The sequence below is a fragment of the Myotis daubentonii genome, chromosome 10 (genome assembly GCF_963259705.1).
Source record: "Myotis daubentonii chromosome 10, mMyoDau2.1, whole genome shotgun sequence".
Lineage (NCBI taxonomy): Eukaryota > Metazoa > Chordata > Mammalia > Chiroptera > Vespertilionidae > Myotis > Myotis daubentonii.
The window spans coordinates 30564144-30708322 of NC_081849.1; the positions used below are offsets into that span (position 1 = coordinate 30564144).

At 41.6% G+C, this 144179-nt stretch overlaps 1 protein-coding gene and 1 pseudogene across 2 annotated transcripts; both read left to right on the forward strand.

The window, feature by feature from the left end:
• Window positions 1–10603: 10603 nt before the first annotated feature.
• On the forward strand, window positions 10604–63198 carry LOC132211432 (aldo-keto reductase family 1 member D1-like). 2 transcript variants are annotated; one of them, XM_059656112.1, is made up of 9 exons: window positions 10604–10739; window positions 23083–23250; window positions 35183–35299; window positions 41502–41579; window positions 46075–46197; window positions 52392–52501; window positions 53224–53389; window positions 58958–59040; window positions 62664–63198. In XM_059656112.1, the coding sequence occupies exons 1-9, from the start codon at window positions 10647–10649 to the stop codon at window positions 62704–62706; spliced, it is 981 nt and encodes a 326-aa protein (XP_059512095.1). In that variant the 5' UTR covers window positions 10604–10646; the 3' UTR covers window positions 62707–63198. The 2 variants fall into 2 exon arrangements, with proteins under 2 accessions (XP_059512095.1, XP_059512096.1); XM_059656113.1 differs by lacking the exon at window positions 46075–46197.
• Window positions 63199–94245: 31047 nt separating this feature from the next.
• LOC132211638 (U2 spliceosomal RNA) lies at window positions 94246–94390 on the forward strand (annotated as a pseudogene).
• Window positions 94391–144179: the final 49789 nt, after the last annotated feature.

Genomic DNA, 144179 nt, shown 5'->3' on the forward strand with positions numbered 1-144179 from the left:
GAACACCTCTAACTGGTGCTAAGTGGGTGGCAGAGCACATTGTATTTTTTCTATGGTGTAAAACTCAAAATAGTAAGAATTGACAGATAGAGAAAGGACTATATGGAATATACTTACAAACAGCAAAAGTTTCCAAAAGTAAAAAAAAAAAAAAGTTTTAAAAAGTTATGTACAGTACATGGTTTCCAGGAAAAAATATATTTTACCTTTTCCCAGTTGAAAAATACCTGCAATTGAAACATTGTTACTTCATTATTTCCATAATATTAAGAGTATGTATAAATGTCTTTAAAATCATATTATATAACTAGAGGCCCGGTACACAAAAATTTGTGCACTCGGGGCGGGGGTGGGGGGGTGGGGGGGCGTGGTCCCTCAGTCCGGCCTGCGCCCATTCACAGTCCAGGACCCCTTGGGGGATGTCCACCTTTTGACTCAGGCCCACTCTCTGGGGGATCAGGCCTAAGCTTACAGTCAGACATCCTTCTGGCAGCCAGGGAGCCCTCGGGGGATGTCTGACTAAAGGCTTAGGACCCAAGGGATCAGGTCTAAACTGTTAGTTGGATATTCTTAGTGCTGCCACGGAGGTGGGAGAGGCTCCTGCCACCACTTCTGCACTGGCCAGCCATAAGCCAGCTTCTGGCTGAGTGGCACTCCCCATATGGAAGTGAACTGACCACTAGGGGGCAGTTCCTGTATTGAGCCTCTGCCCCTTGATGGCCAGTGCACATCATAGCAACCGGTCATTCTGCTGTTCAGTCAATGTGCATATTAGGCTTTTATGGTTATTATATAGGATGTCCCTATTTCCCCCTTCTCCCCCCTCTACCCAGCTCTTGCCCCCCACTTCTCTCTGGCCATCACCATACTGTTGTCTGTGTCCATGGGTTATGTATATATTTTCTTTGGCTAATCCCTTCTTTAAATTCACTTCTTTAAATTTGTATTTTCAGATAAGTGCTTATAACCGCACGATTATATATTTTCTATTATATCATTTAGAATTAAGGTATTTTTTAATTGAACCCTTGTAAATTTTAGCACAACTTAATAAATTATGCTAGAAGCAATTAGGAGATTTTTCATGTAATGCAGATACATTTCAATTAATATTTTATTAATTTTTTAATATTTTAATTTGAAATAATCTCATACATGTAAAAAAAAAACCTATAAAATACTACAGCATATTATATGTACCCTTCACTCAATTTCTTAGGTGTTAATAATTTAAACATAACCATTATACAACTAACAAAATTTGAAATATATTTTTCTTATAATCTCTTTAATGTTACTTAATCCATTTACTTTGTTTTTGTTAATCTTCACCCAAGGATATTTTTCCATTGAATTTTAGAGAGAGTAAAGGGAAAGGGAGAGACACATTGATTGGTTGCCTCCTGCACATGCTCTGATAGGGACTGGGGATTAAGCCAGCAACTGAGGTACATGCCTTTGACTGGAATCAAACCTGGGACCCTTCAGTCCATGGGCTAATGCTCTATCCACTGAGCATAACAGGCTGCAGCTTAGTTCATTTACTTTTAATCTATATGTGTCTTTATATTTAAAGTGGGTTTTGTATTTGATTCACCCTCATAATCTGTCCTTTAATTGGTGCATTTATGCCACTGACTTTCAGAGTGCTTAGTGATAGATAGAGTTACTACCACATCAGGCGGCTCTGGGTCTTCTGGGTCCCGCCCTGCCTTGCCTTTTTTTTTTAAGACATTTCACTTTATTTAAAAGAAGCCAATATACAGGATATAAAGGGTATGATATTTACAACAGTACAGTAAACAGGTTGGTTTCTGGGTAGGATCAGTAGTCTTTCAGTGAGTATAAACACCCCTTCCCCTTGATGCTCGACCCAGCTGGCAGACAAACAGCAACAGTGGGGTGGGATGGGACTGCAGGATAGAAAGTCTCCCTGAAGGGATTAAAAATCACATAGATGCTAAAATGTCCACAAAGGGGTCTTGGGGGTGAGGGGTGCCTCTGCCTCATTCCTTTGAGGGCTTGGCAGCAGGAATGCTGAGGGATTTGCCCCAAACGAGCACATGGCCCACCCTGAGCCTGTAAGTCTTCCACCCATGGAATATTCCCTTTCCGAGAGAATCAGCCCTAATCCCTCAGCCAGGGCCTGGAGGAGCAGCCCAGGCTGTGGGCACAGCCAGGACTTTGGACATTTCATGGCCTTTCCACTCCCACTCCAGCTGCCTAACAACTCTGCACTGCTCCCCTCGCCCACCTCCCCGTCACCCCATCAGGACACCATGCACAGGAGGGGACACTGGTTTTCCCATGCTCATTGGTAACTGGCTGTTTGTTTTCTGGAGTAAAAAGGTTCCTGTGCGTCGGGTAAGGTCTCTGCTTGGCAAGAAGTTCTGAAACAGAGCCACTGACCACACCCACCTCCTCTGGGCATGGAGCAGCTCCGGCCCTCAGAGCTCTCCAGCAGAACTGAAGGGAAGACCGTGTGTACCCTTCTGTCCCTCACCCTTCACATGCCCAGAACCATCAGTGTCACACTTCCTAATTCCTATCATTGTATTTCATTAGTTTCATACTATTTTTCTAATCCTGAATCTAAACAGATTGGTTCAAATAGAGATCGTTCTATTTTTAAAGTATTTAGTGATGTACGTGTGAGCTTTGCATGGACGAATTAAGCACATGACCTTTCTTGTACATTCAGAACCTGCACACACATGTAAAAACAAGACCCGTTTTTGACAGATGTGAAACCACCATTTATTTGTAATAAATAATTAAACAATCTAAAAAAAAAAAGAAAAGAAAACCCGGCTGCTGTGTCTTAGGGTCCTGGCCTATGTCCCCCACGGCAACGCAGTCCGGCTGCTGTGTCTTCTGGGCCCTGGCTTCTGAGTCTTCTGCGGCTGCCCTGGTTGGTGGCGCACTGGCGGCTCACACTGTCCCGCCCTGCCTGCAGTATGCAAATTAGCCATCTTTGTTGGCGGTTAATTTGCATATCATGCTGATTAGCCAATGGGAGGCGGAGCGAAGGTATGATCAATTACCATGTTTGTCTATTATTAGATAGGCTGTTTATTTTTATATAAGTTATATAAGTTATGTTCACTAAAAAGTAGTAATGTGACAGTTCTTAGGTTTATACCCTTTTGTTTTCTCTGTTATAAGAAAATTTTTAATTTCTTTGAAATGATTGGTTACCTTGATTAAATATAGAAATTAATGTAAATTGTTGACTATCCTATGTTTATAGGTACATAAAAATACAAATATAGGGATAAAATAATAAATATGACTTGCTTATTTATCAAAGAAATTGTTACAAGTTATGATTAAAAATTCAATATAATAAACATAGTTTTATTTAAAACTAGAGGCGCGGTGCATAAAATACGTGCATGGCAGGGGGGTTGGTGTCCCTCAGACTGGACTGTACCCTCTCCATTCCGGACTCCTCAGGGGATGTCCCACAGGGATTGGGCCTAAACCAGAGGTCGGACATCCCCCTTGCAATCTGGGACTGCTGGCTCCTAACCACTCACTGGCCTGCCTGCCTGATTGCCCCTAACCACTCTGCTTGCCTGCCTGGTCACCTCTAACTGCCCTTCCCTGCCATCCTGGTCGCCTCTAACTGCCCTCCCCTGCTGCCTGGTCACCCCTAACTACTCTCCCCTGCCAGCCTGGTCACCCCTAACCGCCTCTGCCTCAGCCCCCATCACCGTGGCTTTGTCCAGAAGGATGTCTGGAAGGATGTCCAGAAGATGTCTGGTCTAATTAGCACATTACCCTTTTATTAGTATAGATACTTAACAATTTGTTATATATTAAGACTAAAATTAAAATCCTTACGTTTATTAACTAGTTGTATATTTATATATCTCTGCTTAGTGCTTACATATAAAGGAGTATTGATAAATTCTTTATCAAAAATTATTACATCTATAGTGAACCAAATAAGAAAGTTACAATTTAGATTTTTTTCTGTAAAATAACTCTGTTATTCTGTACCATAGACATTTTATTTTATTGTCCCAATATTCCATTAGCCGTCATTATTTCTGGCATACATTTAAATCTTTTTGTTGTTACTCCTCACCTGAGGATATTTTTTTCCACGATTTATAGAGAGAGTGGAAGGGAGAGAAAGAGAGAGACAGAGAGTGAAACATCAGTGTGAGAGAGACACACCCATTGGTTGTGCCCCCTCAGGCACCCTGACCACCAGGGCCAGGTATGGAACCTGCAACCAAGGTATGTGTCCTTGACTGGCATTCAAACCCACAACCCTTTGGTCCGTGGGCCAACGATCTAACCACTTAGAAGCATCGGCCAGGGCCATTTAACTCATTATAACAATTATTGTTTGTGTTTGTGATGTGCTTTTAAAATACTGCCTGAAAAAAAAAATAATTCCTATAACTAGCGCTTGTCTCTGGTTCTTTCATCTTACATTTATAACTTTTCTCCCTAAAAGACTTGACTTTGTCTTTCCCAAATTTAGGCTCCAAATTCAGAAAAATAAGACAATATAGACAATAGAGTTGATTTACAGATGGGATAGAATAACTCTATCTTTATCTCTGGGTCTCCAGGATGACATTATTGACTCTTGGGCAAGAAGAGAACAGTTTTATGATCAATTGGCTAAAAGGTAAAACTCCCCTAGCAATACCTTCCATCCCAGATCAGGTTTCTTTTTGTTTTTGTTTTTTTGTGGTTTATACTTATTTTCTCTTCCTTCCCTTCTTGTTTTCCTTCCTTCTTTTTTTTCTTCCTCCTTTTGTTCCTTCCTCTTTTCCTTCCTTCATTTGTTCCTTCCTTCCTTCCTTCCTCCCTCCCTCCCTTCCTTCCTTCATTTTTTATTTAATTAATTTCGTTCTTGTTTGAAGTATTACATAGATCTCCTTTTTCCCCCCTTCACCTCTCCCTGGCTGCTCCCACCCCCCAGCACATGCCCTCACCCTCCTACTATCTGTGTCCATTGGTTATGCTTATATGTATGCATACAAGTCCTTTGGTTGATCACTCCCCCCAACCCTCCTTTGCCTTCCCTCTGAGGATTGATGGTCTGTTTGATGCTTCTATGTCTCTGGATTTATTTTTGATCATCAGTTTATGTTGTTCGGCTCAGTTTTTTAACTGATGGTGTACAATTGTCCAAAGCAGTTAAGTTAGCTGGACTTGACTATGTGACCAGAGTCATCAAAGTCTATGCTGGGAACTTCAGGTTTGTGTTCTAGCCCGAGCTAATATACTGCACACCAATCTTGGTGGTTCAATCAGGAGACATGGCATGTTGTGTGCGTGAATATGGGTCCTGAGTTGCCTGAGCCTGGGAGGTCATCCCTCCAACCTGTCATGTTTGCCTGTACTGCCTTGCTGCACTCTAACCTTTACCTCTAAATCAAAGAATTACCTAATATAGAGTCTGCTGAGGCTTTCAAATGTCCCAATTTGGGAAATCTTTTTACTTAAGATGTCTTTTGATGACTGAACTATAATTGAATTACTGGAAAGACTACTAGGTACCACTAAGATTTATTTTTAAAGTAAATAAAAATAATCAGGTTTGCTTTTATTCTCCAGATTTGTATTAATTTGGAATGATTGTATGAACTCTTTTTGTTGACCAAGCTTAGGAGGAAAGGGGTGGGAGAAGCCTGATAAATGAAAATTAAAGTGTATCTTCCTGGGTAAAATATATTCATATAAATACATATAAACAACGATGTACTTTTCAGGTTAAAAGAAACATACCCACGTTTAACAGACAACTCTCAGAGCGAAGGCTAGGGTGGAAAGGTGGTTGGGGAGAGATTAACCAAAGAATTTGTATGCATATATGCATAATCCAAGGACACAGACAATAGTGTTGTGAAGGCCTGGGGAGGGGCCAGTGAAAGATGAAGGGGTTAATGGAGGGAAAAACAGGGACACCGGTAATACTTTGAAAAATAAAGATAAATTAAAAAGAAAAAAGAAGCATACCCATGTTTAAATAAAGGACTAGAGAAATAACTGTGTATTAAAAGAATTTTTTCCTCCCAGGATTGGAAACAATTATAATACATTTTATGAAATAAATTAAAGGCCATAAGACAGGTTATTTCCATCATTGCTTCTCCTTCACATATCACTATCCATAATTGTGACATTTTGAACCCACCAACTCTCCTTCCCTACCTTGATTATTTAACCTGTGTGAAAAAAATTATCTATGTCTGTCCACATCTTTGAATATTCCCCTTGTAGAGCATGGGTTAATCTCAGCAGGTTTGAAAGGACAAAATACTTATTTCCAGAACTGCACACAGCATAATTGAACTTTGACATTACTACAGAACCTAATAAGTTCTGTAACCATAGGGCAGTGAGTTGTTTGGGGACAGATGTATCAGCAATGTTTAGTATTAGTCATTGGATTTTTAACTTACACCTTGTTTGGGGAGGGTTGAGAGTTTAGGCTGGTCATATAGCTGGAAAACACATGGGCAACGAGCACACCTTGAACAGGTTTGGGCTGTCTGGTACCAAGGTGCTTCATACACATGGCAGTGGTGGTTCAAACCTGAAGACAACCTGGCTGGTGGGGCTCAGGGGTTGAATGTCGACCCATGAACCATGAGGTTCTGTTATGCCCAGATTTCAAGATCCCCAAAAGACCACCATGGAGCCAGCCGAATCCAATGTAAAAGCAAAGAGTCTTTATTCCAGCTAGCTCGGCACCCCAGCCACACTCACCGACGCAGCAGCAAGCAGCAGAGAGAGAGAACTCTGTGTGGAGAGGGGTTTTATAGGGGGGTTGGAGTAAGGGGAGGAGTAAGGACTGTGGGCCCTACCGATTGGCCAGGCGCAAGTCGGTGTCTTGTTACACAGGATGTGCTCATATCTATGGCACGCACTTCCCTTGATTGTCATTGGTTACTTTAAAGAAATCCTGGGTGTGGCTAGTAGAGGCTTGGGCTTCCGGGAAGAAGCTCCTTGCTGAGCACATGGCTGCCCAAAAATGGAGGATTCAGGATAAGATGGAGGGCGTAGCCCTTACCCTGGGGCAAGATGGAGGGCGTAGACCTTGCCCTTTCAGTTCTCTGTTCAACTCACGGTCAGGGTATATGCCCAGGTTGCACAAGAGGCAGTCAATCAATGATGTTTCTATCTCTCTATCCTTCTCCCTTCCTCTCTCTCTAAAAATCAATAAAAACATATATATATATAAAAAAAACTAAGACAAAGTATATCCTAAGCAACCCAGTGATAGGAGGGTAAAAAAGTCTATACTAGAGGTCTCCAGACTTCTCCCAATACATTTCCTTCTCCTGCCATTGCTATATTATGCTTGTTGCCTGTAACTTGTAAATTGAATTCTGTGGATACTTTCAATAATCAAACACTGTCTCAAACATCGTAACGCACCTTTTGATAAGCTTAATTTAATTTTGTTCATTAATAGTTCACACTTAAACACAAAAACTAAAGCTTCTCAAGCAAGTTATGCTATCACAGATTCAAATTCACTCTTGGTATATGAGTCTTTTCCAAAAGTAAATTCACTTTAAATGGGCTAGCCTGCAAATAGCATGAAATAAAAGAGCAAATGTTGGTTCAATCAGTATCTTCTGGTAAACTTTGATCACTCTTTGCCTATTTGTAGGGTAAATATTATGTTTCTTACCAGACCATCTTTTAAAAACTTTGAAAACTATTGCCTTTTACCTCCAAACTATTATCCTTATCATTGCTCTTCAGAAAAATGTAGAAAACAAATTCAAAAACTAAAAATTATTGAAGTTCTCAAACTTAAATTTCCACATCTCAAGGTATTCCCATTAACTTTAATGACATCAACACTCCCATTATGAGTCAATGTCAGACTACCCTATGCATTTAGGAATGTCCTCTCTAATCGTAGTCTTTGTGAAACTGCGTGTTGATGTGACTAAATACTACTAATCTCATCATTGTACAGGAAAGGTACAAGTGTGCTTTCCAACTTAAACACATACACAGTCTGAATGACCTGAAAATCTGGAGGTCAGATTCAAAACACAATACAAAAAAAATGAACGTTGCAAAATTTAAAAATTTGTGCTCCATAAAAGACACAATTTAGAGAGTGAAAAAGCAAGCTACAGACGGGGGGTGGGGGGGGGGGGAAGGGGGAATTGCAAACGACATATCCATTAAATACCATGTATCAAAAATGTACCAAGAAATCTCCACACTCAACACTAAGACAAAAAACGAATTAAAAAATAGGCAAAAGACTAGAAAAGGCACTTCACCAAGAAGAAATTAAGATGTCAAATAAGTACATGAAAAATGTTCAACATCATTATCCACATGGGAAATTAAAATTAAAATAACCAGGGGATACAATGACAAATCTATCGAATGACTAGAGTAAAAAAATATAAACAATGGCAAATTGTGTCAAGGATGGAGAACAACTGTAACTCATATGCATTGTTGGGAGGGGGATGCAAAATGTTACAACCATTGAGAAAAGCAGTTTGGCAGCTTCCTACATAGTCAAACACACCACATGATTCAACCATCTCACTGCTGGAGAAATGAAAACTAATGTTCATACAAACACCTGTATGCAAATGGTTACAGCAGTTCTATTCACAATCACCAAAAATTGAAAACAAACTAAATTCGAGCACTGGTAGGATCCCTAGTGGCTGCCGGTTGCCGGCGGCCGGCCGGGTACTCCCTCTCTTTCCCCAGCTGCCTATAGATGCTGCAACTGCTGCCAGCCAGAGTCTCCCTCCCTTCCCCAAGTTGCCTGCTGCCACCACCGCTGCCAGATGGGGCCTCCCTCCCTTCCCCCGGCTGGCCCAGCCCCCTGGTCAAACTCCCAGATGAACTCCCATTTGAGGTGACAATTTGCATACTGTGCTTTTATTATATAGGAGACTAAGCAACAATAAAAACTAAATAAGCTATTGATACAAGCCACAACATGGTTGGATCTCAAACAGATTTTGCTGACTGAAAGAAGGCAATTTCAAAAGACTATATATACTGTATGATTCCATTTATATGATATTCTCAAAAGATAAAACAATAGGAATGAACAACAGGGAGTGACTTCTCCAGGGGGTGCAGGTGGTGGAGGGGGTGATTATAAAGAAATAACATGAAGGCATTCTCTGGGTTATAGAATGTTTCAGTATCCTACATGTGGTGGTAGTTATATAAATCTGTACATGTGCTAAAATTCATAGAGCTAGAAAGTCAATAATAAAGAGACATTCTAGCTAACATCTTAGCACACAAAGGTGGCAATGAGTGATGGACTGATAAGACAACTGATATTGAGGACCATTACTACCCACATTCCACACTGCCCCACCCTGGTAGAAATTATTGTGCCCACTGCCTGTGTGTATATTAGCAAGAATGAATTTCCTAGAGAGAGGACAAGTCAATTTTAGACAAACTTCAGGACACTTCCATCATCATGGACTGTTGCACAGTCCTTTAGAGGAAGATTAAAATAAATGACCATTGTTTCCCAAATTACTACTTCTTTCCCTTTAATTAACAACATCCAGAATCTACCCAGGTGGGATTAACCCATCGGTTCTCAACCTGTGTGTCACAACCACTTTGGGGGTCGAAAGACCCTTTCACAGGGGTCGCCTAGGACCATCAGAAAACACATATATAATTACATATTGTTTTTGTGATTAATCACTACTGTTTAATTATGTTCAATTTGTAACAATGACATAGGGGGTCACCACAACATGAGGAACTGTATTAAAGGGTCGCGGCATTAGGGAAGTTGAGAACCACTGGATTAACACCAACTCCACATGTAGAAATGGCTTCTACTAGTATTCTCTTAAGGCAATCAAATCGGTCTTTTATTTCCTTTGACCACTCTCATTGATTTAGCGAGGGATGGTTCAACCAAAAAAGATTATTGAGGCAAAAAAGACTCCATTCCTGGGTTATGCTTGAGCTATGGAGGAGGTAAGCTCTGTTTTAGTGGACCTGAAGCTGGAGCTGAGTCACTTCAAAGGCTGATTACTGTCTTTCAATGATAAGGGGAGATTCAGCTGAGAAAGCCAGGAGACAGAGGGTGTGAAATTGTTTCCTGCCTTTTCCTTTGTTCTTCTGGCCCAATGTTTCCAAGTTTACTGCAAGGTGGTAGCAATCGAGACCCCTGCCCAATCCTGCTGCCTCAGAATCTCCAGGGAAGTTCTAGGACAGGAACTACTCTAGTCTCACCTTAAGCTAGTCCTAATGTTGACGTTTTCAGGAATATGAACCAATAAATTTCCTTTATATTCTAAGAGAAGTTGAGATAGACCTGTTAGTTGGCAACAAAAGCATCCTAACAGAACCCCACTCGATTCCTTTCCTTGGTTGTTGTTGTTCAATCTTTTCTTTGCAGAGGTATAAGCATAAATTCTCAATTGAGTTATTCTTATGTCTCGAATAAAGTTCAAAGGACAATCTCAGTATTTCCCTAACAACCTAGAAGAAAACAGGTTGAGAAATAGATCTGTCAATCTCTCTTCCCTCCCACTGCTCCTCCCTCTTGCCCTCCTTTCTTTCATTAAATAGGCCCTAGGACTCCCATCCAAATGTGTTCCGAATCACTCCCAGAAATCTGAAGTCCTAGACTCTCCAAGATGGAACTCACTGCAGGAGATCACCGCATACCTCTAAGTGATGGAAACAGCATTCCTATCATTGGGTTTGGTACCTACCAAGACTCTAAATTGGTAAATTTATATCTCTTTCTGTATTTTTTTTAAATAAGAATCTTTTTTAAAGTATAATCTGTACTTCATTTTAAATGGATCTAATTGATTCACTTTTTGTAATAATGAAAGCAACTTCCAAGGGCTATTGTTTCGCTGAATGAGTATTGAGCCAAACATTAAACTAAATCAATTTGTGATTTAAAATGATCTTGGATTAGAGAATGGGACCTTTCTGCTTTCTTGACTAAAATTCAGCAAGGTGCTTCTTATTTTATTGATCTCAAGCACATGAAATCACTGAGTTTACAGCCTGTGATTTTTTTAAGTTCGTATTTGAGCACTTTTAGTTCAGTCTAAAATGCATCTCTGTAGCAATATGTTTACAAATACATCTCCTAGGGCAAAGGAAACTACAGAGAAAATAAACAACTAGGACTATATCAAAATAAGCTTCTGCACAGCAAAAGTAACCATCGACAAAATGAAAAAGGAGCCCACAGTATGAGGCAACATTCTCACATACACTTGCTGATTTTTTAAATTTATGCAACTCTGGTTTTAATTTGCACTTCCTCTCAACTCTACATGAGATTAATTTTTCATATTTTTATTAGACATTTGGAGATCTTTTGCAAAGTGGCTGTGTCTTCCACGAATGTTTTTTTATTGTATTTCTCTTCTCTTATTGCTATAGTGGATTTTTAAAATATCTGCATATGAGTTCTTCGTCAGTTATATCTATGTGAAAATATCTCTTCCCACTTACCTTTTTACTCTTTTAATGAATGGTGTCTTCTGATGAACAGAGATTCCCAATTTTAATGTGCTCACATTTAGCACTCTTTAATTTATCATTAGTACTTTCTGCGGCTTGTTTAAGAAATCCTTCTCTACCCAAGTGTTAAATTGGGAAATCTGGGAACAGCCTCTGAGAAGGAGATTTGCATGCAGGAGGCTTGTTGGAGAGTACTCTCAGAGACCAGACCTGTAAGGGTGTGTGCAATGGGGACAGTTGTACTGCGATGCAGTTGCTCATCAATGCCACAGGAGTTCTGGAATGGGAATGGTGCCACAGAGTTGTGCTGAGTTCAGGTAAGAGCATCAGGCTTTATACCCTGGGTCATCCATAGAGGGAAACAGATGTGAGTAATGAGCAGTCAACACTTCTGAGGACTGAGAAAATGGGGTTCATTATGACATATTCTACCCCTGCTGTCAATTGCTTTTATATGCTAAGTTCACCCCTGGGAACAGCTCTTCCATAATTCTGTTTGGTCTGTTTCCTGGGAAAATTTTTAAAGAGGTAGGTTAGCAGGATGAATAGGGCCCTTGCCACTAAAGCTGTCTTCAATTGTAACGTCACCTTATTCTCTTCCTCCCAGAATGCCCATTCTAAGTTCCCTGTATCCTTAGCCAATATCTCTGCTAGTCTGGGTGACTTACCTAGTATTATGTCCCAAATCCTCATCCCTGAGTTGTCTGAATCTCTAATCAACTACCCTCTCAAGTTATGGCTGCTGCCTTGTCCATTAACAATCACAATTGGTAATAAGTATATCATTGGTTCACCTAACCTCTTGTGATAAGGTATGTTACCCGTGCCAATATGGCAATTCTTTCCCTTGAATGCTGAACTCTTACAATAAGGAGGCTGATTTCCCCTGTGAATTAGGACCTTTAGAATCACAGAGCCTAAAATTCAGAGATAGGAAGCACACATTTTCCAAGTAGGTCAAAGGGAGTGATGCTAAACTGAATCACTCCAACTGGGTTTTCAGACTCATGTATTGTACTTATTACACAATACCATACAAATATGTTGCCCTAGGACATATGTTATATCCTGTAGTTCCAAAGACAGAAGCATCAAACAGACCGTCAAACCTCAGAGTGAAAGTAGGGGAGGTTGGGGGCAAGGGGGAGATATCAACCAAAGGACTTACATGCATGCATATAAGCCTAACCAATGGACACAGACCACAGGGGGTGAGGACATGAGTGGGGGGGGGGGAATCGGGGGATAAGGACACATATATAATACCTTAATAAATAAAGAAAAAAAAAAGAAAGTTCATCCTTAAGGACTTGCTCATTTCTCAAGTGGAGGAAGGGTGCTATTGGCCATTTTAGGAAACAGAACTCTTTATTTTATTGATATTGTCCTTAATTATGAAAAAAAATCTTTGCACTTTAGATTTTCCTATCATATGACTTATTTCAGTCTCCATATATGGTATTCTATTTGATCTTTCTGATTTTTCTAAAATTTATTTTCCTAACAAAGCTGTTGGAATTTATATAGAATTCTCAAATGCTATATTTAAAATTATAAAGTTTGTTGTTTATGTCCACATATCCAACTGGTTTATACAGATTGGTTAGAATTAATTAGTAATTAATTACTAATTTAGTAATTATAGTTCACCCCATTGCTGCTTCTGCCATGTAAGGGTGAATATATTTTTAAATATGTTTTATTGATTTTAGAGAGAGGAAGAGAGGGGGGGGGAGAGAGAGAGAGAGAGAGAGAAAGAGAGAGAGAGAGAGGAACATGGATCAGTTGCCTCCAGTATGCACCCATGTCCTGGGTATGTGCCCTAAGTGGGAAGTGAACCAGTTACCTTTTGGTGCATGAGATGATGCTCAAGCAACTGAGCCACTCCAGCCAATGCAGAGAGAATATTTTATTTTATTTTATTTTATTTTATTTTATTTTTTAGTGTCTCCTTTTTCCCCAATTGACCCTCCCACTCCCCAAGCCGTTCCCACCCCGGGCAAGCTTCCACTGCCCCAGTGTGTGTGTCCATTGGTTATGCTAATATGCATGCATACAAGTCCTTTAGTTGCTCTCTAACCCCGCCTCCCCTACCATTTGTCTCTAGATCAATCTATTTTTGTTCATCAAATTATGTTGATCATTATATCCCATACTAGTAGCCCGGTGCACGAAACTCAGGCACATTAAAAGGGAATAAATTAGCGGAAATATTTTAATATTGCTATTTGCCCTTTCTCTATAATAGAAGTGTGAGAGATGAAAGGAAATTAGTAAAATGTATATGAAAATAATATAGAAATTTATTAATAAACAAACAGTAACAAAAGGATATAACAACAATAGAGGCATGATATAAAAACGACAAAAACATGATATAAAAACAACAGCGATGCAAACAATGACTGTTGACGTGATTAAACTTATTCTAATATCTCCCTGTACATGACATTAAGAGTGAAAACCCTTTCAGAGTGCTTGACTAATTTCCCTTGTGCTGAAGTTTTTAGCAATTTAACTTTCCATCACATGCTCTTCGAAATCGAGAAAAAGCAACATATAATTGACCATGTGTGAAAACGGGTTCAGGTAGGAATATGCCTACTCTGTCTAGAGTTTGTCCTTGTGATTTATTAATAGTCATCACAAATGCTGGCATCACAGGAAACTGTTGTCGAATCAATTTAAATTGGAGCCCAGTGTCAGATGGGGACAAATCAATTCTTGGAACCAGAACAACCTCTCCCTCTGCAGATCTTGATAATACTTCAGCTTTAATAATGTTAGGTCCTAATCTTTTCTTTTAAATATATTTTATTGATTTTTTTACAGAGAGTAAAGAAGAGAGATAGAGAGTTAGAAACATTGATGAGAGAAACATCAATGAGCTGCCTCCTGCACACCCCCTACTGGGGATGTGCCCACAACCAAGGTACATGCCCTTGACCAGAATCGAACCTGGGACCTTTCAATCCACAGGCCCACACTCTATCCAATGAGCCAAACCAGTTAGGGTGGTCCTAATCTTTTGATAATAGATCTGGTATCATTACAAAGACCCCATTTACTATTAAGATTTCTCAATAGCATGATGATTGCACCCACTTTCAATTTAAATTTATGACATGGCATTCCCAAAGGAGTAATACTCTTAAGAAATTCGATGGGAAAATTTTCCCTTTCAGCATCACCTGTGGAATCAATGGAATCATCATTCAAATATGTGTGAAAATCTCCATTGAGTATATCCAAAATTTCTTCATTTACTTTTTGAACGTGCTCATTTTTTGGACAAAGAATTGCACATTTAGATATATTTTTAATATTGTCTGTAGATATAGTATTTCCAAAGGTAGCTTCCATAATAGATCCATTACACAGGTACATGCAAAAAAATAAAACTAGACTACCAACTCACACCATACACAAAAATAAACTCAAAATGGATAAACGACTTAAATGTAAGACGGGAAACCATAAACATACTAGAAGAATCCAAAGGCAACAAAATCTCAGACATATGCTGAAGCAATTTCTTCACCGATAGGGCTTTGGAAACTAAAGAGAAAATAAACAAATGGGACTTACATCAAAATAAAAAGGTTCTGCACAGCCAAAGAAACCATCAACAAAGCCCACTGCATGGGAGAACATATTTGCCAATGTTATCACCAATAAGGGTTTAATCTCCAATATTTATAGGGAACTCATACAACTTAACAAAAGGAAGATAAACAATACAATCAAAAAATGGGCAAAGGACCTAAATAGACACTTTTCAAAAGAGGACATTCAGAAAGCCAAGCGACATATGAAAACATGCTCAAAGTCACTAAGCTTCCGAGAGATGCAAATCAAAATAACAATGAGGTACCATCTCACACCTGTCAGACTGGCTATCATCAACAAATCAACAAACGACAAGTGCTGGAGAGGATGTGGAAAAAAGGGAACACTCGTGCACTGCTGGTGGGAATGCAGACTGGTGCAGCCACTATGGAAGACAGTATGGAGTTTCCTCAAAAAGTTAAAAATGGAACTCCTATTTGACCCAGTGATCCCACTTCTAGGAATATATTCCAAAAAATCAGAAACACCAATTAGAAAGCATATACGCACCCCTATGATCATAGCAGCACAATTTACCATAGCTAAGATCTGGAAACAGCCGAAGTGCCCATCAGTAGATGAATGGATTAGGAAACTGTGGTACATCTACACGATGGAATTCTATGCTGCTGTAAAAAAGAAGGAATTCTAACCATTTTGCAACAGCATGGATGGAACTGGAGAGCATTGTGCTAAGTGAAATAAGCCAGTCAATGAAAGAAAAATACCACATGATCTCACTCATTTCTGGATAATAAAGACCATTATAAACTTATGAAGAAAAATAGATACAGAGGCAGAGCAGCCTCAAACAGACTGTCAAACTACAGCGGGAAGACTGGGGAGGGTTGGGGGGTGAGACGGGGGGGGGGGGTGGGTAAGAGATCAATCAAAGGACTTGTATGCATGCATATGAGCATAACCAATGGACACAAGACATTGGGGGGCATGGGAAGCTAGGGGAGGGTCAAGGGGAGAAAAAAATATGAGACTTATATAATACTCTTTGTAATACTTTAAGCAATAAAACAATTTAAAAAAATAAAATAAAATAATAGATCCATTACAAATCATTTCACAGGGGATTTCAATAATATCCATTCCTAAATGAAAACTGCTATCAAGTTTGCCATATCCAAGTTTTACTAACCATTCACTATAAACAGAATCCTCTGATCTCATATTTGTGTAAGAGACAACTTTCTGAAACATCCCCAAACATTGCAGTACTTTAAACTCATTTGTACCATGGCCGATCGCATAGCAGGCAGTACAATACTAAGACATTGTTGAAAATCCCCTCCAAGAAGGAGAACTTTCCCACCAAATACAACATTCAAATTTCTCTTAGTAATCTGTTTATGGTGTTTATAGCATGACTGGATGCCATGGTGCATTCATCAATAATGAGAAGTTGGGTGTTTTTAATAGTTTTAGGAACTTCACTGTTTATATCGAGTCTAGAAATTGAAGTTTCATATAGTGGAATGGGTAAATTATATTGGGAATGAAAGGTGCTTCCACTGAGAAGTAAATTTGCAACAATTCCAGTCGATGCTGTGGGTAAAACTACCACCATGACCTCTAATATTAAAACTGTATAAAGATATGCCTCCACTCTCCGAGGGCTGGTTCCTGCCTAAAACCTCATCCTCCTGGGAAACAGCTCCGGGAGGGTGCAGCTGTGGCTAAGAGGACACAGGACTCAGTGCAGCCATGCTCCCGAGGGCAGTTTTCTACCTGAAACCACCCTGTCCTCGCAGGAAACAGCTCAGGGAGGGTGCAGCTGTTTACAAGACAACCCCTGCAGGACTGACTTCCTTCCAGTTGGCTATATCCCCCTTGATCGTGATGTTACACCCAGGGTTTTTATATAAATAGATATGAGTGAGATCATGTGATATTTATCTTTCTCTGACTGGCGTATTTCGCTTAGCATAATGCTCTCCAGTTCCATCCATTCTGTTGCAAATGCTAACAATTCCTTCTTTTTTTACAGCAGCATAGAATTCCATTGTGTAGATGTACCACCATTTTTTAATCCACTCATCTGCTGATGGGCACTTAGGCTGTTTCCAAATCTTAGCTATTGTAAATTGTGCTGCTATGAACATAGGGTTGCATATATCCTTTCTGACTGGTGTTTCTGGTTTCTTGGAATATAGTCCTAGAAGTGGGATTACTGGGTCAAATGGGAGTTCCATTTTTAATTTTTGAGGAAACTCCATACTGTCTCCCACAGTAGCTGAACCAGTCTGCATGCCCACCAGCAGTACAAGAGGGTTCCTTTTTCTCCACATCCTCACCAGCACTTGTAATTTGATTTGTTGATGATAGCCATTCTGACAGGTGTGAGATGGTACCTCATGGTTGTTTTGATTTGCATTTCTCAGATGATTAGTGACTTTGAGTATGTTTTCATATGTCTCTGGGCCTTCTGTATGTCCTCTTTCGAAAAATGTCTATTTAGAATCTTTGACCATTTCTTGATTGGATCGTTTATCTTCCTAAGGAGAATATTTTTAACAAAGAAAGGGTATACCATATATTCAGTTTTTTAGAAAAGTCTCTTTAATGATGGCTGAATAATTAAAGACTTTCACGACTATAACTTGTTTCTGTGACATAATCCTTACTAAACAAAGCACCATCCAAATATTACTTCAGGCTAATAGTCAATACCACACTTCTACCTTAGCTCTTGTCTTTTTCACTTCCTTTTATTTAATTTATTGGGGTAACATTAGTAAACAAAATTATATACATTTCAGGGGTATAATTCCATAATACAGCATCAGTATTGTATGTGCATCAACCAAAGTCATCTCTTTTCATCTCCATTTATCATCCCTTTACCCTTTTCTAATTCCCTCCTCCCCCCTTTCCCTCTAGTAATCACCATACTTTGTCCATGAGGATGTTTTTCTTTTGTTTTGTTTTGTTTAATCCTTTCATCTTTTTCATTCAGCCCCTCAACCACTGTGCCCTCTGACAGCTGTCGATCTTGTCTCTGTATCTAGAAGTCTGTTTTTATTTATGTTTTGTTAATTTTGTTCATTAGATTCCACATATAAGTGAGACCATGTGATACTTCCTTTCTCTGACTGGATTATTTCACATAGCATAATACTTTCCAGGTCCATCCAGGTTGTTGCAAAGGGTAAGATTTCCTTCTTTTTAACAGCAGAGTAATAGTCCATTGTGTAAATGTATCACAGCTTTTTTTCCACTCTTTTACTGATGGGCACTTGGGCTGCTTCCAAATCTTGGATATTATAAACTAGGGACCCGGTGCACGAAATTCGTGCACTGGGTGTGTGTAGGGGGGAGTGTCCCTCAGCCCAGCCTGCCCCCTCTCACATACTGGGAGCCCTCAGGCATTGACCCCCATCACCCTCCAATCGCAGGATCGGCCCCTTGCCCAGGCCTGACGCCTCTGGCTGAGGCATCCGGCCTGGGCAGCGGGGACCCGCAGCTGCAGCGGCCCCACGATCGTGGGCTTCGCGTTAGGCCCAGGCAAGGGAACCCTAGCTCCCGGGACTGCCAGCTTCGACCGTGCCCAGCTCCCATTGCTGGCTCCACTCCTACTTCCTGCTATCACTGGCCAGGGCAGAAAAGGCACCTGATTGTCCGATCATGGCTGGGGGCTGCCCCCCAGCTCTTAGCTCCCCCCTGGGTTTCTGATCACTGTCAGTGGCAGGGGGCTTCTTCCTGCTTTCCCTTTCACTTCCCTGCATTGTGCCTACATATGCAAATTAACCGCCATCTTGTTGGCAGTTAACTGCCAATCTTAGTTGGCAGTTAATTTGCATATAGCCCTGATTAGCCAATGAAAAGGGTAGCTCGTATGCCAATTACCATTTTTCTCTTTTATTAGTGTTGATAATACTGAAATGAACATACAGGTACATATCTTCTTTCCAATTAATGTTTCAGGTTTCTTTGGCTATATCCCCAGAAATGGAATCACTGACTCATAAGGCAGTTCCATTTTTAATTTTGTTTCCTCACCTAAAGATATATTTATTGATTTTAGAGAGAAATAGAGGAAGGAAGAGAGAGAGAGAGAGTAAGAGGGTGTGTGTGTGTGTGTGTGTGTGTGTGTGTATGAGAGAGAGAGAGAGAGAGAGAGAGAGAGAGAGAGAAACAAAGACAGAGAGAGAGAGACAGAGAGATAGACAGCAGAGAGAGAGAGATTGATGTAAGAGAGAAATATTGATTGTTTGCCTCCTGCATGCACCCTGACCGAGGCACAAACCCACAACCGAGGTATGTGCCCTGACTGGGAATCGAACCCGAAACCTTTTGGTGTATGGGACAAGGTTCCAACCTACTGAGCAACCTGGCCAGAGCTCCACTTCATTTTTTGAGGAAACTCCATACTGCATTCCACAGCAGCTGCACCAACAGGCATTCCCACCAACTGCACACAAGGGTTTCCTTTACTCCACATCATCACGCACACTTGTTTATTAATTTACTAGAGGCCCGATGCACAAAATTTGTGCAAGGGGCTCAGCCTTCACAGCTCTGGCTTCGTCTGGAAGGGCGTCTGGATGGTTGTTCTGCTGTTCGGTCTAATTAGTATATTAGCTCTTTATTATAAAGGATTGATGATAGCCATTCTGACAGGTGTGAGGTGATATCTTATTGTGGTTTTAATTTGCAGTTACCTAATGATTAGTAACACTGAACATCCTTTCATATATCTACCTATTGGCCAACTGTTTGTAGAGACACATATTTATATATTTAAAATGTCATCTCAGAGCATCAGAGTGGAATACATAGACCTATGTCTATCTGCCCTTAAATCTACAACTAATCAGACATCTTTAATGCAAAAAAAGTTACTCTGTTCAACACACTAGCAAGCTTGAGAGAGACACACATTGGTACATCTGAAGGAGGGTGTATTGGAACACTTAGGGGAGGCAAGATGAGGGAGAAAACAGGGATGGTGTCTGCAGATGTGGTTCCACAGCCACCATGGCTAGCCTGTGGCCCCAGCTAATGGGGTAGTGGTGGAGGAGTCGGGGTGGAGTGCTCACACTATGGCCCAGTGGAGAATAAGAGGGATAGAAACAGCATTGGCACCTGAGAACCTGCTTCCTCCTCCCTTACTGCAGTGGAGCCTGGTAGCAAAAGCAAAGACATGTCTCTGGTCTCCCAGCTCTATATAGTGCAGTGGCACCAGCCAGGAAGGGAACCAGGTAACCCAGCACTGGGTTCACAAAGGAAACTCTCCCCTCAGCCACTACATCCTCACACCACAGTAGTGAGGCCTCCAGACCCAGAGGAACAAAATACAGCAGAGCACTCACCACCCTATCACCCAGGTGGCAACTCCCATGACCACAGTGGTGACCCCCCCACCCCAGGGGCAAGTAGAATTGGTAAGAGAAAACAGAAGCTTGTACTAGAGCACCATCTACTGGTAGACAAAACAAAGACCTCTAATTATCAACTTGATGAATTAAAATTAAGACAGTATCTAAATAAGAAAGATATTCACAGTTTTAAATGTTCCAGCAGAGAAACAACCCATCAAGTACCATGAACAATCAAGGTAACATGGTAACACAGAAAGGAAATAACAATTCCACAAATAAGTGAGATCATGTGATATTTATCTTTCTCTGACTGGCATATTTCGCTTAGCATAATGCTCTCCAGTTCCATCCATGCTGTTGCAAATAGTTAACACTTCCTTCTTTTTGATAGCAGCGTAGAATTCCATTGTGTAGATGTACCACCATTTTTTAATCCATTCATCTGCTGATGGGCACTTAGGCTGTTTCCAAATCTTAACTATTGTAAATTGTGCTGCTATGAAAATAGGGGTGCGATATCCTTTCTGATTGGTGTTTCTGGTTTCTTGGGATACATTCCTAGAAGTGAGATTACTGGGTCAAATGAAAGTTCCTCTTTTAATTTTTTGATGAAATGCCATACTGTTTTCTACAGTAGCTGTACCAGTCTGCATTTCCACTAGCAGTGCAAGAGGGTTCCTTTTTCTCCGCATCCTCCCCAGCAGTTGTTGTTGATTTGTTGATGACAGCTATTCTGACAGGTGTGAGATGTGTTGTTTTGATTTGCATCTCTTGAATGATTAGTCACTTTGAGCATGTTTTCATATGTCTCTTGACCTTCTGTATGTACTCTATTTAGGTCCTTTGCCCATTTTTTGATTGGACTGTTTATCTTCCTTTTGTTAAGTTGTATGAGTTCCCTGTAAATTTTAGAAATTAAACCCTTAGCAAAGATAGCTTTTTATTTTGATGTAGTCTCATTATTTTATTTTCTCCTTAGTTTCCATTGCCCTAGGAGCTATATCACTGAAGATATTGCGATGACAAATGTCTGCTATTTTTCTGCATATGGCTTCTTCTAAAGTTGTTATTGTTTCCCGCCTTATATTTAAGTCCTTTATCCATTTTGAGTTTCTTTTTGTGTATGGTGTAAGTTGGTGGTCTAGTTTCATTTTTTTTTTCAAATATCTGTCCAACCACGGGGAGTGGATGCAGGCAGCCAGTGTCACACCTTGTAGCAGCTCAGAGAGGAACTCAAGAGCCACATTACTGGGGCAGGGAACTCAGGGGGCCTAAGCCCTGGATCAGTGCGACTGTGGTGACTGGAGATCAGCAGCTGAGGAGGGGGAAGTTCAAGTTTTGCTGCCAGGGCCTTGTTCCCTTGTTTGGATATGAGCGCACCCAGTGGGGGCTTACCGAGGCCTCTGGGAGCCAGGCGATGGGCTCAGGAGGCCTGCGCACTGGAAACACAACTTTGGTGTCCAGAGGTCAGCAGTTGGGGAGGTAGAATTCGCACTTAGTGCTGCGGGATCTATGCACCTTTGGAGACAGACTTCCTAGGGTCTGTAGGTCTGCAGGTCTGTAGGTCTGTGGGCGGGGAAGCAGGACTTTGGCTGGTGTGGCTGCAGGGTCATGGACAGTGTCCAAAGCTAGTCTACATGGTTGTGCTGATGAGTTCCTAGAGGAGGCCACTCTCCCCTTCAAGATGGCCTGGGCTCCCTGTCTGAGCCCCACAAGCTGGAGAGTGCCCTCAGCAGTGGTAGGGACTCCCTGCCCAGGAGAGCCTGGTCTGCCAGCCTCTGATACTCCTGCTAGATTTGACTGTCCCTCACTCACTCACACACACTACATACATCCACACACTCTCCTTTCACTGCCTCACTCATTCACACACACTACATACATCCACACACTCTCCTTTCACCACCTCACTCACTCACATACGTCCTGCCAGCCACCATCTGTTGTCCTAGAATTTGTTACCATTCTTTTTTGTCTTGCTTCTTTTCTTCAGTATACTTATTTGATATTCATCCATGTATCTGTGTCTATCAATAGTTCATTCCTTTTTACTATCTGTTAGTTTTCCATTCTGTGGCTATATCTCAGTTTATTCACCCAAACCTTTGATTTAGAACTGAACCAATGTCAATGAACTGTGCCTTCCTATAGCATGGAAACCATGAAATATCTTGTCACTGGTCACATTGACCAAGTCATATTTCTGAAACCACAAATCTAAGGGCAGACCTGGGATGGATGGAGTCTCCCACTGAGGATGGAATGCTCCCTAGAAGGTCAGTTTCTCCAGCCTCTAGATACCATCTTCCAAACACAACAGCATGGAATTGGGAATTTGTCATTTTCACTCTACAGCAGTGTCCTGATTAATACCGATTAAACTAAATCAGGGGTCCTCAAACTACGGCCCGCAGGCCACATGCAAATAGAAATATTATATTTGTTCTTGTTTTGTTTTTTTAATTCAAAATAAGATATGTGCAGTGTGCATAGGAATTTGTTCATAGTGTTTTTTTAAACTATAGTCCGACCCTCCAATGGTCTGAGGGACAGTGAACTGGCCCCTGTTTAAAAAGTTTGAGGACCCCTGAACTAAATGAAAGACTCATTTCTTTTCTCCCAAATTTCAACCCCTTTATTTCAGACCCCTAAGGGGAGCTGTAGGGCAGGAGTGAAGTTCGCCATCGATGTTGGGTACCGGCACATTGATGGGGCCTACAGCTCCGAGAATGAGGACGAAGTGGGGGAGGCCATCAGAGAGAAGATAGCAGAAGGATGGGTGAAGAGAGAGGATATTTTCTACTGTGGAAAGGTGAGAGCTTCCCTTCACCCTCCATCCCCTCATATTAATGATGGACCTGATGTCACTTTTCTCTGCCCAAGAAAGTTGGACTCACGAAGAGGAGTGAATTTTCAACTGCCAAATTCCTTACTCTTGCCAAGATGTTAGAGACTAATGAGCCCCTTGAAGTGGGCTTCCAGCAAAGGTTTCTTCATACATGGGCATGGATTTAAAATAATATGCAAAGAACCAAGTCTATGGAGCAAAAATTATGGAAGTGGAGGGAAAGGAGGAGATGGTGCACATTATAGAACAGCGGTTCTCAACCTGTGGGTCGCAAAACCTTTGGGGTCGCCTAAGACCATTGGGAAACACATATATAATTACATATTGTTTTTGTGATTAATCACTATGCTTTAATTATGTTCAATTTGTAACAGTGAAATTGGGGGTCACCACAACATGAGGAACTGTATTAAAGGGTCACGGCATTAGGAAGGTTGAGAATCACAGTAATAGAAGTATTTGCTAAAGGTTTCTTTAAACCTTTGTGCCCCCTTTTGTGCCTATTTATTCATAGATAACTAATTCTTTTTATTAATTAAATCTCTATTGTTGAAAGTATTACATATATCCCCCATTGAGCCCTTCTAGCCCACCTCCAACACCCACGCCAGGTCTTTACCACCCTATTGTCTGTGTCCATGGATTTTATATATACGCACATACATGCATACAAGTTCTTTCCTTTTTCTCTTCCCACCCACCCACCCTCCCTTGCTTTCCCTCTGTTATTCAAAAATCAGTTCAATGCATCTATGTCTCTGGATCTATTTTGTTCATCAGTTTATTTTGTTCATTAAATTCCGCTTCTGAGTGAGACCATGTGCTACTTGACTTTCTGTGACTGGCTTATTGTTGCTTATCACAGCGGTTCTCAAACTGTGGGCCGTGACCCCTTTGGGGGTTGAACGACCCTTTCACAGGGGTCGGCTAAGACCATTGGAAAACACATATATAATTACATATTGTTTTTGTGATTAATCACTATGCTTTAATTATGTTCAATTTGTAACAATGAAATTGGGAGTCACCACAACATTGAGTAACTGAATTAAAGGGTCGCGGCATTAGGAAGGTTGAGAACCACTGGCTTAGCATAATATGCTAAAGGTCCTTCCATGCTTGCTCAAAGAGTAAGGGATCCTTTTTCTGGCGCATGGTATCTATCTATATATATAAAAGCCTTAGCAACCAACCGATCAACCAGTAACTATGATGCGCACTGACCACCTGGGGGCAGACGCTCAACGTGAGAGCTGCCCCCTGGTGATCAGTGCACTCCAGCAGTGGGGGTCCTGCTCAGCTGACCGCCAGGTGCCAGACGCTGAGCTCATGGCTGGCGAGTGCTGCTGTGGTGGAACATGCCTTTGCTGATCGAGAGTGACTGGGAGTGAGCCCATGGCAGGCACAGCGGGGCCAGGAGGCAGGAGCACCAGGTGGCGTTGGACTGCTAGTTTCGGCCGAATCCCCGCAGGCCATGCCGAGGGACCCCATCAGTGCACAAATCTGCGCATCAGGCCTCTAGTTCCATGATATAAATGTACCACAGCTTTTTTATCCACTCATCTAATAATGGACACTTGGGTTTTCCTGGCTTTAGCTTTTATAAATTGTGCTATGAACACAGGAGTGCATATATCCTTTCTGATTAGTGTTTCAGGTTTCTTAGGATATATTCCTAGAAGTGGGATCACTGGGTCAAGAGGCAGTTCCATATTTAATTTTTTGAGGAAACTCCATAATGTTTTCCATAATGGCTGCACCAGTCTGCATTCCCACTAGCAGTGTACTAGGGTTTCCTTTTCTCTACATCCTCGCCATCACTTGTTATTTGTTGATTTACTGATGGTAGCCATTCTAACAAGTGTGAGGTAATACCTCATTGTTGTTTTAATTTGGATCTCTCTGATGATGAGAGTGACTTTGAGGATTTTCCATATGTCTCTTGGCCATGTGTATATCCACTTTGGAAAGTGTCCATTTAGGTCCTTTGCCCATTTTTTAATTGGATTGTTTGTCTTCGTTTTGTTAAGTTGTATGACTTTCTTATATATTTTGGGGTTTTTGTTGTTTTTAAATATATTTTTTTATTGATTTTAAGAAAGAAAGGGAGAGGGGGAGAGAGATAGAAACATCAATGATGAGAGAGAATCATTGATTGGCTGCCTCCTGCATGTCCCTTCCTGGGGATCAAGCATGCAACCTTGGCATGTGCCTTAACTGGAATTGAACCTGGGACCCTTCAGTCTGCAGGCCGACAATTTATACAGTGAGCCAAACCAGCTAGGGCTCCGTATATATTTTGGATATTAACCCTTTGCAAGATGTATCATTGTCATATATTGTGGGCTCCCATTTCATTTTATTGATGGTTTCTCATGCTGTGCAGAAGCTTTTTATTTTGATGTAGTCCTATTTTTTTATTTTCTGCTTAGTTTCCGTTGCCCTAGGACCGTGATCGGCAAACGGTGGCTCACGAGCCACATGCAGCTCTTTGGCCACTTGAGTGTGGCTCTTCCACAAAATACCACATGCAGACGCGCACATACAGAGCAATTGAAACTTCGTGGCCCATGCGTAGAAGTCGGTATTTTGTGGAAGAGCCACACTCAAGGGGCCAAAAGGCCGCATGAGGCTCGCGAGCTGCAGTTTGCCGAGCCGCAATTTGCCGACCACTGCCCTAGGAGATGTTTTAGTAAACATATTACTAGGAGAGATGTCTGAGATTTTGTTGCCTGTAATTTCTTCTAGTATTTTTAAGGTTTTACTAGAGGCCCGGTGAATGGATTCATGCAAACTGAAAGTAATTAGAAGATGGCCAGTGGGGTGGGACTGGGCGAGACGGGCCAGACACGCCCTGGAGCCAACCTCCTATGGTCCCTCCCCCGCCAGCCGCAACTGGGGCAGCGCCGAGGTTCAGAGGGCATCTGCTGAGTGAGCGGGGTTCCTCCAGTAGATGGGGTCCCTCAGCCTGGCCTGCGTGATCAGGCCGAAACTGACAGTCTGACATCCCCCGAGGGGTCCCAGAGTATGGGAGGGCACTCTGCCAAGTTGCTGTTGCTTGGCAGCTCCTGTGTTGAGCGTCTGCCTCCTGGTGGTCAGTGCGCATCATAGCTAACATTCAGAGAGTCTACCCTTGGTGGTCATTGAGTGTCATAGCTACCGGTCGGACAGTCGAACAGTTGGACAGTTGCTTAGGCTCTTATATATATACTAGAGACCCAGTGCACAAAAATTTGTGCACTCGGGGGGAAGGGGGGGTCCCTCAGCCCAGCATATGCCCTCTCGCAGTCTGGGACCCCACAGGAGATAATGGCCTGCTGGCTTAGGCCTGCTCTCGGGTGGCAGAGGGCAGGCCCAATCCCTAGGTGCAGCCCCTGATCGGGCTCAGAGCAGGGCCGATTGGGGAGTTGGGGCACCGCCCCCTGTCATGCACAGAGCAGGGTGGATTGGGAGGTTGCGATGCCACCCTCAGTCACGCTCAGGGTAGGGCTGATTGGGGGGTTGGGGCACCGCCCCCTGTCACACTCAAGGCAGGGTCGATGGGGAGGTTGCGGCGCCATCCCCATCACGCACAGAGCAGAACCAATCAGGGGGTTGGGGTGCTGCCCCCTATCACGCACAGAGCAGGGCCCATCGGGGGGTTGGGGCTCCGTACCCTGTCATGCACACAGCAGGGCCCATCAGGGGGTTGGGGAGCTCCCCCCTGTCACACACAGAGCAGGGCCCATCAGGGGGTTGGGGAGCTCCCCCCTGTCACGCACAGAGTAGGGCCCATCTGGGGGTTGAGGAGCTCCCCCCTGTCACTCACAGAATAGGGCCGATAGGGGAGTTGTGGCACCGTCCCCTGTCACACACAGAGCAGGGCTAATGGGGAGGTTATGGCTCTACCCCGTCAACCACAGAGCAGGGCCCGTGGGGGGGCAGGGGGGGTTGGGGCACTGCCCTCTATCACCCACAGAGCAGGGCTGATCAGGGGGTTGGGGCACTGCCACTGTCACACTCAGGGCAGGGCTGATGGGGAGGTGAAGGCTCTAACCCGTCACACACAGAGCAGGGCCCGTGGGGGGGCGGGGTTGGGGTGCCGCACCCTGTCACACACAGAGCAGGGCCGATCAGGGGGTTTGGGCGCTGCCCCCTGTCATGCTGATCCCAGTGCCAGGAGGCCTCTCGGCTCTGCTGATCCCGGTGCTGGGAGGCATATTACCCTTTTACTATATAGGATAGAGGCCTGGTGCACGGGTGGGGGCCGGCTGGTTTGCCCTGAAGGGTGTCCTGGATCAGGGTGGGGGTCCCCACTGGGGTGCCTGGACAGCCTGGGTGAGGGGATGATGGCTGTTTGCAGCTGGTCGCACACCCTTTAGGGTGGGGGTCCCCACTGGGGTGCCTGGCCAGTCTGGGTGAGGGGCTGAGGGCTGTTTTCAGGTTGGTGAGTGACTGAAGCTCCCAACAGCTCCTTTTTTTCTTTTTTTTGTTTGTTCTGGGCCAGCTTTAGCTTTGAGGCTTGGCTCCAGCTCTTAGGCCTCTGCTGCTGAAAGCAGGTTTCTGGCCTTTGTTTACCTTCTGTATTTGAAACAATGTTGCGATCCTGCTGGCTGAAGCCAGACGGACTAAAGCAGGTTTCTGGGGTTTTGTTTAGCTTCTATATTTGTAACATAGTTGCTTAGAGTTGCAGCTCAGAGGCCTGCAGCAGCAGGTGGGGAACGTTGGAGTCCTCCGTCACTGAAGCAAGCAAGCCTCATGTTCACTTTAAGCTGCCTGGCTGCCGGCCACCATCTTGGCTGGCAGTTAATTTGCATATTGCCCTGATTAGCCAATGGGAAGGGTAGCGGTCGTATGCTAATTACCATGTTTCTCTTATTAGATAGGGGATTATCCTGAGAAACCTAAAGAAAAAAAAAAATACTGTTTCTGATTTCACCTTCTCTCCAGACCTCCCCTCCTTCCAGCTCCCTACTCAGTCTCTTTCCAATTTCTCCATGGATTTTCAGTTCCCCAAATCACCAGCCATGTATGGGTTATGATTCCAAGGGGCCACTGTCCCAAAATATCAACCTGAAGCTTTCACTTTATTATAGCTTTACAATTCTGATACCTAAAGATTTTATTATTACAGTCTCACACTAGAGTAAAACCTTAAACCTTTAACAGTGCTCTCCAAATGTTTCCACAGAGGAGTAAACTTGAATTCATATTGTCAGGACCTACGCCAAAGCAACCTGTCCAAAGCCAGAAAGACTTTTGAAAACTGACTTATCTTAAATTTTTTAAACTTTTACATTATCTGAATAATTTATCCTTGTTTGTTTCTTGCAAGAATGAGGTTTTTAATAATCACCAAGAAAAATGAACCCCAAAATTTCCTTCTGGTAAACATTTAAACCTGTTGCAATATCTATCATGTTGGAAAAATCACACTGAATTAAATCAATTATTTCATAAAGTTAGCATGAATTAACATTTACAAAATACTTAAACAGTGCCTATTATAAAGCTAGTACTATATGGCTTTTTTAAAATTAAAATATAAAAAAACACAGAATTTTCACTGACATTGGGTGGCAGCAATACCACCAAAGGGGCCCACAGTAACAACAAAAAACATTTTCCCACTATGCTCTCCATCTGAAGTTTTCTCTTGTCTTGCTTTCAAGGCTAAAAAAATAAAATGATTGCCTGACATCTATATAAATAAAAATGTAAATGTTAGTTTTTCAAAATCTTAAATCTTTGAAATTTTGAAAGTATGTTGCATTCGAATACTCCCGTGTTTTTATATACCTACTAGGGGCCTGGTGCACGAAATTCGTGCACTGGGTATGTGTGTGGGGGGAGAGTGTCCCTCAGCTCAGCCTGCCCCCTCTCACATACTGGGAGCCCTCAGGCATTGACCCCCATCACCCTCCAATCGCAGGATCATCCCCTTGCCCAGGCCTGATGCCTCTGGCCTAGGCATCGGGCCTGGGCAGCGGGGACCTGCAGTGGCAGCGGGGGGCGCCGCGATTGCGCGGGCTCCGCCCCTGCCCCTGCAGGATGCCTCTGGCTTAGGCGTGTGGCCCGGGCAGCGGGGACCCGCAGCTGCAGCGGCCCCGCGATCGTGGGCTCCACTTTAGGCCCAGGCAAGGGACCCCTAGCTCCTGGGACTGCCAGCTTCGACCGTGCCCAGCTCCCATCGCTGGCTCCACCCCTACTTCCTGCTATCACTGGCCAGGGCGGAAAAGGCACCTGATTCTCCGATCATGGCTGGGGGGCAGGGCAAAGGCGGCCCCAGGGCTGCCTCTGCCCTGCCCCCCAGCTCTTAGCTCCCCCCTGGGTTTCCGATCACTGTCAGTGGCAGGGGGCTTCTTCCTGCTTTCCCTTTCGCCTCCCTGCATTGTGCCTACATATGCAAATTAACCGCCATCTTGTTGACAGTTAACTGCCAATCTTAGTTGGCAGTTAATTTGCATATAGCCCTGATTAGCCAATGAAAAGGGTATCGTCGTACGCCAATTACCATTTTTCTCTTTTATTAGTGTTGATTATAGAGATGTCATACCTGTGACAGGTAAAAACATGCTTTTTTGAAAAACAGCGCCATCTGTTGGACAAAAAAGCAACACACGCTATACTAAATATTTTACGCAATCTCTATATCTGCACAGACAATGGAACAACAAAAAATATTGTACGCCCACAAGCATTGTGAAATTAAACATATTAGGAACGTGTGCTTTCTCTTTTCTTTCTTTCCATTTAACCAGACTGAGCCACAGCAACGCGTTGCCGGGTACAGCTAGTAATAAATAAAAGATCAAGATCACATTTTACTAATTTTGCTTTCCCTTACTTGTGACAAAAGGGGTAGAACATTTTTCCCCACTGAAATCTTTCAGCAAATTTGATGCTTCAAGATGTACTAATTTATCGTGAGATGCTTACTACCCCTCAGGAACTTATGTGTACAGACTTTAAAAGTACACATGCTTCTCCTTGACAATCCAAGCCTTATTCTTTCATTACCTGACTCTTTCAAGAATGAGTAATTTCTTTTTCTTTTTTTTTGTTAACCTATCTAAGTTTATCTTATTAACTTTTTTTCCAGATATATATATGTTTGTGTGTGTGTATACACACACACACACACACACACACACACACACACACACACACACACTAGAGGCCCGCTGCACAAAAATTTGTGCACTCAGGGAAGGTTGCTCAGCCCAGCCTGTGCCCTCTTGCAGTCTGGGACCCTTCAGGGGATGACAACCTGCTGGCTTAGGCCGGCTCCCCGGGGGATTGGGCCTAAGCTGGCAGTCAGATACCGCTCTGGCAGCCCAGGAGGCCTCGGGGGATGTCAACTTGCCAGCGAGGAGCAGGCCTAAGCTGCAGTCAGACATCCTTAGCACTGCTGAGAAGCGGGAGAGGCTCCCACCACTACTGGTATACTGGCAGCCGTCAGCCTGGCTTATGGCTGAGCAGTGCTCCCCCTCTGGGAGCACACAGACCACCAGGGGGCAGCTCCTGCACTAAGCGTCTGCCCCCTGGTGGTCAGTGTGTCATAGTGACCAGTCACTGCCATTCGTTTTGCTGTTAGGGTCAATTTGCATATTACCCTTTTATTATATAGCATAGAGGCCTGGTGCATGGGTGGTGGCCTGCTAGTTTACTGAGAAGGGTGTACCGGATCAGGGTGGGTGTCCCGCTAGGGTGCCTGGCCAGCCTGGGTGAGAGGCTGAGGGCCGTTTTCAGGCTGACCACACCCTCTTCAGGGAGAGGGGTCCTGCTGGGGTGCCTGGACAGCCTGTGTGAATGGCTGATGGCTGTTTGCAGACTGGCCACAGCCCCTTCAGGGTGGGGCGTCCTGCTGGGGTGCCTGGCCAGCCTGGGTGAGTGGCTGATGGCTGTTTGCAGACTGACCACAGCCCCCAGCCAAACAAGCTCCCAGTGGAGGCTGGCTGGAAGCAGGTATCTGGGATTTATTTATCTTCTATAATTGAAACTTTGTTGCGTTGCGCGGAGGCCACAGCCAACCAGGGCAGGCAGAATGCTTGGCTTCCTCCATCGCCAGGGCAACCAAGCCTCCTGCTTGCTCCTGCACCATGACTGCAGGCCACCATCTTGGTTGGTTTAATTTGCATATAGTCACTCTGATTGGCTGGTGGGTGTACTTGAGGCAAAGCGGAGGTACGGTCAATTTTCATGTTTCTCTTTTATTAGATTAGACTAGAGGCCCAGTGCACCCCGTCACACACAGAGCCGCAGGGCGATCAGGAGGTTGGGGAGCTCCCCCCTGTCACACACAGAGCAGGGCTGATCAGGGGGTTGGGGTGCCTTCCCCTGTCACAAACAGAGCAGGGTGGATAGGGAGGTTGTGGCCCCGCCCCGTCACACACAGAGCCACAGGGCGATCAGGGGGTTTGGGTGCTGCCCCCTGTCATGCTGATCCCAGTGCCAGGAGGCCTCGCGGCTCTGCTGATCCCGGTGCTGGGGGGCATATTACCCTTTTACTATATAGGGTAGAGGCCTGGTGCACGGGTGGGTGCCTGCTGGTCTGGCCTGAAGGGTGTCCTGGATCAGGGTGGGGGTCCCACTGGGGTGCCTGGACAGCCTGGGTGAGGGGATGATGGCTGTTTGCAGCTGGTCACACATCCTTCAGGGTGGGAGTCCCCACTGGGATGCTTGGCCAGTCTGGGTGAGGGACTGAGGGCTGTTTTCAGGCTAGAGGTGACTGAAGCTCCCAACAGCTCCTTTTTTTCTTTTCTTTTTCTTTCTTTTTTTTGTTCTGGGCCAGCTTTAGCTCTGAGGCTCCAGCTCTTACGCATCCGCTGCTGAAAGCAGGTATTTGAGCGTGACTAGGGGTGGCATCGCAACCTCCTGATCCACCCTGCTCTGTGCATGACAGGGGGCGGTGCCCCAACTCCCCAATCGGCCCTGCTCTGAGCCCGATCAGGGGCTGCACCTAGGGATTGGGCCTGCCCTCTGCCACCTGGGAGCAGGCCTAAGCCAGCAGGTCGTTATCTCCCAAGGGGTCCCAGACTGCGAGAGGGCACAGACCGGGCTGAGAGACCCCCTCTCCCCTCCCGAGTGCACCAATTTTTGTGCACCGGGCCTCTAGTCTATATAATAAAAGCCCAGTGACCGTTATGGTGAACTGACCAAAACGACCAGTTGCTATGACGCGCACTGACCACCACGTGGCAGACACTCAATGCAGGAACTGCACCCTGGTGATCAGTGCACTCCCACAGTGGGAGTGCTGCTCAGTCAGAAGCCGGGCTCACAGCTGGTGAGCACAGTGGTGGTGGCGGGATCCTCTCCCGCCTCCACAGCAGCGCTAAGACCAAGCAGTAAGGAGTGATCAGGCAGGAGGTAAGGTGCGAGCAGGCAGGCAGTTAGAAGCTAGGGGTCCCAGATTGCAAGAGGGTGCAGGACAAGCTGGGGGCCCCCCACCCGCACGAATTTCGTGCCTCAGGCCTCTAGTATATATATAAAAACCAAATGTGGAAATTGTCCCCTCGGGAGTTCAACTGGGAGACTGGGAGTTCGATTGCTCACTATGACATGCACTGACCACCTGGAGGTGGTGCAGAATGAAGGAAGGACCCGAAAAGCAGCCGGCAGCTGGGGAAGGGAGGCCCTGGCTTGCAGCCGGATGGCCCTGATCGGACCTGATCTTTGGCCAGGCCTAAGGATCTTACCCGTGTACGAATTTTGTGCACTGGGTCTCTAGTTGAGATATAATTGACATACAACATTATGTGAATTTGTGTGCAACATGTTCATTTGAAACACTTATAGATTGCAAAATGATTACCACCATAATGTTAGCTAACACCTCCATCTCTTCACATCATTACCATTCCTTTTCTTATGGTGAGAAAACATTTAAGACCTATTTTCTTAGCAACTTTAAAGTATACAATAGAGTACTATTAACCTGAAATACCATGCTGTATATTAGCTCCTCAGAACTTACTCATCTCATAACTAGAAGTTTATACCCTTTTACCAACATCTCCCCATTTCATTCATGGTTACCTGTCTAATTGTTGGCCTCATTGTGGGATAAGTCTGGGGTCTCATACCCTGCTGTGTTGGTGACATTATCGTTTAAAATAGACATCCCGTAACTTCTTAGTAGGAACTGACAAAATTTCCCTGGAGTCTGAGTATAACCAAATGAGAACAAAAGACCAGTAAATCTAAATCTTTGCAATAATTTAAAACTTCACCAGCTTCTGCATTGCCCATAACAATGTGAAGGATCCAGAGAAGATGTCCACACAATCATATTTCTTGCTCAAATGAAGCACATCCTTTATCAGAGTGACATGAAAGTAAAGGGGCCAGGTCAGCACAACTATTCAGGTACATGCTCCCTAGTTACACAGTGAGGAAAAGTTTAAGTACTGAGAGTCAATTAGGAAATTAGCACTGCATAGAGGAAGGCTTGTCTCCAAATTAGGTCCTCTGTGGTTCAGGGGAATCTTTAAGTCTCGGGTCCATTATTCCTATTTTTAAAATAATTATTTATCTTTCAATTACAGCTAATGTGCAATATTATATTAGCTTCTGGTGTACAACCCAGTGATTAGACATTTAAATAACTTACAAAGTGCTCACCCTGATAAATCTAGTACCCATCTGAGACCATACATCGTTATTACAATATTATTGACTATACTAGAGGCCCGGTGCATGAAATTCATGCACTCTGCGGGAGGGGGGGGTGGTCCCCAGCCTGGCCTCTACCCTCACACAGTGCATTAGCCCCACGATCGATCTCCCCAAAGAGGTAGGCCCCGCCCACCCATCCAAAGCTCCTCAATGGATTGCCCCAAAGAGGTAGGCCAGAGCCAGGGGTCCCGCCCTTGGCATCGCCACGTGGAGCCACAGGACCTGCCTCAGTGCCACACACACAGCGTCGAGTCCCCACCCACCCACACGCATCTGCTGCACACGCAGTCTCCTGGTGATGGATTGTTACATTGTGACAGTGTGAGGGTGTGACATCCATATAGGCTTTTATTCATATAGATTCCCTATGCTATGCTTCACATCCCCAAGACTATCCTGTTACTACAAATCCAATTTGTACTTCTAAATCCCTTCATGTTTTTCACACATCCCCCCAACTCTCCTCCCATCTGGCAACCATCCAAATGGTCTCTGCATCTGTGAGTCTTTATCTGTTGTTGCTTGTTGATTTAATTTTGTGTTCTAGATTACAGGTATAAGTGAAATCATATGACATTTACCTTTCTCTTTTTGTCTTATGTCACTCAGCACAGTATCCTGTAGGTCCACCCATGCTGTTGCAGACGGCAATATTTCATTCTTTTTAATGGCTCAGTAATATTCCATTGCATAGATGCACTACTTCCTTATCCACTCACCTACTGATGGGCACTTGGGTTACTCCCATATTTTGGCTATTGTAAATAATGCTGCAATGAACATATGGATACATATTCTGGTATTATATTCATTTTTAAAATATATTCTTTTAATTAATTTCAGAGATGATGGGAGAGGGAGAGAGAGATAAAACATCAATGATGAGAGAGAATCATTGATCAGCTGCCTCTGAACGCACCCTACTGGAGATTGAGCCTGCAACCCGGGCATGTGCCCTTGACTGGAATCAAACCTGGGACCATTCAGTCCTCAGGCTGGCACGCTATCCACTGAGCCAAACCTGATATTATAGCTAAGGCAGTTCTGATATTATAGTCTGATAAAGTTGTACTACGGGTGTCAAGAGTTATATCAGCTTATCCTATACTCAGATGAAACTTCAGCATAAACATTTTTATGCAGTAAAATGAATGAATGCATCGTAAAGAATAAAGAGCTGCACCCTTTACTTTTAAAGAGAGTGGATGTCACAATGATCCCCTTTTTATTCTTTCAGCTTTGGGGTACAGATTTTGACCCAAAGAGAGTCCTCCCAAGACTGCAGAAGACACTCCAGGACCTCCAGCTAGATTATGTTGATCTTTACATAATGGAAACGCCCATGGCTTTTAAGGTGAGTTCAGACACCTAAAGGTTTGGCCTCTGCTCTTTGGCAGCCATGAGCCAGCAGCCATGTGCACAAAGCTAGTTCATTACTTAGCACCACAGAATGTTATCGTTTTGTTACTGTAGGTCAGACAGCACTGACCTAGCCTAACAAATGCCCAGAAACATTACGTGTAACAGACTCAGGCTTGGATCCCATGGTTCTTGATTCCGAATCCAATGCACTTTCTATTACAACATATCTTTACAACTGTAGTTTAAATTGTCTCCATCAATCCATCACATAGTCACCAAAGGATACTCCATATTTTAATTGTCCAGCATCCAGACACACCCTTCTTCCCACTCATATAGACTTGAAAATATATCTGCATGACAAAACGCAAAATAATATATACAACTGAAAACTTACCTTCCACCCCCAAAAAGGGAAATAACCCAAAGAATGGTCAAGTTTTTGGGGTGTCAGCAACAAGATCATGGTGATAGCTATTCCTCTGGTTCAAATGCACTTCTTCCTTAAACTTTCTCAATCTATGGACTCTGTGTTAATTTAACCACCAACAACACATCCTTACTGCTTTAAAATGTCTCTGAGAAAGGAGAGACGAAAAATGAAACTGGTCATTGAGGTGCCCAGATTTCCTTCACACAAGCAACCTGGCTGCCCTTGTTCTGTTCTCTGGAAGCTCTTTCCTTGATGACTCTTCTCCATGGTAACATCCAAAAGGGCCTTTGGTAAAGATTCCCCTTTTGCATTCTTCAGACGAATTTGCAAGCTTCACAGTGGCCTTGGTTAAGCAAAGGCTTTTAATGGCCAGTTTGGGATTTTGTGGACAGTCTATATCCCTTAAAAATTTCCTTGGCTTTCAGTAAATTCACATTCAGTCAGCTCCATTAAAGAGTAATTAAAACTAGAAATCTTCCTGTATCTAATCTTTAGCCTGTGGTTTCTGCATCTGAGTAAAGAAATATCCTATCCGCCTCATCTGATCAGTCCTTAGCTTAATGCCCCTTCTGACTTGAAATAATACAAAACAGGGAGGCACAGGTCATGCATTCTTTGCACCCAGTCTCCATCTCATTGGATGGTGCTCCTTTGTTGGGTGTGGCATCATTGGCCTGAGATCTTGTCTTCAGAGAAAAATGGACAAGGATTCTCCCAAAGTCCAATTTTATTTCCCTCTAGGATTCTTACCTTCCTGTCCTGGCTGACACAGACTTTTCTAACTCTAGAAGGCTCAGAGCTGAACTTCTGCTATTTGGGGAGGAATCTAGAAGCAGAAAGTACCTGTTTTATCAAAATATGATCTTACCACTCATCTTACAAGCCAAGTAGCAATAAACACATTTATATTTCTTCAGTACCTGACTGAAGACTGCAAAAATGGCCAACAAACTCTTAACACCCAATGTTTTCCTACTAAGTGCCCTAAAGCTCCAATCTTAGTATGCCCATTGTCAGTCTCAGACACAGCAAGGCAACAATTTAACAAGATGCCATGCTATTGCATAGCAAGAATATCCAATTCTCAGCTGGAGAATCCTCACTATCCACAATCCCATACTGACCTAGGCAATTCCACACTCTTTGTTCATTACTTGGTATACCCAACACCTTTGTTTTAGTCAGAACTCTTGTTATAAATAGCAGAAACCCAACTCAAATTGGCTTTAGCAAAAAAGGGAACTAAGAATTCCAAGGCATATCTAATTCCAAAGGACTGGATCCAGAAGTTGAAACTATGTTTCTATACTCTGGCACTTTCTCAAAAATCTCTTTCTATATGATGGCAAATGCCCATTGATATGCCAATCCTTCCTTGTCAATACAACTTAAGAATTCAGAGGAAGAGCCCGGCTGGCGTGGCTCAGTGGATAGATTGCTGATCTGCGGACTGAAGCGTCCCAGGTTCGATTCTAGTCAAGGGCATGTACCTTGGTTGCAGGCACATCCCCAGTAGGAGGTGTGCAAGAAGCAGCTGATCGATGTTTCTCTCTCATCAATGCTTCTAACTCTTTATCTCCCCTCCCTTTCCTCTCTTTAAAAATATCAATAAAATATTTTTTTGAAAAAAAGAATTCAGAGGAAGAGAGACTACACATTAAAACTCATAAAGAAACACAGATCTGCCTTGCTTGGGTCACATAACTTTTGCTGACTAATCTTTGTGTAAGGGCATTGGTGTCTGACATCTGTGGCCAAGAATTGGAGCTGGGTCAGCCCACACAATGTGTAATGAGTTCCTCTATAAAGAAGGCTAAGGATAGTAGAAAGAAAAATAACCGATTTCCACTGCACTCAATAATCAGAGGTCACGTAGCAAGCATGGCGGTATGAAGCGGGCTACAGATTCAGGGCACCTTGTTTGAATCCCAGCTCTGTCAGATGTGAGCCAGATGACTTGGTCAAGTTATGACCTGATCCTTTTACATATCACCTAAACATGTTCCAGTGGAAAGAGTATGAACTTTGGAGTCACACAGAAGAGGGACTGACTTTCAGTTTTATTGTGTATTAGCATATTGTCTTTGATATTCCTGAACTTTCCTTCAATTTCATAATTGGTAAATTGGAGACGATACCAACTCATTTGCCAAGTGTTATGAGGAGTCACTAGTATTATATATGTGAAATTACAGACACAGTGCCTGACATTTTATAGCTAATAAAATGTTATAAAATCTTCAGGTGGAAATATATATTTCAATATACAGAATATCTTCAGTTCACAAAAGAAAAGTTTGAGGCCCCAGGCAATGAAATAGGTAACTCAGGTTTAAAATCCATCAGACTGAGACCAGATCCTGGATCCCCTGATGCCAATCCCATATTTGTTCTTCTACACTGTACAGCCCCTTCTGCCTTATGCTTTTTAAATGAGGAATGGCATTTTTAAAAGACAAATGAAGTTACCGATGGACAGGAATGAGAATCAATAGCATGGATTTTTAGAGGGTTGAAATATTCTTCTAATACTGTCGTACAGTAGGAGCAGGAGTAGAGGGAGAAAGACCATGGAATGATTCGGATGAGGGATGAGTAAGGTAGGCACAATGGAAGCTTAAGAGGAACATCATGTAAATAGCTAACATGGGCTCAGAAATGATAAGGACTTAATAAAAATCGGGGTAAGTAAAAAATATTTAACACAGTGTATGATAGAGGCATAAAACCATTCTGAGCAGAAATAAAATTGGGAAATGCAAAAGGCAAGAAATAAGGAGAGAGACTGGAGTGGAAATGTGGGCCATCGTGTTGAGAAGTACAAAGAGCTTGGGAAGCAGAGACAGAAAGGATAATTAACATGAATGGTTATGTGGCATGGAGGAATAAGTGAGACAGGAGGAAACTGAGCCAAAATTGTGTTTGCTAAGTTATCACGAGGGGAAAGTTTTGTCAGGTGAGATGCAGAAAAAAATATATATATAATGAATTTTGTCCAATTGCTTGATTTTCAATAAAAATTCCTATTATCCTAAAAAGACCTCAATGCTGCCAACCATACCAAATAGACATTGTATCCTCATATTATTTGACTAGAGGTCCAGTGCACCAAATCCATGCACTTAGGGGGTCCTTCAGCTCAGCCTGAGTCCTCTCACAGTTCAGGACCCCTTGGGGGATGACCGTCTGCTGGCCACCACCGCCACTGCACTTGCCAGCCATGAGCCCAGTTTCTGGCTGAGTGGCGCTCTCCCTGTGGAAGTGCACTGACCACAGGAGGCAGCTCCTGCATTGAGCATCTGCCCCCTGCTGGTCAGTGCACATCATAGCAACCGGTCCTTCTGCTGTTCCATTGATTTGCCTATTAGGATTTTATTATATAGAACTAGAGGCCCGGTGCACAAAAATTTGTGCACTCTGCGGGGGAGGGGGGTCCCTCAGCCAGGCCTGTGCCCTCTCGCAGTCTGGGACCCCTCAGGGGATGACCACCTGCTAGCTCAGGCCCACTCCCCAGGAGATTGGGCCTAAGATGGCAATCAGACATTCCTCTGGTAGCCTGGCAGCCCTCGGGTGATGTCCACTTGCCAGCGGGAGCAGGCCTAAGCTGCAGTCGGACATCCTTAACGCTGCTGATGAGGCAGGAGAGGCTCCCACCACCACCGCTGTACTGGCAGCCATCAGCCTGGCTTATGGCTGAGCAGAGCTCCTCCCATGTGAGAGCACCCTGACCACCAGAGGGCAGCTCCTGCATTGAACATCTGCCCCCTCCTCGTCAGTGCACATCATTGCAACCGGTCCTTCAGCTGTTCTGTTGATTTGCCTACTAGGATTTTATTATACAGGATATCTTTCAACACAGTTGACCATTATCTCCCGTACACTTCTTCTTCTTGTGACTTCTATAATACCACCCTCTCTTGACACTTTGGCATCTTCTCTGCCAACCTCCAAATGTTGTTATGCCCTGAACAGTACCTCTATTCTCAATATTCTTGTCTTAATGAGCCACCCTGTGTCTATAAATGACTTCATATAGTTGCAAGGATTGATTTTTATTTTATATGTAAGGGCTACCAACTTTTGTCTACAGCTATGGCATCTTTCTAAGCATCTTTCTGAGATTTCTCTGTTCACCTGCCTTCTCAAATAGCCACTTGAACATTTGATCATTTCAAACTCAAAATATTCATAAAAAACTCTTGATTGCTAACCCAAACTCAGGAAATGATTACCACCATCCACCCAAGGAGCCTAGGAATCATCTTTCATTTCTCTCTATTCCATTTTGAAGCCCATAAGAAATGAGTCCCATGTTTAGATACAGCCAAAAAAGAGAAATCTGAAAGATAACGTTCCACACCAGCAGCCTTAGTTGGGAAAGGATCACCCAAAAACCAGAAAAGGGGAGTTGACACTAGCTATGGTGTGAAGTAGGAAAAAGAAATGCTGAACTCCTGGAGGTCCCCAAAATGAAAGGAAAAAAACCAGTGAGCAAGTCTGTCAGAACTGAGAAGTAACATGCCGTGCTCTCCTCAACTTTGGTAAGGCTAGGCTGTCAAAACACTGAGTCTCAAACTCTGCTATTTTTTGTAATATATTTTACTGATTTTTTACAGAGAGGAAGGGAGAGGGATAGAGAGCTAGAAACTTCGATGAGAGAGAAACATCGATCAGCTGCCTCCTGCACACCCCCCACTGGGGATGTGTCTGAAACCAAGGTACATTTACATGCCCTTGGCTGGAAGCGGACCTGGGACCCTTGAGTCCGCAGGCTGACGCTCTATCCACTGAGCAAAACCGGTTAGGGCTCTACTATTTCTGATGAGTAATTCTGTCATTAGAAGAAAATTCATGGCTTAAGAACAATAATCTGTTGATAAATAAAGGGAAACTGAATGCCAGTACCTATAGGATAATGAGATTAATGTGTCACATATTTTGGCAAAATGAAAGAATTTTTGGACAGTGCCATAAAAGTAGTAAATATATATGTAAATATAATTTATTATATAATTATATAAACACTAGAGACCCGGTGCCCAAATTCGTGCATGGGTGGGGTCCCTCGGTGTGGCCTGTGGGGATTGGGCCCCAAGCTCGTGCCCCCCGCATCACAGCCCCAGCTCGCAACCCCATCCTTGCAGCTCCCACAGCCCCACCTGGCACCCTGCCTTGTCCTGGTGCTGCGCCATCACCTGCTCTACCATCCTGCCTGCAGGGCAATTGATTGGGGTCAGGCCACCTGCCCTACTCCCTCAGCGCCTGGGAGCCGGGCAGTGGCCCCACCCCCTGCCACCGCTACTGCTCACTGTCTGGTCACTGGGCAGCAATCAGTCATAGCCGCCCTGCCCCTCACCTGGCTCCTCAATGCCTGGGAGCCAGGCGGCAGCCCCGCCCCTTGCTGCTGCTGCTGGCACTGCGCACTCACCTGCTCCACCAACCCACTTAGGTCCCACTTTCATCAGGTCCCATTAGGGCTGGTAGCGTCTCCACTGCCGCCAGCTGCTACCACTGTGTCACTGACACCCACCATTACTGTGCCACCCCCTGGTTGTCAGCGCACGTCATAACGAGTGGTCAAACTACCAGTCAAGGGGACAATTTGCATATTAGGCTTTTATTATATAGGATATAAATAATTAAACTTGAATTGCTTTCCCAGAGCTAGGGTATATTGGCCTAAAGACAATTCAAATTCCATCATTTCAATTCCCAGAGATAAATAAAAAGAATTACATTTGTTTTTGTCTTACTTTCTCAGCCTGGAGAAGAAATTTTTCCTACAGATGAGAATGGCAATAGGAGAGTTCACAAGACAAATCTGTGTGCTACTTGGGAGGTAAGTTCAAGTGGGCCTTGTATTCTTTTATTTTAAAAGACTACATTTTTGAATTGTGACCTGATTATTCCTATTTGATTTAGGAAGAGATGCAGCATTTACCATCCCATTCCAAATTCTGGAGTCTGGGAATATACTCTAATGAGTACAGTATCTCTTTCTAATGGGTGTCCCCCTCTAGGTAACAGTTGAAGACCTGAAGGGTGGAGTTGTTTTGAGGGGTGAAGAGGCAGCTACTAGTTTTCTGGTGCTTGGGGCTCTCTACCCAAGAGACAATATACTGACTCCTGATGTCATCGGAGCTGAGTAATTTGGAGTCTGGTGTTTCCCTCTAAAGGTCTGCCTGACAGGTTAGCCAGTATCCCCAGGAGAAAATAAGCTCATTGCTCAAAATAATAAGGTATTTATTTCAAAAGGAAACAACATATCTCAATTACAGATCCCAACATAAACAGAACAGAGAACCAAGGACGTTTAAATTAGCCAATTAATATATTAAAGAGATAAGAAAAGATATTAGCAATGAGAAATAAGAAAACATTTTTTAAAAACAAGCATTAAGTAATAATTAGGAAAGCCGAAACCGGTTTGGCTCAGTGGATAGAGCGTCGGCCTGCGGACTGAAGGGTCCCGGGTTCGATTCCGGTCAGGGGCATGTACCTGGGTTGCGGGCACATCCCCAGTGGGGGGGTGTGCAGGAGGCAGCTGATCGATGTTTCTCTCTCATCGATGTTTCTAACTCTCTCTCTCTCTCCCTTCCTCTCTGTGAAAAATCAATAAAATATATTTTTAAAAAAAGTAATAATTAGGAAAAATAAAATACAATGCAATAGATGGGATAAATATGAAATGGATATAAAGAAAAAGGGATCAAACTGAAAGATCAGAATGAGGAAATCTCCCAATATGAAATAGGAAAAGACAAGAAAAAAATTGAATATGAAAGAAAAGCAAAGAGCTGTACAGTACTTAGAATTTTCAGAACTCACATAATAGAAAAACAAGAAAGAAAGAAAAAGGTAAAGAGGTAATAGTTAAAGAAAAAAAACAGAGATATTGAATGAGCATAGATTACCAAAGAGTGAAGAGAAGGAAACCCACACCTAGACACAATATAGAGAAATTTAAGAATATCAAATATAAAGACAATGTTAATGCTTCCAGAGTATATCAAACAAGTCAGTAAAGGGGACAAAATGGAATAATAAAAGATAATCCAAGACAAGGCAGGAAAAGAAAAAAGGAAGGTATATGAATAAATGAGGAAATAAAAAAACAAATACCAAGATGAAAGATTTAAACTCAGTCATATCAATAATCACAGTACATATACATATTTAAAACAATGCAGTTAAAAGGCAGAGGTCAGAATGGACAAAAAGCAAAACCCCACTATATGTTATATACAAGAAACCCATTTTAAATAAAAACGTTTATACAAACATGTTTAAAATCAAAGGTTTAAAAAATTATAGGACAGGAAAAAATATAATATGCTAACAGTAATAAAAAGAAAGCTGGAGTAGCTATTTTAATATCAACAAAGATTCCAGAGCCTCTTTATTTCCAGGGATAAAAAAGTTTGTTTTATAATAAAAAGGTAATAAATCCTAAACATCTATGCACCTAATAACAAAACTCCAAAAATACATGAAGCATAAACTAACAAAACTGAAAAGGGAAAGGCAATAAAAGAGTCATTCATACTAGTATATAATTAGACTAGATGCCTGGTGCACAAAATTCATGCATGGGGTGAGGGGTGTACCTCAGCCCAGCCTGCACCCTCTCCAATCTGGGTCCCCTCGGCGAAAGTCCAACTGCCGGTTTAGGGGATCGGGCTTAAACTGGCAGGTAGACATCTGTCTAACAATCCTGGACCGCTGGCTCCTCATCACTCACATGCCTGCCTTCCTGGTCACCCGTAACTGCCCCCACCCCTTGCTGGCCTGATCACCCTCACTGCCTATGCAGGCCACCCTGATTGCCCCAAATTGCCCCCCACACCAGCTTGGTTGCCACCAACTGCTCCCCCTGCTGGCTTGGTCGCCCCATACAGCCTGCTGTTCAGTCATTTGGTCATCCCTCACTAATCCTCCTGCTGGGCTCGTCGCCCCCAACTGCCTCCCCTGCCGGCCTGGTCACCCCATGCAGCCTGCTTGTTCAGTTGTTTGGTCGTCCCTCACTAAATCCCTGCCAGTCTGGTCATAGGCAGCCATCTTGTGAGGGCATGAGGGTTAATTTGCATATTACCTCTTTTTTTAAAAAATATATTTTATTGATTTTTTTACAGAGAGGAAGGGAGAGGGATAGAGAGTTAGTAACATCGATGAGAGAGAAACACCGATCAGCTGCCTCCTGCACACCCCCTACTGGGGATGTGCCCACAACCAAAGTACATGCCCTTGACTGGAATCGAACCTGGGACCCTTTAGCCTGCAGGCCGACGCTCTATCCACTGAGCCAAACCAGTTAGGGCAACATATTACCTCTTTATTATATAGGATTGGTATCAGTTTTGTTTTGATCAGTTCTGTTATATTATCAGCAGCAAAAGAGATAATAGAATAGTATTACCAAAGTATTAAAGAATAAAGAACATTGAAGTTGAACTTCGTATCCAAACTGTAAGACAAAAATGATGCATGATGCAACTATTTTCTGATCCATACATTGCTCAGAAGTTTTGCCACATAAAGACCAACACTGAAAACTATTACTAAATAAGAGGAGCAAAACTGTAAAAGATGCTTCAAGAAGTGTATAAACTGAAAGTAATCAAATCAAATATGATATAGTTTTTATTATCTATAAAATTATTTAATATTAAAGAGAGAAAAATATACCTATAATAATAGGAAATGAAATTCTGCATAGACTATTAATATCATAGATGTTGGGGTGAAGGTAAATCAAGGGATGTGTGAGCATATAAGTTCTTATATTTATTAAAGGAAGGATATAGTATAAACTTTTTAAAGGGAAGTATTAAAAAGAGATATAAAAGTGGGAAAAACTGAAGAAATTAAGATGGTAGAAACAATCCAAATATATATATAGTTACAATAAATATGAACTAAATTCGCCTACTAAAAGGCACAAAGATTGACAGATTAGAGTTAGGCACATCTAAACATAAAGGCATGTGAAAAATTAGGCTAGGCCTAATTTTATATTAAAATTTAAAGGACGGAAGCGGGGGGAAATCTTATCAGTCTAATACTTAGAAAAAGTTGTATAGTGATATTAATCCTAGAGGCCCAGTGCACGAAAGTCATGCACAGGTAGGGTCCCTATGCCTGGCCAGCGATCAAAGCCAATCAGAGCCTTCTGGCTGCCGGCTGAGCCTTCCTTCTTTCCACGCTGCCCGCTTGTGGTCAGCACACATATCGAGGGGTCCAACTCCTGCTTGGTCAAACTCCCCAGGGGACAACTTGCATATTAGCCTTTTATTATATAGGATCAGACAACATAGTTTTTTATTTTATTCTTTAATCCTCACCTGAGGACATGTTTATTTTTATTTATTTATTTATTTTTATTTCAGAGAGAGGAAAGGAGAGGAAGAGATAGAAACATCAATGATGAGACAGAATCATCCATCAGGTCCCTCCTGCATGCCCCGAAAGGGGACCAGGCCACAATCTGGGAATGTGCACTGACTAGGAATCGAACTGTCATCTCCTGGTTCATAGATCAATACTCAACTGCTGAGCCATACAAGCTCAAATATGTACCCAATAAAATATCTGCAAATATATGAAACAAAAATTATATGAAAACATTTTAAAGTAGAGCCCAACGGGTGAAGCTTTGTGGTTCAGCATGAACCAAGAGGTCAAGGTTTCATTCCACTCAGGGCCCATGCCCAAATTGCCTGTTAGAACTCCAGTGGGGGGAGTAGGGGATTCAGGAGGCAGATGACCAATGATTCTCTCTCATCTTTGGTGTTTCTTTCTCCTTCTTCCTCCCTCTGAAAACAATAAATTTTTTTTTTAATTTTTAAATAGAATGCATGAAAACATTGATAAATTCACTATTATAGTGGGAGATTACTGTCATATTCCTATAAATTATTGAGAAGCCATGAAAAGCTCATATATGTATGAGAGAGAGTGAGAGACAGAGATAGAGAAGAAAGATTTGCATCAAAAAACAGCAGGATATACATTTTCTACACATCTAAGACACTTGATTACGTACCATACCATAAAGAAAGCCTCAACAAATTCAAAGAAATAAGATCATTATAAACAAACAAAGAAAAAAGAAATAAGATTATTATATATATATTACCAGAGAAAGATATGGTATACAATATACCGTAATCAAACAATTCCGACTTGTGTCCACCCCAAATTTTTTTCTTCACAGAATGACTATTAACATACCCGGGGACTTTCCTTTTTTAAAGAATTTATACTAACCTTCTAAACATTCATTCTTGCTTGTTTTGAGGCTTCATTCTAAATTCAATGGCATTTGCTCTACACAGGCTTTGGAAGCTTGCAAAGATGCTGGCTTGGTGAAATCCCTTGGTGTATCCCATTTTAACCGCAGACAGCTGGAGCTAATACTGAACAAACCAAGACTCAAGTATAAGCCAGTCTGCAACCAGGTACAGTCTGACAAGAGGGTGGGATGTGACAAGGAATTTCAAGACTTATTTAACATAAAGGACCATGGGTTAGGTGTCAGAAAGTGTTGTGCTCACTCTACAAAAAGACCCTGGAGAAGTTTTTAACTTCTCTCAACTTATGTCTCTTAAAAAATAACAAATAGCCGGAACCGGTTTGGCTCAGTGGATAGAGCGTCGGCCTGCGGACTGAAGGGTCCCAGGTTCGATTCCGGTCAAGGGCATGTACCTGGGTTGCAGGCACATCCCCAGTGGGAGGTGTGCAGGAGGCAGCTGATTGATGTTTCTCTCTCATCGATGTTTCTAACTATCTCTCTCCCTTCCTCTCTGAAAAAATTAATAAAATATATTTTTAAAAAAATAACAAATAAAGATTTGAAAGTTTAAATCCAGACCAAAGTAACCCCAAAAAATTTTTGAAGAAATATAATGATGGGAACAAGACCTTCCTGATATTAAGACAGTTGGAATAGAAGAGATTAAAAATGGTACCAGAGAAAATGGATGCTACACAGACCCACTTCCAGGACCAAACTGGAATTGCAACTAAAATACAAAAAAAACCATCCTGAGAAATCCACTGAAGACTAGCTGGAGAGAATCCTGATAACCAAGCATGGAAAATGGAGACCTCAGAGAGAATGGTAGGAAGGATGGAGATGTGGAAGGGCTGGACGGGCTCTAAGAGACAGCAGATGAATTTCTGGAGATATATCTCAGCTGTGGGGGGTTCCCATTAAGAACTCTGGGGTTTAATCCCCAGGCTGGGCCCCCAGCAGAGAGCACCAAAACTAAAAAAGGTGCCCACATAACATCTGGCTGTGAAAAGCAGCAGGGTTGCTGTCTGCCAGCCAGAAATGGCTGGAAATGCAGGCACCCTCTTAAAGGGCCAATGCACAAAATTTAATGTGCAGCCACTCACGTTGGGCTCTCGTAGAGGGAAAGCAGAGTGGACTGGAGCTCTGGGAGCAGAAGCTAGATTTGGGGGCTTTGGATTAGCTCAGAAGGCAGACACCCTAGCTCTAGCTGGTTTGGCTCAGTGGATAGAGCATCAGCTTGTGGACTGAAGGGTCCCTGGTTCTATTTCAGTCAAGGGCACAAGCCTGGGTTTTGGACTCAGTCCAGAGTAGGGGGCATGCAGGAGGCAGGTGATCAATGATTCTCTCTCATCACTGATGTTTCTCTCTCTCTAACTCTTCCTCTCTAAAATCAACAAAAATACATTTTTTTAAAAGAGACAGAGAATAATAATCTATAGGAAGAAACAATTGCTCCAATTGCCCAGTTGGTAAACCTCTCACCACACCTGTGTATGATTGCCTAAGGACTACTCAAGACTGAATCCAGTCAGTCTCAGGCAGAGATGGGTCTCTGGAGGCTTTGAGTCTTTGCCTGATCTAATTAGTCAGAAACAGCATTTGACACTGTCCTTCACTAGAGATTGGGAATCATATCAAATCTACCTAATTCATAGTCATAAACCCAAACAGGTAGCAATAATGAGAAGACAAAAAACAGACACCACATAATAAAACAAGAGAATTTTCCAGAAGAAGCGATAAATGAAATGGAGACAAGAAATTTATCTGATATAGAATTCAGAATAATGTTGGTAAATAATGCTTAACAGTATGAGAAAAGATACAATAACTATAGAAAAAGAACAGTTGGAAATAAAGAATGACCTAGTACTAATAAAGAACACGTTGGAAGTAATACACAGCAGATTAGGGGAAGCTGAGGATTAGATTAGTGAATTAGAAGACAGGATAGAAAAAAACCACACAGAGAACAAAAAGAAAAAAACAATTAAAAAACAAGAAGACAGCTGAGCTGTGAGACAACATGAAATGGAAAAATATTCACATAATAAGTGTACCAGAAGAGAAAGAAAGTGAGCAAGAGACAGAGAACATGTTTGAACAAATAATAGCAGAATATTTCCCTCACCTGGTGAAGGAAAAATTCACACAATTAGAAGGCAGAGAAAGTCCCAAGCAAGAAGAACCTAAAGAGCCCAACACCAAGACACATCATAATTAAAATGTCAAAAATTAAACAAAAAAAAGCAAGAGAATCTTAAAGGCAGCAAGAGAAAAGCAATTTCTTACCTACAAAGGAACTCCAATAGGCTGTCAGCTGATTTATCATCAGAAACTCAACCAGTAAGAAGGAACTGGAATGAAGTACTCAAGGTAATGAAAAGCAAAGATCTGAAACCAAGATGACTATATCCAGCAAGGCTATCATTCAAAATAGATGGTGAAATAGAGCTTCCCAGACATTAAAAAAAAAAAAAGCCAAAGGAGCTTATCACCACCAACCAGCATTGCAAGAAATGCTAAAGGGACTGCTGAAATGAGAAGAAGAAATAGAGAGAGAAATCTAGGCAAACAAAATACAAATAGCAGTAAAAAAGTATCAATCAATAATAACCTTAAATAAAAATGAATTAAATACTAAGGCTCAACAGGAAAATGGGCAAAAGTAATGAAATAAATTTGCAAAAGACAATTTGCAAGATTGCTAAACATATGAAAATGTGTAATTGTGCTAGTAATAACAGAAATGGTGTGGGGAAATGCCTAGTTAGGTGGAAACAATACAGATCTTTGCCTCATACCATACTCCAAAATTAATGTCCTTATGACTTAGAGTTATAGAGAAAGACAAAGTCATTGTAAATGCTACACAAGAATTTCAGTTTTCTGAAGCTATGGACAGAAAAGTAAGCCATGGAAAAATTATAATGAAGATGTTAAATTTAATAGTATCAAAATGTTAAATGTAAAAATAGCAGAAGCAAGGAGCAAGTAAATATAGATAATTGTATTTTTAAATATAATAGAAAAGAGGTTTATATCCTTGTGAATTAAAAGTCTAATAAAAATCAATGAAAACATAGAATACTAAGGCTCAACAGGAAAATGGGCAAAAGTAATGAACAGAAATTTGCAAAAGACAATTTGCAAGATTGGTAAACATATGAAAATGTGTAATTGTGCTAGTAATAACAGAAATGTAAATTTAAGTATGATGACATGCTCCCTCTCCTGAAAGCATGCAAACACCTTTCTCTTCCCCTTCTTCTTCCCTCTCAGGCATGCATCTCCTAAACTCTAGGGGACAGCAGGAGCCCTGCAATCAGGGGAGCAATGGCCAGAGGCAGCTCAACCTGGGCTAACCCCCTGAAACTGTCTCCAAAGCACCCTTTTCTCTGATTTGGCTCACTGAAAAATTAGTGTTTTTAGTAACTTAAAAAGTCTGGCATGAGTCCATGACAGAAAGAATGAATTATTACCTACACTACCACTATAGCCCACAGCTAAAATAGAAGAGTGGCTATTTTACAAGTACCACTTCCAAACTGACACCTAAGCTAACACTATACAATATGCTCTCAGGTATACAGAGTAGCCTTTGACTTCCTAGCTGACCTCCATCCATCCCTATATTCCTCCTTTTCCCTCACCAACACATCTCCTTTCTATACCCCCAAGAACAATAGTCTGTCATGTAAATGTTGAAATGACAATAGGTTTCTTACAAATCTACTTATATAAAAACCATGAGTGGTGTTCATCACGACTGGGGTCTGGCTGGCGACCAACCAGAAGGAAGTCAGTCCTGCAGGGGTTGTCTTGGCAACGGCTGCGCCGTCCCTGAGCTGTTTCCCGGGAGCTGTTTCTGGCAAGGTCAGGGTTTGAGGCAGGAACCCGCCCTGGGAGCGTGGTTCCCTGGGAGTGTGCCGCACCAGCACGGCCAGGGGTGAACCTGAGTGGGGGCAACAGAAAGGCTTAGAAAAGACGGAGAAGAGAATGAAAGCCGGGACTCAGTGGGATGCTGCTTCTCTGAGAGACAGCGATAACGTCCACAGCCATGCTTTTATTTTATACCAGAAGCTATGAGGCAAAGTAAGGGCATGACCACAATGCTTACAACATTCTCCTGGGTTTCAGTCCTACTGAACTACATGCATCTGAACTCTATCAAGCCTACATCACTCAGGCACGTGGGGCCATGTGTTCGGACCATAGGTTCAAGCTTACAACTACTGTTGGCTATAGCTGTTGGCTATAATTGTGCTGGGAGGGCCCTGCCCTCCAAGCTGGGACTTGCACGTGGCAATGAGAGGACTGTGCCCTCTCCTCTGTCCAAGGCTTGAACCTGTCCAAAACACTGTAGCGGCTCCCCACAATAAAGTTTTAATTCGGTTTCTTTGTTACTGATGTTGTGGCCCCACCCCATAACAAAGAAACAATTTCTGGAGAATGAGGCACAGGAATCAGGATTTTAAAAAGATTCCCAGGTGATTTTAATGTGCAGCCAAGAATTGAAAGTGGGTGCAATCATCATGCTATTGGGAAATCTCAAAAGTAAATGGGATCTTTGTAATGGTACCAGATTTATTATCAAAAGATTACAACCTAACATTATTGAGACTGAAGTATTAACAGGATCTGCAGAGGGAGAGGCTGTTCTGATTCCAAGAATTAATTTGTCCCCATCTGACACTGGCCTCCCATTTAAACTGATTCGACGATGGTTTCCCGTGATGCCAGCATTTGTGATGACTATTAATAAATCACAAGGACAAACTACAGACAAAGTGGGCATATTCATACCTAAAGCTGTTTTTGCACATGGTCAGTTATATGTTGCTTTCTCTCGAGTTTGAAGAGCATGTGATGTTACAGTTAAAGTTCTAAGTACTTATCACAAGCGAAATTAGTCAAGCACTCTGAAAGTGTTTTCACTCCTAATGTGATGTACAGGGAGATATTAGAATAAGTTTAATCACTTTATCAGTCATTGTTTGCATCACTGTTGTTTTTATATCATTTTTTTTGTTGTTTTCATATCATGTTTTTGTCATTTTTATATCATGCCTCTGTTGTTATATCCTTTTGTTACTGTTTATTTATTAATAAATTTATATATTATTTTCATATACATTTTACTAATTTCCTTTCATCTCTCACATTTCTATTATATAGAAAGGGCTAATAGCAACATTAAAATATCTTTGCTAATTAATTCCCTTTCTTAAAAAAAATATATTTTATTGATTTTTTACAGAGAGGAAGGGTGAGGGAAAGAGAATTAGAAACATCGATTAGAGAGAAACATCGATCAGCTGTCTTCTGCACACTTCCCACTGGGGATGTGCCCGCAACCAAGGTACATGCCCTTGACCAGAATCAAACCTGGGACCATTGAGTCGGCAGTCCGATGCTCTATCCACTGAGCCAAACCAGATAGGGCAATTAATTCCCTTTTAATGTGCACGAATATCATGCACCGGGCTACTGGTATACAGAGAAAGATGGTAACATTTTATCTCAGAATGAAAAAGAGAGTAAAAATTTGACAGTGTGTTGCCTCATGCTAATGAGTCAATACCCTAATCTGTTGGCACAAGAATGTTGATCAGCTTCAGAAACATATCCGACGAGGGAGGCAAGACCTGTTGGAAGATCACAGCCTGAGCCTATTCATGTGTTGCGTGGTGTCTGAAAGCAGAGCACAGCAATACTGTGGAGATGGCTTACCAATACTGCAGCCCTTCTGAAGCCCCACCTTCAACAGTTTGCAGCATCCACAGTGATACTCCCAACGATTTTGCCTCTGTCCTCTCTGTATCATACTTACTGTTTTCAATGTTGAATGTAAAAAAATAAATAGAACTCTCATCCAAGAAAATAAAATTTACCTTTAAATTTAGTTTCAAACATGTTCTTCATCTTGTGAAAATATTCTTAGATGTTTGATAGCTAGAGCAGAGGGCTTCTGTAACATGTCGCTTCTACTTACTAAGACTAGTCTGAACATTGAGATTGTTTGTTATGGAAATTGTATTTTCTAGGATGTTTATTATAAATAACTGATTCTATGCATTTCAAGTTTGAAACTATGATAGGGACACAAAATTGAATCCCCCCCCCCCATTATTTTATAATTAATTCACAGATGGTGCCCTTACTAACGTTGTTGTAATTAACTTCACCAGTATATAAACAATGTAAGTTTCCTTGTTAGAAAAAATATTTAGAATTTGTCTCACTATCCATAATACTTTAAAATGAAGTTTATTTAAAGTTTTTTTAAACTATGTAAAATTGCATTCATCTACAAGGCCTTAATTTTGTGCTCTGCTCTTCAATGCAACCACATAGGTAGAGTGCCATCCATATTTCACCCAGAGAAAACTCTTGGAATTTTGCCAACAACATGACATTCTCATGGTTGCATTTACTCCATTGGGAATCTCTAAGGATCGAGACTGGTAAGTAATACTATATGTCTCTTCAGAAAGTGTTCCCTTTGATGTAGAGTATGAGGCTAATGTGAATTATTTTATTTATTGAAATGATTCTATTGGACTGTGTAATCTTAAGAAACTTACTTAAACTCTTCAGGTCATTCTCCATATATCCAAACTGAGCTAATAAAACCTTACTCACTTAGATGTTATAGGAATTGATTATACGACATGTATAAAATTACCTAACAGTGCCTAAAATACAGAGGTGAGCCATAAATGCTAGTTTAGTTGTTATTTGATAGAGTCTCTATGGCCTAAATTCTGAAATTTTATAATTTTTATCTCTGTATTCAATGGCAACACTTCTACTATGATGTGTTCCACAGACCAAAGTAGAAATTATTCTATTCTAATATGATTCCAAGAGCTGTATTTCTACTTATTCCACTTCAGGATACCTGCCTTCTCACATATGCCTTCTTTCAGCCCAGCCCTCTCTGTAAGACACATCAAAACATACGTACTTTCTCAAAAAGGCAGCAATATAAATTTGCCTCTCTTGATCTTCCCACACAAAGAACAACTCTTCATTGAGAGCTCGGCAATCACAGAAATTGCTTACAGGTGACCTGAAATGTCCTGGAAGGTTACCAGGTGAATGGGAAGACAGAGGAGGAGGATTGATTAACCACTGCTTCTCATAGATTCTAGCTAAATATCATGCATGTTTTTATTTTTTTAAGGATGAGTACTTATTTCCAACCTTTGTTAGAGGATGAACTTCTAAACTCATTGGGGAAAAAGTACAAAAAGACTGCAGCTCAGGTTGCTTTGCGTTTCAACATCCAGCGAGGGATAGTTGTCATTCCTAAAAGCTTTGACCCTAAAATGATTAAAGAAAACTTTCAGGTAAGAGAACTGCTTCTGAAAATGTAAAATGTAGGATTTTTTTATTCAAAGAATTTTGTTTAGACTAAAAAGAAACTTGTAACGTCTTCATATTTTATTTTCTAGCAACTCCCTGACACACTCTGCCAATATCTGCATTTAATTTTAGCTGAATTTGAAACTATTGCTAGCACTTTGGGGATTGCTTTGCTGAGTGTACATTACAGGCATACTTCAGAAATATTACAGGTTCCATTCTAGACCACCAAAATAAAGCGTGAATTGCAATAAACTAACACAAATGTTTTGCTTTCCCAGTACACATAAAAGTTATGTTTCACTATACTGTCTATTAAGTAGTATTATGTCTAAAAAGGGTACATACTTTAATTTAAAAATACTTTATTGCTAAAAAATATTAACCAGCATTCAAGACTTCAGTGAATCGCAATTTTTTTGCTGGTGAAGGGTCTTGCCTTAATGTTGGTGGGCTAAAATTCTAAAAATATTAGAATGGTGGTTGCTGAAGGGTGTGGTGGCTGTGGCAATTTCTTTAAATTAAAAAAAAATATTTCCCATTTGATTAACTCTTCCTTTCATAAACAATTTCTCTGTCATCTGTGATGCTGTTTGATAGCATTTTTACCCAGAGACCTTCTTTCAAAATTGGAGTTAATCCTCTCAGGCCCTGCTTTATGGACTAACTTCATGTAATAATCTTTTGTTGTCATTTCAACAATATCGACAGCATATTCACCTGGATTAAGTTTCATCTCAAGAAACCACTTTCTTTGCTCACCCATGAAAAGCAACTCCACGTTCATTCAAGTTTTATCATAAGATTGCAGCAAGTCAGTCATATCTTCAGGGTCCACTTTTGATTCCAGTTCTCTTGCTATTTCCACCACATTTGTGATTGCTTCCTCCACTGAAGTTATCAGTGAGGGTTGGAATCAACTTCTTCCAAACTCCTGTAATGTTGATATTTCTACCTCTTCTCATGAATCAGGAATGTTCTTAATGGCATCTAGAATGTGAATCCTTTCCAGGTTTTCAATTTACTTTGTCCAGATCCATCAGAAGAATCCCTACGTATAGCAGCTATGTCCTTATAGAACATAACCTATCTAATAAAAGACAAGAAGGGTAATTAACGGAACCTCCGCTACCCTTCCCAGGGGCTACTTAGGGCAATATGCAAATTAACTGCCAACAAAGATGGCGCTTAATTTGTATAAGTAGGCACAATGATGGGAGGCGAAAGGGGAAGGACAGAAGAACAGTGATAGGAAACCCAGGCAGCAGGCAAGAGCCACGGGGGTCAGCCTCGCTTGCGGTCCTGTGATCACACGGCAATCAGAGGGAGAGAGAGTCAGGGCACAAGCCGGGCGGACCGGTGGTCGCCATGACGATCGAAGGGAGAGAGAGCAGGGGCGCAGGCCAGTGGTCCCCATGACAATTGGAGGGAGAGAGAGCCACATGGGGCTCGGAGAGGCGGGGCGCAGGTGAGGCGGCACCCTGGCACCCCAGCACCTGACATGCTAAGGTCGGGGATGAAATGACTTTTCCCAACCACATCTGCAAATATCCTGGGGAAGGCATCAGTGAAGAGTTCACAACAACTCTCTTACTTGGCAAGGAAGAAAACAGTTGGCAACGGAAACGATCCCTTACATCAGAGTTAAGGTCCCTCTGAGTAAAAAAGTATATTTCCAACATAAAAGAGGGAGCAGGCAAAAATAATAGGTTCTCATGACTTCCACTGAAGTTTGAGCATATGACAGAGTCAAAAATGAACATACAAATTAAAACAGACAGTGGACATTCAAAGGACCTGAATCAACTGTCACTGTTTGTCCCAATAGCAGCAATGCTTATGTGATAATATAGTTTAGCAAACATACAAAACAAGTCACATGATAAGAGAGGTTCAGCTTCTAAAGTAAGTTGAATATGTTCTTTAAAACTTCTCATGTCCTCCCCTCTGACTATAATTCTTAATTTTCCAATCAAAAAATTACCCCAGGTGATCCAGTAACATGTAGAACTCCAGTAACCTAACTTATTTAAAAAAACAAACATCCCAACCATTTTTAAAATATTTAAATTGATATTTTAGGGTTAAAATTATAGAAGATATTTAGATCCAAATATATTTTCTGAATAGAAATATTTCAGTTTTTCATTTAAAAAAAATAAACATAAAAAAATATATAAGTGACACATTTTCAAAGGAACTCTCAATTAGTACCTTTCCCTCTAACTTTCTTCAAATTAAGAGAATCTATGGAGTTCCCTATACTGCACAAGTTTTAATGAAAGAAAATAAGACTTTCTAAGAGCATCAAATACATGTTTTCTTATTTACAAACATTTTTACTTCTCTCTCTCTCTCTCTCTCTCTCTCTCTCTCTCTCTCTCTCTCTCACACACACACACACACACACACACACACACATATTCTTACCGATTCAGAGAGGAAGGGAGAGGGAGAGAGATAGAAACATCAATGATGAGAGAGAATTATTGATCCGCTGCCTCCTATACACCCTGTACTGGGGATCAAGCCCACAACCCGGGCATGTGGCCTGACCTGGAATCAAACTGTGACTTCCTGGTTCATAAGTCAATGCTAAAACACTGAGTCACACCAGCTGGGCTCAATTCTTATTTATAAATTCATTCCAAGGACATATACAGCTTGAAAAGCTTTGGACGTAGTTTCAGAAAAACTAGCTTTTAAGTAACAAGAAAACAGTTATAGAAGAAAGTTTAAATTAAAAGAAAAAAATTGTTTTAATTTATTCAAGAGTGGGAATATCCTCCATGAAAATGTGTACCTTGACTGTGGATGGCTGGGTGGCCTTATCACACCTTAGGAATTCAAATGCTTTTTACAATTAAAAGAAAGAGAGTTTCATCTCATTTCTCTCCCAGGGTAGATGTCTGTCAATAGAAGGTGAACATCAATAAAAGGAGGGGCTTTCACAATGAATCCAGAAAGTCAGCAATCTATGAATAATCCAGAACCGAGTATTTATCTCCTCTGCCTCACACCCTCCCCCAGCCAGTGAGCAAGATAATTACTCTCAAGTCAAGCTAAGTGCCCCCCAGTCACAGTGGCCCAATGCTGACATAGAAAGCATACAAATAATTCTCACTCTGGCATAAAAGTGACAACTTTCTTGGAAGAAAAGCAGATACTGTAAATTTCTCAAAGTCTTCCTGAAACATTTTTTAAAGTAATTTTTACTTCTTTAGAAAAAAATGCATATATGGCAAACCATCTGTAATAAAAGGCCCATTCTATAAAATCTGACCTGGTCCTACTCATATTTGCAATCATAATTATATTTACAGACAAATATATCTATACTAATAAAAGAGTAATATGCTAATTAGACTGGGAGACCTTCCAGGAAACCTTCCAAATGTTCTTCTGGACAAAGCCATGGTGGCAGGGCCGAGGAAGAGGCGGTTAGAGGCCAAGAGGGGAGGGGAGTTGTGGGTGACCAGGGTGGCGGGGGGCAGGGCCTTTGGGGTTAATCAGACCAGCAGGGGGGCCAGTTGGGGGCAAGCAGGCCATCAGTGGGGGTCAGTTGGAGGTGATCAGGACAGCGGGGGGGGGGGGCACTTTGGAGTGAGCAGGCCAGCAGGGGGATAGTTGGGGATGATCAGGCCAGTGGGGAGGGCAGGTAGGGGCAAGCAGGCCAGCAAGGTGGGCAGTTTGGGGTGATCAGGCTGGCAGGGGGGGTGCATTTGGGGACAAGCAGGCTGGCAGTGTGGTGGGGGTGGAAGTTGGGGGTGAGCAGGCCGGCAGGCAGAGTGGTTCGAGGCAATCAGGCAGGCTGGCAGGCAGGCAGGTGAGTGGTTAAAAGCCAGCAGTCCCGGATTGCGAGAGGGATGTCCGACTGCTGGTTTAGGCCCGATCCCTGTAAACTAGCAGTAGGACATCCTTCAAGGGGTCCCAAATTGGAAAGGGTGCAGGCCAGGCTGAGGAACACACTCTCCCCCGTGCACAAATTTCGTGCACCCGGCCACTGGTTTCTTAAATAATAAGACTTGAAAGTCAAAATTACTCCTGGACCCATAAGCTGCAGAACGGATGTTGTGTTAGCAGGCCTGAAAACAATAATCTCATTGTACATCTTCATCAGAGTTCTTGAGTGACTGGATACATTGTCATATTTTGAAATAAATTTATTGTTTTTCTGAATAGTGGATGTCAACAGTGGGCTCAAAACATTCAGCAAATCATGTTATCATTCCAGCTTTGTTTTTCCAGAGGAGATTTAGCATAATACTTAAATTTCTAGTTTTTCAAAATGGTAAATGACTGTTTGCTTCAACTTAAGGTCACCAGCTGCATTAATCCTTAAGAAGAGAGTCATCCCTATTTCATTGCTGGAGTTGAGGTCATGTGACAAACAGCCTTACTAGATGGTGGAAGGGAAGTTCATAAAAGGAAAAAGTGGGATTCTGTTATTAGCCAAGAGAAGAAAGAATACTAGACAGTAATATCAACTACTGACACTATTTTAACACTTTCTCAAATTCCTCACAGTAAAAAGTCATTGACACTGTTTTTAGCCATCTTAAAAGAGAGAGCCACTGCAAGGCTAATGTGTAGACTCATCAAAATTTTTTTAAAAAAACAACTACAAATTATTCCCTGGCTGGTTTGGCTCAATGGATTGAGCATCAGCCTGGGGACGGACGGGTCCCAGGTTTGATTCCAGTCAAGTGCGTGATTCCAGGCTCTGGTCAGGGGCACATGTGAAGGCAACAACTTGATGTGTCTTTCTCACATCAATGTTTCTTTCTCTCCCCTTCCTTTCCACTCTCTCTAAAAATCAATGGCAATATGTCCTTGGATGAGGATTAACAAAAAACAACAACAAAAACTATAAACTTTGAGGTATCTGAAACAAAAGTGTTCATGGATTCAAAACTTTACTGTTCAGCCCTGCCAGTGTGGCTCAGTGATTAAGCATCAACCTATGAACCAGAAGGTCACAATTGGATTCCAGTCAGGGCACATGCCTGGGTTGCGGGCTCAATCACCACTGCAGAGCATGCAGGAGGCAGCCAGTCAATGAGTCTCTTTCATCAATGATATTTCTCTACCTCCCTCGCCCTTCCTCTTTGAAATCAATAGAAATATTTTTTAAATAATGAGAGAAGTGATTAAAAGGACAAAACAAACGTTTTTTGAAAGTACAAAAGCAAATTTAGAGATAAGGGAATATTTTTTAAGTGTACACAGGCTCTAGTCCAGAATCAAAAGTTCAGCGTCTTTTCCAGAATTAATAAGAATTCTTCAGATGTCCTGAACATACATTGTTTCACAGCACTTAAAATTTCTTGTAAGATGTCCCTAGCAGAATTATCTTAAGACAAAGTGCAGAAGAGAATTCTGGATCCATTTCCATTAGGTGGACCCCCAGCACTAGACCAACTCCTCTTAGACATTTTCAGAGATGTTCATAAATCTTAGAAAGTTTCCAATTGCTGATCCCACTCCACAATCCCAAGCTTGACCCATATCTTATCTTTTTAAATGTCTGTCTTTTATTTCTGTTATTTCAGATCTTTGACTTTTCTCTCACTACAGAAGAAATGAAGACCATCGAAACCTTGAATAGAGATGTCCGCTTACTGGATCTGCTCAAGTGAGTTCTGGGGGATCCTTAATCAGGTACCACCCGGTGGTGTTAAATTGAAAAGCATCACCAAGTGGGCTCTTATGAACCCGGACCTATGTCCACAGAAAGCACAAGGCTAAAGGCCACTGGGCAGCATATTCTGAATATTAAATTGATCTGGGTAAATTACATTCATTCTAGGAACTCCCTGTAAATCTACATTTTTATTTAAAAGAAGATTTCTGGCATTTATATCACATCCTATGACAGGTTAAGGCATGGCAGGCTAATGACCTTAAGAAGAAATTAGTCATAGTGTATAAATAATACGATTCAAATTAATACAATCACACCACGATTATTCAAACACCATATGTATTTCTTCCTAAAAATCAAAGTGATGCACGGATCAATAAAAAATACTTCCTGAGACAGATACATGGGAGTGTAGTAGAAAGAGCATCAAGTTGAGAGCCAAGAAACTAGTTTTATTTTATTTATTGTTGACACTATTACAGATGTACCCATCCTCCCCTTTACCCACACCTACCCAGATCAGACCCCCCCTCCTCCTCTCTCTGGCCATCACCATACTGTTGTCTGTATCCATTAGCTATGTATATATGTTCTTTGACTAATCAAGAAATTAGTTTTAGATGAATGCTCACCTATAAGATTTGAAACTTCTAGTTCCACCATTCTAGCTCCATCCATCTACAAGTAAAATTCCTAACACTTCTTCAAATGTTGCCAGATTCGGTTATTTAATGAGGTAGCCCTTTATTCTCTAACTAGAGGCCCTGTACACAAAAATTTGTGCACTCAGGTGGGAGGTCCCTCAGTCTGGCCTGTGTCCTCTCGCAGTCTGGGACCCCTCAGGGGATGACCACCTGCTGGCTTAGGCCTGCTCCCTGGGGGATTGGGCCTAAGATGGCAATCAGACACCCCTCTGGCAGCTCGGCAGCCCTCAGGGGATGTCCCCTTGCCAGCAGAGAGAAAACCTAAGCTGCATTCAGACATCCTTAGTGCTGCTGAGGAGGCAGGAGAGGCTCCCACCACCACCGCTGTACTGGCAGCCATCAGCCTGGCTTGTGGCTGAGCAGAGCTCCCCCATGTGGGAGCTCACTGACCACCAGAGGGCAGCTCCTGCATTGAGCGTCTGCCCCCTGGTGCTCAGTGTGTTTCATAGTGACCAGTCATTCCCAGTCTTTCTGCTGTTTGGGTCAGTCTGCATATTACCCTTTTACTATGTAGGATAGAGGCCCAGTGCACAGGTGGGGGCTGGCTGGTTTGCCCTGAAAGGTGTACTGGATCAGGGTGGGGGTCCCACTTGGGTGCCTGGCTAGCCTGGGTGAGGGGCTGATGGCTGTTTGCAGCTGGTCACACCCTCTTCAGGGTGGGGGTCACCACTGGGGTGCCTGGCCAGCCTGTATGAGGGGCTGATGGCTGTTTTCAGGCTTCCTGCACCCCCTTCAGAATGGGAGTCCTCACTAGGGTGCCTGTCCAGCCTGTATGAGGGGCTGATGACTGTTTTCAGGCTGGCCACACCCCCTTTAGGGTGGGGGTCCCCACTTGGGTGCCTGGCCACTCTGGATGAGGGGCTGAGGGTTTTAAGGCTGGCCAAGACCGCAGGCGACTGAAGCTCCCAGCCTCTCCTTTTTTTTCGTTTCTTTTTCTTTTTATTCTGGGATTTATTTACCTTCTATAATTGAAACTTGGTTGCCGCTCCATCTCCGAGGCCACGGCCTGCTGAAAGCAGGTATCTGGGTTTGTTTAGCTTCTATAATTGCAACTTTGTTGCTTTTGGAGCTCAGAGCCTGGCCGCGGCAGGCGGGGAACCTTGGCTTCCTCCATCACTGGAGCAAGCAAGCCTCCTGTTCGCTTCAGCTGCATGGCTGCCGGCCACCATCTTTGTTGGCGGTTAATTTGCATATCTTCCTGATTAGCCAATGGGAAGTGTAGCAGAGGTATGGTTAATTTCAATCTTTGTCTCTTATTAGATAGGATATTATTGGTCCTTGAAAATAAAAAGTGAATACACACACATGGTATGTATGTACATACACACAATTTTTTCTTCTTAATCATTCTTTATTAATATTTCCAGTTCTTCAGATCACCTGAATAGTCATCTTCTCTTTATAATCTTCTCTATAAGTGAGCAATATAAATGCTCATAAAAATAATTCAGATACTTTGGACACCAAGTATTTCAAGAGTCAAAAACTACTGTGACTGCCTTAATATCAAATTTCTGAATCCATTTCTGAATGAATAAAATAGCTTCCTACTGTGAATTTTCCAGGGGAAAAAATTTTGACATCTAACTGCAAGAATGAAAGAATAAACAAACTCAGAAATAAAAAGCATGTAGGTTAATTAATAGCTTTTGATAATAAGTGGTTTCTATTGAATAAGTATTAAATTAGGAAGAGATAGTTGGATGTAGTCAGTCCACAAATGTACTGATTATTTTTATAGACAATTCGTTGGTAATATCATTTTGACATTTGACATGTTTAATACCTAACTCTAGAAGCACTGAAAAAATAATTCATCATACCAGGAATAGAAAAATCATCAAGGAGAAACAAATATTAGGCCCCGTGGGTCGAAAAAATGTATTATTTAGGCATGGTGGGCCATGAGTCTTTTTTGTTTTTCATCCAGTTTATTCCTGACTGGATTTCACAGCCTTTTTGTGTTTTAATTTAATTTGTATTTTATTTTAATTTATATTTTAATTTTTTAAATTAAATCTTTATTATTGAAAGTATTACATATGTCCCCTTTCTCCCCCATTAATCTCTTCTAGCCTGCCCTGGCCCCTGTCCCAGGCCTTCAGGACCCTATAGTCTGTGTCCATGTTTATTTTAATTGAAAGCTCATAGTACTTGTATGAGTACTATGCTATTGCTATTTAAGATACAGGTTTAGCCGAAACCGGTTTGGCTCAGTGGATAGAGTGTCGGCTTGCGGACTGAAGGGTCCCAGGTTCGATTCCGGTCAAGGGCATGTACCTGGGTTGCGGGCACATCCCCAGTAGGAGATGTGCAGGAGGCAGCTGATCGATGTTTCTCTCTCATCGATGTTTCTAGCTCTCTATCTCTCTCCCTCCCTCTCTGTAAAATATCAATAAAATATATTTTTTTTAAAAAAAGATACAGGTTCAACATCATCACTGTCATCATTATAGCAGAAACTTCCTTTGCTGGTCATCACCTTCTAGATCTCAAACTATCAACTCTCAGGAGGCCTAGTGAGAAGGGCGAGGAAGCACTGTACAGAGAAGAGGGTGCCCTTGCTTGGTGACAGAGCTGTGAAGAGAAGTGCCTATGTGGTTCCTCTATCAGGACAGCAGAAGGGAGGGAGGAGTTGGAAAGAGGCAGGCTTCACTCACCTCCTGTGTTTTTGTTCTGAGCAACATGTTGGTGTAGAGGCAACCAGCCCCCTCCATGCCCAAACACACACACTGAAACCTCCAGGGCTTTAGTAAAAGTGCTGGCTTGATGAAAACTGGGAGGAGGTGGGTAAGAAACCTAAAGAATGATTAACAGAGGGAGGGAGTGGTCGCTGAAATTGTCAGAAGATGCTTGTAACACATACAGCTGTTCGACCTTGGAATGAAAGATTTTCCCTTGTTTTGGCAGGTGGTCTGGTCATCCTGAATATCCATTCCATGAAGAATACTGACTTCAGAGACCACCTGCACTTATTTTTCCCTGCGTGTGTACCATGACCTTTGGCTGGGCGATTCCCCAACACGTGGAATGAAAAGAGTTTTCCTATCCTCAGATGAAGTGGCGATGGCTTAACTTCTGTATAAGAGAAGTGACTTTGACTTAGCTATGTTGAAGAAAAAAATGTTTAAATCTATTGAAATAATAGTTTGGAATTAAATAATTAAATTGTCGGCAAAGCCATAATGATTTGGTGGTTGTGGGTTTCCATCACTTTTTATTCATTTTACCCAGCTTTAGGGACGGATAACTGCTAGTTTTCTCTTGCATGCTGTAAAGGGAATGAGCTTCAACGTAACTGGTGATCAAACTTACTGCCTATCACTGCTGCTCCCATGTATCATACAACCAGCATTATGCAAAATGGCTTGAGACTATCAACATACACAAATAAAACCCTGTATTGTAAGACGGTCCAAAGACAACTATTTTAAAAGAAGGCTTTTAATAACATACTGAAAAAAGCTTTATAAAATTTTTAAAGTATTACTGGGATAACTGTGTCAATTTCAATGTAGCAAGTTCCAAAGATCACTGGTAATTTTACTCAAAGGTTTTCAAAGTGAATAAGAAGATTATTAGAATTCTGCAAGAGAAATATATCTATTTTCAATTCACTAAAGCAATATATTTTATTCATTTATATTGGGTCACTTTCACAGAGCAAGAGAGGTCTTTAAAAAGTATTTGTCCACAAAATTCTTTTTAAAAAATAAAAAGTATTTGTCCAAACCAATTGCTTAAAATCTTCAATGACCTGAAAACATACACTTCTGAGAAATTATCACTTTGAAAACATTTGATCTGTACTCATTATTTGCACTGATTCTAATATTAATATTTATAATGCTGTGCTCTGGAAAATGTATTGTTCACAAATATTAATAAATTATGGTAACTTACTCAACCACATGGATCTCCATTTTGTTGTAGGGATAGTGGGCTGGTCATCTGAATTCAATTCAAGTAAAAAAACCTTGATCGAGTTCATATTGCACATTTAGCACTGGGTAGAGAGGGGAGAAAAAGGAGAACAGAAACGAAAATGAACGAACAGAAACTTGAGTCCTGATCTCATTTGTCAAATCACTTCAAAGTATTTTGAGAGGGCTGGGGTGGAGGAGGGACCATACCTATCAAACCATTTTTTTAAATTGATTTTTAGAGTAAGAGGAAGAAAGAGGGGGAGACGCGTCCCTGTGTTTGGAAAGGTCTCTCATGACTTGTTCACACTCTACTCAGAAATGGTACGGAGGCACATAATGGCTTTTTAAAATAATGTATCCTCTTATGTTTAAAATGAGGATTTCGCTACCAAAAGTGAGGAGAAAGCAACACTCCAGCTGCTCTCACCCCTCTCGCCCTTCAGGTGATAGTTGTGTGTGGGGCTGGGAGCTGGTTCGTGGGCCGTCGACGAAGCTGTCTGAGCGGCTTGCTTGGTTCCGCAGGCTTCCCAGGGGCCGTCACAGCCTCGCAGGGGCCATCGGAGCCTTGCAGGAGCCATTGCAGCCTCACAGGGGCCGTCACAGCCTCGCAGGTGCTGTCACAGCCTCACAGGTGTTGTCGCAGCCTCGCAGGGGCCGTCGCAGCCTCACAGGTGCCGTCGCAGCCTCACAGGGGCCGTCGCAGCCTCGCAGGGGCTGTCGCAGCCTCACGCAGCCTCACAGGGGCCGTCGCAGCCTCACCCAGCCTCACATGGGATGTCGCAGCCTCACAGGGGCCGTGGTAGCCTCACAGGGGCCGTTGCAGACTCACACAGCCTTTCAGGGGGCGTCAGAACCTTACGCAACCTCGCAAGGGGCGTCACACTCTCGCAGGGGCCGTAGCAGCCTCACACATCCTTTCAGGGGATGCTGCATCCCACGTTGGGGGTGAAGGTGTGAGACAGAAGCTCCTCTCACTGTCTCTCCTGCTGCTCCCTTGCGTATCGCCGATGCTGTAAGTTTGTGAGAGCAGTCTGCAGGTGCTGGACATGATACTTTAACTAGTCAACATGAAGTTTGGCATTCTGTCTTTTATTGGGAGGCTTCCTGCTGGACAAAATCTCCAGATGTTCTAGCTGGCTGAATATCTGGTATGCTTTGCTTGGATTTCGTTTTTTACTAAGTGCACAAACTGCTTGTCTGCCATCTCCTGGCATCCTATGTGAGACTGGATCTGGTGGACCTGCTTGTGCGTTTGCTGGTACACCCGGCCCAGCCAGGTCCGGCTCCGGCTTCCTCCGAACCTGATTCTGCTTCTTGAGTGTGTTCCTTATGGATGCCAGGAGTTGAAGTCTGCAGTTTGTTGGGTTAGGCTGCAAAAGCCCAGGTGGTTCCTTTTGTGCCACTGGCACAGTTTGGGTGAGGATGTAAATTGAGTAGGGCGGGGTCTCAGAGAATCATCAGGGCGGAGCAAACAGCAATGGTTGTTTTCAGCATCTCTGTGATTCGCGTCTCTGTGTCCCTGAGTGCCAGCGAGCTGCTCCGCAAGAAAGCCACCCTCGCACTCCAACCTGCTGAAAGACAGTCCCGCCTCTCCCCGTAGGGGTCTGGGACCTCAGAATCCCGCCCCAAACAAGCTCATTGGATTCGAGAGCTTGTATCCCCTTCCGATTGAAAAAAACCGCGCATCCAGTTGCAGCCCGCCTGGCTCACGACTCCGTTCCTCTGTTCTTGGCGCCTCTGCACCTCCTACTCAGTCTCAATGAGCTTCTTTCTTTCCTTCCAGTTGTAGAACTTCCACTGGGCCAGCTTTCCCATGGTTCTAGATCATAGCTGTTTTGTCTTATAGTTGGTAGTTTCAATGTTGTTGTGGGAGGCATGCACAGGTCTATACCTTATGCCGCCATCTTGGTTCCTCCTATCAGTATTTTGTTAATGCTGGACCAATTAAATAGGTCATTAATTTTTTCTTCCACTGAATTCTTTTATCAACTCTCAGTGAATTAAAACACCCTGATGACCATTACATGACAGCGGTTCCCCTTCTGCCTGGGTTCCTTGGGCTCTGGCGCAGGGGCCATGGGGACAAGTCGGCCAAGATTTATATTTCTGATATTTATATTATATGTTTAAATGCTATTTAACAAAGAAAAATCAACCAAAAAAATGAGTTCACGTGTCACCTCTGACACGCGTGTCATAGGTTCGCCATCACTATACTAGTGAAGCATCCATCTTATATAAAAACTGCTGTTTGAAATTTTAACCCTGCTATTTCTGGCCTCTGTAGATGCTTGCTGGCTTAAATAATAAGGAAAATAAGACTACTCCCATTTCAGAGAGGCCATTAAACCTTCTCTAGACGAAGTTATCAGTGCTGGCGTCAAGCCAAGCCTTTGAGCAAGGTCTCAAAGCACCAGCACATAGGGCCCTTTAAGAACTTGCAAAGGGAACTGGAAAAACCCATATTTGGGAGACAAAGAGGGTAAGATCGTATAAATATGAGAAACATCGTATGTGAAGACACACAGAATTTGAGAAACATTTTCCTCTGGGCCTGCACGTAATAAAATGTAACTCCATCTCTCCAAGTGTTGCTTGGTTCTTCTCCAGTTTTTCTATAACACTAAAAGTTCGGGAAGAGGCATGGACCAGATTCCCCCTCAGAGCTGTCAGAAGGGATAAACTCTGCCGACACCTTCATCTTGGACTTTTGGCCTCGAGAACAGTGAGATAATAAATTTTTGTTGTGTGGCTCAGTTAAGCATCATCCTGTGCACCAAATGGTTGCCGGTTTGATTCCTGGTACATGCCCAGGTTGCGGGCTCAATCCCCGGTCACGGTGCGTGTGGGAGGCAGCCAGTCAATGTTCTCTCTCACATTGATGTTTCTCTCTTTCAACCTCTTCCTTTCTCTTAAAAAACAACAACTCAAAAACAATAAAAATATATTTTAAAATGAAGAAATTTTTCTTGTGTATGTCTCCCAGCTTGTGGCACTTTATTACAGCAGCCCTAGCCAACTAACACACCATCCCTCTGTCACGATTTCCAGCCTCTCCAACTGAAGTCAATGGTAAAAATCACCTAACTTAGTCAAAGCTTTGCTGAGCTCAGGCATTGCTGACCAATACTTTTGACCCTCCTGGGGACTTTTGTAATCCCAGAGATGTTTATTAACCCAAATCAAACTCCAGTCTAATATGAGGGCTCTGATGTACTGTGGAGTAAGACATGTCAATAGTGACATTAGCTGCGAGGAAAAGGAGAAGAGGCCAAAAGCATATGGTGCTCATTGATCCACAAAAACACAGGGACATGAGCAGCAAAGGATTTCTGCTCAAGCCCACAGAATATTTCTTGACTGACCTAATCCTGACTGTTCTCCAAAGGGACTGCCCTTGGGCACTATCTTCCATAGGCACTAACACTGAGGGCAGTGGGAGGGGCCATGAGAGGGACATGGACAATGATCCCATGCCTGCAGCCTTCAGCACTTTGAGATGTGCACACTTTATGACCACACTTCTGGGAATGAATGAAGGATGAGCAAAATCATTTCTCAGGGTTGGTATTTCTCTGGAAGTCCCTAGCAATTTCAGGCTCCTGCTGGTGCTTCAATTTCTGATAGCTGTAGACTAGTAACTATGTTATGGCAGAATTACCAGGCAGCGGGAGGACAGACAACCAGGCACTTGGAAGATTAAGAAAAGGCACTTTATTTCTACCCCCAGCACTCTGGTTCAGGCGAATCAGTTCCCAAAGCTGAGCCCCAGCTTTGGTTCTTACTTTCCTTTTATACATTTTCAGGGCTTCTGGGTTTTGCTGGGGAATTTCCATTAAGCTGCCATTGCCAGGTGTAACAAGAAAGATTACACAAGTGGATTTGCGGTTATGGGGTTAAGCAAGAGAGAAAGAACATAAGGGGACTGTTTTTTCCCTCCACAACTCAACCTGGATGTCTTGAGGAAGGGAGAGGGGGAGGGGGAGGGGGAGGGGGAGGGGAGGGGGAGGGGGAGGGGGAGGGGAGGGGAGGGGAGGGGGAGGGGAGGGGGAGGGGAGGGGGAGGGGAGGGGGAGGGGAGGGGGAGGGGAGGGGGAGGGGTAGAGGGAGAGGGAGGGGGAGGGGGAGAGGGAGAGGGAGGGGGAGGGGGAGAGGGAGAGGGAGAGGGAGAGAAATATCAATGTGAGACAGCGAGAAGGCTAAGGGCTAATTCCAATGTAACCCTGATATTTTGGGGGCTAGCAACTGGAATCCATGCCAGCAAGCTCAGTGCACATTCTTGATAACCTATAATTAAGTCATTACTTTTTCCCAGAAACTGGTCTTGCAAAACCTGTTACAGAGGCCATAAAACTATGAACAGTGCACTGCCCTGGAGGGAGGGTTATTAATGCTGGCGCCAGGCCAAACCATGAGATATGGCCTGGAGACCCCCAACACCTGGGGGCCTTCTTGCAAGGCCCATGAAAAGGACTGGAAGCATAATCCATATTCGCAGGACAAAGACCACAGGGAAATATAAGAAGAAGTCCTCTGCATGTTTCGGTACTCAGATTTGGAAAGTTATTATCTGAGTCCGCTGGTGTATTAAACAGTGTCCTTCCTTTTCTTTAAAGTGTCACTTGGTTTTTCTTTGGTCTTCTGCAACAAAAGAAACATCTATCAGTTGCCTCACACATGCACCCTGACCAGGGATGGAATCTGCAACCTGGATATGTGCTCTGGCTGGGAGTAGAACCAAGACCCTTCAGTGCATGGAATGATGCAACCATAGAGCCACACCAGCCAGGACAAGAGTTTTTCTTCAAAAAGTTAAAATGTGCTTATCACTAATGCCATAATCTTAGCTTGTTGCATGTAACTAAAAACTAACCCATTTAAAGTGCCCAGCTGGCGTGGCTCAGTGGTTGGGTGTCAACCTATGAAGCAGGATGTCATGGTTCCATTCCTGGTAGGCATAGGGGTGCAGGCTCGACCCCCAGTGTAGAGGTGCAGGAGGCAGCAGATCAATGACTTTCTCATCACTGATGTTTCTATCTCGCTCTCCCTCTTCATTCCTCTCTAAGATCAATATATATATAGTAAACCACCCATTCTTTACAATTTACCTATGTTTTTTCTGATGCATTTTATATTTTCTCAGATCATTAATCTAATACCAGGTTTCATTTCAGTTTTTCAGTTTAAAGCATATGGGCAAATGAGTCCCTATGAAAATGAGTTAATGCAGGCAACAGAAATGATAAATTATTTCTTCAGTATGAGTGAAGAGAAAATTGCTCTGATAATAACTGACTGCTATTGAAAGACAGAAATAATCTGAGAGGTTAGATTAAGGTGTAATCTACTTTTCTTCCTGTCCTAAATTTCTTGAAATAACTAAGCAGAGAGACAATTAATTAGATCAAAACACATAGCAGCTCTCTCCAAATTTCCTTGTCTTATGGAAATGTACCCTTTTGCAACTCTAGTCCTGTGTTTTTTCCAATGGACCCCTTAATTTAAAAAATTCCTTAACTTGCCTATTTCACCCCTAACTGCTGCAAACACAATCACAACGTTACACATGCTTCAAACTTTAGTTCAAAAAACTGAAGAAAAGCAAGTAGACATTTTAATGACCTCACATTTCACCAGGGCTATTCCCTCCTACACGTACACAGACCTGAGAAGCTGCCAAGAACCATGTTTGTTCTTCCAGCTGAAACCACTTCTTTCTTTTTTTTAATTTCTTTTTGAAATTTTTCAATTATAGTTGACATTCAATATTATTTTGTATTGGTTTCATATAGACATAGTGGTTAGACACATATAATTTACAAAGTAATTTCTCCAGTAAGTCTAGTACCCACCTGGCACCATATATAGTTATTGCAATATTGTGGTCTACAGTCCCTGTGCTATATTTTACATCCCTGTGACTATTTTGTACTACCAATTCAAGAAATCACTTCATTCTAATTGAAGAGAATATTATTCTGGAAGAGGGCAGGTAACACAATACTGAAACTGGATTGAGAAACAGATCACAGTCTCGAGTAATTTCAAAGAACCACACAAAAGATAAGATTAAAAAAAAGAAAATCACAAAGCAATTCTGGCCCTCACTTCTGGGATAAACCTATGGAGTGGGGAAAGGTAGAAGAAGTGACAATTGAAGGAGCAAACAGGAGGACATAGTATTAAAGGAGACCCTTGGCTACATAAGGACTAGTGCATTATGACTGAAGGAGACAGAATTTCCCACCTCAAAATATGCCACTTTGGCATAAGCTTATTTTGAGCTGAAGGCAATTGAGAAGAAACAATTACAAGAAAAGCTCTATTTGCCCAAAGGGAGGACATAAATTTGCAGTGTTCATCATCCCCTCTCTACTAGGAAAGGCAAAAGTTAATCACTGGAGACAACTTTAGATGCTTATCAGGTGGAGGTGCAAAAGAGGAATTTACGTAACAAACTACATACACATAATTGCATAACTATCAAGTGGGAAATCAAAGTACCTTGTGATAAGGTTTTTACAGTGCATTTGAAGTTATTTGACATTAGCCTATTTTAAGTTAAACATGCATCAGGGAAACTCTAGCTAGAGAAACCATTTGTTTTTAATTGAGTTAATAAGATAATAGTGGAGATAAATAAAATCTTAAATATATATACTAGAGTCCTGATGCATAAAAATTCGTGCAAGGGTAGGCCTTCCTTCCCCCCCCCCGCTGCCAGCACCGGCTTCCCTCTGGCACCCGGGACCCAGGCTGCTTCCCTCCTCCCACTGCCTGCAGGCACCTGAGACCTGGGATGGCTTCCCTCCAGCCCCAGCTTTGTCAGGAAGGACATCCGGAAGACATCCAGTCTAATTAGCATAGTACGCTTTTATTATTATGGAGACACACACATACATACATATACATATACATATACATATACATATACATATACATATACATATACATATACATATACACATACATATACATATACATATACATATACACATACATATAATTATCACCCAAGGATATGTGTATTGATTGGAGAGAGAGAAAACATTGATTAGTTGCTTCTTTTATGCTCCCTGACTAGGGACTGAGCCTTCAACCTAGGTATGTGCTCTTACCAGGAATCAAATCCACAACCTTTTCATGTACGGGACAACACTCCAACGAACTGTGCGAACCAGCCAGGGAGAAATCTTAACAATATTTAGTTAATCCAAAAGAAGGCAGAAAAAGAAGATGGCTCAAAAGAAGGCTCAAAAAACAGATGGAACAGAAAGCTTCAAACAAGATGGCAAAACCACACCGAATCAAATCCATAATTACATCTAATGTAAGTTTTACCAGAATTCAAAATAAAAGGCAGAGACTGTCAAACTAGATACCAATAAAGGACCCTACTATATGCTATCTATAGGAAAGTCACTTTAAATATAAATTAAAAAACAAAGTAATGACATATATTTACACCTGTCAAATTAGAAAATCCTATCTAATAAAAGAGAAAAATGGTAATTGGCATACGACGATACCCTTTTCATTGGCTAATCAGGGCTATATGCAAATTAACTGCCAACAAGATGGCGGCGAATTTGCATATGTAGGCACAATGCAGGGAGGAGAAAGGGAAAGCAGGAAGAAGCCCCCTGCCACTGACAGTGATCAGAAACCCAGGGGGGAGCTAAGAGCTGGGGGGCAGGGCAAAGGCGGCCCTGGGGCCGCCTTTGCCCTGCCCCCCAGCCATGATCGGAGAATCAGGCGCCTTTGCCGCCCTGGCCAGTGATAGCAGGAAGTAGGGGTGGAGCCAGCGATGGGAGCTGGGCATGGTCGAAGCTGGCAGTCCCGGGAGCTAGGGGTCCCTTGCCTGGGCCTAAAGCGGAGCCCACGATCGCGGGGCCGCTGCAGCTGCGGGTCCCTGCTGCCCGGGCCGGACGCCTCAGCCAGAGGCGTTAGGCGTGGGCAGGGGCGGAGCCTGCAACCGCGGGGAGCTGGGGACCCCCTGCCCAGGCCGGACACCTCTGCCGGAGGTCTCAGGCCTGGTCAAGGGGCCGATCCGGTGATTGGTGATCGGAGGGTGATGAGGGTCAACTCCTCTGACCGAGGCATCAGGCCTGGGTGGGGGGCAGAGCCGGGGATTGGGGGGATATGATGGTCCCCTTGCCCAGGCCTGAAGCCTGGGTCAGAGGCATCAGGCTTGGGCGGGGGGTGGGGCAAGCGATCAGAGGGAGATGGGGGTCCCCAGCCCAGGCATGATTCCTGGGCCAGAGGCCTCAGGCCTGGGCGGGGGCCAGAGCTAGTGATCGGGGGGAGATAGGGGTCCCTGTCCAAGCCTGACACCTCTGGCGGAGGCGTCAGGCCTGGGCAAGGGGCCGATCAGGCGCTCGGAGGGTGATGGGGGTCTACGCCTCTGGCCGAGGCATCAGGCCTGGACAAGGGGCCAATCCTGCGATTGGAGGGTGATGGGGGTCAACGCCTGAGGGCTCCCAGTATGTGAGAGGGGGCAGGCTGGGCTGAGGGACACTCCCCTCCCCACACACACCCAGTGCACGAATTTCGTGCATCGGGCCCCTAGTTTAGGGGATATTAGCCTAATGAACTGCTGATGAAAGTGCATTCTGCCAGTATTGTCATTTTGGAGAGCAATCTGGCACTTGTCCAGATTAAATCTGTGTAGCCCTCTGGTCCAGCTAGTCCATATCTGAGGATATATGCCAAAGAAATACCCATCTATTCTATATGCATAAGATTGCATGCATTAGGCTATCTACAGAAGCACTGTTTGTTGTAGCTGAGTGTTAGAAGCAACCTGGGTACCCATGGCAGAGGAGAAGATGAGTAAATTCAGTAAATGCACACCATGGAATATTATGCAGCCAGGAGAAGCAACAGGCTAATTGTAAACATAGCAATATGGAGCTTTTAAAATCATGGTGAGGAAAAAAATAAGAAATGGAATAAAACGAATATAATACTGCATGTCAACTATATTTTAAAAGTTTTAAGTCATAAAAATATATAGAAACTCTAAAATTAAAAAAGAGGAAATGGAATGAGATCTATAATATAATACAATTTACATAATCAGCAACATGCCTTCTGAACCACATAACCCATTTCAAAGCAACACAAACAAAAGAATATGCATTTAAAGTATTAGAATGGTTAGTTACATATGTAAGGAAGTGAAAAAATAAAAGAGATAAGTGACAATACATAAATACACATGTACATATATAAAAACAAAAAAAGCCTCACATAGCTATTAATATCAGTACATAAACTGAGGCATATGATTAACACAGTCCCCGGTACATGAAGTCCAGCTAAGAAAAACATCCTATCTAATAATAGAGAAACATGGTAATTAACCGCAACTTCGCTATCCTTCCCATTGGCTAATCAGCAAGATATGCAAATTAACTGCCAACCAAGATGGCGGCCGGCAGCCACATAGCTGAAGCGAACATGAGGCTTGCTTGCTCCAGTGACGGAGGAAGCCAAGGTTCCCTGCCTGCCGCAGCCCAGCTCTGAGCTCCAGATGTAACAATGTTGCAATTATAGAAGCTAAGAAACCTGCTTTCAGCTGCCAGCGGGCTCAGAGCTTAGAGCGCCAAGGAAGACAACAGAATTTCAAATATAGAAGCTAAACAAGCCCGATACCTGCTTTCAGCCAGCCACAGCCTCAGAGCTGGAGCCGGCTCTCAGCTCCAGTGACAGCTATAGAAGGTAAATAAATCCCAGAATAAAAAAAAAAAAAAAAGGAGAGGTTGGGAGCTTCAGTCACCCGCCAGCCTGAAAACAGCAATCATCCCCTCACCCAGTCTGGCCAGTCACCCCAGTGAGGACCCCACCCTGAAGGGGGTGTGACCAGCTGCAAACAGCCATCATCCCCTCATCCAGGCTGGCCAGGCACCCAAGCGGAACCCCCACCCTGATCCGGGACACCCTTCAGGGCAAACCAGCTGGCCCCCACCCGTGCACCAGGCCTCTATCCTATATAGTAAAAGGGTAATATGCAAACTGACCCTAACAGCAGAAAGACTGGGAATGACTGGTCACTATGACACACACTGAGCACCAGGGGGCAGACGCTCAATGCAGGAGCTGCCCTCTGATGTTCAGGGCACTCTCACATGGGAGGAGCTCTGCTCAGCCACAAGCCAGGCTGATGGCTGCCAGTACAGCGGCGGTGGTGGGAGCCTCTCCTGCCTCCTCAGCAGCGCTAAGGATGTCCAACTGCAGTTTAGGCCTGCTCCCCGCTGGCAAGTAGACATCCCCGGAGGGCTGCCGGGCTGCCAGAGGGATGTCTGATTGCCATCTTCGGCCCAATCCCCCGGGGAGTGGGCCTAAGCCAGCAGGTGGTCATCCCCTGAGGTGTCCCAGAGTGCGAAAGGGCACAGGCCGGGCTGAGGGACCCCCTCCACCCCGAGTGCACAAATTTTTGTGCACCGGGCCTCTAGTCTATACTAATAAAAGCCTAGGTGGTCCTTGGTCCTCGCGCAATGCCCTCATGTCATAACAAGATGGCTGCACCCATGTTGTCCCAAGATGGCCACCCCCACATCGTCACAATATGGCCACCACAAGATGGCCACCCCCCACGTCATCACAAGATGGTCACCATAAGGTGGCCAACACAAGATGGCCAGCAGGGGTGGGCACTTGTGGGCAATCAGGCTGGCAGAGGAGGGCAACTGGGGGCATGCAGGTCTGCAGGGGAGGGTAGTTGGGGGGGAGAAGGCCAGCATGGAAGGGCAGTTGATGCCAACCAAGCCGGCAGGGGAGAACAGTTGGGGGCAATCAGGCCGGCAGGGGAGGGCAGTTGGAGGCGATCGGGCTGGCAGAGGAGGGTAGTTGGGGGCGATCAGGCTGGCGGGGGGAGGGGGGCAGTTGGGGGTAATCAGGCCGGCAGGGGAGAAGTGAGACGTCAAACGGGCCATCAGGAGAGCAGTTAGGGGACAATCAGGCTGACAGGAGAGCGGTTAGGGGGCAATCAGGCTGGCATGCAGAAGTGATTAGGGGCAATCATGCAGGGAGGCAGGCTAGTACTTAGGAGCCAGCAGTCCCAGATTATGAGAGAGATGTCCAACTGCTGGTTTAGGCCGGATCAGTCCCATCCCCCAAGGGGTCCCAGACTGGAGAGGGTGCAGGCTGGGCTGAGGAACATCCCCCCCTCCCAGTGCATGAATTTCATGCACCAGACCTCTAGTATAAAAAATAAAATGCCATAGAGTTGAATATGTCAGTATTTTCCTTTAGATATTCTGACTTCTTTTTCCTATCCCAAAATTATATAAATTACCTTTATTTTTCTCATCAGTTGTAGTTGTTTTATTTTTACATTAAAATTTTTAATACATCTGAAAACACTTTCAATTGCTACACAGTATGATCATAATTTTGTAATTTTAGTGGAAATCAGGTTACCTCAGTAAAGTTTATTCAAGGGGACATCCTTTCTTCCCTGATTTTAAATGCCCATTTATTTTACACTTAACTTTCGTGTGTACATGAGTCTATTTCTGGGTTCTTTTTTATTCCTCTGATCTTTTTGTTTATTCCTCCACCAAAACTATTAATTAGTGTTGCTTTCTAACATATTTTAGTATCTGTTAAGTCCTCCCTCACTATTATTCTTTTTCAGCAATTTCTTGCTAATTATCACATACTTTTTTCCTTCAGATAAAAATAAAACTTTTCAAGATCCCCAATGAGTGAAATTGCTGCCTCATACAACCACTTCAAAAATAGAACTTAAAGACAAAACGGCCATGACTGATGTGGCTCAGTGGATAGAGCGTCGGCCTGCGGACTGAAGGGTCCCGGGTTCGATTCCGGTCAAGGGCATGTACCTTGGTTGCGGGCACATCCCCAGTAGGGGGCGTGCAAGAGGCAGCTGATCAATGTTTCTCTTCTCACCGATGTTTCTAACTCTCTATCCCTCTCCCTTCCTCTCTGTAAAAAATCAATAAAATATATTTTAAAAAATAAAAATAAAAAAAAGACAAAACAAAATCATCCAGAACCACAGGAAGGCTGGCTGAGTGGAAATTCTATAACTAGAAGGAAAGAGAAAAGCACACTGAGACTCAGAGGAGGTATGGAAGTAAAGTCCAGAGGTACGGAGGTGCACGTGGAAAGGGCTGGCAACTGAGGACATGTTTGTCTTTTTCAATTGGGAGGGAGTCTCAAGCTCCCGACTACTCTGAACTCCAGTTCTGGGCAAGTCTCTGGGGACCCAGACTCATACGGGGGAACCTGGACTGTCTGGCATCAGTCAGAACTCTAAGGCGTCTTTCTCTCAGAGGTGCTTGTAGCGATTACTAGGACACTGAGACGCTGGGCCTCTTAGGGTAGGACTGAGGAGCAGCCATAGCTGCTTCCTCTGCCCTGTTGATCCCCTGAGACCCCACGTCACCCAAGCTGTGCGCAGAGGCTTCTGCATATGAAAGGCCTGGCAATTTGCAATCTGAAAATTACCTAACAAACTGCAGCTGGGTCAGAGAGACCCAGAACTTCCAAAAGAAGACCCAAGGTCCCACAGCAGCCTGCATTGCTTCACAGCTGGGCCTCACCTGGGCACCTCCAAACCCCAACCAAAGAAGAAGAATCTGCAGATCTCTCCAGAGCTCCTGCTGGGTAGCCTCAGGCAGAGGCTAAATTAGCACCTCCTTAGAGATCCAAGAGTCAGTGTACCCAGTGGTCAGAATGTGACCATCCAGATTAAAACTTCTCAGATCCATAAGGGACACACTCAGGGGGAAGACTCAGTGAGCACCAAATCCCCACGGAAGCAAGTCTTGCCCCAGAAGGGTGACTATAGCAAAGAATTTTTCCCACTGCAGACACAGCTGATTCTCACAGCCAATTGGCCTGGAGGTCAATTCCTCCCAGTGATACCTACAAGACTGTGCACAAAGCTCACAAAGGGGTGCACCAAGAGTGTCCACCTCAGGTAATTGTGGAAGCTGAGCCACTGGGCCCTATAGGACACCTAGCACACAAAGCCACTCTATCAACACTGGGAAGCATAAAAAATGCAGAGACAAAGAAACAAGTCACAAATGACAGAAATGGAGGAAAGCAAACGACTGGATAGAGAGTTCAAAACCACACTTCTAAGGTTTTTCAAGAATTTTCTAGAAACTGCCAATAAATTTAGTGAGACCCTCAAGAAATCTAGTGAGACCCTCGAGGTTATGAAAAAGGGCCAACTAGAAATTAAGCATACACTGACTGAAATAAAGAATATTATACAGAGTTCCAACAGCAGACTAGAGGATCACAAGAATCAAGTCAAAGGTTTGAAATACGAAGAAGCAAAAAACACACAACCGGAAAAGCAAAATGAAAAAAGAATCCAAAAATATGAAGCTAGTATAAGGAGCCTCTGGGACAACTTCAAGTGTACCAACATCCGAATTATGGGGGTGCCAGAAGAAGAGAGAGAGCAAGATATTGCAAACCTATTTGGGGAAATAATGACAGAAAACTTCCCCTACCTGGTGAAAGAAATAGACTTACAAGTCCAGGAAGCCCAGAGAACCCCAAACAAAAGGAATCCAAAGAGGACCACACCAAGACACATCATAATTAAAATGCCAAGAGCAAAAGACAAAGAGAGAATCCTAAAAGCAGCAAGAGAAAGACAGTCAGTTACCTACAAGGGAGTACCCATACGACTGTCAGCTGATTTCCCAACAGAAACTATGCAGGCCAGAAGGAAGTGGCAAGAAATATTCAAAGTGATGAATGCCAAGAACCTACAACCAAGATTACTTTATCCAGCAAAGATATCATTCAGAATTGAAGGTCAGATAAAGAGCTTCACAGATAAGAAAAAGCTAAAGGAATTCATCACCACCAAACCAGTATTATATGAAATGCTGAAAGGTATCCTTTAAGAAGAGGAAGAAGAAGAAAAAGGTAAAGATACAAATTATGAACAACAAATACACATCTATTAACAAGTGAACCTAAAAATCAAGTTAATAAAAAATCTGATAAACAGAATAAACTGGTGAATATAATAGAATCAGGGGCATAGGAAGGAGTGGACTGACAATTCTCACAGGAAAAGGGGTGTGGGTGTTGGGGAAGGGACTGGACAAAAATCATACATTTATGGATGGGGGGGGGGCCATAAGGGCAGAGGGTTGGGTGGGAACCAGGTGGAGGGGAGCTATGGGGGGGGAAAAAGAGGAACAACTGTAATACTCTGAACAATAAAGATTTAATTTAAAAAAAGAAATAAATAAATGTATTTTTCATCATCAAAAAAATTAATTCTTGGATAATTCATAATATTTTGCTACTATAAATGTTATTTTAATTTCCATTTCTAATTGAGGTGCTGTTATCAAAAGTCTACTTTTTATATTTGTATTTTTTAAATTTCAATATCTTGAGTTTTCAATTTTCAGAAGGTGATAGATGATTAATAATTGTTTTCCTTTTTGAGTAAGCAAGAGAAAAGGATATTTAGATTCAAACTATTTCTATTTTATAGACACACATGAGCAGAATGCTTATAATACTGTTTAAAAATTTAAAAATTTTAAAGCATTTAGCTCACCAGTATGTAAAGTAAAAGTTGTATTCAGAAATGAAAGGGGCAGGAATAAAATGTTGGGGAACCAGCTAACTTGGCTGGCAGTTGCATTTAGGACCTGGGAGCTCACCTGGAAATGCAGCCCACCCTCCCTATTTGGAGCTCCCTATTATCATGCAAAGATTAACTTTGCTGCAGAAACCAGAGTTGGCAGCCCTTTTTGCATACTTGCAGGCCTTTGCAAATATCCAGCCTTCTTACCTGTTAACTGCCCATTTGGCCCACCCTTTGGCTATTTCCCCTTGTAACCCCAGCCCTTGCTAATCACTAAGCCCTTTGAAGATCCCCAGTCCTTTTGCATATCTTTAAACTGCCCATTTGCCCTTTTGTCTACTTTCCTTTGTATGTTACTTATATAAGCAACTGGCTTATGGTGGGCTGCAGAGCAGATTTTTGTGGATAACCTGCTGATCTCCCATGCTGCCAGCAATATTGGAATAAATGCTCATATATGATTTAACCTGTCCCTGCTTAACTGGCTTGAGTAGTGACAGGCAGCATGGACCCATCTTTTGTCCAGTTACATAAATACACACATAATGATGTATTCAGAAAAAATAAGTTATCTTAGGTTTTACACCGCCACAAGGAAAAACCGTGAGTCCAAACAGAGACCAGATTAAACAGGCTTTATTGGGAGCACACGGGCGGGTTCACCGGCTCAGAGAGGGGAGCCGGAGAAGCCGTGCCCAACCTGGGCAGGGGCAAGGTTTTATACTTTTCTGAGGCAATTGTTGCTGGCCGAAACTGGTGGCAGTCGGGGCTTTCCAGGGTCAGGTGAAACCTGCGGTCTGTCCTGCGGTTTGGCCATTGTCCGGGAGCTGTTTGTCCGGCAGGGATTTTTCACTGGGGTGGGGTGGTTTCCAGACGTCAGTGTGGACAGGTCAGCTTCTCACTGGCCCAAGAAAGGGAGGGGGTCCTTTCGCCCCCGGGGCAGGGTGCCAGCGAATACCAGACAAGTTATTTATTTGTATATAAAATAAATCAGCTACACATAAAATTAAGCAACATCTATGGGCCAGACAGGAGGCCAGACACAACACAGAAGCTTAAAATTTAAAGGTGAAAAGCATTAATAACATTAAATTATTTTAAATAGGATAAATGCAAATAAATTTATGCCAACAAGCATTATACCAACTAGGTCAAGCATGTCAAACTCATGGCTGGCGGATCACAAGTTTGACATGTTTGAATTAGGTAATCCTCCCTTTGTTGTTAGCATAGGACTATTAAAAAAGTTAAAACTGCAAAGCTTTCTTAATAGTTAACAAAAAATTACAATTTTCTGAGGAAAACTATACAGTTTTACTGGAGGACATAACATTTTTGTCAAAACAAAAAATTATCTTACTCAATTATAAATTTGGTGTAAAATTGAGAAAAATAGAACTAATATTTATTTACTATGCTTTAATTTTAAACTTCAGAAACTTTACTTGAGGACTAAAGTGTTTTATTTCTTAGTAAAAAACTTATCAAGAGTAGTCGAACAGTTTTTGCTTTTTTTCTTACCTAAATCATAATATAGAGTTAACATCTTTTTTATACTTAGAAGTGTCATAATAATTTCTAAGTTTAGATCAGATACCAACATTTTACCCTTTTTATGCTTTCAAAATCCTTTCATGTGACTTTTCGTCATTTCCTCTGGGCATCACCTTTTCCTCACAACCAAGGACCTTGTTTATGCATAAATTTGCCTTCACTAAGTTCCTCTGGCTGCATATCTAGAGGCTCTCTAATGGTGACAGTCAATATTCCTATGGTCAGTGATCTCTTTTATAACTCCATTTCTGTTTGATTCAAATTTCATTTCTAGCATTATCAAATTTTTTGTTGTTATTATTCTCCACTCATCTTTGCTGGTCAATTCCCTATTTTAATTATTCAATTGTACAAAATGTTGTGTGGGTTTATCACTGGAAGACAAGAAAATATTGCAACTGCATGCTCTGCTGGCTGTGTGTGATGGGCAAAACAGATTCACAATAACCAATTAGTGACTGGCATAGAAAATGACTGATCATTGATTTTGGTGTAAATTTGTTTCCTAAGTAGTGATTCGGAGCCCTAAGAACTAGCAGTGAAGTTTGTACTTTTTGAAATTAATCACAGTTACTATAGTGTTACAGGAAAACCGGACCAGAACCAAACAGCGCTCTGAGAGTTTGGAGTTACACTTTATTCACCTCGGCGGGCTTAGGGAAATGAATCCAAAATCTAAGCAAAACTACAAGCAGAACTTCCCTTTTTATAGAAGAGCCAGCCCTTTCTGTGCTTGCTGGCGGCGGCCTTGAAAACTATACAGTTCTATCCAATTAAAAAATGCACCTAGCATGGCATTGGGTGTATCTAGTCTCTGGCCTACAAGGTCAGATAGCTAAGTTTATCTCCCCCACTATTCAAGCAGGCTAGAAAGCAAAGTTACTTTTTCGGAATAAGAGGCCGTCCAAAGAATAGCAGAGAATTCCAAACAGTAGTTTTACAGAATAGGGGTTTTCTTTCACAATACTATAGTAACTGAAATTTGGACCATGTTGTTGGGGGACTGGTGGTAACTAAACAATGGTTACTGAAATTTGTGCATTTCAGAACTACGCAAAGACTTCCAGTATATCTATCCACTCATGTTTTTTTCTACAAAATACCTTCCCAGAGGTGTTAGACCAAGTCAAAAAGTTAAAATGTAAGGAGTCTCAGTAAATCTCTGTTTAAAAAAAATGTGGTGCACAGCTTTTTTTTACGAAATTGACAAGCTAATTCTAAATCAAGAGACCCAGAATAGCCAAAAAAATCTTGAAAAAGAACAAAGTTGGAGGACTCACAATTCCTGACTTCAAAACTTACTACAAAGCTACAATAATCAAGATAATGTGTTCCAACAAAAAGATACATACATAGATCAATGGGATAGAATTGACAGTCCAGAAAAAAATCCATACATCTATGGCCCATTGATTTTCTACACAATATCAATTCAATGGTGGAAAAACTCTGTTCAACAAATAGTGCTGAGACAACTGAATATCCACATGCAAAAGAATGAAGCTGGACCTCTACTTCATATATAAAAATTAAATAAACATATACCAAACACCCGAACGTAAGAGCTAAAACTATTAAACACACAGAAGAAAACACAGGAATAAATCTTGTATTACCTTGAATCAGGGAGCTGGCTTGTGGAGGCTGGCTAGGTAAGTCCAAAATCCATCAGGCAGATCAATCAGGAAAGGCAATGATTTCTTAAATATGAAGCCTACAGCACAAGCAATGAAAGGATATATTAATAAGTTAAACATCATCAAAAAAATGAATTTTGTGCTTTATAAGATATCATCAAGAAAGCGATAAGCTAACCCACAGAATGGAAGAAAAATTTTACAAACTATATATCTGAAAAGGGACTCTCATAGCTAGAACATATAAAGAAACATTAGTAGTTAATAAAAAGACAAAAATCCAATTTTTTTAAAAAAGGGTAAATAATATGAATAGACAGTGCTCCATAGAAGATATACAAATGCCCATAAGCACATAAAAAGATGCTCAACATCCATTAGTCATCAGTGAAATGTGAATCAAACCCACAATGGGGCACCAATTCATAACTACTAGAATGAGTATCAACTAGAAAAAAATATGTTGGTGAGGATGTGGAGCAGTTAGAACCCTCATATACTGATAGAATAAAAATGCAGCTGTTTTGGAAACAGTTCGGCAACTCTTCAAAATATTAAACACAGGTTTACTATATTACCCAGCAATTCTATGCCTAGGTATATTCACAAGAGAAATGAAAATGGGAGTCCCTCTTAGCAATCATTAGAGTAGCCAGAAAGTGGGGGAAATCTGTATAACTTAAAATTCTACCGGAGAAATGGAAACAGTATGTATGTATATATGTATGTTTATGACAAAATTTATTGCTAGGAATTAGCTTACTTGATCCTGGGGCTGGCTTGGAAAGTAAAAAAAGTCATAGGAGAGGCCACAGGAGAAAAAGGCTGGAGCTCCCTGGCAGGAACCAATACTACAGTCCCAGGTTGAATTTCTTCTCACCCAGAGAAACCTCACACAACGGACCATCACTCATCCTGAGTATCCATCAACAAAGAATGGTACATCACTGGTATATCGAAACAAGGGAATGTTGATTAGCCATAAAGAAAAAATAACGTACTGGTTCATGATATGGACCAAACTTAAAAGCATTATGCTTATCCAAGCCAGCATGGCTCAGGGGTTGAGTGTAACCTATGAACCAGGAGGTCACGGTTCCATTCCTAGTCAGGGCCAATGCCCAAGATGCAGACTCCATCTCCAATGGGGGTCATCCAGGAGGCAGCAAATCAATGATTCTCTCTCATCATTAATGTTTTTATCTCTCTCCCTATCCCCTTCTCTCTGAAATCAATAAAAATATTTTTTTAAAAACATTATGCTTAGAGGCTACCCTAAAAGACCATATATTATATGATTCCATTTATATGAAATGTCCAGAATAGCAAATCCCCCAAAGACAGAAAGTACATTGGTGGTTGCCTAGGGTTGGGAGATCCGGAAAAATGGGAAGTGACTGTTAATGGAGTTCCTTTCGGGATGATTAAAACTACTAATACTTCTACCTGGATCAGAAGGGAGGCTAAATTATCTAAAATTCCTTCAAATGATTTGTCTGCTGAGAATGTGTCGATTCTTTTAAAAAAAGTACTTGAGTAGGGCCCCGACTTAAATCTAGTGATTCTAGCCTTGTTTTAAGAAACAGAAGAGAAACCAAGATGGCGGCATAGGTTAACGCCGGAGATTGCTGCCCTCGAACAATCACTTCAGAGATATAACTAAAGGACAGAACGGACATCATCCAGAACCACAGGAAGGCTGGCTGAGTGGAAATTCTACAACTAGGAGGAAAGAGAATATCACACCCAGACTCAAAGGAGGCGCAGTGCTGAAGTGAAATACTCAGGTGCGGAGTGCGCGCGCGGAGTGGGCTGGCGGCTGAGGGTGAGGTTGTTGTTTTCAATCAGGAGGGAGTTTCAGACTCTGAGCTCCAGATCCAGGCGAGTCTCTGGGGACCAAGACTCAAACGGGAGAAGCAGAACTGTCTGGATTCGGTCGGAACTCGAAGGCAGCTTTCTCTCCGAGGTTTGCAGCCATTGCTGGGACTCAGAGAGGCAGAGCCCCTGGGGAAGGAACTGAGAGCAGCCATAACTGCTCGCTCCTGCCCGCCCTGTAGATCCCCGGGGACCCGCCCCGCCCAAGCCCTGCACAGAACCATTTGCCGGATAGCCTCAGGCAAACGCTAGATTAGCACCGCCCTAGAGATCCAGCACAGAAGCCCTCCCAGTGCAGACACAGCGGACTCTCATAGCCAGTTAGCCTGGAGGTCAAATCACCCCCAGTATAGCCGACATCAATCAAGGCTTAAAGGCAACAAGACTGCGCACAAAGACCACTAGGTGGTGCACCAAGAAAGCATAAAAAATGCGGAGACAAAGAAACAGGACAAAATTGTCAATGGAGGACATTGAGTTCAGAACCACACTTTTAAGGTCTCTCAAGAACTGTCTAGAAGCCGCCGATAAATGTAGTGACATCCTCAAGAAATCTAATGAGACCCTCGATGTTGTGATAAAGAACCAACTAGAAATTAAGCATACACTGACTGAAATAAAGAATATTATACAGAGAGGAACCAAGATGGCGGCGATATAGGCAGACGCGTCCCAGGTCGTGTCCCGGAGCAAATGGAATGAGCAGCTGAAACTAGTAACACCCACACCGAATTGGCGAAATTGCTCAGCTGGTGAGAGGGTTTGCAGCCGGGAAGAGCAGAACTCCCCTGGAAAGGTAAAAAAAAACCAGGGATTTGGGCAGGAAAGTTTGCCAGACCTCTGAGCCCAGAGAGTCGGAGGGAGACCGCGTGGCAGACAGCCGCGTCCCCTGGGACAGGCACAGCCCCTGACGGGGGAAAGGAGAACCGCGGGATTCCTGGCGCCGCCAGGGAAATTGAGAGCTGGGTTCTGTGACCGCAGAGGACTGAGCCTAAAGGGGGCAGCCTGAAGAGCTGACCTGACCATGCAGTCCCGGTAAGAGAAGAAGCTTACAGAAACCAAGCCTTCCCCGTTTCCGCGGCCGGCGTTTGTCTGTTTTCACTGAATCCTGTTCATGGGACATTTCGGATACAGACACTCACCTGTGCTGAAGAGAGGGAAGGTGTGCGGAGGAGTGGAATCTGGGGAGAGACTGGGGAGAGAGGGGGAGCCGGGAGAGGTGGCAGCGAATTGAGTGCTGAGACACCCCTGAGCCCAAGACTGGGGCAGCCATTCTCTCCAGAGAGTGAGACTCCTCCCCCCGGCCCCCAGGCAAGGAGCACAGCCACACCCAGATTCCACCCTGTACGAGATCAAGGATTAAAATAACCTTATCAGTCCCTGGGAGTTAACAGGGTCTGGCCTATAGAGGGATTTTCAATCCCAGCAACAACATAGCGCCGGTAACTAACTATTACGCGGTCAGCTCTGGGCAGTGAACTTCCACTGGACAGAGAGGCCCTATAGCCTCAGAGGCCAACCCCAGAACACTGCCACCCAGAGGCTGACCCACAAACTGACTCTTTGCTAAACACAAAATAAGGCAGTCTGGGAAATAAATGCGACCTGCTTTAAAATAAGGACTGTGGTTCACAACACAGAGGAACAGTATATCGCAGGGAAACTCAACACTCTCCTGAATACCTGGAAGGTCTAAGGCGAGCCACACTGAAGAATAGAAGAACTTAAGGACCTTCACTACTGCATTTTTTTTTCTTTTTTCACTTAACTAAGAAATCAATTTTTTTAAAATTTTTTTTTCTGTTCTTTTCTTTTTCTTTTTCCATCACCTGATTTTACCCTTTTAATTACTACCTTCTTATTTTTTAACCAGTATTATTACTGCTACCATTTTACCATTTTTTAAAGTGCCATTTTATTTTCTCTTTATTTTATTTTGGGATTAGTGTTCTCCATTCTATTTTCATTGTTATATTATTGGTTGTTTCTAGTTTGCATTCATATCCAGGGAGCTGTTGCTGGAATTTGTTGGGATTAATGGCTGTTCTATAGGAGTATTCTCCTCATATAAAAAGTCTCTTCCCCTCTTCCACTTCATTCTCTCTTTTTGCTCTTTTTTTTTTTCTTTTCTTTTCTCGCTTTTATTTTCCCCCCTCCTTTTTCCTGATTTCATTTTTGCACTCCTTTTTTTGGTCCCAACTTTTCTTTTCTTTTTTTTCTTTTATCTTTTTCTCTTCCTTATTCCTTATCCCCTAATTCTCTTAATTCAGGTGGTCACCTTTATTTGGAGTTATTAATATCGTGAATATATTTGTGTATAGTGCCTGGTACGTGGTGCCTTGTTGTGTTGTATTTTGTGCCTTTAAATCAATGCAGCAGATCCAAGCAACAGGAACCTCCTGAGCACCACATCCTCTGCTGAGGAACAGCAGCTGTATGTGAAACCTCGCCCCACCAGCCAGAAGAGCCACCACAGCTGTGAACAGCACCCACCAGAGGAGCTGCTGCCAACTGAAGAGCAGCAGCTACCGCAACCGCCCGAAGAGCAACCACAGACCATGGAGTCACTGCCACCCAGGGAGCAACCACTGAACGACTCAACATCTAGATATGTCAGTGAGATCAAACATAGGTAGACAAAGAAACCCCCAAAGGAAAGAGAAGGAGGACTCTCCAGAAAAGCAGCTAAGTAATACAGAGGCATGCAACATGACAGATAAAGAATTCAGAATAAGGGTCCTAGAGTGCATAAACCGGATGGAGGAAAAAATCGACAACCTCTTCAAGAAGCAAGAAGAAACAGATGAAAAAATCGATAACATATGGAAGAAGCTAGAAGAAACAGATGAAAAAATCGATAACATATGGAAGAAGCTAGAAGAAACAGATGAAAAAATCAACAACTTAAGTAAGACCCAAGAAGAAATGAAGAGTGATATAGCTGCAATGAAAAACTCCATTGAAAGTATCAACAGTAGACTAGGAGAAGCGGAGGACCGAATTGGTGAATTAGAAGACAAGGAAGCAAAACACACCCAAAATGTACTGCAATTGGAGAAAAAAATTAAAAGACAGGAGGAGAGCCTAAGGGAGCTTTGGGACAACATGAAACGAAACAACATACGAATAATAGGAGTACCAGAACAACAGAAGGATGAACAAGGATTAGAAAACCTACTTGAAGAAATAATATCAGAAAACTTTCCAGAGGTGGGGAACAAAAAAGTCACACAAGCCCAGAGAGTCCCAAACAAGGTGAACCCGAAAAGACCCATACAAAGACACATCATAATCACCATGGCAAATGTTCAGGACAAAGAGAGAATCTTACAGGCTGCAAGAGAGAGACGGAAAGTTACATACAAGGGATCTCCCATTAGACTGTCAAATGATTTCTCAACAGAAACACATCAGGCCAGAAAAGAATGGACTGAAATTTACAAAGTGATGCAAAGCAAAGGACTGAATCCAAGAATACTCTATCCAGCAAGGCTATCACTCAAACTTGAAGGGGAAATAAGAAGCTTCACAGACAAAAAAAGGCTAAGGGAGTTTGTCACCACCAAGCCAGCAATGCAAGGAATGCTAAAGGGACTGGTATAAAAAGAAGAAATAAAAAGCTCAGAAAGAAAACAGCCACACACACACACAAAAAGAAATGGCTACAAACAAGTACCTTTCAATAATAACTTTAAACGTAAACGGACTAAATGCTCCAACCAAAAGACATCGAGTGGCTGAATGGATAAAAAAACATGACCCATACATCTGCTGTCTACAAGAAACCCACCTCATTAGAAGGGACTCACACAGACTGAAAGTGAAAGGATGGAAAAATATCTTTCAGGCAAATGGAAAGGAAAAGAAAGCTGGGGTAGCAATACTTATATCGGACAAAATAGACCTCAAAGTGAAGGCCTTAACAAGAGATAAGGAAGGCCACTTCATAATACTAAAGGGATCAATACAACAAGAAGATATAACCCTGGTAAACATATATGCACCCAATGTAGGAGCACCCAAATTCATAAAAAAACTCCTGGAAGATATCAAAGGAGAGATCGACAACAATACAATCATAGTAGGGGACTTTAATACACCATTGACAGCACTGGATAAGTCCTATAGACAAACAATCAGCAAAGATACAGCAATCCTAAATGACTCACTAGATCAGATGGACTTAATAGACATCTTCAGAACACTTCACCCCAAAGCCAGGGAATATACGTTCTTCTCAGGTGCTCATGGTACATCTTCAAAAATAGACCACATATTGGTCACAAGCAAAGTATCCCCAAATTCAAGAAGATTGAAATCATAAAAAGCATCTTCGCAGACCACGATGGCATAATACTAGAAATAAACTACAATAAAAACAACCCAAAATACTCAAACACCTGGAAGCTGAATAGCATGCTATTAAATATTGATTGGGTTACCAATGAGATCAAAGAAGAAATTAAAAACATCCTGGAAACTAATGACAATAAAAACACAACAATCCAAAACCTATGGGACACAATGAAAGCAGTCCTGAGAGGGAAGTTTATAGCTCTACAGGCCTATCTCAAAAAACAAGAAAAAATGGTAGTAAATCATCTAACTCTACAACTCAAAGAATTAGAAAGAGAGCAACAAGAAAACCCCAGAGTGAGCAGAAGGAAGGAGATAATAAAGATTAGAGCAGAAATAAATGACATAGAGACCAAAAAAACAATACAGAAAATCAATGAAACCAAGAGCTGGTTCTTTGAAAGGATAAACAAGATTGACAAACCTCTAGCCAGACTCACCAAGAAGCAGAGAGAGAGGACCCAAATAAATAAAATCAGAAACGATAGAGGCGAAATAACAACAGACCCCACAGAAATACAAATGATTGTTAAAAAAATACTATGGACAGCTCTACTCCAACAAACTAGACAACCTGGAGGAAATGGACAAATTCCTAGAAAAATGCAACATTCCAAAACTCAATCAGGAAGAATCTAAAAATCTCAACAGGCCAATAACTATGGAAGAAAATGAAGCAGTCATCAAAAAGCTTCCATCAAACAAAAGCCCAGGACCAGACGGCTTCACAGGGGAGTTTTACCAAACATTCAAGGAAGAACTAAAACCTATCCTCCTCAGACTACTACAAAAAATTCAAGAGGAAGGAACACTTCCAAGCTCATTCTATGAAGCCAGCATCACCCTAATACCAAAACCAGGTAAAGACAACACAATGAAAGAGAATTACAGGCCAATATCCCTCATGAACATAGATGCCAAAATCCTCAACAAAATCTTAGCAAATCGGATCCAGCAGTACATCAGAAAGATCATACACCATGACCAAGTAGGATTTATCCCAGGGATGCAAGGATGGTACAATATCCGCAAATCAATAAACGTGATACATCACATAAACAAATTGAAAGAAAAAAACCACATGGTCATATCAATTGATGCAGAAAAAGCATTTGACAAAATTCAACACCCATTTTTGATAAAAACTCTCAGCAAGGTGGGAGTAGAAGGATCATACCTCAACATAATAAAAGCCATATATGACAGGCCCACAGCCAGCATCATACTCAACGGACAAAAACTAACACCATTTCCCCTAAGAACAGGAACAAGACAGGGATGCCCCCTCTCACCACTCCTGTTCAACATAGTACTGGAAGTGTTAGCCATTGCAATTCGGCAAGAAGAAGAAATAAAAGGCATCCAAATTGGAAAAGAGGAAGTAAAACTGTCCTTATTTGCAGACGACATGATATTATACATACAAAACCCTAGAGATTCCATCAAAAAGCTACTAGACTTAATACATGAATTTGGCAATGTAGCAGGATACAAAATTAACCCCAAGAAATCTGAGGCATTTCTATACACCAATAGTGAACTTTCAGAAAGAGAGATTATAAAAACAATCCCGTTTACCATTGCACCAAAAAAATTAAGCTACCTAGGAATAAACTTAACTAAAGAGGTAAAAGACCTCTACTCAGAAAACTACAGGACGTTGAAAAAAGAGATAGAGGAAGACATAAACAGATGGAAGAACATACCGTGTTCATGGATTGGTAGAATCAACATCATTAAAATGTCCATACTACCCAAAGCAATCTATAAATTCAACGCACTTCCCATTAAAATACCAAGGGCATACTTCAGAGATCTAGAACGAACTCTCCAAAAATTCATCTGGAATAAAAAAAGACCCCGAATAGCTGCAGCAATCCTGAAAAAGAAAAAAGTAGGTGGGATCTCAATACCAGATATCAAGTTGTATTACAAAGCCACTGTTCTCAAAACTGCCTGGTACTGGCACAAGAATAGGCATATAGATCAATGGAATAGAATAGAGACCCCAGAAATCGGCCCGAACCAATATGCTCAATTAATATTTGACAAAGGAGGCAAGAACATATAATGGAGCCAAGATAGTCTCTTCAATAAATGGTGTTGGGAAAATTGGACAGATATATGCAAGAAAATGAAACTAGACCACCAACTTACACCATACACAAAAATAAACTCAAAATGGATAAAGGACTTAAATGTACGACGGGAAACCATAAAAATTCTAGAAGAATCCAAAGGCAACAAAATCTCAGACATATGCCGAAGCAATTTCTTCACTGATACAGCTCCTAGGGCACTTGAAACTAAAGAAAAAATGAACAAATGGGACTACATCAAAATAAAAAGCTTCTGCACAGCAAAAGAAACCATCAACAAAACAACGAGAAAACCCACTGTGTGGGAAAACATATTTGCCAATGACATATCTGATAAGGGCCTAATCTCCAAAATTTATAGGGAACTCATACAACTTAACAAAAGAAGATAAACAATCCAATCAAAAAATGGGCCAAGGACCTAAATAGACACCTTTCAAAAGAGGACATCCAGAAAGCCAAGAGACATACGAAAACATGCTCAAAGTCACTAATCATCCGAGAGATGCAAATCAAAACAGAAATGAGGTACCATCTCACACCTGTCAGACTGGCTATCATCAACAAATCAACAAACGACAAGTGCTGGAGAGGATGTGGAGAAAAAGGAACACTTGTGCACTGCTGGTGGAAATGCAGACTGGTGCAGCCACTATGGAAGACAGTATGGAGTTTCCTTAAAAAACTGAAAATGGAACTCCCATTTGACCCTGTGATCCCACTTCTAGGAATATATCCCAAGAAACCAGAAACACCAATCAGAAAGGATATATGCACCCCTATGTTCATAGCAGCACAATTCACCATAGCTAAGATCTGGAAACAGCCTAAGTGCCCATCAGTAGATGAATGGATTAGAAAACTGTGGTACATCTACACGATGGAATACTATGCTGCTGTAAAAAGGAAGGAACTCTTACCATTTGCAACGGCATGGATGGAACTGGAGAGCATTATGCTAAGTGAAATAAGCCAGTCAATAAAGGAAAAATACCACATGATCTCACTTATTCATGGACAATAGAGACCATTATAAACTTTTGAACAATAATAGATACAGAGGCAGAGCTGCCTCAAACAGATTGTCAAACTGCAGCGGGAAGGCCGGGGAGGGTTGGGGGGCAGAAGGTAGGGGGGTAAGAGATCAACTAAAGGACTTGTATGCATGCATATAAGCATAACCAATGGACATAAGACACTGGGGGATAGGGGAGGCTAGGGGACTGTCTAGGGCGGGGGGATAAAATGGATACATATGTAATACCCTTTGTAATACTTTAAGCAATAAAAAAAAAAAGAATATTATACAGACACCCAACAGCAGACCAGAGGAGCGCAAGAATCAAGTCAAAGATTCGAAATGCGAAGAAGCAAAAAACACCCAACTGGAAAAGCAAAATGAAAAAAGAATCCAAAAATACGAAGATAGTGTAAGGAGCCTCTGGGACAGCTTCAAGCGCACCAACATCAGAATTATAGGGGTGCCAGAAGATGAGAGAGAGCAAGATATTGAAAACCTATTTAAAGAAATAATGACAGAAAACTTCCCCCACCTGGTGAAAGAAATAGACCTACAGGTCCAGGAAGCGCAGAGAACCCCAAACAAAAGGAATCCAAAGAGGACCACACCAAGACACATCATAATTAAAATGCCAAGAGCAAAAGACAAAGAGAGAATCTTAAAAGCAGCAAGAGAAAGAAACCCAGTTACCTACAAGGGAATACCCATATGACTGTCAGCTGATTTCTCAATAGAAACTTTGCAGGCCAGAAGGGAATGGCAAGAAATATTCAAAGTGATGAATAGCAAGAACCTATAACCAAGATTACTTTATCCAGCAAAGCTATCATTCAGAACGGAAGGTCAGATAAAGAGCTTCACAGATAAGGAAAAGCTAAAGGAGTTCATCACCACCAAACCAGTATTATATGAAATGCTGAAAGGTATCCTTTAAGAAGAGAAAGAAGAAAAAAAAAGGTAAAGATACAAATTATGAACAACAAATATGCATCTTATCAACAAGTGAATCTAAAAATCAAGTGAATAAATAATCTGGTGATCATAATAGAATCAGGGACATAGAAAGGGAATGGACTGACTATTCTTGGGGGGGAAAGGGGTGTGGGAGATGCGGAAAGAGACTGGACAAAAATCGTGCACCTATGGATGAGGACAGTGGGTGGGGAGTGAGGGCGGAGGGTGGGGCGGGAGCTGGGAGGAGGGGAGTTATGGGGGGGAAAAAAAGAGGAACAAATGTAATAATCTGAACAATAAAGATTTAATTTAAAAAAAAAAGAAAAAAAAAGAAACAGAACTCAATTGACAAAAAAATTGCATTTGGGGCCCCAATATATAAGAGAAATATCAATTAACATAATTTAATTTACAAATTCAAATTTCTAACATTTACTTACTACAAAATCAATTATTAGGACAATGAAGCTGTTTTAATGAACCCCAAAATTAAAAATACTAAATACAGTATGAGAAAAAAGTACATTTACAGTTGTTTATATGAAAAATAACACAATGATTAATAAATAAGAATAGGAGAAGAACCAAGATGGCGGCATAGGTAAACACCGAAGTTAGCTGCCAAAAACAGCCACTTCAAAAATACAACTAAAAGACAGAACAGACATCATCCAGAACCACAGTAAGGCTGGCTGAGTGGAAATTCTACAACTAGAAAGAAAGAGAAAAGCATACCGAGATTCAGAGGACGCGCAGTGCGGAAGTATAAAATACTAAGGTGCAGAGTTGCATGCAGAGCAGGCTGGCGGCTGAGGGCGAGGTTGTCCTTTTCAATCAGGAGGGAGTCTCAAGCTCTGAGCTCCAGTTCCGGGCAAGTCTCTAGGGACCCAGACTCATAAGGGAGAAGCAGGACTATCTGGCATCGGTCAGAACTCGAGGGCAGCTTTCTCTCTGAGAGGCTTGCAGGGATAAACCAGACATTGAGAAGCAGAGCCTCTGAAGGCAGGACTGAGAGCAGCCATGACTGCTAGCCCCGCCCTGTTTATCCTGGGGGACCCAGTCTGCCCAAGCCCTGCAGGGAGGGTTTCGCTGGATAGCCTCAGGCAAAGGCTAGATTAACACCTTCTTAGAGATCCAGGAGCCAGGAAGCCCAGAGGTCAGAGTGGGACCATCCAGTTTGCAGCTCCGTGGAACCATAATAGACACACTCTGGGGGCAGATTCAGTGAGCACCAAAGCCCCATTGAAGCAAGTATTGCCCCAGAGGGGTGTCTCCAGCACAGAAGTTCTCCCACTGCAGACACACCTGATTCTCACAGCCAGTTGGACTGGAGGTCAAATCCTCCCAGTCTTATATACAACAATCAAGGCTTAAGTACAAGAAGACTGTGCACAAAGCCTACAAGGGGGTGCAGCAAGAGGGTCTACCTCAGGTAATTGGGGAGGCTGAACCACTGGGCCCTAGAGGACACTCAGCAAAGAAAGCCACTCTATCAACACAGCGAAGCATAAAAAATGCCGAGACAAAGAAACAGAACACAAATGACAGAAATGGAGGAAAGCAAACAACTGGATATAGAGCTCAAAACCACACTTTTTAGGTTTTTCAAGAATTTTCTATACACTGCTGATAAACTTACTGAGATCTACAAGAAACCTAATGAGACCCTCAATGGTGTGATAAAGGACCAACTAGAAATTAAGCATACACTGACTGAAATAAAGAATGATATACAGACTCACAACAGCAGACTAGAGGATTGCAAGAATCAAGTCAAACATTTGAAATACGAAAAAGCAAAAAACACCCAACCGGAAAAGCAAAATGAAAAAAGAATCCAAAAATAAGAAGATAGTATAAGGAGCATCAGGGACAGCTTCAAACATACCAACTTCCAAATTACATGGGTGTCAGAAGAAGAGAGAGAACAAGATATTGAAAACCTATTTGAAGAAATAATGACAGAAAACTTCCCCTACCTAGTGAAAGAAATAGACTTACAAGTCCAGGAAGCCCAGAGGACCCCAACAAAAGGAATCCAAAGAGGACCACACCAAGACACATCATAATTAAAATGCCAAGAGCAAAAGACAAAGAGAGAATCTTAAAAGCAGCAAGAGAAAGAAAGTCAGTTACATACAAGACAGTACCCATCCAACTGTCAACTAATTTCTCAACAGAAACTTTGCAAGCCAGAAGGGAGTGGCAAGAAATATTCAAAGTGATGAATGCCAAGAACATACAACCAAGAGTACTTTATCCAGCAAAGCTATCATTCAGAACGGAAGGTCAGATAAAGAGCTTCACAGATAAGAAAAAGCTAAAGGAGTTCATCACCACCAAACCAGTATTATATGAAATGCTGAAAGGTATCCTTTAGAAGAGGAAGAAGAAGAAAAAGGTAAAGATACAAATTATGAACAACAAATACACATCTATCAACAAGTGAATCTAAAAATCAAGTGAATAATCGCTTCTCGGCCTTTTGGCTAAGATCAAGTGTAGTATCTGTTCTTATCAGTTTAAAAATCAAGTGAATAATCTGATGAACAGAATGAACTTGTGATTATAATAGAATCAGGGGCATAGAAAGGGAGTGGACTGGCTATTCTTGGGGGGGAAAGGGGTGAGGGGGATGCGGTAAAAGACTTGACGAAAATCATGCACCTATGGATGAGGACAGTGGGTGGAGAGTGAGGGAGGAGGGTGGGGTGGAAACTGGGTGGAGGAGAGTTATGAGGGGAAAAAGGAGGAACAAATGTAATAATCTGAATAAATATTTAATTAATAAAATAAATAAATAAATAAGAATACAAGAATAAACTCTGTTCTGTGCACTCAAAACTATAAACCTGTTTTACCCAATCCTGTATTATAGAAATCTCTAGATCAGATTTATTTTTAATTGCACAAAATTAAAACTCCTGACACAATACAGGAATAGTTCCAAAGAGTAACAATTATTTTTCTTATATTTTTACCAGTTTATTTATTTTTTGTGGATATTTACTCAGCACTATTAAAAAATACAGCAAAATAACATATACCATAATTTTGAATGCTAAAATCATTAGTATGAAATCAGTCATCACTTTTTTTTTAATATTACTTAAAGTATTACAAAGGGTATTAAAAATGTCTCCTTTTTTCCCCTGCCCTTGACAATCCCCTGGCCTACCCTACCCTCCAGTGTCTTATGTCCATTGGTTATGCTTATATGCATGGGTACAAGTCCTTTGGTTGATCTCTTATCCCTCTCTCCTGCCGCCCCACTATCGCCGGCCTTCCCCTGTAGTTTGACAGTCTGTTTGAGGCAGCTCTACCTCTGTATCTATTTTTGTTCATAAGTTTATAATGGTCTTTATTATCCATGAATAAGTGAGATTATGTGGTATTTTTCCTTCACTGACTGGATTATTTCACTTAGCATAATGCTCTCCAGTTCCATCCATACCGTTGCAAATGGTAAGAGTTCCTTCTTTTTTACAGCAGCATAGTATTCCATCGAGTAGATGTACCACAGTTTCCTAATCCATTCATCTACTGATGGGCACTTAGGCTGTTTCCAGATCTTCGCTATGGTGAATTGTGCTGCTATGAACATAGGGGTGCATATATCCTTTCTGATTGGTGTTTCTGGTTTCCTGGGTTATATCCCTAGAAGTGGGATCACAGGGTCAAATGGGAGTTCCATTTTTAATTTTTTGAGGAAACTCCATACTGTTCTCCACAGTGGCTGACCAGTCTGCATTCCCACCAGCAGTGCATGAGTGTTCCTTTTTCTCCACATCCTCTCCAGCACTTGTTTTTTGCTTTGTTGATGATAGCCAGTCTGACAGCTGTGAGATGGTACCTCATTGTTGTTTTGATTTGCATCTCTCGGATGATTAGTGACTTTGAGCATGTTTTAATATGTCTCTTGGCTTTCTGAATGTCCTCTTTTGAAAGATGTCTATTTAGGTCCTTGGCCCATTTTTTGATTGGATTGTTTATCTTCCTTTTATTAAGTTGTATGAGTTCCCTATAAATTTTGGAGATTAGGCCCTTATCAGATATAACATTGGCAAATATGTTTTCCCACGCAGTGGGCTGTCTTGTTGTTTTGTTGATGGTTTCTTTTGCTGTGCAGAAGCTTTTTATTTTGATGTAGTCCCATTTGTTCATTTTCTCTTTAGTTTCAAGTGCCCTAGGAGCTGTATCAGTGAAGAAATTGCTTCAGCATATGTCTGAGATGTTGTTGCCTTTCTATTCTTCTAGTATTTTCATGGTTTCCCATCATACATTTAAGTCCTTTATCCATTTTAAGTTTATTTCTGTGTATGGTGTAAGTTGGTGGTCTATTTTCATTTTCTTGCATGTATCTGTCCGATTTTCCCAACACCATTTATTGAAGAGACTATCTTGACTCCATTATATGTTGTTGCCTACTTTGTCAAATATTAACTGAGGATACTGGTTCAGGCTGATTTCTGGGCTCTCTATTCAATTCCATTGATCTATATGCTTGTTCTTCTGCCAATACCAGGCAGTTTTGAGAACAGTGGCTTTGTAATACAGCTTGATATCTGGTATTGAGATCCCACCTACATTGTTCTTTCTCAGGATCACTGCAGCTATTTAGGCTCTTTTTTTAAAATATATATTTTATTGATTTTTTACAGAGAGGAAGGGAGAGAGAGAGTTAGAAACATCGATCAGCTGCCTCCTGCACATCTCCCACTGGGGATGTGCCCGTAACCCAGGTACATGCCCTTGACCAGAATCGAACCTGGGACCTTTCAGTCCGCAGGCCGACGCTCTATCCACTGAGCGAAACCGGTTTCGGCCAGGCTCTTTTTCTATTCCAGATGACTTTTTGGAGAGTTCATTCTAAGTCTGTGAAATATGCCATTGGTATTTTAATGGGAAGTGCACTGAATTTATAAATTGCTTTGGGTAGAATGGACACTTTAATGATGTTGATTCTACCAATCCATGAACACGGTATGTTCTTCCATCTGTTTATGTCTTCCTCTATCTCTTTTTTCAACGTCCTGTAGTTTTCTGAGTAGAGGTCTTTTACCTCTTTAGTTAAGTTTATTCATAGGTATCTTAATTTTTTGGTGCGATGGTAAATGGTATTCTTTTTTTTAGTCTCATCCTGTAAGTTTACTATTGATGTATAGATATGTCATAAATTTCTTGGCATTAATTTTGTATCCTGCTACATTGCCAAATTCATTTATAAAGTCTAATAGTTTTTTGATGGAGTCTTTAGGGATTTTTATGTATAATATCATGTCATCTGCAACTAAGGACAGTTTACTTCTTCTTTTCCAATTTGGATGCCATTTATTTCTTTTTCTTGTCTAATTGCAATGGCTAGTACTTCCAGGACTATGTTGAACAGGAGTGGTGAGAGTGGGCATCCCTGTCTTCTTCCTGTTCTTAGGGATAATGGTGTTAGTTTTTGTCCATTGAGGATGATCTTGGCTGTGGGTTTGTCATATATGGCTTTTATTATGTCGAGGTATGATCCTTCTATTCCCACCTTGCTGAGAGTTTTTATCAAAAATGGATGTTAAAAAAAACAAAACAAAAATGGATGTTGGATTTTGTCAAATGCTTTTTCTGCATCAATTGTTATGACTATGTGGTTTTTTTCTTTCAATTTGTTTATGTGATGTATCACATTTATTAATTTGTGGATATTGTACCATCCTTGCATCCCTGGGATAAATCGTACTTGGTCCTGATGTATGATCTTTCTGATGGACTGCTGGATCCGATTTGCTAAGATTTTGTTGAGGATTTTGGCATCTATGTTCATGAGGGATATTGGCCTGTAATTCTCTTTCCATGTATTGTCTTTACCTGGTTTTGATATTAGGTTGATGCTGGCTTCATAGAATGAGCTTGGAAGTGTTCCTTACTCTTAGATTTTTTGTAGTAGTCTGAGGAGGATAGGTTTTAGTTCTTCCTTGAATGTTTGGTAAAACTCCCCTGTGAAGCCATCTACTCCTGGGCTTTGGGTTGCTGGAAGCTTTTTGATGACTGCTTCGATTTCTTCCATAGTTATTGGCCTAATGAGATTTGTATATTCTTCCTGATTGAATTTTGGAAGGTTTTATTTTTCTAGGAATTCGTCCATTTCCTCCAGGTTGTCTAGTTTGTTGGAGTAGAGTTGTCCATAGTATTTTTTAACAATCATTTCTATTTCTGTGGGGCCTGTTGTTATTTCACCTCTATCATTTCTGATTTTGTTTACTTGGGTCCTCTCTCTTTGCTCCTTGGTGAGCTGGCTAGAGGTTCATCAATCTTGTTTATCCTTTCAAAGAACCAGCTCTTGGTTTCACTGATTTTCTGTATTGTTTTTTGGTCTCTATGTCATTTATTTCTGCTCTAATCTTTATTATCTCTTTCCTTCTGTTCACGCTGGGCTTTCCTTGTTGCTCTCTCTCTAGTTGAGATGTAGAGTTGGATGATTTACTACCATTTTTTCTTGTTTTTTGAGATAGGCCTGTAGAGCTATAAACTTCCCTCTCAGGACTGCTTTCATTGTGTCCCATAGGTTTTGGATTGTTGTGTTTTCATTGTCATTAGTTTCCAGGATGTTTTTAATTTCTTCTATGATCTCATTGGTGACCCAATCAATATTTAATAACATGCTATTCAGCTTCCAAGTGTTTGAGTATTTGGGGTTGTTTTCATTGTAGTTTGTTTCTAATATTATGCCCTCGTGGTCTGAGAAGATGTTTGGTATGATTTCAATCTTCTTCAATTTGGGGAGACTTTGCTTGTGACCCTATATGTGATCTATTTTTGAATATGTCCCATGAGCCCTTGAGAAGAATGTATATTCCGTGGCTTTGGGGTGAAGTGTTCTGAAGATGTCCATTAAGTCCACCTGATCTAGTGAGTCATATAGGAATGCTGTTTCTTTGCTGATTGTTTGTCTAGAGCAGGGGTGGGCAAACTTTTTGACTCGAGGGCCACAATGGGTTCTTAAACTGGACGGGAGGGCCGGAACAAAAGCATGGATGGAGTGTTTGTGGGAACTAATATGAATTCAAAGTAAACATCATTACATAAAAGGGTACAGTATTTTTTCCAATAGTTTTATTCATTTCAAACAGGCCGGATCCGGCCTGCGGGCCGTAGTTTGCCCACGGCTGGTCTAGAGGATGTATCCAATGATGTCAGTGGTGCATTAAAGTCCCCTACTATGATTGTATTGTTGTCCATCTCTCCTTTGATATCTTCCAGGAGTTTTTTTACGTATTTGGTTACTCCTACATTGGGTGCATATATGTTAACCAGGGTTATATCTTCCTGTTGTATTGATTCCTTTAGTATTATGAAGTGGCCTTCCTCATCTCTTGTTATGGCCGTCACTTTGAGGTCTATTTTGTCTGATACAAGTATTGCTACCCCAGCTTTCTTTCCTTTCCATTTGCCTGAAAGATATTTTTCCATCCTTTCACTTTCAGTCTGTGTGAGTCCCTTCCTCTGAGGTGGGTCTCTTGTAGACAGCAAATGTATGGGTCATGTTTTTTTATCCATTCAGCCACTCGATGTCTTTTGGTTGGAGCATTTAGTCCATTTACATTTAAAGTTATTATTGAAAGGTACTTGTTTGTAGCCATTTCCTTTTTTGTGTGCCTGTTATCTTTCTGAGTTTTTAATTTCTGCTGTTTACACCCATCCCTTTAGCATTTCTTGCATTGCTGGCTTGGTGGTGATAAACTCCCTTTGCCTTTTTTTGTCTGTGAAGCTTCTTATTTCCCCTTCTATTTTGAATGATAGTCTGGCTGGACAGAGTATTCTTGGATTCAGTCCTTTGCTTTGCATCACTTTGTAAATTTCTGTCCATTCTTTTCTGGCCTGATGTGTTTCTGTTGAGAAAGCATTTGATAATCTAATGGGAGATCCCTTGTATGTAACTTTCCGTCTCTCTCTTGCAACCTGTAAGATTCTCTCTTTGTCCTGAACATTTGCCATGGTAATTATGATGTGTCTTTGTGTGGGTCTTTTCGGGTTCACCTTGTTTGGGACTCTCTGTGCTTGTGTGACTTTTTTGTTCCCCACCTCAGGGAAGGTTTCTGATATTATTTCTTTGAATAGGTTTTCTAACCCTTGTTCCTCTTTCTGTTGTTCTGGCACCCGTATTATTCGTATGTTGTTTTATTTCATGTTGTCCCAAAGCTCCCTTAGACTCTCCTCCTTTCTTTTAATTTTTTTCTCCAATTGCAGTTCAGTTTGGGTGTGTTTTGCTTCCTTGTTTCTAATTCACTGATTCGATCCTCCGCTATTCCTAGTCTACTGTTGAAAGTTTCAATGGTGTTTTTTATTGCAGCTATATCACTCTTCATTTCTTCTTGGTTCTTACTTACGTTATTGATTTTTTCATCCATTACTTTTTGAATCTTACATAAGTTGTTGATTTTTTGCCTCTGTTTCTTCTTGCTTCTTGTGTAAGTTGTTGATTTTTTCCCTCCATCCAGTTTATGCACTCTAGGACCCTTATTCTGAATTCTTTTACTGTCATGTTGCATGCCTCTGTATCACTTAGCTGCTTTTCTGGCGAGTCCTCCTTTTCTTTACTTTGGGGGTTTCTTTGTCTGCCCATGTTTGATCTCACTGACATATCTAGATGTTGAGTTGTTCAGTGGCTGCTCCCTGGGTGGCAGTGGCTCCTCAGGCTGCAGTTACTCCTCGGGCGGTTGTGGTAGCAGCTGCTCCTCAGTTGGTAGCAGCTCCTCTGGTGGGTGCTGTTCACAGCTGTGGTGGCTCTTATGGCTGGTGTGGGGAGGCTTCACATACAGCTGCTGTTCCTCAGACAGAGGGTGTGGTGATCAGGAGGCTGCTGTTGCTTGGATCTGCTGTGTTGATTTAAAGGCACAAAATACAACACAACAAAGGCACAAAGTACCAGGCACTGAACACAAATGTATTCATGATATTTATAACCCCAAATAAAGGTGACCACCTGAGTTAAGAGAGTTCGGGAATAAGGAGGAAAGAAGCGAAAAAGATAAAAGAGAAAAAAGAAAGAAAAAAAGAGTGCAAAAATGAAATTGGGAAAAGGGATGGAAAAAAAAGTAAGAGAGAAAAGAGAGAATGAAGTAGAAGAGGGGAAGGCACTATTTATATGAGAAGAAAACTTCAATAGAACCGCCACTAATCCCAACAAATTCCAGCAACAGATCCCTGGAGATGAATGCAAACTACATACAACCAATAATATCAGGCGAGGCAAGGGAAAACAGAAGCACAAAAGTAACTGGTAGGGAAAAATAAGAAAAAAAAAACAGAAAAAGAAAAAGAAAAAGAAAAACAACCTCACAAACAATCCTAAAAACAAAAAACCAATATACTCAACAATCAAGCAAACAAAAACAAAACAATAGAGAGAGAAGAGAAAAAAAAATTGGATAGTGAAGAAAGATAGGGGAGAGGTGTATAAGGATTTAGAGTGGGGATTGAAAATAGGGTATATAAGTAGGGTGAAATTTTGACAGGGGGTAAAAAGAAGGAATAGGGATAATCTAATGCAGGAATAGGGTAAGAGAAACAGGACAACAAAAGGGGGAAAGTGAGGAAGAGGGTTTTAGCATACAGGTAAAATTGAGGTAGAGAAAAATCATGTTAAAGGAATGATGAAATTAGAATGGAGAACACTAATCCCAAAATAACATAAAGAGAAAATAAAATGACACTTCAAAAAATGGTAGCAGTAATAATACTGGTTAAAAATAAAAATGTAGTAATTTAAAGAGTAAAATCAGGTGATGAAAAAAGAAAAAAAATTGGTTTCTTAATTAAAAGGTGAAAAAAGAATAAAATAAATAAATAAAAATGTACAGTCGTGAAGGTCCTTTGGTTCTTCTACTCTTCAGTCTGGCACGCCTTAGTCCTGCTAGGTATTCAGAAGAGTGTTGAATTTCCCTGTTATACACTGTTCCTGTTTTGTAAACCACAGTCCTGATTTTAAAGCACGCCGTATATTTCCCAGACTGCCTTAATTTGTGTTTACATAAGAGTCAGTTTGTGGCTCAGCCTCTGGGTGGCAGTGTTTTTGGATTGACCTCTGAGGCTATAAGTCCTCTCTATCCAGCAGTTGGGTTTATTTTCCCTATGGCACTTAAAACTGGTTTGGGAGAGTCGACTGTCCTAGAGCCTGTTCTTTAGTCGTTACTCCCGCTCTGTTTCCCAGGTTCCACAAAAACAACTTGCCCCTTCAGTCTCTGCGAGTGACCCTGACTGGGCAATCCCATGTACTGGGTTTAATAATAAAACGCAAAAATTTAATGGGGAGAGAACAAGGGCCTGAGAGGTTGCACGAATTCACAACCCCCCACCTTTCAGCTCTGCGCAGTCCCTGCCGCGCACACTCTCTTCCCCAGTGCTAAGCAGCCGGCATACTGGCAAAATCCAAGGCTGCTTTTTTTTGCACCCAGTCCAGCTATGGGCTTATTTTTAGCAATCCCTTCTGCCAGCAGCCCTGCGGGAGCCCTTCCACACTCGTGGATCACGCTGGCCCCAACATCCATAGTCTTTGTGGGGCTCAGATTTTCCCTGCACGTGCGCATCCCTCTCTCCAACCTGAATTGCAAACCGCAGGGAAGTCTGACCTTTCCGTGTGGAGACGCAGGGTTCCTCTAAGTCAGCCGTGGCCAAACTACGGCCCACGGGCCGTATCCGGCCCCTGAAATGAATAAAACTAAAAAAAAAAAAAAAAAAAGACCGTACCCTTTTATGTTTTATGTAATGATGTTTACTTTGAATTTATGTTAGTTCACACAAACACTCCATCCATGCTTTTGTTCAAGCCCTCTGGTCCAGTTTAAGAACCCATTGTGGCCCTCGAGTCAAAAAGTTTGCCCACCCCTGCTCTAAGTTCATGTAGTCGCCCTGCTTGGGTTCCGTTTTTTCTGGGTTAGTAGCCGATCTCTGGATGCCGTGGATGCCGGTTCTTTCGCTTTATACGCTTCCAATAACAACCACTCAAGATGGTGTGTTCTCCGCGGCTGAGCTGGCGGCTCCAGGAGAGATTTCAGCCACAATTTCCAACTCTTCCCTTTCTCTGGGAGTTCTCTGTCTTTCCCAGCTGCAAACTGTCTCCCAGCTGAGTATCTTCAGCTTATTAGGGCTGTATGTTACCCGTTTCAAGTGCTCAACCTTATCTTCTCCTGGACAACGCACAGGACAGGTCCATCTATACCTCTGCTATTTTCTTCTCCTGGGCTCTGACTCCTGTGGCCCTGCTTCAGTAAAAGTCTGAATGTCTTTTCTCTGTACCCATCTCATCTGACTGCTTCACTGCTCAACACCATGGCTGTAAAATGACACCTTTCCATTGAGAGAAACTGCACGTTTTAACAATTAATAGAGATCTGACCATCTTCTGGCTGTAAATATAAAAAGGGGCAGGCTGCAAGCTCACAGCTCTCATCATGCAGATGAAAATTAGATTGCAGGGTTGTAATAAGAAGATAACTCGGGAACAGCCAGACGAAAGAGATGCAAGTTGGGGGAAAGGGTGCGGAGTGTTCAAGTTCTCTCCAGGCTGGTCACTCTCCACCAACCTCATAGTCTTCATCTACTTGGAAACTCTACGCAGTCATCACTTTTTTAATATCTCTCAAAAACGGAGAGAAGGTAACATGAAGTGTTTATTTCAAAGCTGAATCACTAACAATATCTAAACCTCATTGGTATCTTTACCACAAATATAAAAACCAAACATGAAGTTCTTAAAAATATATTGAGTTAAAATTTTTATATGACATTATCATATATGGTATAGTGTTTATTAACTTCTGCATAATGAAATACAACCAAATGACTATGAACATGCTCAAGGAATCCCAAGGCAAGTACCCAGAATCTTTATCTTCCATGGTGGAACAGTATAAAAATTATTATAGATTTGTAATACATATTTAAATGTGGACACAATTCAACATTAAAATAAAGTCATACAGCTGTCATTTGCCATATAGCACTTTTATTTCTTTTTTCAAATATATTTTTACTGATTTCAGGGAAAGGAAGGGAGAGGGAGAGAGAAATATCAAGATAAAAGAGAATCATTGATTGGCTGCCTCCTGCAAGCCCCACGCTGGGGATCGAATCCACAATCCAGGCATGTGCCCTGACCAGGAACTGAACCATGACCTCTCAGCTCATAGGTCAATGCTCAACCACTGAGCCATGCCAGCTGGGCCCATATAGCACTTTTAGAAGGAGATAAGGATACTAAAGATACTGGATGCCTAAGAATTGGTATAAGATTGTGAATCACTGTACGCAACATTTTGAGTTTGTTACTATTATAATATTGCATTACCTAACATATTTGGGTAGCTAATTTGACCTGAAAACAGGATAAAGAATAACCTTTGAGAATGAATGCTCATATAGCAGTGTTTCTATAAAGAAAAATAATAATTTTTAAAAGGGGAGAGGTGTGTCTATTTCCTTTCTACAACAAATAAGGCTGTAGCTCCATAATCTTTCTATCACCAGGTAAAATAGTACAAACACTGCCTCACACCTAAGGCCAGTACTGTTCCCCTGGGGAACTATGGTCAAAACTCCACCTCCAAACTAGGACACCACAGACCTGCTTTTTCAGGCTGAGAACACCAGGTGGCATCTGGTGCCTGAATCAGAGCCTTGGTAACCACGGCAACCAGCTACCATTCCCTCTGCAGCTGCCATCTTTTATCTAAAGCAGTGCTTTGTGTACATTGTGAGTTTTGCTTTGAAATGGTGTACTTCTCATTCTTCATAGAATCAGGGTTTCTACTTCTGGGAAGGGAATTCCAGTGCCACAAATAAATAATAATTTGGGTTAGTTGCATTAATTTTACTTGTTGCGCATCAATGCTCATGTCTGCACAAAGCAGTCTCTATGCACTGATGTTTGAGAAGGCCACACCTTCCACAGCAGGCTTTCTCCAGGGAGGGCTAGACTTCATTGAAGGGACATTCATGATGGAGTGAGTGATTTCTCTCTGGACTAAGGTTAAGAACAAATGTAAATGCCCAAGTCAGTGCTTGAATTAGTTGTAGATACAATGACCTTAACAGCTGCCTGTACCTAAGAGAGGTCTGCTATAACTATCACTGATCTGTAGACAGAAGATGTCTGTTTACCAACCTACTAGGAGAATGTATTTGACATAAATAATATCGCCTCACAAAATCTGTTTGTTTCCCATGCAATAATAAGCCAAATATTTATAAACTGGAAAGTATCCCTTTCCTTTTCTGAGTCAAAAGCAATGAGATTTGCTAATTGTCAGGCATTGCCTCTGGTGATTGGCAGTATATTACAAACTGAGCTGCCAAAAGTCATTCTATTTGCCATTTGGAAGAGAGCTGAAATGAGTAATGTTATCCAAATGTCTTCACTAAATTTAAAAAGGTTATGTTCTGAACAAGGACTCATTTATAAACACATCTATTTTAGCACACGTTATTTCTGACTATTTGTTAGACGGGCCACATCTAAATGTGCATTCTTTAGATGAACAATCCTTTTCACAGAATTAAAACTCTGTTAAATTCATTATTTTACATCATTCTAGTGTCCCAGTACACAAATTCGTGCACACTGAAAGGAAATTAATTAGAAGAAATATTTTAATATCGCTATTCGCCCTTTCTGTATAATAGAAGTGTCAACCAAATTCATGACTGACAATAACATATCAAAACACACGCGTGTGATTCGTGCCAGCGAGAGCTTTATAAGTATCATGCAAGTCAACTTACCCTTTCATATGTATAGAATAAACTTGCTTAATTAGACCTGCTTTCTGATTTAGCTAAACATTTTCCAGGCCAGTGAAGCACCCCAACTTCTCTTTCAGATTATTGTTAGCAACACAGAAGTAAATATCAACACAAAGCAGATTATCATTATAGATCACATAGGGAGAACGAAGGGTAAAATGTTTAACTGCAACAGTGTTTGACTATATGCTGCACAGTGAGAAAACCTGGAGTCATTTTCAAGTTCCACCATTTCTTTTTTTTCTTTTTTTCTTTTTGGTTGATCTCTTACCACCCCCCTCCCAGCCCTCATCCCTCCCTGGCCTTCCTGCTGTAGTTTGACAGTCTGTTCAAGGCATCTCTGACTCTGTACCTATTTTTGTTCATAATTTTATAACGGTGTTTCTTATCCATGAGTGAGTGAGATCATGTGGTGTTTTTCTTTCATTGACTGGCTTATTTCACTTAGCATAATGCTCTCCAGTTCCATCCATGCCGTTGCAAATGGTAAGAGTTCCTTCTTTTTTACAGCAGCATAGAATATCGTGTAGATATACCAGTTTTCTAATCCATTCATCTACTGATGGGCACTTAGGCTGTTTCCAGATCTTAGCTATGGTAAATTGTGCAGCTATGAACATATGGGTTGCATATATCCTTTCTGATTGGTGTTTCTGGTTTCTTGGGATATGTCCCTAGAAGTGAGACCAGAGGGTCAAGTGGGAGTTCCACTTTTAGTTTTTTGAGGAAACTCCATACTGTCTTTCATAGTGACTGCACCAGTCTGCATTCCCACCAGCAGTGCATGAGTGTTCCTTTTTCTCCACATCCTCTCCAGCACTTGTTGTTTGTTGATTTGTTGATGATAGCCATTCTGACAGCTGTGAGATGGTACCTCATTGTTGTTTTGATTTGCATCTCTCGGATAATTAGTGACTTTGAGCATGTTTTAATATGTCTCTTGACTTTCTGAATGTCCTCTTTTGAAAGGTGTCTATTTAGGTCCTTGGCCCATTTTTTGATTGGATTGTTTATCTTCCTTTTGTTAAGTTGTATGAGTTCCCTATAAATTTTGGAGATTAGGCCCTTATCAGATATAACATTGGCAAATATGTTTTCCCACGCAGTGGGCTTTCTTGTTGTTTTGTTGATGGTTTCTTTTGCTGTGCAGAAGCTTTTTATTTTGATGTAGTCCCATTTGTTCATTTTCTCTTTAGTTTCAAGTGCCCTAGGAGCTGTATCAGTGAAGAAATTGCTTCAGCATATGTCTGAGATTTTGTTGCCTTTCTATTCTTCTAGTATTTTCATGGTTTCCCATCATACATTTAAGTCCTTTATCCATTTTAAGTTTATTTCTGTGTATGGTGTAAGTTGGTGGTCTATTTTCATTTTCTTGCATGTATCTGTCCAATTTTCCCTACTCCATTTATTGAAGAGACTATCTTGACTCCATTATATGTTGTTGCCTCCTTTGTCAAATATTAATTGAGGATACTGGTTCGGGCCGATTTCTGGGCTCTCTATTATATTCCATTGATCTATATGTCTGTTCTTCTGCCAATACCAGGCAGTTTTGAGAACAGTGGCTTTGTAATACAGCTTGATATCTGGTATTGAGATCCCACCTACTTTGTCCTTTCTCAGGGTCGCTGCAGCTATTCGGGGTCTTTTTTTATTCCAGATGAATTTTTGGAGAGTTAATTCTAGGACTGTGAAATATGCCATTGGTATTTTAATGGGAAGTGTGTTGAATTTATAGATTGCTTTGGGTAGAATGGACATTTTAATGATGTTGATTCTACCAATCCAAGAAGATGGTATGTTCTTCCATTTGTTTATGTCTTCCTCAATCTCTTTTTTCAACGTCCTGTAGTTTTCTGAGTAGAGGTCTTTTACCTCTTTAGTTAAGTTTATTCATAGGTATCTTAATTTTTTTGGTGCGATGGAAAATGGGATTGCTTTTTTAATCTCTCTTTCTGTAAGTTCACTATTGGTGTATAGAAATGCCATAGATTCGTTTTTATCATTTTGAATATTTCTTGCCACTCCCTTCTGGTTTGCAAAGTTTCTGTTGAGAAATCAGCTGACAGTCATATGGGCACTCCCTTTTAGGTAACTAACTGCTTTTCACTTGCTGCTTTTAAGATTCTCTCTTTTACTTTTGGCATTTTAATTATATTGTGTCTTGGTGTGGGCCTCTTTGGGTTCATCTTGTTTGGGATTCTCTGTGCTTCCTGGACTTGTATGCCAAATTCTTTCACCAGGTAAGGGAAGTTTCCTGTCATTTTTTTTTCAAATAGCTTTTCAATGTCTTGATCCCTTTCTTCTTCTTCCAGCACCCCCATGATGAGAATGTTGGTACACCTGAATTTGTCCCAGAGGCTCCTTACACTATCTTCCTATTTTTGGATTATTTTTTTCTTTTTGCTGTTCTGTTTGGATGTGTTGTTTTGTTTTTTGCTACCTTATATTCCAAATTATTTTTTTATTTTTTAAAACATATATTTGTATTAATTTCAGAGAGGAAGGAAGAGGGAGAGGTAGAAACATCAATGATGAGAAAGAATCATTGATTGGCTGCTTCCTGCACACCCCCCATTGGGGATTGTGCCCACAACCCAAGCATGTGCCCTTGAGCAGAATTGAACCTGGGACCCTTTAGGTTGATGCTATATCCACTGAGCCAAACCAGCTAGGGTCCAAATTCTTTATTTGATTCTCAGCATCCTCTACTCAACTGTAATTCCCTGTAAAATATTCTTTATTTCAGTTAGTGTACCATCATTTCTGACTGGGCCTTTTTTATGTTGTTGATGTTCTTACTAAGTTCCTTGAATTTCTCAGTAAGTTTCTTGAGCATCTTTATAACCATTGTTTTAAACTCTGTATATAGTAGTTTTGTTGCTTCCTTTTCATTTGTTTTTTTTTTCTAGAGATTTCTCTAGTTCCTTCATTTGTGACATGTTTCTTTGTCTCCACAGTTTGGCTGCTTCCCTATGTTTGTTCCTACGATAAGGTAGAGCTTCAATGTCTCTCAGACTTGGTAGAATGGCCTTGTGTAATAGATGTGCTGTAGGGCCCAGTAGCCCAGCTTCCACAGTCACTGAGCTGGGCATTCCAGGTATGCTTCTGTGTGAGCTGTGTGCACTGTCCTATTGTAGTTGAGCCTTGACTGGTGCTGGCATCACTGGGAGGGATTGACCCCCAGGGCAATTGATTGTGAGGATCGGCTACGACTACAGCAGAAGAGCTCCTGTGCAGGAGCCAACCATATGCAGCAGGACTTGCTTCAGTGGGGCTTTGGTGCTCACCAAGTTTGCCCCTTGAGTGTGTTACTTGTAGAGGTGATGTAGTTGTAATCTTGCATGGTTGAAAGAGATCACCAGGTGCACTGGGTCTGGTGCCTCCCAGGAGATACAAAGTTAGCCACTCCCTGTGTCCTGGCCGATGCCACCCAGCATGAGCAGCAAAGCAATCTGAAAATGGCTGCTACTTGTATTGGGCTGAAAGGTGCCCAGGAGAGGCCAAGCTGTGAATCAAGGCAGGCTGCCACTAGTGCTGAGCCTGGGGCTATTTATTGAGAGGTACGGGGCAGAGTGAGGCCAGCTGCTGCTTGTTTGAGAGACTTTAGAAAGTCCAAAGCATGAGGCAAGAAAGGACAGTTGTATGGAAAAGCCACTGGAAATGGCTTGAGAATGCAAGCAGGGAGGGGTGGCGTCTCAGGGCACCAGGGCGAGGAAAACAGTGTGAGCCAGGTTGACGACTCAGATATGGCAACTATCTTTTAGATCTGTGGCGAGGAGGGCCCATCAAAGTAAAAATGGCCTCTGCCAGCATTTCTGTCTGGGATAAAACTGCCCCTCCAGCTCTTGCTCTCATTCCAGACAAGTTAGTTCCTCCACAAATGTCTCAGGTTCTGTTCAAGCTGCTGCCCCAGCTCTGGGACTCAGAGGAACTGAATCCATGTGAAGGGCCTTTAAGAGAAGCTGCCTGGGGTTCCAACAGCATCCATGTCACTCAACAACCATGCCCACTGTTTTTTATAGCCAGAAGTTGTGGGAACTTCTCTTCTCAGCACTGGAACCCTGGGCTGGGAGGCCTGGTGTGGGACTGGGACCCCTCCCTCCTCAGGGAAACCTCCACAGCCAAGATTTCTCTCCTGATTTTAAACCGCCACACAGTGTATGACCAGCAGGTTCCACTATTACACCCTGAGTCTCCATCCCTCCTATAAGTCTCTGTGAACTTCTTCTTTAATTCTCTAGCTGTAGGACTTCCTTTCAGCTAGATTTCAGGTGTTTGTTCTGTATTTTTGAATGATAGTTGTTCTGTATTTTAGTTATTATTTTGATGTGATTGTGGGAAGCAGCAAGTGCTGCATTTACCTACACCACTATCTTGACTGGAACTCCTAAAACCTGCCTTTACAAAGTGTTATGCCCAGATTTCAAGATCCCCAACAGACCACGCGAGGGAGCCAGCCGTGTCTGATGCAAAAGCAAAGAGTCCTTTATTTCAAACTCGAGTCTGGGTCCCTTACCCTCCTTACTGACACAGCAGCAGGTGGCAGAGAGAGGCCTAGCCCGATGGGATGAGGAGTTTTATAGGGGGGTGGAGTAAGGGCAGGAGAGGGGACTGTGGGCCCCGCCGATTGGCCAGGCGCAAGTCGGTGTCTCATTACACAGGATGTGGTCATATTGATAGTGTGCACTTCCCTTGATTATCATTGGTTAGTCCAGAGAAATCCTGGGTGTGGCTAGCAGAGGCTTGGGCTTCTGGGAAGAAGCCTTGCCGAGCACATGGCTCTGCCCAAAAATGGAGAACCCAGGGTAAGATGGAGGGCGTAGTCCTCACCCCTTCACGAAGGACATCTGGTTAAGGCTTGGGGACCACTAGAGAAAGCCATGTCTTCTTTTGCCTTATGAATAACACCTTCCTTTCAACATAGTCTAGGATTCTCAAGAGGAAGTGGGATATTGAGGATGAATTCTGTTCCAAGTTCAGTTTATCAAAATCTGCTAAGAAAAGACCTCTCTATTCTGTTAATCCTACCAAGAGGGAAAGCTACCATTCATCTTCCCAAACCCAGCACTCTTATGTTTCATTCCCATAGGACTCCTGTCCAGAGTCCATATTTTATCATCCCCTTTATCTTCATTAGTAAAAAATGCCTTTATAATTCCACCATCACATTTCCCCTAGCCCAGATTTAGAAACTCTTAACACCCTTGCCTCTAGGCAAGTCCGTCTCTCACTGTCTCTCAAAAAGAAGAAGAAAATAGAGTAGAATAAAAAATGTATAGCCCTTAAGCTTTTTTTTTTTTTTTTTTTTTTTTTTTTTTTGCTTTTTTCCCATCTGTGTGCTTTCTGGCTTCTACAACCCTGAAGCTGTGAAAAGTAAATAAGCCTCTGGTCTATTCTCTCTTTGTTCTCTGAACTGAGACTATACCCTCGAGGAGATTTTCTTCTCAGATTAGATTTGAGAGGTCTTTTTTTCTTTGCTTAGCTGATTTGAACTGACAATTTGCATCTACAAAGGGAATTAAGAAATACTGAATGGCTACTGCTCCCACAGAAGACACTTTGAGAGAAAAACCTCCAAAATAAATGAAAACCCAAAAGCAAATTTTTACTGCCAAGTTTATTCTAATATTGTCTCTATCTCTGGATAACTCTTTCGATAGTCAAATAGATTTTAAGTCACCAGCCTTAAAACCAGAAACAACCATTCCATTAATTTCAACAAAATAAACAAAAACATAAAATAAAAAATAAATTAGCCTATTATTGCAACCAAAAATAACCAAGTATTACAAACAATGGAAGAGCAAGACAGCAAAGGCTCCTGAGAAAATCTTATAATCACTACCCCAGTGGGCTACCCCACTTCTAATCAAGTTCCTTCATAAAGCATAAAAATTTTTAAATGAAATATATCCACTTCATTCTTAGTGAGGTAAAGCATTGCTTTCCTTTATTAAATCAGAATAGACTTTCATAAGAGAAATAATGACAAACCACACAGCAGTTTAAATAAAATAGAGAAAAAGAGATGATAAAGATGAATGGAAAGCAGGCATTACCAAAAAAATCAGAACAAATGGAACAGAAGCAAAATCAAAGTTATAACACCAAAAATTTTTTCTATCAAATGAAAACAGATAATAGATTGTGAAGTATCACCATGTAGTGAGGGAGGGGATGTGAACAGAGAGCAAGGCTCATACATACCTTGGGAATAGTTTTAAATTACAAATGCAAAGGCAGCAGAGACTCAGCCTGCAGCTTTCAGTTGAAGAATTAATGAGATTTCTTAGCCCCTTCATCTAGCACCTAATACCAGAGCCACCTTTACCTGAAAATTCTCCTGCTTTCCTCATACACCACCATCAAACACATTATAAATGGACAGCTTTAACCTTCAGGAAACACCAGGTAATAACGTAGTTCTGTAGAAATCAGAAAGTGTTATCTTTTATTTCATCAGACTGGCAATAATAGAAATGTAAATTATAGTAACATTTAATAAAAAGTTTTATGAAATCCAAAATGCTGGGCTGGCCATTATCTTTCTCAGTACAAATGAAAAGGTGTTGGCTAAACATTGTTTATCTTCTGGTGATTACCATTAAAAAAAAAACAAGGAAGGAAAGAACTAGTGATAGATTCTCTCCTTGACTAAACTTTAGTAAGGTTTCTCTAAGCCTTTTACTCAACTACATCTGAACTACATCTGCTAACCTTCGACTTCTATGTCCATCTTTACATTGCCCAATATTAGCAAGAATCCCATTAGGTCAGTTTAGTAAAGAATTACCCTGCTACCTCTTAATAATTTTCCATCCACTAACCCCCTTAACCCCACCTATCCTGCTTCTCTGCTATAAATGCATTTTTCTGGTTCTATTTAGAGCTGAGCCCAACCTTTCTCCTCTGTAGCAAAATCCTATTACCATAATCCCTATACTGATTGGGATAGTCCTGAATAAAATCTTAGTGTCTTTAATATAAGTTAAATTAATTAAACAAGGAGGCTGTTAGACTAAAGTGGTTTTAATTCCTTATAGCCTATGCAAGCAAACTAAAACCTAAACCTAAAATGCCTCAAGATTAAGAAATCAAAACCTGAGGACAAATAACCACAGCCAACTAAGCTTTTCCTAATAGGCAAAAGCTTAAGCTATAGTCAATCAGATAATTTCTTTTCTATGCTTCCACATCTGTCTGTCTTTCTACTAAGTTTTCTCAGGGGAAATCCCAACCACTTCAGTTTTGGTGCTGCCTGATTCTAATTTTGCTCAAATTAACCCTTTAAAATTTTAATTAGACTTATCTTTTAACACAAGTATCTTGGATAATTTTTTTAACACTAGGTAGGGCAAAAATGTTTCCAATTGAATATGTTAAGGAGAATTTCCTTTCTACCCTACAAAGGTTCTTTTGACTCATCTAATAATCAAATCAACATGAAACAGATTAACAGCAGAAAAACTAACTTAATTTCATATGTGTGGGAAATTGAGGTAAAGTAAGTACCGGTTAGTAATGCAGATTTTGTAAATGAAGAAAACACAGTAATGTCAAGAGAAACATCAAAAGTGCTTTATTCAAAGTAATGTCCATCACTAGCTACACATTTCCCCCATCTTTCAGGTAATTTGTGGATACTGTCCCAATAGAACTTTTCTGAGGCAAACCATTCAGAGACCAATTTTCCACTTCTTCGTATGTTTTGAAGTGCTGCTCAGAAAGTGCATGTGCCATTGATCAGAACAGGTGGTAAATCTGAAGGAGCAAGGTCTGGTGAATACAGCGGGTAGGTTAATACTTCCCAGGCAAGATCTTTTAACGTGTCTTTAACTGGTTTTGAAGTATGTGATGGTGCATTATCATGAAGCAAAATTACTTTGCCATGTCTTCTAGCCCATTCTGGTCGTTTTATGATCAAAGCGTGATTCAAATTGACCTGGATGTTCTTTGTCTTTCACATTGAAATCATCACTTTTAAAGCATTTACTGATAGTTATTGAGAAGGAAGATTTTATACTATCAGAAAATCTCAGATCCGTGATCTAAGTGTTTTCTTCCTGTATTGTTGCAAAATGCAAGCCAATAAAGAAATCTCCTGTGGTAGCAGAGAAAAGGCTGGGGAAATGGGTAAAGGTGGTCAAAGGATACAAAATTCCAGTTATTAGTGAATAAAGTCTAGGAATCTAATGTACAGCATTGGTGGCTATAGTTAACAATACCATACTGTATTACTTAAAAATTGCTAACAGAGTAAATCTTAAAAGTTTTCACCACCCATACACACACACAAAATGGTAACTATGTGAGGTGATGGATGTTTACTAACCTTATTGGGGTAATCATTTTGCAATATATACAAGGCTCCAGAGGAGAATCTTTTCTCTATCTTCCTAGTTTCTGATAGCTGCAGGAAACTTTTGGCCTTCTTGGCTCATAGGTGCATCAGTCCAGCCTCTGCTTTCATCATCACATGGTATTCTCTCTGTGTGTCTCTCTGTGTCTAAGTTTCCTTCTCTTTATATGAACACTACTCATTAGACTGAGCACACTCTAATCCAATATGAACTCATTTTATCTTGATTACATCTGCAAAGACACTTATTTTCACATAAGATCACATTTACATGTACTAAGATTAGGACTTGAATATATCTTTTAAGGGGATGCAATTCAAGCCACACCTTCCCAGCTAATCATGCTGTTGGAGCATCCTCCCCCTGCTGGTCAGTGTACGTCATAGCGACTGATCAACCAGTCTACTGTCTGCCCCCTGGTGGTCAGTGCATGTTATAGTGAGCAGTTGAGCAGCCTTAGCATATCATTAGCATATTACACTTTGATTGGTTGGATGGCTGACTAGATGACCGGACATTTAGCATATTAGGCTTTTATTATATAGGACTAGAGGCCCAGTGCATGAAATATATGCACGGCGGGGGGTCCCTTAGCCTGGCCTGCACCCTCTCCAATCCGGGACCCCTTGGGGATGTCTGACTGCCAGTTTAAGCCTGATCCCACAGTAGGATATCCCTCTCTCAATCCCAGGACCACTGGCTCCTAACCACTCAACTGCCTACCGGCCTGATCCCCCTAACTGTTCTCCCTTGCCCACCTGATCACCCCTAACCACCTCTGTCTCGGCCCCACTACCATGGCTTTGTCCGGGTTCCGGAAGATGAACGGTCTAATTAACATATCACCCTTTTATTAGTATAGATTATAATGAAAATTAACACCACAAGTAGAAGTGGGGGGGGGGGGGCAAGGGAGACAAATGCCATGACACTTCCAGCATGGACCATATTATTAAGTCAGAATTTAGTGTCACAAAGCTTGCAGACAAGTCTCCCTTGGAAACACATACAATCCCAAGAACTAACTAACCACATGGTACAACTCATTTATGAGCTGGCCAAAGTCCACTTGGACCTGTACTTTTTGCTTCCTTCACAGCAGCCTACAACGTGGTCTCTTTCTTTTCCTCTACCTGAATAAGACTTGCTTTGTTCTCACTCCGACTCTTGTTTGAAAATTTTCCTGGGTGAATTAAGAACCTGGAGGTCGCCTGACACGCAAAAGGTCCTGTATCATGCAGGGGTGGGGGGCAGCCCAGGACATGGAAGTGGTTTGGTAATAATTTCACCTTGCTTCTCTGAAGTCAAATGAGGCTTTTCTCAGTAATTAACCTGCTTCAGGAAACACCTTTTTGAATATGTCCTGACCCAAACCCATCTGTCCCAGGAAAATTGTCCATTGGGCTACCCTAATTCCTCCAAGTGGGATCCTCACCATACTTGGTACAAGTTGCCTGTTGGAATTAATATGCAAATAAAACAAAGATCCCAGCATAAAAACAGAAGAAATAAAGGTGCGACTTAGAGAGCATAGAGAAAACCTGAGTTCCACTTCCAATACAGATACTTTAAAAAAAGGACCAACCCAAGTCTTCTAAATTCCAGTGCAATGTTCTCTCTATCATTTTTCATGGCTAGAAGGCTCCACTTGTGACCCCAATCCAATTCCCACACCAAGGGCAATAGATCAAACTGAATGCAGGAATATCATTGAAATGGAAACTCCTGAGAAGAGAAAGAGGAGGAGGAGGAAGGAGGTAATAAAACAGGGGGGGAAAAGAGAAGGAAGAAATGGCAAAATACAGTGTCCACCAAATCTATCTTAATGATTGATTGTTTAACAAATACACAGAGAAAAATCCCAAAGGCAAACTGTCTCTTGGAGCTTCCCTAAAGATGAATGGAAAGAAGACCTTGACAGTTACCAGCATGTGCTTCATGCTATTTTGGTTAACTGGGTGAGTCATACATGCTGGGTAGTGAATTTCTCAGGCTTTCAAATGTAAATGGCAAACCATAGTGCAAGGCATTCATTTCAGCATGGATGTTTTCTCCTGATGTTCATAAAAAGAATCCATTGTGTTATGATTCGGTCATGCTTGACCCATCCCAAGAATGTTTTCAGAGTGACAGATCATTTATTTCTCAGAGACATCACAAGGTTCAAAAAGGTCTGTATCAGCATACTTACAAAAGCACTTGTGATCCTAAAAGAGCTAAGACAAATCCTCCCCCGCCTTTGTAGGCCGGCTGTTATTGTTACTCCATCTGCACTTGGATAATGACACCCACCTTTCCATTCTAAACTTAGAATGAGAGAATAATTAACAGGGCCGAATCACACCAAAAGAAAATCCTGCTTTGTTGTTATCTTGCTTCAGAATAATTTGTGTTTCACATGTGTTTTGAACAAAAATTTTAGCCTAGAATTTAAGCTACTAGTGATAAAATGCCATTTTTCTCAACCTATCATAATTACTTAATAAAAATGTAAATTTTAACCTCAAAACATACATGTAAGATTATTCATGCAAATGAACTAACTTTTGGACAGAACCACTGTGTGTAGTAATACCAGGACTCTTTGATGCCAAAATTTTCATGGATTCGGCTTTTGGAAATCAGCAAATCCAGGCCAAAATCTGCAAATCAGTAAATCACTGATCTTGACCCAGTGCTGATGCAGTCATAGTTTGGATTTGTAATTAACACTTGAAAATTAATTATTTCTCCTTCAACTTGTTACTCTGAAGGGACCTCAGGAAAAAGACTTTGGGTGTGTCTGAGGAATAGGTTATCTCTTAGGGATTGTTAACTAAATAAGATCAACTGAGTGTTCTTCCACGCAAATATCAAATAATACAAAAACTGAGATCTTTCTTGAAACATCTAACAAAAATTAACATTAAGGAAAATTTAGGTTCAACACCATCAATTCACATTTTAATGTTTCTTTATAAGAATTTTTTAGGAGAACCAAGATGGCGGCATAGGTTAACGCCGGAGTTTGCTGCTTTGAACAACTACTTCAAAAGTAAAACTAAAAGACAGAAGGGACATCACCCAGAACCACAGGAACGCTGGCTGAGTGGAAGTCCTACAACTAGGAGGAAAGAGAAACGCATACGGACACTCAGAGGAGGCGCAGTGCTGAAGTCAAATTCTGAGGTGCGGAGTGCGCGGAGCGGGCTGGCGGCGGAGGGTACGGTTGTTGTTTTCAATCGGGAGGGAGTCGCAGACTCTGAGCACCAGATACAGGCGAGTCTTTAGGGACCCAGACTCAAACTGGAGAAACGGGACTGTCTGGCTTCGGTCAGAGCGAGTGCAGCTTTCTCTCCCAGCTTTGCAGCGGGTGCTGGGACTCAGAGAGGCAGAGCCCCTGGGGACAGGACTGAGAGCTGCCATAACTGCTCTCTCCGGCCCACCCTGTTGATCCTGTGCCACCCGCCCTACCCAAGCCCTGCACAGAGGCATTTGCCGGATAGCCTCAGGCGAAGGCTAGATTAGCACCTCCCTAGAGGACAGAAGTTCTCTCACTGCAGACACAGCTGATTCTCATAGCCACTTGGCCTGGAGGTCAAACCCTCCCTGGAATTAGCTACAACAATCAAGGTTTAACTATAAGACTGCGAACAAAGACCACTAGGGGGTGCACCAAGGAAGCATAACAAAATGCGGAGACAAAGAAACAGGACAAAATTGTCAAAGGAAGATATAGAGTTCAGAACCACACTTTTAAGGTCTCTCAAGAACTGTTTAGAAGCCGCCGATAAACTTAATGAGCTCTACAAGAAAACTAAAGAGACCCTCGATGTTATATTGGGGAACCAACTAGAAATTAAGCATACACGGACTGAAATAACGAATATTATACAGACTCCCGACAGCAGACCAGAGGAGCGCAAGAATCAAGTCAATGATTTGAAATGCGAGGAAGCAAAAAACACGCAACCGGAAAAGCAAAATGAAAAAAGAATCCAAAAATGCGAGGATAGTGTAAGGAGCCTCTGGGACAGCTTCAAGCGTAACAACATCAGAATTATAGGGGTGCCAGAAGATGAGAGAGAGCAAGATATTGAAAACCTATTTGAAGAAATAATGACAGAAAACTTCCCCCACCTGGTGAAAGAAATGGACTTACAGGTCCAAGAAGCGTGGAGAACCCCAAACAAAAGGAATCCAAAGAGGACCACACCAAGACACATCATAATTAAAATGCCAAGAGCAAAAGACAAAGAGAGAATCTTAAAAGCAGCAAGAGAAAGAAACCGAGTTACCTACAAGGGAATACCCATACGACTGTCAGCTGATTTCTCAACAGAAATTTTGCAGGCCAGAAGGGAATGGCAAGAAATATTAAAAGTGATGAATACCAAGAACCTACATCCAAGATTAATTTATCCAGCAAAGCTATCATTCAGAATTGAAGGTCAGATAAAGAGCTTCACAGATAAGGAAAAGCTAAAGGAGTTCATCACCACCAAACCAGTATTATATGAAATGCTGAAAGGTATCCTTTAAGAAGAGGAAGAGGAAGAAAAAGGTAAAGATACAAATTATGAACAACAATTATGCATCTATCAACAAGTGAATCTAAGAATCAAGTGAATAAATAATCTGATGAACAGAATGAACTGGTGATTATAATAGAATCAGGGACATAGAAAGGGAATGGACTGACTATTCTTGGGGGGGAAAGGGGTGTGGGAGATTCGGGAAGAGACTGGACAAAAATCGTGCACCTATGGATGAGGACAGTGGGTGGGGAGTGAGGGCGGAGGGTGGGGTGGGAACTGGGAGGAGGGGAGTTATGCTGGGAAAAAAGAGGAACAAATGTAATAATCTGAACAATAAAGATTTAATTAAAAAAAAGTGGAGAAAAAAAAAAGAATTTTTTAGACAAAAAAAGTGTGGTTAACACAACTGACCTAAACAAAAACCTATGTAGTAAAGTCCCTTTCTTTTAAAGGTAATTTTCCCCCTTCAAAAGGCAGATTGCTCTACAAACAGCTATATACCAAAAGAAGTAGTAACACTGTCCCTGGTTTTATAGTAACCAATAAAAATATGTAAATTCTCCAATCAAACAAGCTTCCCAAAGATTGCTGCTGACACTGTTGAGTTACATAGTGATTACTAAATAACTGCTAAAAATAAATAAAGGAAACTTCATTCAAATTTGAGTTGGGAAGCCCTGAAAGGGAGCACAAACAGAAAGACACACCACAAGAGAAGGAAGGAAAAATTTCTCCTTGCCCAGCAAAACACCTCAATCATCACCTGAATCTCATTAGTTGGTTGGTTGCCTTCAGGTTTGAGCTCCTGGCTACCATTCAGCCATTAAGAAACTGCCACATTCAGCCAATGAGAAGCTGTTACTACCCAGATCTCATCAAAATAGCCTCTCCAGCCTCCTCTTTCCCCCCCTCTAAAAGCAAGCTCCTCTCCTCTGTTCTTCCAACTTGCCTATTGTTCCCCATAGTTTGTCCTGAATTCCAATTCCTCTACTATTTCTGAATAAACCTATTTGCTGATAAAAATAACTGGCTCTTTTGTTTTCTGTTGTTGTTGTTGTTGTTAGTTAGTTAGTTAGTTCAACATAATTCATTGAAATACAAAGTAAAAAGCTCAGTGAGATACCACTAATGGAAAAAGTGGGGTATTGGGTTTATTGGTTTTGCAGTGCTTCACCCCCCCACCCCCCCACCCCCCCCCCCCCCGCCCACACACACACATCTCCATTTGATCAAAGCATACCATTGGGCATTTAGTTAAAAAGAAAAGGGGAATGAGTGAGGAGGCACTATGCCTGTTTACAGACACTAGTTTCTCCGTATACAATAAAGGATTTTAGTGAAAAACTAAAAAAAAAAAAAAAAATTAGTCTGGGGTAGTCAGGAAGGGTGGGGGGCAAATTTGCTAATTAAGCAAGTGTCATCTGAGGGAGCACAGTTCTGGAGCAGAGCAAGACTCCTGTTGTAGTAGACACCTCCCTCCTGCTGCGGGGACACAGCTTCTCTCCATCCAGCCAACCTTCCCACTGGGCAAGTGTGTCCCTTATGTTGATTGCTCCCATCAATCTGCCTCAGTGACAATCGGTGTCATTCATTCCCAGTACCTGTTAACTAGTTAATGATTCTGCACCCAATTCCTGTGTGTGTGTGTGTGTGTGTGTGTGTGTGTGTGTGTGTGTGTGTGTGTGTGTGTGTGTTAGGGGCATGGTAGGGGCATGAGGGTGGTTGGGTTCCCACACCACCAAGCAGTTCTCTGACACCAGCTGGGTGTCCTACAATTCAGCTCAATTCTGACACTACCTACCCAGAGGTAACATCCAATTCTACAGGCGAAGGACTGAGTCCTTATTAACTAGACTTATGGGAACTTGCGATCTACAGCGAGGTGGTCAGAAACACAAGTGATAACTCTCCCAGCACCTCTCCATGCTCACCAGCGCAGCAGCTCTGGGAACTCCGTCCACTCTGCCTTTTTCTTTTTGTTGTTAATCCTCACCTGAGGATATTTTTTCATTGATTTTTTTAAAACATATTTTATTGATTCAGAGAGGAAGGGAGAGGGAGAGAGAAAAAACATCAATGATAAGAGAGAATCATTGATGGGCTGCCTCCTGCACGCCCCACACTGGGGATCCAGCCGCAACCCAGGCATGGGCCCTTGACCAGAATAGAACCTGGGACCCTTCCGTCCGCAGGCCGATGTCCTGCCACTGAGCCAAACCGGCTAGGGCGTTCATTGATTTTTAGAAAGAGCGGAAGGGAGGGGGAAGGTCAGAGAGAGAGAGAAACATGGATGTGAGAGAGACACATCCATCGGTTGCCTCCCGCACAGGGATGGCGCCTGCAGCCAAGGTATGTGTCCTTGGCGGGAATCCAACCGGGGCCCTTCAGCCTGCGGCCTAGGCTCTACCCACTGAGCAAACCCAGCTGGGCCCATCCACTCCCTTTTCAGGTTTTTATGGAAGGGTCACCACACTGGCGTGACTGATCAACCACTGGCCACTGCCAAACTCAATCCCCAGCCCTCTCCACTCCCTGAGGTCGGGCAGGGGCTGGGAGTACCACCCTCCAGTCCCATCGCCGGTGGCCCTGGCAACGCCATTCCTCGGTGACCCGGGGCCTTCTCAAACGTCGCCTTATTGACATCACCGCCACCAAACCACCTTCATGGAGCGAGCACGGAGGAAACGCTAGGGTCTCAGGCGCTGTGTGGCAGGCACAGGACGAAGACCAAATACATATTTCTTACTATAAATCGCAGTATCACACTCGTTTACTTCCTGGTTATCCTCTGGATTTTGGATGGCACCACGAGGCTGTCCTGGCCCCAGGCTCGGAGGCGGACGGGAAGGCGGCGGAACTTACTTCTGAGGCTCTTCCCGCGTGACCAGGGCGGACAAGCCCATGTCCGACCTCGTGAAGAATCTGAAAGTTTAGGTGGAGGCCTTCCCGGGCGCCGTCACCACGTGGCCCAGAGTGGGGGGAAGGTCTCACCGCCTCCGCTCTCCGGGCTGCGACCTGGAAGATGGCGCCCACGGGCGGACGGTGCGCGAGAAGGAGCATCCCGCGGGAGGGGGCGGAGCTCCCCGGACCGGCTCTCTGGCCAACCTTCCCGCCATGCAACGCGGGGACCTCTGCTCTGCTCCTTCCTGGCGCCTTTCCTGGGCCGTGGCGAGTGCCAGTTTCCTCACCAAGAGGGAACCAGGGCCACGCGGACCTCGCACTGCACCCACCGTAAGCATTTAAAAACAATAACGAGAAAAATGAATTGTTAAAATACGTTTAGAATAAGGTTGAAAAATTGCCGTTTTGGCTCAGTGGATAGAGCATCGGCCTGTGGACAGAGAGGTCCCAGGTTCGATTCCGGTCAAGGGCATGTACCTTGGTTGCGGGCACATCCCGAGTAGGGGGCGTGCAGGAGGCAGCTGGTCGAGCCACACTGGTTGTAGGAACCTCCTCCAAACATGGGGGGGTACCAGAGGTTTCATAGCCCCTAGAAGTGGTCCTTTCAGAATATGGGCTCCCAGTTTATGCAGGTGTATGATTCCTTGGGGCCTCAGGTGGCCACCTTCGTATATACTTTTCCATTTCACAATAGAACTTTGCTGTTACAGTGTTATTATTTTTTGGTTTTTGGTGTGGGGGTTTTTTAATCCTCACCCGAGGATATTTTTCCCATTTATTGTTTTATTTATTTATTTTTTTAGAGAGTGAGTGAAGGGAAGGGAGGAGTGGGGGAGAAAGAGAGAGAGAAATGTCGATGTGAGAGAGACACATTGATTGGTTGCAGGACCTGCCAGGGATGGAGCCTGCTACCAAGGCAGTGCCTCTGACTGGAATCCAACCTGAAACCCTTAAGGCTACGGGCTGACACTCTCACCACTTAGCAAAACTGGCTAGGGCTGTTATGGTGCTATTGACCGTATTTGACTGATGAAGAAACAAAGCTTCAGGGAGATTAAGTCATCTTCCTGTTGTCACCTAAGTGGAACATCCAGAAATACATCCAGAAATCTTTGACTTGACAGTCTTCAATGTCTTTGCTCTCTCCCTTTGTCAGCCACTTAATTTAGGTTTCAACACCATTATGTTTACGTTTTAACATTACATAGGGCATTAGATCTAGTGCAACTTCCCAGGGGCCCTAGTCCCTCTCTGGATTTCAGCCAACAGCTCAACTTTAGACAGTTGGATCTCATTTCACTTTGGCTGTTGGTGTACATACAATATGTTGTCCAAACTAAGAAGACTCCAACTAGACCAGGACAATAAAAACAACCATGAAGAGGAGGAAACAGAGCCCCCCCCTTTTTAGACATTATTCATTCTTTGTTCATTTCTATTCATTTATTCATTTACCCAAATATTTTGTGATGGAGGAGGAAATCAAATAAGTATAATATTCATTGCCTATTCCCAAAGAGTTTGCAATCTATCTATCTATCTATATACAAAATTTATTAGCAGTATCTTATTCTTTTAAAGTATATAACATGGAATTTTATTAGACATATGGATTATAATTTTTTAAAAAACGTTTTCTCAATGCTAATTATCAAATAATCCTGTGATGCTAGCTTAAACTAAATTTGCCTCTAACTGAACTTTATTTATTTTCATTAATTTATATATAAATACACCTCAATTTCTATATCTCTTCTCTTTAGGATGGATATTTGGGTTGCTCATAGATTAGGGCTCTTAGACTATAACCTAGCCCTTCCCCTTCTGTTGCAGGGTGATGTTGGGTTATGCTTTCCTTATGGCTCCCTCGTGGCCACTGAGAAATGTCTGAGTGTGGGCATCTCACACTATTTTGCTAGTAATAGTGTAGCCTCTTGAATGACTTGCTTCCCCAGCCCAGGCTCCCCCATCTACCCAGGAGCCCAAGAACACTGACCACAATGGAAGGAAGTTTGTCACCAGTAAAAGGCTGTAACCACAAGGGACCTTGAATGTAGAGTATGGCTTGGGTGGGTGAGGAAGAACAAACCCATGTGAGAGGGAGGAGACAGAAGACTTGTGGCAGTTGACAGAGAAATCTGTGCCATAAACCTCTTCTAGCTGCTCTGAAGACAGGTTCCAGAGTTCCCCATTGTGTTAACCCTTAACCTCAGTCCCCAAAGCTTTCCAGTAGCTTTTATGTATAACCCTGCATCCCCAGAGACTACACCTCAATGTCCCAGCCTAGTTTGTCAGAAAATCCACTTAGCTTCACCAAAGAGCTCTACTCTAGATAATCTAGTGTCTCAGAGCCACTGGAAAATTCATTGAAAGAGCCAGTTTGCCCATGGGGAGAGCTGATGATTGAAAAATTGCTTTAGACCTAACAACTAGAAAACATAGCATGGAAGCAATGATTTAAATTTGCCATGGCAGAAATATAACATTCAGGTATAATAAGTATAATTGATTATAAAAAAAAAATGTTTCTTTGACTTATGACCAATTGCTGTTCATAACGCAGCAAAATTTTAAAGCTAAAATGGCTTGAATTGATTTTCAGAGTACATTTTTAATATACATTTCCAACTAATATATTAGGGAGTATCATCATAAAATATAAAACAAAATTTTTATTAGTAATAGGGCTCTGGCTAAAGTTGACATTTCATATTGAAGTTCACATCATCAGCTACTTACTTATTGTACTAGAAAAGTGTAAAGTTTCCAATTTAGATCTCTAAGTTCTTTCATGATGGCATGAATCACTATGTAATAACTAATGCTCATTTACCATTAAAAATTCAAATGAAGGATTTCATAGACATAATAAGATCACTAAATGATTATTCACAATGTATTAAAAAGTTTTCTTTATTCTGAAATTTTTATCAGTATAAAAATAACTGATTAAGATTTAGTGTGTAAACATGAATACTATTTTTAATTTATTTGTATTTTTAAATAATATTGAGAAAGGCTAGTAACCCAGGACAAGTGCAATAGGGAAACTGAGACAGATAGTTAAAGACCAAGCAGTTTATAGCCATCCAGTAAATCGCAAAGCCCTATATTCCCTAACAAAAGACACTTAAAAGTAAATAGCTTATACTTCTCTTCCCCAACCAGAGAGTAAATAGTTTAAATTGTTTTGAAATTGGTGCAGAAGAAGGGACAGCTGAACACTCAGAGGTATCAGGAAAGAGAATCTTTATTCAAAGCAGCACTGCTGGTTCAGGGTATTCAAAGATCCAAAGCCTGAACAACTTATACAATGAGATTTCTCCTTATATATAATCTTGAGCTTCTTTGTTTCCTAACTACCAGGCTTCTGTGGTGAGCTTTCACAGCTCCCCTGAGTCAGTTAGAATGGGGAATTTAGATTGTATCTAAATGCCTAACCTGGATGGCGCCAGTGACCTCCCTCTAGCTAAGCTGTTACATCCTTGGTTTAAGGCCCTTGTAAATTGGGAGTATTTAGGTAAATGGGTCTTGCAAGACCAGATAATTAAGGAAGGGGCAGTGACTTGATTATAGGATAACAAGAAAGTACATTAGGATACTGATTAACTAGGGACAGAGTCAGGCTGCTGACCCCCTACATTCTTACACAAAATCACCCTACTCAGAAGGACAACAGAAATCCAATTAGTGCCATCTGTGCCAAGCACACCCAAGGATAGGAAAGGTTAAGGGAATAAATCCCACTTTTCATCAGCATAAAGCTGATGAATATTCTATTGAGTTCCTCCCTTAAGACCTCCCTAAACTCCCAGCCTCAAAATGAACCCAGGGCATGCTCTCCCTCCCGGGAGCATGCCTATGCTTTTCCCTTCGCCCTCTTCTTCCCTTTCAAGTGTGAATCTCCTAAAATCTAAAGGGACAAGACTTGCCACCAGATGAGCAATGGGCAGCAGCAGTTCATCCCAGGTTAATGCCCTGAACCTATCTCCAAGGCCCCCTTTTCTCTGACTTACCAGTGAGTCAAGGAAGCCCCATCTAGGTTCATCTCTTTCCTGTAACATTTCTAGAGAGCCAAAGCAGCCCTGCCCAGGCTCTCTCCTGTTGCTTATTCTATCCTAAGCCCTTCCTTGTTTCACTGTCTCCATCTTTAATAAACACAATCTCAAAATGACCTGGACTCGTGTTGTGAAATCTTTCCTGGAGGAAGTCAAGAACCCAAACACAACAGGCCATCTCAAGACAGACCACTCCAGGCTCAGTTCCTATACGGTAACAATATCAGACTTAGAAAGTTGCAAAAATGCTATAAAAAATTTCTGTATACACTTTACCCACCTTCTCCTAATGTTAACATCTTACATAACCAGCACACAGTTATCAAAAACAGAAAACTAGGAAAAACCAAGATGGTGGCATAGGTAAACACCGGAGATTGCTGCCTCGCACAACCACTTCAAAAATACAACTAAAAGATGTAACGGACATCATCCAGGACCACAGGAAGGCTGGCTGAGTGGAAATTCTACAACTAGAAGGAAAGAGAAAAGCATACCGAAACTCAGAGGAGCTGTGGTGCGGAAGTAAAACACAGAGGTACAGAGGTGCATGCGGAGAGGGCTGGCAGCTGAGGACACAGTTGTCTTTTTCAATCAGGAGGGAGTCTCAAGCTCTGAGCTCCAGTTCCGGGCGAGTCTCTGGGGACCCAGACTCACACGGGAGAAACTGGACTGTCTGGCATCGGTCGCAACTTGAGGGCAGCTTTCTCTCGGGGGTGCTTGCAGCGATTGCCTGGACACTAAGAAGCGGGGCCTCTGAAGGCAGGACTGAGAGCAGCCATAACTGCTCGCTCCGCACTGTTGATCCCCTGGGACCCCGCCCCGCCCAAGCTGTGCAAGGAGGCTTTTGCATATGAAAGGCCTGGCCCTTTGCAATCTGATAATTACCTAACAAACTGCAGCTGGCCCAAGGCCCCAGGGCAACTTGCATTGCGTCACAGCTGGCTCCTGCTGGATAGCCTCAGGCAGAGGCTAGATTAGCACCTCCTTAGAGATCCAGGAGCCAGTGTGCCCAGTGGTCAGAGTGGGACCATCCAGATTGCAGCTCATCGGATCCATAAAGGACACACTCAGGGGGCAGACTCAGTGAGCACCAAAGCCCCACTGAAGCAAGTCTTGCCCGGGAGGGGTGTCTCCAGCACAGAAGTTCTCCCACTGCAGACACAGCTGATTCTCACAGCCAATTGGCCTGGAGGTCAATCCCCCCCAGTGTTACCTACAACAATTAAGGCTTAACTACAAGAAGACTGTGCACAAAGCCCACAAAGGGGTGCACCAAGTGTGTCTACCTCAGGTAATTGGAGAGGCTGAGCCACTGAGCCCTATAGGACAGCTAGCACAGTAAGCCACTCTATCGACACAGCAAGGCATAAAAAAATGTGGAAACAAAGAAACAGGACACAAATGACAGAAATGGAGGAAAACAAATGACTGGATATAGAGTTCAAAACCACACTTTTAAGGTTTTTCAAGAATTTTCTAGAAACCGCCTATAAACTTAATGAGACCCTCAAGAAATCTAGTGAGACCCTAGAGGTTGTGATAAAGGACCAACTAGAAATTAAGCATACACTGACTGAAATAAAGAATATTACACAGAGTTCCAACAGCAGACCAGAGGATCGCAAGAATCAAGTCAAAGATTTGAATTACGAAGAAGCAAAAAACACCCAACCGGAAAAGAAAAAAGAAAAAAGAATCCAAAAATACAATGATAGTGTAAGGAGCCTCTGGGACAGCTTCAAGTGTACCAACATCCGAATTATAGGGGTGCCAGAAGAAGAGAGAGAGCAAGATATTGAAAACCTATTTGAAGAAATAATGACAGAAAACTTCCCCTACCTGGTGAAAGAAATAGACTTACAAGTCCAGGAAGCACAGGGAACCCCAAACAAAAGGAATCCAAAGAGGACCACACCAAGACACATCATAATTAAAATGCCAAGAGCAAAAGACAAAGAGAGAATCTTAAAAGCAGCAAGAGAAAGAAACTCAGTTACCTACAAAGGAGTACCCATACGACTGTCAGCTGATTTCTCAACAGAAACTTTGCAGGCCAGAAGGGAATGGCAAGAAATATTCAAAGTGATGAATACCAAGAACCTACAACCAAGATTACTTTATCCAGCAATGCTATCATTCAGAATTGAAGGTCAGATAAAGAGCTTCACAGATAAGAAAAAGCTAAAGGAGTTCATCACCACTAAACCAGTATTATATGAAATGCTGAAAGGTATCCTTGAAGAAGAAGGAGAAGGAGAAGGAGAAGGAGAAGGAGAAGAGGAGGAAGAGGAAGAGGAAGAAGTGGAAGGGGAGGGGGAGGGGGAGGGGAAGATACAAACTATGAACAACAAATACACATCTATCAACAAGTAAATCTAAAAATCAAGTGAATAAATAATCTGATGAACAGAATAAACTGGTGAATATAATAGAATCAGGGGCATAGAAAGGGAGTGGACTGACTATTCTTGGGGGGGAAAGGGATGTGGGGGATGCGGGAAGAGACTGAACAAAAATCGTGCACCTATGGATGAGGACAGTAGGGGGGGTGAGGGTGGAGGGTGGAGTGGGAAACGGGTGGAGGAGAGCTATGGGGGGAAAAAGAGGAACAACTATAATAATCTGAACAATAAAGATTTAATTAAAAAAAAACAGAAAACTAACATTGATAAAATACCATTAATCTAAAAAAATACTCAAGTATTACCGATCGTCACACTAATAACTTTTTCTGATGAAGGAAAAAAAAACACTCCAAGATCCCACCTTGAATTAGTTATCATGCCTCTTCGGTCTTTTCCAATCTGGGACAGTATTATTTGTCTGTTTTCTGTGTTGTTGTTTTTTTCTTTTTCAGGACTTTGACTATTTTGAAGAGCACGTGCCAGTAGAATGTCCCACAATTGAGGATTGTGGTATAATAATATGTTTGGTCTTTGTTCCCAGTTCCCATCACTGAGCTTCTGAAACCCTTAGGATTTCTTGAGTGGTAAAAGTGTGTTTGTTCGTCTAATGAGATTACCCCTGACCCCAGATAGCTTTAGAATGGGAGTTGATTGCCCAAAATCCCAACCAAGTGATTAAAAGGTTTGAATTTTCAGCCTCTGTGAGTGGGAGAGTAGCTGGAAATTGAGTTCAAGCAATGGTTAATGATTTAATCAACCTTTCCTACATAATGAAACTTTGATAAAAACTTTTTTTTCAAATTATTAGAGTAAGTTTATTTAGAAAGTTACAGAGGTAGTAGATGTGAGCCAGCTCGGCTGTGCAAGCTCTGGAAATAAGTTACAGAAGCGAAAGAAGGGCTTAGGAAAGAGAAAGGCAAAGGTAACATGTGTAGGGGGAAAAGAGGGAGAAGGGAAAAGTGTGGGCATTCTTCTGAGAGGGAGAGCACACAATAGAAATTCTTGAATGACAAGGCCTTGGGAGCTTCTGGGTTGGTGAATGCATCCATGTGCTGGGAGTGTAACTGTAACCAAGGTCCAGCTGCCTGTAACCAAGGTCTAGCTGCCTATCACCAGGAAAGCCAAACTGTAAAACATGTGCTGGTGAAGAAGGAAAGAGGTTTATTCAAGTGCCAGTTACCTGAGGAGATGGGGGTTTCTTGTCTCAAAGCACATCTCCACATCTCAGTGCAGGCAGATGTTTTATAAGGAGGAAGAGGCAAAGCAGAACTAATAGATCAAGGGAAAGAGTTTGAAAAGTTCTCCATGTGCAGACCAGCACAGTCTATTCTGATGAGGATCTCCAAACTGGTCAAGTGATGGTCTGATGTGCATCATGCTGGTTCTACATCATCCTTATTCTATGATTGAAGGTCAGCAAATCTCCCGGAACTGGGATGACTAAAAGTCAGTATCTACATCTTCTGAAGTTAGTTCCTAGGATTGTTATACAAACATGCTGTTTGTCTACAAGCTACATATTAAACCAGGTCAGCATTTACAGAAACAATGTCAAAAGAATGGTGGGGTGGTTAAAATTGCCCGCTGTTACAGGAGGATGTTGCACCTACAAAGGGCATGTAAGCTCTATACACCCCCAAACTCCCTACACCAAATACTTGCTCTATACATCTGTTTCTTTTGGCTCTTCCTAAGTTCTTTCCTTTATAAATAAAACTGTAACTATAAATATAGAACTTACCTGAGTTCTGTGAGACATTCTAGAGAATTATCAAACCTGAGGAGGAAAGGGTGATTATGGGAACCCCCAAATTAGTGATTGGCTAGGCAGAATTGTGATGCCTTGCAAACACCCAAGAATTGAAGCTGTTGCCGAAAAAGAGGACAGTCTTGTGGGAATGACCCTCTTAACCTACAGGGTTTGTGCTAACTCCATGTAGTTAGTGTCAGAATTGAATTGAATTGTAGAACATTCACTTAGTTTCACAAAATTGGTCTTGGAAAGTGATATGCTGGGTTATCTGATGTATCCTCATGAAAAATTCAGGTTAGGATTTGGGGTAATGATACCACAGAAGTGATGTTGCCTCCTGTCAGTACATCATGTCAGGAGGCACAAAATGTTGATATGTGTCATTATTGGAATGTTAACTTTGATCACTTGTCTGCTGGGTTTCTACACTGTAAAGTTATATTTTCCCCAAACCTATTATTTTCAAACTTGAGGCCTGGTGCACGAATTCATGCACTGGTGGGGTCCAGCCAGCCAGCCCCAATGGGAGCCATAAGGGGTGGGCCGCCTGGGGCGAGGGACCACAGGCAGTTTGCCAACAAGTCCTGCCCCTGATAGGGTTGGCCCAGCCAGAGCAAGGGGCCACAGGCATTCCAATTGTTCTACTGTTTGGTCAATTACCCTTTTATTATATAGGATGTTTCAAATTATAAGATAAAATGTTAGGCCATTGGTAACTTCTTCCCAGATGTTAAAAATAATTTTTTTTAGCCTTAGCCAGTTTGGCTTAGTGGATAGAGCATCAGCTTGGAGACTGAAGGGTCCCAGGTTCAATTTCAGTCAAGAGCATATGCCCTGACAGGGAATCAAACTGTGACCTCCTGATTCCTAGGTTGACACTCAACCACTGAGCCAACCAGTCAGGCTGAAATGTGATTTTATGTTATTATTATTTTTTTAATCCTCCTCTGAGGATATTTTTTTCTATTATTTTTTTTTTAGAGAGAGTAGAAGGGAGGGAGAGGGAGAGAGAGAGAGAGAAAGGGAGAGAGAGAGAGAGAGAGAAACATTGATGTGAGAGATACACATCGATCAGTTGTCTCCTGTAGCCTCCTGTATGAGCCCCAACCCAGGCCAAGGATCAAACCTGCAACTCATGTACTTTCCCTCAACCAGAAATCAAACCCATAAACTTTCGATGCACGGGCAAATGCTCTAACCACTGAGAACACCACCCAGGGCTGGGCTCGGGTAATTTAAGGCACGTCTTTCAAGACAATAAACTGCTTGAGATTGGACAAAGTTTGGTGACATAATAGTTTAGGATTGTGGACACAGCAAATCTTGAAACAAGTACAGATAAACTCTTGGCCTGATAAGCTCACAATTTTCTTGATAAAATTAGCTGTTTACCACAGTGAGGCACCTGTTTGCCTTGCTAGACTGGTTTACAGGAATTTCCTGAAGCAAATGTTAGTTATTAGTTGGTTTGCAACCTTATCTTCTTGAGCTAGAATTTTCTGAGGAAAAACATTTAAGTTATGTTGACACAGATAATATCAATTCTCAGTAGAATACCCATGAAAACTGAATACAGACAAAATAATCAGAATGAATTGGGATATTATGATGCCACAAATACACATGGAAAACATAAGGCATCACAGCAGAAAATCCCTAAAGATAATTATAAAAAAGCTATATTTCATCCCATGCACCAAAACGTTGCTGGTCAGGGCATGTGTGGGAGGCAATCAATTGATATGTCTCCCACATCAATGTTTCTCTATGTCTTTCCCTCCTTTCCACTCAACAACAACAAAATACACCAACGAATTAAAAACATTTCAAACAAATAAATAAAAATCAACAAAAAATTTTTATTTTCTTAATCATCACCTGAGGATATTTTTCCATTGATTTTTAGAGGTAGTGGAAGGGATGGGGAGAGATGGTGAGAGAGATACATCGATTGGTTGCCTCCTACACATGCCCTGACCTAGGCCGGGGATTGAGCCTGCAACGGAGGTATATGCCCTTGACCGGAATCAAAACCAGGACCCTTTAGTTCTTAGGCTGATGGCGAACCTTTTGAGCTCAGTGTGTCAGCATTTTGAAAAACACTAACTTAACTCTGGTGCCGTGTCACATGTAGAAATTTTTTGATATTTGCAACCATAGTAAAACAAATATTTATATTTTTGATATTTATTTTATATATTTAAATGCCATTTAACAAAGAAAAATCAACCAAAAAAATGAGTTCGTGTGTCACCTCTGACACGTATGTCATAGGTTCGCCATCACTGCTCTATTCATTGAGCCAAACTGGCGAGGGCAATAAAAAATACATTTTTCAAAAAAGAAATTGTGATGTTATACAAATCAAAGGTATGGTTTTGGAAATCATCATTTTACATTTTACATTTGCTCAGTACCAATTTGGCATAATATCTTCAGTACAGTTGATGTTAAATGCAAAATGATGCAAGAACAAAAATTCAATGTGCACGATGCATTTAAAAGCATCAAAGGAATTAATACTCTTCTTGAAGACAAAGAAATGATGTTTATGAAAAATATATGGATACTAAACAAATCACAGGATCTCTTGACATTGACAACTCACCCAATATCGGCACTAGCAAAAAAGGAGTAAGAAGTTTCAGTTAAACTGAAAATCTTATCTATGATCCAAAACTAAATTTCAAATTCAATTTTCCTTTTCCTATACTAAGATATAATAATATTATCTTTAAAGGAAAGCTTTAAAATATGGATAGAATATAATGGTCTTTCAGTGTAACAAATGGCAAATGTAATTTGAAGAATTCCAATGAACATAAACTGAACTATGGAATCACTAATAGTTGAAATTGCCTGGTGAACAAAGTAAGGAAAATGATTCTGATGGGAATTTAATGTAGAAGGAACTAAAATCCTAACTTGTCCTTCTAAAATAGACACAGTAGTCCAGTTGAAGTATTCTGATATGCTTGCAATAATTTACAGGATACATTTCCAATAACATTTTGAATAAACTTAACCAGATAAATTTAACCTTGCAGTAGCAATTGCCCAATGGAGAATTTTATAGCCTCAGGAAAATAAATTTTATTAAAGATATACAATGTCGCCGAAACCGGTTTGGCTCAGTGGATAGAGCATCGGCCTGCGGACTGAAAGGTCCCAGGTTCGATTCCGGTCAAGGGCATGTACCTGGGTTGCGGGCACATCCCCAGTAGGAGATGTGCAGGAGGCAGCTGATCGATGTTTCTCTCTCATCGATATTTCTAACTCTCTATCTCTCTCCCTTCCTCTCTGTAAAAAATCAATAAAAATATATTAAAAAAAAAAAAAAAGATATACAATGTCACAAGAAAAACTGCATGTCTTTAAGACACTGAAGCAAGCAGGCATTGGAACTGTCAATAAGAATTTTGTCTCTATGAAAGCAAGACATATAACTATTTTATAATAAATTATTCCTACTGATTTTTAAGTATTTGAGAGAGGTATTATGACTTAAAATTTCTACTTCCTTTGTTGTGTGTTCAACAATTTAATTTGTAGAATTTATATAGAATGACTTCTGGCTTGCTGTAATTTTTATTATTAAGAAGTAAATAATATACTAAGTCCTAAAAATTGTACTTGAAAAAAAAAATAATTCTATTCGAAGAAAGGACACTTTTTTCCTAATTCACACAAAGGCTGCATATAGGTGTCAAAGCATAGTCTCAAATATTAAAAATGTAGTTTTCATACAAATAGATATTAAGCATATGTCAAAGATTTGTAAAAACCTATTAATAAGCCAACCAACAGGATAATAAAACCACTTCAAAGGAGAATTTAAGAGTGAAATTTTTACAATAAATGAAAAAGTCATGCTGAAATAAAATTGCTAAGTTAGATAAAGTGGCTAAAATCCTACAAGTTAATAAAACCATAGCCTTCAGATTTATCTTTCCTACCAAATAAAAATAAAATTATTGCACCAGATCAGCCTTCAGTATTATAAAATCTCTTCAGAATTATAGAATTCCAGGGTCAGGTGACCCTTAGGTGGGCATATTAGAAAGTGTTCTTAACATGACTTTAATCATATATATATATATATATATATATATATATATATATATATATATAAAGTTAATTTTAAAGAAAGGAATAGAGGAACATCAATCAGCTGCCTCCTGCATTCCCCACACATAGTTCCAGGCATGTGCACTGACCAAGAATAGAACCATGACCTCCTAGTTCATGGGCTCACCCACTGAGCACACCAGCTGGACAATCACCTTTTGACTTATATCCAAATTGGGGATAAGTTTCTTAATTTGGGCTAGTGGTAGCCTTGCATATTCACATTGACATAGGATTCACACTTGGTTGTATCAAAAACAAAACAAAACAAATCCAAATGCATAAATCACAGAGGAATAAAGAAGACTTTAATAAAGATTTTGCAGAGAGATGGTATGGGGGAGAAAGAAAAATTTTCTTTCTGTCCTTCCAAGTTCTTCTGTCTGGTCTAATAATCAAATTGACGTGAGACATTAATAGAAGAAAATAATCAAATTTATTACATATGTACATACAGGGATTTCATAAGAATATGGAACCCTAGGGACAAGTCAGTCAGTTAAGGCTTATAGGCCATCTTGAGCTAAGGAGAAAGATAAGGTTGTGGTTTGGAGACATCAAAGGGAAAGTGGGGACAATTCACATGGAGATCAAAAACCAAGTGTTTGGTAAAGAAATGTTTGCTGGGCCATCTTTAAAGATGAGACACAGAGAGGACTTTATCTAAGGGGACTTGCTAGGTTTCTCCCTATCACACCTAGTTTATATTAAACTGTAGTTATTTATGATGATAGCTCCCTTTCTGCAGCAGGTCCTCTATCTCAATTCCTTTAAGCAGGTGGGGAAAGGTCAAAGGTTCTTCCAGAATCTTTTCCTTTCTTAAAAATAACCAGCTTAAAAGAATCAATATCCCAAAAGACAAATTTGGGGGTTGACAATCTCTGCTTCCCTTCAATGGAGGAGAGGGTCACATTGCATAGCGCACAGCGAAGCTTCATTTTTGACTTCCCATTAGATACCTGCTCCACACACTTGCTATCCAGCTTCCCTGCTATGGTCCTCCCCACTGGCTCTCCTAATACTTTCCCTAGTTTTTTGTTTTTCTAGAGCAAAGAAATATAACCTTCTGCAGCGCTGCAGCCTCACACCCAGCAGCCTCTATGCTAAGAAAGGACATTTTATACAGATGGAGTTCAAGACATGATACCCCAAAATATGGGACTTTGTCCTACTGATTGTCTTAAACTGAAGAAGTCTAAGAAAAGGACTTTATCTAAGGGGACTTCCTATCACAGGTTATTCTGAACTTCCCTTCCCGTTCTGGAAATAGGTCATAAATCTCCCATTTGAAAGTTACCCTCTTTGTACCAAGAGGGAGGAAAACAGTCTTATCATTAAAGACTGGGAATTTTAGGTTGACAGATGGATTTATATAAATAAACCTTGGTAGCCCTAGCCAGTGTGGCTTAGTTGGTTGAGCCTCGTCCTATGTACTGAAAGGTCCCCGGTTCAATTCCTGGTCAGGGCACATATCCAGGTTCGTTCTCTCTCTCTCTCTCTCTCTCTCTCTCTCCCTCCCTCCCTCCCTCTTCCTTCCTCTCTCATATTTTAATAGATAGACCTTGTTAAATTAACCCTTATCTGCCTAGTTACTCCTTCACTGCTGATTACTTCTAGTCCAAACTTTTCTGCCTTATCAAGTTTTCACAAATTTATTATTTCTTTGTCTAAAAAAGTAGAAAAGTTTCCTATTCTGGTAACTTCTTTGGGCTTCATTCTCTGGTGCATGCTCCCATGTATATGTAACAATTCAATAAAATGTGTATGCATTTCGCCTATTAACATCTTATGTCAGTTTGATTTTCAGACCCAGCCAGGGACCCTAGGAGGGTTGAAGAAAACATTTCTCTTCCCTACAGTATGTTAAGATCCAAAAAAATTAATAGATTTCAAATCAATTTAAAAACTCCTTTTATTGTCAGCATTGGTCAAAGTTGACCAGGCTTGCCTCAGAAAAAAATCATTAAGATAAACTAAACTAGATTGTTTGTTTCCAGTCATTATTCCCTGAACACTTCGCTGTGCGCTATGCAATGTGACCCTCTCCTCCATTGAAGGGAAGCAGAGATTGTCATACCAATTATCTTAATCCTTACTATAAGGTACATTGATATTACTATCATCATTTAATAAATTAAACAACAGAGTCTCAAAACGGCTGACATGATATAGGTACTAAAGAATAAATAGCCCTAACTGGTTTGGCTCAGTGGATAGAGCGTCAGCCTGCGGACTCAAGGGTCCCAGGTTCGAATCCGGTCAAGGGCATGTACCTTGGTTGCGGGCACATCCCCAGTAGGGAGTGTGCAGGAGGCAGCTGATCGATGTTTCTCTCTCATCGATGTTTCTAACTCTCTATCCCTCTCCCTTCCTCTCTGTAAAATATCAATAAAATATATTTTAAAAAAAAGAATAAATAGCAAGGCTTGGATTGAGATCTAGGTCTTCCATTTCTGAGTCCAGAGCTGACTCCTTATTGCTCAGCTCTGGAGTTATAGGCCTTTTATCTCCTCATATGAGTCCATGAATCTGTGCTCAATACAAGGTGCTACTTAGAATCTATTAACTATTTATTTCTTCTACACCAATATTTCTCAACCTCAGCATTATTGACACTTCTCCTTTTTCGTAGGAGGCTGTCCTGTGCATGTAGGATGTTTAGCAATATTCTTGGCTTCTACCCACTACATGCCAGCACCATCCCCTAGTCTTCCCTACCCCCAGTCATAACAAGATCGGTGCCAGTTTAGAACCACTGTTTCATACTATGCCAAATTCCTTTGGAATCTTCATCCTCTGTCTTCTCTTCTGTCTGCAATAACACGTGCAACCTCAGAACTGGCAGGCCAGTGGAGAGCATCTCCCTGCCTGAACCCTTGGGGTCCCTCTGGACTCTTTTAGGCCCCTCACCTGTAGTAACTGACATCCTCACTTTGAAACTTTTTCTGTTCTTGGAGGGTGCCCAACACTAACTGACTTATGTTGGCTTGATTCTGCGTGCTATCTCATCCAATCTACTTGATGCAGTGGCTATTCAAGACCAGGGGTTAAAATTGAATTGGCTGCCCAAGAATGATTTACTGGAGGCTTCTGGAAATGTCTCCCACAATTGTATTAACTGTTTTTGATTAATTTGACCCGTCAGTTTGTTGGGAAGGAAGGGAATAGCCATTTAATTTATTCACTTAATTTATTCAACTTAATAATTTATTTAGATTTATTCATTTATTTATTTAACTGACACTGGGACTGAGATGGCTTGGTTTGAAACTAAACTGAATAGTTAAGATGATCAGATTATTTGTGCATTTAGACTCAAGCAAAATGCAGCTTCCATCTTAGCACAAATTATTTTATATTCTTTATTCCCCAGAGACTGTAGCTCAGTTAATAATCACAATTTTCAGAGGCCACATCTAACCATCCTCTTTTCTTTTTGTTGCAGAGAGACTTGGATAAAATTTTCCCCTTGAATGTTAATGTTATACACAATTTTTAAAAATAAATGTTTGCGGAGACTTTCTGCTTGTATGACAATGCCTTTCAGGCCAGAGCGGGTGTCATCCAGGAGTGTATGTAGAACTCAGCACAATAAATGTGTGCCATTGCACATCCATGGTGGATTTCCTGTGTGATGGAGGGAAGAATAAGAGGAGACAGACCAGAGGGTTCATGTCACACTAGATTTTGTAGGAAGCTCGTAAAAAAGATTTACTGTATTTTGATTAATCCATCCTTCAACCACCTTGAGTATCACCATGGCAACCAGATATTTGTTTCCCAAAGAGGGCTTTCAGACTGTGGAAGGTTCATTCAGCTCCATACAAACCCCCCTGTATTCCTGAGAACCACATGCTTGAAATTCAGCATGCATAGACAACCACTCCCAAACCCTTGTCTGTGTAACTGATCTCAATGCTAGAATCATTTTATCAATTACAAGACATGATCATTTTTTAAAGTTTCTTCTCAGAACAACTGAGACATCTGTTTCATCTCTATTCCTCAAAAACATCAAGTGTTTTAAATTCAGCCTAAAGGAGGCTAGCTCAGTAGTCATTATACTATTTTTTTAATATGTATTGTCACATGTTAGTTGTAATACTTCAGAGCATCCACCAGTTGGATGAGCCTGTAAAAAGAAATCGCTTTTCATAAAAAATTAATGATCCCTTTCTCAAAACACACCATAAAGCAGAAGCTAATTCAGAGTGTACTAACATGCAGAGAATATACATTTTACAAATGAGATCATATGATTTGCCCAAAGTCTCACACTAGTCTCAGAAACTGAGCTAAAATGAGGACAGTGCCTACCCCACAGCAGGGCTGCCTTCCTTTGCTCACAGGGGAGCCTGAGCAGGGCCCTGAATGTGCTTTGTATGAGTCTTCCACTCCACAGGAATAGGAACCACCTGACCAACACTCTACTTTTCGATATGAAAAGATGGCATGCATGGGCAGATGGATGGATGAAAAGATTTATATTAAAAATCAGAAAAATATACACCTTTTTAAAATTACATATCCTAAAACAATGTTACCTGGGGAAAATGTCACTTTATATATCTTGTATTCTTTTTCATGACCATGAATTATTTTTATAATCAATAAAAACAATAATAAAATTTCAATTTTAGAAAAAAAAAACCACTAAAAAAATTGTTCTTCAAATTTCAAAGTGTAGCCCAAAGTAAATTCACTTCTGATGTAAACCAACAAACAACTTACCATTTTTGCAACCATGATGCAGTAAGTAAAATTCACATCATTTCTCTCTCCTTTTTTTTAAATTAAATCTTTACTGTTGAAAGTATTACAGACCCATCTAGCATGGCTCAGTGGTTAAGCATCGACCTATGAACCAGAAGGTAACTGTTCCACTCCCAGTCAGGGCACATGCCTAGGTAGTGGGCTCCATCCCCAATGTGGGGACCGTGCAGGAGGTGGCCAATAATTCTCATCATTGATGTTTCTATTTCTCTTTTTCCATCTCTTAAAGCAATAAAAATATTTTTTTTAAAAGAAAGTATTATATGTCCCCTATTGTCTCCCATTGACCCCTTCTAGCTCACCCCTGCCAGCACCCCAGGCCTTCACCACCCTATTACCTGTGTCCATGGGTTATGCATATTATACATACAAGTTCTTTGGTTGATCTCTTCCTACTCACCCACCCTCCCCCGCCTTCACCCTGAGATTCTGCAGCCTGTTCTATGCTTCCATGTCTCTGGATCTGTTTGGTTCCTCAATTTATTTTGTACATTCGATTCTACATATGAGTGAGATCATGTGATACTCGTCTTTCTCTGACTGGCTTATTTCGCTTAGCATAATACTCTTGACATCCCTCCGAGCTGTTTCCTAGGGTAAGAGACCTTTCTTTTTAACTGCTGCATATTATTCCATGGTGTAAATGTACCACTGCTTTTTTACCCACTCATCTACTGATGGGCACTTGGGCTGTTTCTGGATCTTAGCTATTGTAAATTGCGCTGCTATGAACATAGGGGTGCATACATTCTTTCTGATTTGGTGCTTTGTGTTTCTTAGGATATATTCCTAGAAGTGAGATCATTGGGTCAAATCGCAGTTCCACTGCTGGGATCCAGCCCCAGCGGGTTCAGGGGTTCCCCAAGGTGTGGACGGAGTTGGCGAAGAATGAAGGACACAGAGTCAACGTTTAGGTGATCATCATAGCCAGATTCCAAAGGCTAGGGCGTTTCTCATCTCTATTTCAAGGTTCCTTGAAACATTCCTGCAGGGACTGCCTCAAGCAGCCAGGGTGGATCGGCTTCCAACATTCCACATTTAATTTTTTGAGGAAACTCCATACTGTTTTCCATAATGGCTGCACCAGTTTGCATTCCCACTAGTAGTGTACTAAGGTTTCCTTTTCTCCACATCCTCACCAGCACTTGTCATTTGTTGATTTGTTGATGGAGCCATTCTGATAGGTGTGAGGTGATACTCATTTGTTTTAATTTGCATTTCTCTAATGATCAGTCAATTTGAGCATTTTTTCATATGTCTATTGGCCATGTGTATGTCCCCTATGGAAAAGTGTCTATTTAGGTCCTTTGTCCATTTTTTATTGGATTGTTTGTCTTCCTTTTGTTAAGTTGTCTGAGTTCCTTATGTATTTTGAATATTACTAGTAACCATTTATCAGGTGATCATTGCCAAATATGTTCTCTCATAGAGTGGCCTCCCTATTCATTTTTTTTTTTTTGATGGTTTCTTTTGCTGTAAAGAAGCTTTTTATTTTGATGTAGTCCTATTTATTTATTATCTCCTTAGCTTCCTTTGCCTAGGAGATGTATCCACAAACATATTTCTATGAGAAATATCTGAAATTTTGCTGCCTATGGTTTCTTCTAGGATTTTTATAGTTCCACAACTTACATGTAAGGGTTTTATCCATTTTGAGTTTATTCTTATGTATGTGTAAGTTGGATGTCTAGTTTCATTTTTTTCCATGTATCTGTCCAATTTTCCCAACACCATTTATTGAAGAGACTGTCTTGAATCCATTGTATGTTCTTGCTATTTTGATAAATATTAATTGAGCATAATGGTTTGGGTTGATTTCTGGGGTCTCTGTTCTGCTCAATTGAGTTATACGCCTGTTCTTATGTACCAGGCTGTTTTGATTACAATGGCCTTGTAGTATAATTTGATATCTGGTATTGTGATTCCTCCAATTTTGTTCTTCTTCTCAAGATTACTACAGCTATTTGGGGTCTTTTTTTGGTTCCATATAAAGTTTTGGACTATTTGTTCTAGATCTGTGAAATATGCTGTTGGTATTTTAATATGGATTACGTTGAATCTGTAGATTGCTTTGGGTAGTCTGGACATTTTAATGATCTTGATTCTACCAATCCATGAACACTGTGTATTTTTCCACTTGTTTATATCTTCCTTTATCTCTCTTTTCTTTTTGTAATTCTTTATTGTTGAAAGTATTACATATGTCCCCATTTTTCCCCCATTGACACTCTCCAGCCTGCCCCCACCCCCCTACCCCAGGCCTTCAGCACCCTATTGTCTGTGTCCTTGGGCTGTCTCTCTTTTTTCAACATACCGTAGTTTTCCAGATACAAGTCTTTTACCTCCTTGGTTAAGTTTATTCCTAGGTATCTTAATTTTTTTGTTATTGCAATGGTAATTGGATTGTTTAGTTTCCCTTTCTGAGAATTCATTACTGGTGTATAAAAATGCCACCAAGCCCTAACTGGTTTGGCTCAGTGGATAGAGCGTCGGCCTGTGGACTGAAAGGTCCCAGGTTAGATTCTGGTCAAGGGCATGTACCTTGGTTGAGGGCACATCCCCAGTAGGGGGTGTGCAGGAGGCAGCTGATTGATGTTTCTCTCTCATCAATGTTTCTAGCTCTCTATCCTCTCCCTTCCTCTCTGTAAAAAAATCAATAAAAAAAATGTTTTAAAAAAATGCCACCAATTTCTGGGTGTTAATTTTGTATCCTGCTACGTGGCCAAGTTCATTTATTAATTCTAGTAGTTTTTGGAGTCCTTATGGTGTTGTATTTACAAAATCATGTCATCTGCGAATAATGAGAATTTTGCTTTCTACTTTCCACTTTGGATGCCTCTTATTTCTTCTTCTTGTCTGATGGGTGTGGCTAGAACTTCCAGTACTATGTTGAATAAGAGTGGTGAAAGTGGGCATCTCTGTCTTGCTTTTGTTCTTAGGGAAAATGATTTTCGTTTTTGCCTATTGAGTCTAATGTTTACTCAGGTTTGTCATAAATGGCCTTTATTATGTTGAGATATGATCCCTCTATTCCCACTTTGCTGAGAGTTTTTATCAAAAATGGATGTTGGATTTTGTTGAATGCCTTTTCTATGACTATTGATATAATCATGTGATTTTTGTCTTTCAAATTGTTTATGTGATATATTATCACATTTATTGATTTGTGAATATTGTACCAGCCTTACATCCCTGGAATAAAACCCACTTAGTCATGATGTATGATCTTTTTAATAAATTGCTGGATCCCATTTGCTAATATTTGTAGAGCATTTTAGCATCTATATTCATTAGGAATACTGGCCTGTAATTCTCTTCCTTTGTAATGTCTTTATCTGGTTTTGGAGTTAGGATAATGCTGGCCTCATGAAAAGAGCTTGGAAGTGTTCCTTCCTCTTGGATTTTTTATAATAGTTTGAGGAGGATAGGTGTTAGTTCTTCTTTTTGTGTTGGGTAAAACTTCCCTGTGAAGCCATTGAGACCAGGACTTTTGTTTTTGGCGAGTTTTTCTTTTTATTGTTGCTTCTATTTCATCTGTTGTTATTTGCCTATTCAGGTTTTCTAATTCTTATTGATTCAGTTTTGAGAGATTGTATTTTTCTAGGAATTTTTTATTTCATCCACATTGTCCAGCTTGTTGGCATATAGTTGTTCATAGTATTTTCTTACAATCCTTTGTATTTATAGGCTGTGAGTAATTACTGTTTTCATTTCTGATTTTATTTATTTGATTCCTCTCTCTTCATCTCTTGATGAGTCTGGCTAATGGTTCATCAATCTCATTTATCTTTTCAAGGAACCAGCTCTTGGTTTCATTGATTTTGTTTGTTTGGTTTTTGTTTTTATTTTTTTGTCTCTATGCCATTTATTTATTTATTTATTTATTTATTTATTTATTTATTTTAAGATATATTTTATTGATTTTTTTTACAGAGAGGAAGGGAGAAGGAGAGGGATAGAGAGTTAGAAACATCAATTCAGCTGCTTCCTGCACACTCCCTACTGGGGATGTGCCCGCAACCAAGTTACGTGCCCTTGACCAGAATCGAACCTGGGACCCTTCAGTCCGCAGGCCGAAGCTCTATCCCCTGAGCCAAACCGGTCAGGGCTATGCCGTTTATTTCTGCTCCAATCTTTATTATTTCCTTCCTTCTACTTACTCTGGGCTTTTCCTGTTGTCTTCTTTCCAATTCTTTAAGTTGTAGGGTTAAATATTTTATTATTAATTTTTTTTTTTTTGAGTATTGCTTTCACTGTGTCCCAGAGATTTGGGGTTGTTGTGTGTTCATTTTCATTTGTTTCCAGGAAGTTTTTTATTTCTTTCTTGATTTCATTGGCAACCATTCATTGTTTAATAGCATGCTATTTAGCCTCCATGTGTTTGAATGTTTTGGGGTGTTTCTACTGTAGTTGATTTCTAATTTTATTCCACTGTGGTCTGAGAAGATTCTTGATATGATTTCAACCTTCTTAAACATGTAGAGACTCGATTTGTGTCCTAACATGTGATCTATCTTTGAGAATGATCCATGTGCACTTGAGAAGAATGTATATTCTGCAGCTTTGGGGTGAAATGTTCCATAAATATCAATTAAATTCATCTGATCCAGTATGTCATTTACAGTCACTGTTTCCATATTAATTTTTTATCTGGAAGACCTATCCAGTGACATTAGTGGGGTGTTAAAGTTTTCTACTATGATATATTCCTGTTGATCTCTCCCTTAAACTCCTCTACAAGATTTTTTATATATTTAAGTGCTCCTATATTGGGTGCATATGTGTTTATCATGGTTATATCCTCTTGTTGGTTCAAGCCCTTTGGTATTATATAGTGACCTCTATTGTCTCTTGTGATAATCTTCATTTTGAAGTCTATTTTGTCAGATATGAGTAGTGCTACCCCAGCTTTTTTGTTTGTTTCCATTTGCATGGAAAATTCTTTCCCATTCTTTCACTCTCATGTGAGTTTTTTGTTATGAAGTAGGTCTCTTGTAGACAGCATACAGTTGGGTCATGTTTTATATACATTCAGCTACCCTATGTCTTTTGATTGGAGCATTTAATTTCTTTATATTTAAGGTTATTATTGATAAGTACTCATTTATTACCATTTTATTTCTGTATGGCTAGGTTTCTTTCTCTATTTCTTCTTCTCATTAAAGCAGCCCCTTTAGCATTTCTTGTAGTGCTGGCTTGGTGGTGATGTACTCCTTTAGCCTTTTTTTTTTTTTTTTTTTTTTTTTGTCTGGGAAGCTCTTTATTTCACCATCTATTTTGAACGATAGCCTTGCTGGATATAGTCATCTTGATTTCAGATCCTTGCTTTTCATTACCTTGAGTACTTCATGACATTCCCTTCTTGCCTGTAGAGTTTCTGATGAGAAATCATCTAACAGCTTTATGGGAGCTCCTTTGTAGGTAACAAATTTCTTTTCTCTTGTTGCCTTTAAGATTCTCTTTGTCTTCAGTTTTTGGCATTTTAATTATGATATGTCTGGGTATTTGCCTGTTTGGGTTATTCTTGCATGTGACTCTCTGTACCTCCTGAATTGCATGACTTTTTCCCTCTACCAGGTTAGGGAAGTTTTCTGCCATTATTTCTTCAAATACATTCCCTATCCCTTGCTCACTTTCTTCTCCTTCTAGCACACATATTATGCAAATATTGTTCCATTTCATGTTATCTCACAGCTCCCTTGAGCTGTCCTCCGGTT

Bases quoted from the DNA above. Each gene is read 5' to 3' on its own strand.
- LOC132211432 (XM_059656112.1), top strand. From the start codon at position 10,647: ATGGAACTCACTGCAGGAGATCACCGCATACCTCTAAGTGATGGAAAC. The intron at 53,390-58,957 runs GTAAGAGAACTG...CTGTTATTTCAG, and splicing joins TGATTAAAGAAAACTTTCAG to ATCTTTGACTTTTCTCTCAC. The intron at 59,041-62,663 runs GTGAGTTCTGGG...TTGTTTTGGCAG, and splicing joins CGCTTACTGGATCTGCTCAA to GTGGTCTGGTCATCCTGAAT.